This window comes from Thalia democratica, chromosome 1 (genome assembly GCF_965202585.1).
Source record: "Thalia democratica chromosome 1, ktThaDemo2.hap1.1, whole genome shotgun sequence".
Lineage (NCBI taxonomy): Eukaryota > Metazoa > Chordata > Thaliacea > Salpida > Salpidae > Thalia > Thalia democratica.
The window spans coordinates 32,588,435-32,732,613 of NC_139165.1; positions in this window are offsets into that span (position 1 = coordinate 32,588,435).

Consider the following 144,179-nt stretch of genomic DNA (forward strand, 5'->3'; position numbering starts at 1 on the left):
GTTATGTTTTGTGATGTTGTGATATTTTATGATGTTGGTTCTAAATCTGAAAAAAAAAATCATGCAAAATTGGAATTTTTCTGAAAAGTTTATTGAGGCTTATGGTATAAAAAAAAAAGAAAAAAAAAAGTTTATAGCATCATTTAACTCATTTAAATAAGTATGCTAAAAAAAATTTTAATGAAAAAAAAAACTAATATTTTTAAGAAAAGGTTGTATAAATAAAAAACTAAAAAAAAACACAAAATTTTTAAAGGGACCCCATTCAAAAAGTCAAACCCCAATTCAATGGATTTTTTTTTAAATTAAAGACAAAGGACCGTTCTTTAGAAAAAAATAAAAAAAAAATAGCTATTAAGATAAGGACATAATTGGGTCTTAAATTTGGATATTTCTATAAAATTCCTTAAAAACGCTCTGAAGCTAACTTTAAGCTCGTCTTCTTTTATCTAATAACAAATACTTATATACAAATGATTTTCAATATTGAATTTCAATTGAGCCTGCTCTAGAAACTCATTACAACTAAACACAAAACATTCTACAATTTTCTTTTTTAGATTGTCTGGGGCATGCACAATCATAAAGTATTAGTTATATCTTCCTTAGTTGCCTGCCCTTGCCCATTGTTTCACTGACAAAAACGAGTTTTAGAATTTTACTGGTCTCGGCCATGATGGGCTCAAACCTAAGATACAAGGCAACTTACTACCTTTGCCTTTTAGAAATTTAAAAAGACTGTAGAATATTCTATTCTCATCATAAGCTTCAACGAAGTCAATTATGTCATGACGAGGCCAGATTCTTTGAAGAAATTTAAACGTCTCGGTGTCATCAGTAATGCCATAAGCACAACACCTACCCTCAAAAAACCTTAATTCGATGACAGGGTTCCGTATGACCTCAATCTGGGAAAAAAAGTTTGCAGTTTGCTAGAGTTTTTGTTTCGAATTGCTGTTTTATGTAGTCCCTGTAGTTTGCGAAATGTTATATTAAAAGCTGCTGCTACAGTAACTTCTTTTACTTTTGGGTTTGTTTTGACCCTCATCTGACCTATTGTAAAGTGAATTTAGTTCCTTTTTTAAGGTGATTTTGTTTCATAAATATCTAGCTTGGGCTACTATTTTGTAAGTTCCTTTATCTCCAAGTCTTTCTCCTCTAGAAAATTTTCATAATCTAAAGACTGCTTCTGTCTATTGGCCTGTACATTTTCATCAATAGTGTGCTGACTGTATATACTCAAATTATGAATGTTGATTCTAATGACCCCTTATAGCTATTGAGTTATAAGTATCCGCTATGTTATTTTAATTAAGCTGTACCCCTGAGATCGTTTGTCTAACATTACCTTCTGTAACCTGTTGGTTAATAAAAGAAGAGTTTAGAATATTTTTACTGTGTTTGCTGACTAAATTTTTGAATGGTGTTTGGCTTATTTTCATGAATAGTGGGTAGATTTTTTTCATTGATGGTGTATAACCCGATTTTATCTACTTCTCTTATATTTAGCTGTTTGTTGAAAATTGGTTGTTCTTACAAAAAGGACGCCATTATGAGAAAGCTCGCAATGACTATAACACGTAGTCTTGCGAGCTTTCTCATAAACGCTCAGGTGAACAAAAAATTTAACTCAAAACTTTCTCAAAACTTAAATTTAAGCAGTCATTAAATGCAGTTTGATATCCTGTTACAAAGTGTTTAAAGGTAAACAGTATTTTTGATTTTGTTGGCTTAACTCTGTAGTTCGCTGCTAAGACCGATTTGAAAAACGAGCCGAATATGAATTGCATGGAAAAAAATCAGCCTTAAAGTTTTTCTCCTAAAATGGTTTTAAATGTGCCAATTATCACAAAAACATCCTAAGCAAAGTTTTAGACGCTTCGAAGAAAGCTTCACAGAGGCTTCTTTCGTTTTTTGTAAATTATAATATTTTTCAAAAAATTGAAAATTACCTCCGTAGAACTTTCTTCACAACGTCTTAAATTTTACAATGAGTTTATTTGTAGTTACTGCCATATATAAAACTACGTTTAACAATAAACTTAACGGTTCATTTTTAAACTTCTATACACTCTACATTAAGCTTGTTTTCCGGAAGGGTCTTGGTAGCATTCTTTAGAGTTAAACTAACCCGGTTAATAAATTCTGTGACCTTTAAAAAAAAGTTAAGAACTACTTTAGAGGTTACCAGCAATAAAGTTTGAAAATCCGAAAACGATGGTTGCCAAAAAACATAGAAAACCCCGCAATGTTGAGCAGTTTTAAAAATTAATTAGAATTAGATATGATAATAAAAAAAAGTTATATATATAAATTTGTTAATACTGTTTACAAATTTTATATATTTTACTATAAAGAAAATAAAGTATCTTTTCAAGATTTATATTTTATTGAACATAGTGTTTTACCTTAAATTAGTTTTACTTAAAAAACAGACAGAAAAATGTTCCTTCAAAATCCTGGAAGAAATCAAAATACTTCTTTACAACCCCGAAAATATTATACCCTTTATCTTAAAAATGTTAAAGCTTTTTCATTCAAAATTATCTTAATATAAAAACAAATGCATTTTTAAAACAAAAGCTCTAATTACCACAACTTTTTTTAAATTCTAGTTTAAAATGAACTATTTATGGATCATTTAGAGCAGCGGTTCTTAACTTTTTTTTCATGTTTTACCCCTTTTTGGAAGTTTATCACCAAATTTACCCCAAAAAACGAAATAGTGACTATGACCCATTTTTTAAAAACTAAGTTTTATTCATGTTACTCGTATATTTAAAGAACTCTGTAAAATAATATACATGTATAATTGCTTTTATGACCCAGAATTAAGCACGTCTTAATGAAAAAAATAGGCATATAAATGTGTTACTTAGTCTTTTATACTTAAACTTTGTTATAATTTCCATTTCACGTTTATTTTAAATTTTATTGCTTGTTTTCCCCCCAAAAAAAAATAGGTAATATTGAGCCGGGATAAATATTACCGAAAATTTTTGATATATTGAAAAGTTTATAAGTCTTTTTATGTAGTAAAATTATTAGTTAGTTTTTTATGCTTGTTTGTACAACAAAAATACTAGTTGGTTTATAAAATTATTTTGATGTATGAAATTTATTTTTAAATTACTCACTAAAAGTCAATTGGATTTTTTAACGTAATATAAAAACTTTTTTTTTAGTTCAAACTTAAATTTTCAATATTATTCACATAATTTTTACTCTTAGAATTTTTTTTATTTCTGTTTAAGTTTCAAAAAAGATACATGTAGAAAAAACTTTTAGTTACTGTAAGTAAACAATTTACTTCTATATGTTTTTTATAATAACGGTCTAATTAAAGTAAATTCAGAACGGAAGCTTTTTGTAGGGTCGTATAAGACATCTATAGTTGCCAAAATACAGTGTGCTTGTTGATATATATTGACTTTTTTTGTGACTAAAAAAGTAAACTTATGTACTTCTCAAGAGCTGTGTTTCCTGATTTCAAAACGTATAAAAAACTGTTTACTAAATTTTTTTTATTTACTTGTGCAAACCGTTTAAAAAAGACTTTGAGTAACTTTTCAGTTAAAAAGAAGCAGAGTCTGATTTAATTTAGCTTATATAAATTTGAAAATATTTGAAGCAGAAAAAAATTACCTTTTTAAACGTGAGGAACAATTATACCTGACAACTTTTAAAACTTTTCAAATTTTTCGGACACCAAAAAAGTTAAAAAAAACACGTTCTGCGTCTAACCCTTTTAAAGTCTAACTATAATTTAAAACTTATATTGATTTATTCAGTTTATAACTTTTTATTAATTTAGATTTTATTATTCATAATTTAAACTTTTGTGAACTAAGAAGTCCTTAATGCTATGTTCTCTTTCAATTAATTTACATGTGTCTAGTGTTACCTTTGATTGATAAAGTATATACGTATAAAATTTAGTATCTATAAATTTTAGAAAGCTTTATTTATAAAAACTCCATAAAAAAATAATAAGCAAAAGTTTGTAAATAAAATGAGAGTTTTTCTGGTTAGTTTAGCTATAAAAGTTTAAATTTTAACTATTTTAAATCCGATTATTTGTCAATTATATTGTCATCCAAGTAGTTTTAAAAAATGAAATTTTAAAAACTCAAACTTCAGAATCGATGTTTTCGGATACTTTTTGTTTTAGTTCAAGTATACTTTAGTTTACATATAGAGTAAGTTAAAAAAACAGTGAATTGTACAAAAAAAAAGATTTTATCGTACTACTAAAATAAATTCAACCTTTAATGGTTAATTATTTAAAAAGTATGAATTAACAATTTAAAATTATTTAGGTATTTATATCTTAGCAATGCTATTTTAACCGTAAAGTACTAAAAACATAGTATTAGTAAAAATTATTGTTTCGCAAAATAACTCAGTAGTGTTATTATTTTTTTTTCCTTTTGAACTTTATCTTGTTTTATGTACACTTTTTATACAAAAATGATGATACTGTTTGACATAAAAAGTTTTACAGGAAGAATTGCAGCAAACTTGGCAAAAAAGAACAAAAACACCGATTTCAAAGTTATGTATTACAATACAACTTAAAAAACTTTTTATGCTAATAAATTTATCATCTTTTGGTTCAATTCGATTTTTATTTTTGAATTTCTTACTACGCTTTTTCTAAATTACATAAAATTAACATTTTTTCACTTTTCTATTATGCAGATCGCTTTTATTACGTTTAGTTATACAGAAAAAAAAAAACATTAGTAGCTTTCAAACATTGAGTCTCGTTTTTTAAATATTTTCATTTTAATATTTTTATTTAGTACTAAAATTAACGCATTGTAAAGATTTAAATTAATAGTTGTAAATCTGGTAGATATAGTTTAAAACAGTATAATCTTAATTGTGTTAATGTCAAAATCATGATTTTGGAAACAAAATCTGTTTATAATGCCAAAAAATATTTTAAAAATAATAAAAATATTGTTTTTGTTGTTGTTTTTTAAAATTAAATTTACAGAAGTATTAAAAACAGTTTATGTATAATAAGTTCCCTGCTTTTTTGTTCCATTTACTATAATGTATTTTGTTGTTCTTAAATAAAGCCAAAATTAACTGCTTAATCATCAAAGTGGCTGTGTTATGTATAAAATTTTTAGCTAGAAAAGTAAAAATAAATGTTACAAAAGTTTTTTTTTTATGTTGAATGAAACATATCTTTATGAACCTTCATATTTAAAAAAGTTGTACAAATTAAAACTTGTTTTGATTTAAGTAACATTTATTTGATAAATGATAAATTTAGTTTATTTTGTATGAGTTTTGTGTTTTTGTTGTAACTTATGTATTGCAGTAAATCAGTAAAAACCAGTTTGTTTATTTGAAAATTATAATTTTTTTTAATCAATTTACAACATTATGTTTTCTGAGACATAAGCTGACTCACATGAATAGACCCTGTTTGATAAATTAATAGTTCTCCTCATTTATAGTTTGAAGATTAATGAAAAAAACCTGGGTTGTTTATTTAATTTTGCAAAATTAAGGCTAGTTTTGATATTTTCTAAATCTCAGGTTAGATTAAAAAAAAAACTGAACTGCGATTTTATTAACTTTTTTTTTAATTATCAGGTGAATAGTTTTACTCAATTTTATTATTTTATACACTTAACCTAAACACCAGAGTTCAGACAGTCATGCTGGCATTTTCCTCAAAGATTAGGCCACCATGTTGTATTGTTTACAACCTACTTAAACTGCAATTGAATTTGAGATAATCTTTATTTACATATTTTATCATATGTAAAAATCTGTTCTTTAAAAAATTTCTAAAAACAGCAGGGTTGCCACTTTATCTGTAAAACTGGAAAAACCTGGAATTTGACAATTTAGGCTAAAATAACCTGGAAAAACCTAAAGTTTTTAATGATTTTAACATTTTTAGTTGTAAAATTTTGATTTGACACAAAAATTTTATCATATAATTAAGATTTTTTTTTATCATGAAGATTTTTTTGTCAAAAAACACATTTAAAATTACTTTACAGTATCTTTTAAATATTTTTTTACTATATAACACATTTTCTTAACTAGAAATTAACTTAAAACTAAAAATAGACCCAAAAATGTGTACTTTTAAAAACCTAGAAGAAATGTGGAAAAATGGAAAAAAAAATAAAAAAACGTGTGGCAATCCTGAAACAGTTAATTGTAACAGTTATAAAAAGAATTTAGTGTCATAATGTAACAAAGTTTCGTAGTTTTTAAACATATTTTTAAACCTGCATAACTATGCGTTTAATAATGTCGCCACATTTAGAGTCAAGACACTCAGGATAAGTTGAACTAGTTTAAACTTCTTTTAAAAAATTAAGTTCAGGGTCGTCACTTTACCTGGAAATCTAAAATTTGATAATTTAGGTAAAAAAAAAACCTTGTAAAACCTTGAACTTAAGAAAAAAAAAACTGGAAAAACCCGGAACTTTTAGCAAAAATCACTAAAAAACCTGAAATTTTACACAATATTTACATGTTATTTAGAAAGATTTAGATTTGACACAAAAAATCTACCATATAGATAAAAACTATTTGTCATTATATATTTTTTTAATAAAAAAACACACGAGAAGTAGCTTAACAGTAACTTTTCAACATTTTATACTATCAAACACAGTTTTTTTACCTAAAGCTTAATTTTAAACTAAAAACAGACCCAAAATGTGTACTTTTTAAAATCTGGAGAAAATTTTGAAAACCTTTAAATATTTTTGAAAAACAGGTGGCAACCCTGTCAACTTTTATTTGATTTCTTTTTTCTTTTTTGTTATCTAACTAAATCGCAGGCAATCAATTAATAGCCTTTTTATCTTAAAAAATGTACTTTCAATTAAGCCCTTGTTTTTATACATACAAACTTTGTTAACAGTGTTTTATCAGTTTATGGCTACAATATTTTTCTTTTAGTTTTACATAAACTAAGGTCAACTCAGTTTTTTTCCCAAAAAGAGTGGCAACCCTGCTTCCAATCTGCTTGTATTTAATAGTACTAGCTGCATTAAACAGTCGCAAGTATGTATGGCATACTGTAAGTACAATCTTATTAGTTTTTGATATTTTGACTGATTTAAAAGTGTTTTATAAAACTTAATAACTGGTGTATTCACTTTATTTATTCTGATATTTTTTCAATTGAAATGTGTTTTAAATGAGTCTACAGCTACTTGTTTTTAAGTAAATTATGTACTTTTTATATATTTACAGGGTTGCCAATTTACCTGGAATTTGACAATTTAGCCAAAATAAACTTGGAAAAAACTGTAATTTTGAACAAAAATTACTTAAAAAACCTGGAATTTTAAACATATTTTACATGTTAAGTAAAAATAATTTGATTTGATACAAAATATCTACTAGACAGATAATTTTTTTTTGTTGTCATCAAAAGTTTTTTTTTATAAAAAAAACACATTTAAAGTAGCTTCACAGTATCTTTTCAATGTTTTTATACTATTTAATTCAGTTTTTTCCTTAAGCTTAAGTTTAAACAAAAAATAGACCCAAAAACAAGTATTTAAAAAACCTTGAATAAATAATAACAATAAAATTTAAAAATATCAGGGTCTTAACTGACTTTTGGCAAATTTTCCCCAGGTTTTCAAAATTTCTTTAAGGTTTTGAAAACCTGGAGAAAATTTGCCGAAAGTCAGTTGAAACCCTGTTATTTATAAATATTCTTAATATTATTTTTATATCATGTAGCCTCAGTAATTAAATACATACTTTTTATACGAATCAAAGTACAACTGTGAAAAATGACTGAGGTTTATTGAAGCAAAGTTTTTATTTTATATGTCGAACTACTAATTTTAACTGTCAATTTTTTTCTATATATGTTAGAGATCAATATGTTTATTCAATTGAGTTAGAGGCATCACATATTTTTGTACTAGTAAGAAAGTGTTTACTTTAAAAAGAAATAAACAACTAATGTATAACTTATTTCTAAATTTCAAAATTCATGTATAAGTTTGAATTTTTTGAATTGATTTTTTTAAATTTAGTTCATTTGTATATCATATTGTGTTAAACTTGTGTTTTAATTTAAATTATGTTTTTGTATAGATATATATAATTTAAGTTAAAGTGTTAAATATAAGTTTATTTTCTTTTTCTCTTTTTGTGTGTCCTGTTCAAGTGGCTCAGGTTTTGATGCCTGAGTCCAACATTGCTGAATAAACAATATAATAATAATAATAAATTTGCCACTGCTTGTGATTACATAATTAGTTTTACATAAATTACTAAAAGTTTTTTACTCTAATAAGCTTATCAAGTAAAATTTTGTGAGTTTGTGAATATGAAGACATTTTGAAAAAATTCTACTTGACAAGATAAATAGGTTAAAAAATTCTAGTAATTTTTAGTAAAGATTTAAACTCTGTAACCCAAGATTATGACTTTTTTGTTAGGATAAATATAGTATAACCTATAAAGAACTTTCTAAAATAACTTTTAAACTAAAATTATTATTATTGTTTAACTTAACTAATAAAGTTTTGTGAACATAAAGAGTAAAACCACTTCTTTTTATTAATATTGGAAAACACTGATCACGCTTATTAAAATTATATTGGTTTTCAAGCAATTATAATTCTTAAAAGTTTTATTGATTGTATACTTTATAATCAGTCGTTGACCAAGAAAAAATCATTAACTTTCTCGTGATATATACATATAAGGTAACATACTTAGTTCTTATAATAATTTATAACATTTAAGTAATGTATAAAGTTTTTAATTAACAGTTGTTATTGTTGTTAAAACCCACAGCTGTGAGTAAGTAAAAAAAACTCGGTAAAATGTTTACAATTCCACTAGCACTTAAATTAAAAACTTTTTTGACTACTTTTTTTATTCTAATACGCCTTTTGAGCCTATTTATAATAAATAATTCCAATTGTTACTGTAAGATGTACCAGGAAAAAAAAGTTTTTATAAAAGTTAAGCAATAAGTTTCTGCGTGATTTTTTATTTTAAGATGTTAATACAGTTTTGGTGAGATAATATAAATTTAAACTTCAGTACACCGTTTTATATTTAGGTTTTTAATTTCTGTTAGCTAATTTTCACAAATTGTAATATCTGTTATTTAACTTAATTATCAAACTTTTTACTACAGTTTATTGAACGATAAAATAACGCTCAAGATGTTTGGTTCTAGGACCTGGTGCACAAAAAACCTTTCGGTTTAACAATGTCGTACACCACGGATACCTTTTAATGTCTTGCCCAGAACAAAGCTTTATTACAACATAATAACGCATAATGTTATCTTGTAAGTTTAATTAATTTTTGATGGTAAATAAATTTAAAAACAAATTGTTTACATTCAGTACATTCTGTGCAAACTTCGCTAAAAATTGTTTTTTGTTTCTTCAGAACAAATACTACAGAAATACTAAACATACAATAATTACTATAAAAAGTCAGTTAGAATATAACTTGGTTGAGCTGATCAGGTGAGCCTATAAAAAGATGATATTATATTTTTTTTGTGGTTAATGATTATGATTTATTATACCTTTCTTGTTTAAAAATTGGTTGCTAAGTTACATTTTATTAAACTTATTGATATATTCACTGAAATTAATTGTCAGGAATAAAAAATATAAAATAAGTAGGTTTAAGTCATATGCTTTACTTTGTTCGAAAAGTGAATTCTTTTGTTTTTGTGATATAGTTTTTTTCTTAAGTCGTCTTTATATATTTTTTTAAATTCTACATAAATAAATGCTCTTCTTTTTCGTTATTATAATCAAAGCTTAACTTGTAATATTAAGAACTAACAGACTTTGTGAATATAGTTTACTTTGAGTATACTTAAGTTAGTTTATTCATATAGGCGCAAACAAATCAAGTAACCTACTATGATCTTTAAATAAATTAAAGCTTGAAATCAACTTAACTTAATACTAAGTTATGAATTTTACTAATTGTGGAACAGCAGCTAAATCTTTTTTTACTTTTGACTTTATCGAACTATCATATCCTTAAAGTAAAATAAATAAATTGACTATTTGCAACTATTATTTCTACAGTTAAAAAATAAAAAACTAAATCAGTTTTTATAAAACAAAACTTAAAACGTCAAGTTAAAAGATAATCAAGACTATATCTTATCTATCAACGAAAACATTGGCGAAAGTCTACATAGCCGAAACCTGGACTTTTGAATGCCGTGAGACAAGCTCAAGTTAACATAAGGTTTGATCATACCAATTCGATCATCTGACCACAAGCCTTCGGTAGACTGGGACCGGTTTCATTTTTATTAGGACTAATCAGTCAGACACAACCGAAAAACTAACAGTCATCAATCTACAGACAAGATTAACACTTTTATTAAGTTTTTGATGATGTGAACTATTAACTTCATGAGTTTTGTTTTAAAAAGATAATCAAGTTGTAGTTTATCATTACTTAAATCTTTGCAGTAAAAAATATATTTTAGCCTTTTATTTCAAAACCTGGTTGTTTTTGCTGTAATTATCTGTTATTATTGAAGTAAAACTTTTAAAACTTTTTTAATTAAAGCAAGTATTGTTTTGCTATTTTCAAAATATGTTAGTTATCTATCTAAAAAATATCAATAGTATGATAGACTTTTACTTTATTTATATTTTTTATATATTTATATTTAATACTTAAAACCTGTTGTAATTTTATATTTTGTAAAAAATTTAACAACGATTCAAAATAATTTAAACTTATTCAAATTATTCTTAAACTGTGTTATACAAAAAAAAATATTGATAAGAAACTTCAAGTTTTTTATTTTTTAAGTAAAAGGTTTAATAAAAATAACGTTTTTCAGATAAAAAATAGAAATTTTTAATACCAGATTCCAAAAGAAAATAAAAATCATTAGTAAGGATAAATTACTGTTTTTTTTTTGCAGAAATTTAGATTGTCTTAAGATTTATATTTTTGTGAGTCATAGTTTTATTATTAAGTTTACCTGTTAAAAATTCTTTAGTGATTCATTACTATTTTGAAGAACACAATGTTATATCAAAAATTTCTACATTGTCAATATGTAATCAACTTTAATTTCACATTGATAAAAAACAAATTTACAATTTATATTTATTCAAAGGATTTGTTTTTAAAAAACGTATTATTTCATAAATTTCTCATTTAAAGTACTAAGTTTAAACTTTGATTTTAAATATTTTAAAGTTGTTATTGTGTTTATGAAAATTAGAATTCTTTGGTTTTGCAATTTTACACAAGTCTATAGAATTCTAACTTAAAATTAAATTGCTTGAAAAAAGACTAATGATTCTTTAGATAATCATACTTTCATAAAAAAATAGCATCTACTTTTGTTATTTTCAGTATTTTATTTGTTTTAAACCTATTTGCTTTACTATTTTCAATAACCACTTTCAAAAACAAAAACAACTTAAGAATAAACAAGTAAATGTTTAGTTTAAAATTTATAGCATACAAACGTTATATCTTATGTTTGCAGTTATTTTTACTACATCTTAAAAAAATAAAATCTTATATTTGTCATTGATACTATAAAGGTAAATAAAAAAATATGGTTATAAATTTACAAAATATTATTTAAAACGTTGTGAAAACTTTGTTTTCATACAAACCTGTGTTGTAAACTAAAAAACTTTTTATTTTTAATACATAGTAATGCACAACCCTAAACAGCAGTTAATGCGTCTAAACAACTTTTGAGTAAATAAATAAATAACTTGGTAATTTAATAAATTATAAATCAATAAAAACTTTTTTTTTAACAAAGTGAAACTAGTTAACTGTTATTTGCTAGTACTGAAGGAGGACGCAATGAAAGTTATGACATGATCGAAAATTATAAAAGACAACATAAGAAAAAAAAGTTACAAACAAAGCTTTCAAATGCCAACAATATTTCTTTTTGGTGTTTTGTAAGTTTGTAGTTTGTTTTGTAATTGAATTGGTTTTTAAATATTTTTAGCGCATTGTTATTAAGATCTGAAAATAGAAATTTACAGTAAATAACATTTTATCTTAAACTTTTTTTTAAACTTTTAACAAAATATACTGTTTCACAAAGCTTACAGCATTTCTATGAAATTGTTTAAGGTTTTTAAAAACTTTATGTCTTTAAAACTGTTTGTTTTATATAAAGCTACTGTATAAAAAAATATATCTATATATTGTTTGTAAATAAAAAAAAACTAAATTTATTTTAAAGTATATCAATTTTAAACGTTGTTGTTTGATTAAAAAATATCTGTTGTCTTGTATTTATGTTGATATTGTCATTTTCCAAAAGTAGTAAATTACATAACTCTCTAAATCTATCAATGTTTGTAGTATAGTTTTTACCGATATGAAGTTATAAATATATGTTGCTGAAAAACATATTACCTATATTTTTTTGTTCTTGTCAGGAAAGTTGTTAACTTCAGTTTTATGCAATTATTTTCGCTAAAGTTTTAAATTTGTGTTCATAATGTTTTGTATGTCCTCTTGTCATTTTTAAAATGTAAACATAAAATTTTGACATTTAGAATAATAAAAAAATCCAATACATTTTTCAAACCTGCTGCAGATATAGGTATTTAAACGCTAAAGTAATCAAAAATTGCATTTTCAGCTTTAATTGCTTTAGTTTCTAGTCGGTTACTCAATAAATGTCTTTTAATAACTTATTACTATATAAAATATATATATTCATTGATCAATTATTTTTCTATTATTATTAGACTTTGATTAATAGAACTAAGATTAAATCATTACAACAAACTGTAGACAATTTTTTTAAAGTATTGTTTAGTTTAATGATGAACAATTATGTGTTTAGGTCATAACTAAAAACGTTTTTAGCCAATTCCTCCTTTAAAGAGTAGAAAATATTTTAATTGCTATAACTTTTTTAAATGCATAATTTATATTTTTTTTCTCTAATAATTATTCTTTCAAGTCGTTTACAGTTTTGATTTTTTACTTCAAACATTTTAAGTTTTTTCGAAACATAAACGTTGATAATTTAGAAAGTTATTTATGTGTAACTGTTACTTTTATCATAAACATTTTGTTTTAAACACTCTCATTGTATTTCATAATTTTAATTTTTTTAGTACTAAACACTAGGTTGATTTTTTAAGTTGTTTGTTTTATTTTATATTATTTAAACTTTTTAATTTGTAGTATAGTATAAATTCAGAACTTATTTGTAACTATTAAACTAATTTACTTTTAATTTATTTATCTTTGCAAGAATATCGAGTCTTCAAGTCCTGACAAATCTTTATAGGAAAGCATTTCTAATGTTTCCAGTATGTCAAGTCGCAACAATATTAGGCGACGGAGTTAATTTTTGGGTCTTCAAGAACTGAACTGGTTCAACACTTCAACAAAAAGTATCCAACTTATTAGACCAACCAACAGGCTGAAACTTGCGCTTACGGTTTAATAGGATAAATGTACATTTTAAGAGGTCTTTGCAGATTCAGCATTAATTTCGACCAAGATCGACCCCGCACTCGAAGAGTTTGGAGTCGAGTTTGAAAGTTAACCAATGAAATTTACGACCGATGCGCAACCAGGTGGTTGCTTTAGTTGTCAGAGGCAATAAACAAGGAAGTTAGGAAATTCATACGTGATAGACGGAATGTGGGAGGCGAGTCACGAGGACGTTCAGGGAAAATGTACGTTATGGTTATTGAAACAAGATAATAAAAAGGAAACAAAATAAGTTAACACAAAAGAACAAAATGTACATGATGGGTGGTTGCCCGGACAACTGCGAATTCTTCGACTGTTTCATCTAGCCATTACTATTTAACGGTTAAAAGTACGTCACGGCTAGAACGGACTGCTGTTTAATGGGGACGAAGAGAAACCGAACGAAGTTGGATTAAGAAATTAAATGCTTGCAGTGATTGGCTCTGAGTGCTATAATAAAAAGGTGAGCTGTTTATTTTCTTCTACGTATTATACTATTTATCAATGTAGCTTTTAAAAACATTTAAAATAGCCTTAATAGACAATTTTAGGTACTACAATCACTAAACACAAAATACACAAAATAATCTACCGTGCATAGTTATTAACAGTAACATTATTTTAAAATAAATCTATTACTTATCTTTATTCAATTTTAAACATTATTTTATAGCAAACTTTAGTATATTTTAATTTATTTAATACAAACAATATTTTTTTCGTATTAGTTTTCTAGAATAAATAAAAGTTACGAAGTTTCTAATTCTAAATGGTTTAATAAAAAGTTTATTTGTATGTCTATGTAACAAATACCATTTTTATGCACTTTGAAAACTTTTTGCAAGACTCTTTGATTTAAGAGGAAAGTTCAATAATTTAAGTTGTTACACAGTTTCATAGTTATTTTTAAAACGGTCAGTAATGGATTCAAATATCGGTTTGAATCCATTACTGACCATTAATGCAACAATGGCGAGGCTTGTTTCGTCATCTACTAGAGGTTAGAGTTCGTGTATGCAAAAGTTTTAAAACAGTTAAAGTTTACGACCAGTGCGCAAACAACTGGTCGTCTTTAATATCAAAGGCGATAAGAGAGCTTAGGTGGCCATCAGAAACAAGTTACGTAGTTTAACTTACTTTACTACTATTGTGTGGACGGGAACGGGTCAAAATTCTAAAAAGACAAAACTACACGAGGGGACTAAATTGCACAAAGACTATTTTGCACGGAGGATCAATTTTGCACGAGAGTAAAAATAAAACAAAATAAAATATATTAAAAAGAAAACTAGATAAAAAAATAAATATAAATTGATAAAACAAACAAAAAAATCTTACTGACCAAGGGCAAGGGGTAACAGTTAATAGTAAAAAGAAACTAATAAAAGTTAATATAAATAAAAACAAGAAGAAAATATAAATTAAGAAAAAAGAAAAAAAAAGCTACCGACCGAGGGTAAGGGTCAGGGGTAACAGTAATAAAACAAAAATTAACTAAAAAAAAAGGTAACCGACGGAGGGTAAGGGTTAGAGGTAACAGGGATAATAAAAAAAAATAAAAAAACTAAAACTAAAACAGTTTAAAATATAAAAATAATTAAAAAGTTAAACTCGTGCAAAAATATCTCTGTGCAAAAATGTCTCCTCTTTCAAACTAGTCCCTTCCTACTATTATTATTGTGCTAATTTGACACCTACCCTGAGTGAAAAACTAATTTAAGAAGACTTCAAGTAAACTTATGTAATTTACAAAACAAGAATACAAATCCATATGTTATTTTTTAATGCTGCTTATAAGTGATTTGAACAAAATTGCTTAAAAAAAATATATAAACTGAAATAAATAAGTGTTTGGAAATTATTTTACTAGGAACTTGTATTAGTTTTAGTGTATGATTAAACAAAAGTATATATACATTTAAATACTGTTGGATGGTTTTAGTGTTTAAAATTACAATGTTTTACAGAAAACTACTTAGTTTTAAAATTGTTTTGTTATAGTTGGAACTAGACTCTTTTTAACCTTTAAATTCTTTAATTTTTTTGTGATACTATGATTAAATTTACAAAATTAAGACGTCAATAAAAAATATATTATGAACATTGTATAAGAGTTTATAAATAAAAAAATAAAATCTTAAAGTTAAGTCGGTTTAAGTAAAAATTAATACTAAAAGAAAGTATTTGTAAAGTTTCAATCTTTAGGTAAATAAATCATCTTTTTAATATCTAGATGACTTAACAGTTACATTGTTAAAAACTGTTAAGAAAGTCTTTTAACGTTATTGAAAAGTGTTAAATTCTTTAAAAAGTAGTACTTATGTATTTTGCGCGTTACCGTTTGAGATATTTATATTAAGTAAAAAAGTAAAGTAAGTAATATTGTTTCTAAGTGTTGTTTTAGAATAATAGTAGAGTGAAGGAACAGCTGCGGTATTAAAAACACTTAAGTTAAGTTTACAAAAAGAGTGAATTCAGCTTTGACATATAATTAGAAATTAAAATTTTTAACTCAACGCTTAAACACAAAAGCTTAAAAAAATTTGACTTTGTTTGAGATGCAGATGAAAATTTATGTATGTATATAAACATGTAAGAAGCTATCTTTATTGATCGTATTTATAGAATACTCTTTTTGGTATATTCAAAAATAAACAGGTTTCATTCAGATTTAGTTTTTAAGTATTTTTTGTTGTTTATCAATGTAGTTTAATTTTATTTGGAACCTCTAAAATTTTACAGAATTATTTTTCGGTTCATATGTTAAAAGAAAGCAAAAAAAATAAAAACACTTAAGACTCTGATTTGAAAACAAATAAATGTAATTTAATATTTTTAAAGAAACAGGGTTGTAACTCAGTTTTTTAAAAATCACTTTATTTTCTCCTGTTAAAAAGAGATAGAATATTTTTTTTGAGAGTGTGCAAAAAAAAAAGTTGGAATCTTATTAAGTTTATTCGGTTTAGATATTATTATAATGTAAAAAAATATGTACGAACTATAAGTTTTTGGTTGTTAGCTAGACAGTATACTTTTTCAATAGCAACTTTAAGTATAAAAAATAATTTAATAAATAACACTGTTAAAAATCCTACAAATTAAGCAGCCTTACTATAATTAAAGCTGTTGTATTTAGCATTCAAAAAATTTAAATGTTCAGTCAAACAGTTTATGGCTAACACATAAATGTTTTCTCATTTTAAAAATGCGATATTTTGTTGACTTACTAGTTTTTAAAAGGTATTTTTTATCACGTGTAGTTTTAAAATTTTAAGAATTTTGTTGTTAAAAAAAGACCTAGTTACGTGCTTTCAAAATAACGTCAGTTTTTTATTTATTTTTTTCTAAACTTAATACTTTAAGTAAAAGTATATTGTTAACTGTAGAAACAAGTATTGAGCTCAAAGGCTGAACAATGTCAACTACTCACCAGAAAGCTTAAAATTTTGTTGTTGTGTTAATTCTTTTGGGAATTACCGTTTTTTGTATATTTTTGTTTATTTGGGTTATTGACAAAGCTAGTTTTACATACTTTTTAACTTTTTTGTGCCTGATTTCTTTAAGATATTGTAAATATGATAGTAATATTAAAAATTTAATTATTAATTTAAAGAAAAAATTCATCTTAATATTTATTAGAAAAAAATAGAGTGATCAGCAAATGACTTAAAAAATTAGAAAGAACAATTTTTTAGGGCTTAATTTTCAAAAAGGTCTTAAAATATTTGTAAATTGTCATAGCGAAAAACTTTAATATTCTATATGGTTCAACAAATGTGACAAGCAAACACCACTTTAAACAACTCAATCCAATACGGAATCAGTTCTACTTAATTTGTTTTGTATATATTTATATATGATACTTTAGCTACTTTTGCATACATAACAGCACGGTTGCTTAACATTAAAAAGTATTTCATAGTGGTTTATTTTGCAAATACAGCTTATATTTATTTCATCAACAATAATGATATGTATTATAATATACTACTATAACTTACTATAACTATCATAACTTATCAGAATAGTTTAAAAGCTAAATCTAAAATATGGCTATTTTCGTTTAGAAAATACAGTTAGTCTTTCTAATACATCTAAATAAATGTTAGACTGATGTTAGTCTTTTTTGCAACACTATAATATCTTTAACTTTGAACAAGCAAAAATATTCACAATTCTAGCTTTTAAAAGATTTTTTAAATGTTCAAATTTCAGAAACTATTTTCTTCTTTAAATTTTTTAAATATATTTAAATCAACTTATTTATTTAAATTAACTATAATAACTGCAAATTAAGTATATCTTTGTATATAAAGCTGTTGTATTTAGCATTAATAAAGTTTTTTGATTTTTTTTGTTCTTAATTTAGTTTGGTTTATTTGTTTAAATACTTAGACTTGACATTTTTTGTTGTTTTTTAAAGTTGTTTAGACTGTTGCTAATTTTCTTAATGTTAGGTAAATTATTGTTCAATAAACATTTTCTAAATCGCACTTGATATAAAAAATGCTTAAATGTTAATTTACAAATACTTAAATGAAATCATGCTAAGTCGACTATAAAAAGAACAAGAATAATATTTTTGGTAAAAGAATGAATTATTTTATTTAATTTTTAACAGAGCTGTGTATTTATTACAATTTAACTCAGATTTTATACAGTTTATAAAAAAAAATTAGACTTTGAGTTAAATGTTGAGTACTTTAATGTATTGATAAAATATTTAAAAAAGTCAGTTAAGTCAATATCTTTTTTCAAACTAATACATTTCTATTTTCCAGTTAATTTAAAATATTATTGCTAGCTGTTTAAATTCATTAAAGTTTAGAAATATTTTACTTTTAATTAGGAGTAGGTTTACTATTTTTTTTTTGTTTTGTTGTTTTTGTTTAATTTACTTGTCAAAAATGTATTTTAACTTTTTTAAAAGAGGTTTATGGAAGTCTTTCAAAAAAATATTTAAAGCCTATTATTTCTACTTTTTATATATTGTACTGATTTAAAAGTTCTTTTAAAATATTTTTGTCTTTAATGGATATACATTTTCAGCTCACATGCGTTTTAAGAAATTAAAAACAGTTAAACAAAAGTAATGTTACAGGTTTTAACAACTACTAACAATACTATTTAAAACTGTAAAATTTTGCCGTAGTCAAGTAGTTAAGAACTATAAAGTAACGTGAACATTAAGTACATAACACTCATAACTTATTACATAGTTTTTAAGCACATAAGTATAGTTTAAAATAAGTAAATAAAAACATCTTTAAAGTCTTCGAAAAACAATACTTTAATACTTCCTTGTTTATGTAAAGTTATTTGGGTAGTTTAATATTTTGTAGTTTTATACTTGAGAAATAATAAATGATACACAACTTTAGAAAATTTAAATTTTACTAACCATTACTCAATGAATTTAAAGTAAAAACTGTATAGTATACTTTTAAACTAAATACCTTAAAACGCAACTAAAAAAATGTTTAAAGGGAAATACATACATTTGAAATGTACTCAGACAAGATGTATTTAGTTTTTTTCTTTTCAAACAAAGTTTATTTAATCAAAATTTATTTTTTAATTAACTAATTTGTTTTATTAAAAATATACAGATACGTAACAAACATGAATCTGCTAAATGTGCAGCAAAAACAACTCTCAAAACCGTATACTTCAAGTAAATACCATGCATCACCAAGTTTACTTTCTCCAAACCAATGCGTAAGTTTATGTCTGAATGATAGTTTTAAAATTTTTAAAGATAAAACAATTTAAATTACGGTTGAAGGTTATAATTAATGGTACATTTAACTCACATTTAGTTTCAAACAGAAGCTTCATTTTTTGGTTTTTAAAATTATTAAAGTATACTTCAATTTAATTTAGAAAAACCAGAGTATAGAAAATTTATTTATATTTGCCTTTTTAGCCACCCAATATCAGTTCTTCAACTTTGAATCCTGAAGACAAATGCAGCCAATGTGTTGCTGCCAATGTGTTTTTAAACTACAATGAAAGTTTCCAACAGCAACAAGCCTACCCTGAACATCAAAGCAATCTGATGCAACCGCAACCACATCCACACTTTCAACAGCAACCAATATTACCGCAAGCTGCGCTACCATGTCAGTGTGATGGAATGAAACAACATCAACTAGTTGCCCAGCAGACACCAGAAGATGACTTTGTGCAACACACCCAACTACCACACCAACTACAAGTACAATATCAACATCTACCACAGGTTCAAACACATGTGCTGGAGAAACCAGAAGGTGGTTTTGCTGAAGTGCAACCGTATACACAACTTCTACCACAAGTTCAAGAACATGATCAGCTACAAAGTGAACGTTTTGCTGCTAGTAGCAGTGATCAGATTCAAGATTTTAACGCTCAACAGTCTAGAAAGTATAATGAGAAGCATAACAACTACGTTGCATTGATAAACGCAGGTTAGTTTTTTTAATTAGTTTGACAATTTTTGTTTAAGAAATTAAATTATAACGGTGTACAAAAACTATAACATAGAATAGCTATTTTTATATGACGTTTTATGAACTTAAAATTTACATTTTATTTTAGATAGGCCGAATGACACTTCTCAACTAAACAACAAAAAGACGAGGTTAGTTAGTTTAAAATTTAAACAAGAATTAGTTATTAACCACGGCTTTATTGAATTATCATGAAAGGGTTTTAAAAATAATGTTTTCAGAAAGAGGACTACTTTCAACCGGTATGCCTTACAGTATCTGGAAAGCAGATTTGCAGTACATCCAAACCCCAGAAGTTATAATCTAAAACAAATAGCTGAAGACTTAGGGTATACAGAAACTATTGTTAAGGTCTCTTTTTTTTTTGATAAGCTCATATTGTATGGTTAATGTTAATTAAACGTTGATTTAGAATTTTTGCTATATAAAAAGTAAACTTTATGACTTTTTCCCAAAATTTGAATAATACACATTACTTTATTCGGAAAAGTTAAAGGGTTTTATAACTAAAATATAACATTTCTTTTAAAACAAATCTCTATTAAATTTGTTACTTTATAAACTTTATGATTTTCTGTGATATTTACTTACGTATTTTTTATACCTTCTACCTTTTGAAAATTATTTTAAACACTTATAACTAACTAAAACGAGAACAAATTTCTATATAATTTAAGCTAGGATGATGTTTAAGTTATTTCTTTTAAAGTAAGTTAGACTTTATTTCCTTCTAAAAGTTTTTTTATATTTTAATATGTTTTTTTATAGACCTGGTTTAACAATAGGAATGCAAAAAGGAGAAGATTAGAGAAAGAACGAAGAGAAGGTGAATAATTTTTAATAAAATGTTAAGCAATAACATTAATTAAAACAAACTGTTAATAACTCCAATTTTATTTTAAAATTCTTAGTATTAACGAAGCTGATAAAACTAAAAATAAACAATGCGTAAACTACCCAAAACTTTAATATATTTAAAGCAAGTATTTTTTCTACATACAACCAAAAACAAAATATATACAAAATGTATTGCTTTACAGCTGGTCTACAAAATACCGCAGTCAACCATTTTTTCTCTCAAGCTCATCAAATGGTAGTTTGTTTTTTATGTAAAAATTTATATTTTGTAATATTTTTGTGTGTTTAAGTTTTGTTTTTTTCATTTTAAATCGTTTGTTCACTATCTATTTTCTTAGGCTCTACCACAAAATACTTACATTCGAAATAGTTCAGTTGAAAGAAATCATCAGGTAATTTTGTTTAAAACTTGCTTTATTTTTCATTTTCTTTTGAAACAGTTTACACGTTTTACTTTACCTGTTTTCGAAAAAAAACATAATATTTTTCACTTTAGGCTGCACTAGATGCGATGTTGTTGCCTGCAAAAAATACAGCTGAAATCACAAGCAACTTAGCTAACGAAGCAGATGATAGGTATGTTTAAGTACATTATAATATCTGCGTCAATTAATTTTTTGTGAAATTTTAAAGCTTTCCAATATTCATTTAAGCTTTTTAAAACTATCCTTGCGTAAAGTTTTATAAAGAGTACTGAAAAAAATTAGAACATGAAGTAGTAATTACTAGTTTTAACATGGATTTTGTTTGCTTTATGTTTTTAAAAGTTTTATATGTACAGTAATCAAGAAGCTTCCTCGCAAAACTTGTTGACATTTGAAAACTTGCTTGGAATCGACAAAATTGTAAGTTGATAATTTTAATTTTCAATTATTTTTTTAAATAAAATTAATGGTTTAATAGTTTTAGCTAAATATCTAAATAGTAGTTATACTTGAAGTTTGGATTAATTTTCATAATCGATCAAAGTTACTTTTACTTTCTACCATAGCTATGTCTTTTTTCAAATTACTATCTCAAAACTTTAGGATACGCTAGATACGAAATTACATGAAAGTAATAACACATCTGAAATCTCTAACACCTTTGCTCAGAAAAAACGTACAAGGTAGATTCAAGTTAAATTTGATGCTTATATTTAATGTTATATATATGTTAGATTTAATAAATTTATTATATTTATGGCATATAAAATGTTTTTTTATGTTATAGCTCAAATGTATAAATAAACTGGTGTATGGTGTTTTTTACTCCATACATCAGTTTAAACGGAATAATATTTAATAATTAATAAATAAATTAACAGTTTATATTTTTACTTGTTTAGTTTTAGTTGATATATCCACAGTAATCAAGAAGTGCTTTTTAACATTGAAAGTGATGAAACTGCAAAGACGCCCTCGGGATTTATTCAAGAAGATTCATTCACTGCTGAATACTTACTAGGCATTGTAAGTTTTGTGTTATAGTTTGATTGTTTTTATATCAGATTTACTCAAACCAAAGTTTTAATCGTTTTGAATTAATACTTATATGCTAGATAGCAGGTGTAATAAAAAATAATAAATAAAGGATTAATTTAAAATAAAAAATAATTAAAAAATAAATAATGTAATAAAAAAATAAAAAAGTAATAATAAAAATTTATTAATTTAGTTAAATAAAAACCGGTTTATAAAAAAGTTGAAAAACATATATTTCAACTTACAATGTTTAGGATACTGATGTTCATAATGAAGTTGGAAATCAGAACGAGCTTCATAATTCAACTGGCAGCAACAAAAGTAACTTTAACATTGAACAAGGGAAGATCACTGAAGGAAGTGATGATTCTGAACAAGCGGAAATAACTGATAAAAGTAAGCTAAAATTTAAAAACAAGAAACAAAAGAAGAATTAAGGCTAAGGAATCAGAAATTAGGGTGTAATAAAAAAAGACCCATTTACGAAAATTAAATATGCTTTTTATGTTATTAGACAAAACAACTTCAAATGTTGTATTATTTCAATATAAAAATGTTGTACGTTTTGTTCTATAATTTTGAAAAATTAATAGCTATATATTAAACATTTTTTTAAGCTGCATTTGAAAATTTTTATCTAGGAATTACTTCACACAGATTTGTTTTCTGCAAATGAATCACCTACAAGTCTGCATACTTCCACAGAACTCGATAAAAGCGATACGGACTCTTTTAAAGAGATGATAGCACAGGCTGCGGAAAGTGTGCGGAATTCGCCTACATTTAATTTTGACATCAGCACCATTGACTTCAGTGACCTCAAGTGGTGACTGTTTTTGTTCGTATGAGCTGTTTTACAGAACTATTAGAAAAACTAACTCTAAATTAAACTTTATAGAGTTAATGTGTGCTCCTAAAATGGACAAAAAAGATAAATGTTTAAAGTTATAATTTTGCTTTTATTATTACTGGCTTAGAAAAATTTAGAATTTTGTTAAAATTTAAAATCTCATTTCAGTTTTTTTAGTTTTGCTGTTCTGATGATAACGATTAAAAGTTTAAAAAAATTTTGATCAAGATAAGTTGATTGTGTTAGTAATTTAGAAAACTTCTGGTTAGAATAATATTCAAGAAAATTGTATGATGAAATATCAATAGAAACATTTAGACTATTTTAACTTGAAATCTTCTGGTCCCTTTTAGTTTCTTATCTATGTGTTTTTATTATTTTGGTTTTAACAAAAGTATATCGTTGTAAATTGATTGTTGCTGTTTAGTAAAGTTATATTTTTTAGTAAATTTGTCGTTTAGGTAAGAAATAAACACTGCGAATTATTGTGAATTTTGTTATATAGACAAGTATACAGTTAAATGATATATAAAAAGTAAAAATTAATATTTTAAATTAAATATTGTTCTAGTATAATATTTAAAATAAATACCAGTAAAAATCAAACCTCTCGTCGTTACTATTTTTAAAATAAATTTAATCACTATAACGACTTAAAAAAAAATTTAATTAAATATTTAGGTGTTTAATAACTAAAATAAACACATTTCTAAAACTTTTTTTGTTGAAAATAACAGTTATTTAACAACTAAAATTTTAAGCATTTATTAACGCAAGAATAAAGTTTGTTTGTAAGGATATTTTAATTTTTTTTTTGTACTTGTGTGCGTTTTATCACCACTAACTTAGAAACGTATATTTTAGCCACAAGTATTTTTTACCTTTTCTTGACATAATAAAATAAATAAGTTCTAAAAGTAGTCATACAAGAAAAGATTGTAAGAATCGAACAAAATGCTTTAACTTTAGTGCAAACATACTGTAAGGTTTTTTAAAATTTTTATAATAAAAGTAAAGTTTAAGGTTTAAGATGTTTTAGCTACACAAAAAACGTTTCAGTTATCAATAAAATCCTCTAATATAGACAAATTTAAACAATTAAAAACATTATGGAGTTTCAAAAAATCTTGTTTTTAAGAGCTTATGTTGGATAAAGTTAGGAAAAATTTAGAATGTTCTAGATACTAATTGCATAAAAAAATTTGTTTTGTAGTTTTAGATATATTTAGCTCAATTGTTTAACAAAATTAACCTGTGTTGAGTTTCTACTAACATTTATTTAAGTAATTTATGTTTAAAATAAGTATTTAGATATGTAATTTTAGTGTTTGAAAATGGTATTTTTATGTAAAACTCAATATTTATTTTACTAAAATAAATTTAAGAGTAATGTTTATCTAATAAAGGGCTGACCTGAGATTGATAATTTTAACTTTCAGAGACTTTTGTTGAATTTAGTTAAAAAATTGGAAGCAGTATGAATATTAAAGAATATTAACATATACATGAGCAGCTACATTACAAATAAAATATAAACATGTTTTTTTATATCTAGACGTATAAAACTTTTTTAAAAATGTTTAAAGGACCGCAACTCAAAAAGTAATAAATATAAAAAAATATAAAAATAAGAAGAGCAAAAAAAACAGTTTAAGAGGAAATTTAATTTGTTTTTACGCAAATTATTTTTGTAAGCATTTAAAACAGATTTTACTTTACAACAATATATAAAAATTGATGTTTTTATCTTTTACATTTTTTAATAGTTTTATAAGGACGATTTAGGCTGCATTTCGATCTAAACAATCAGTTCTTAACTTACATAATGCTTAACTGTACCATTTGAACTATGATAAAGTATTTATTTTTATGTCAGTTATAGCACATAGTGTGTGAGGTTAAAAACTTGTTGCTGAAGAAAATTAAACATTGGCTGATTAATGATATGTCTTTCACTAAATCTAATGACAAATCATGTATATTTTCATGTTTTACATGTCATGCCAAAATACTTTTTTTGCAGAGGTTAAAATGATTTTAAAGAAAAAAGAACGTCAAAATTGTATCATAAAGTTTTTTTGACGGGTGTTAAGTTTAAGGCTTGCTTTAGCTGTTCAATTGACTAAAACATTATCCTACAGATTTCTCATTTTGAAGTGTTTTAACAAAATTTGTCACAGACAACTGAGATCTAGAACAATAAACCTAATAAAATGTACAAACTTTTTTCTGTTGAGTTTTAGATAAATCGTTAACTTTTCTATAAATTGGTAAAGTTTTTGCGTGAGTTAATAATTTTTTGAAAAACCATTGATAAAATTGATGCACCCGCTAGCTAAGTTTCTATTTTTAACTCAGTCTTTGACTTTTTACTGTTTCCTACAGCAATACTAATAAGTTAATAAAAAGTACCAAGTTCCAAAATAACTTAAATAAAATGTAAATTTTTTCAACTATGACTATCAAATTAATCAAACTAATAATTAACTTACAATAATTTAAATTTAATCAAAACTTGTTAAATGTTGGTAAGACCACAAATTTTAATTAAAAAAATAAGATAAAAATATTAAACTTTATAGCATACTAATCTTTCTTAAAAGTTTTTTATAAAACTTTAGAAAATAAGTGCAATATATTATAAACAACTTCAACAATAAATTTGGGAATTTTTCAATTAAAAGTGTACATTTGAACTATATAAACTTAAAGAAAAAAATTGAAAAACCAAAGCTGTTAAGTAAGTTGTAATTTAACAAAATATATATTATCTATTGACAGAATTACATAAAATTTAACATCTCAACATCATTGTTCCAGTTTTTCAATGCTTTTAACCACCATCTCCACAGACGTGCACCTGAATCCCGCCCACATTGACCCATCGTCCACGTACTGCTTGATCCCATTCAGCGCGAGGAATCCCAGTATGACGTCATAAACTCTCTAGTCTCCGTGGTACCTGCTCCGGTTGCCTTCCGGCGGGACTTCGTAAATAATTGACGGGCCGGATCTAAAATAAATTAGTCCTCAGCGGGCCGAAGCATTTCGAGTAAGTGATCTACCGGATTCAGTTGGATCCTTTTTTAGATCCGAATCTTTATTCAAAAATGTTATCTGGATCCGGTTAAATAATAATTTTACACAAGGTCTCTTATCCGTATAGAACTAATTTCAAAAGACTTGGATTCGGCTGGATGCTAATTGATCTGGTGTTTTATAACTTTAATTAACATTGGACCGAATTAATACTAGTTAGTTTTATAAAAGCAATAATTTACTTACTAAAAGTTACTCAAGCCTAAGATTTCAAAGTAAAACATTATTTTTTTTTGACTTTTCGAAATTATCTAATTTTGTTAATCCTTGGCTCGAGGCTACAGTAATAATATTATTCAGAAGTTAACTAACATTACAATATTAAACTACTATCTTTTAATTTAAAAAACTTATAAAGATTCATTCAAAATTTATCAGATTGTAAACTGTTATTACAAACATGCATAAATAAATTTCCTAAAAAATCATACTTATAGTTAATGAAATGTTGTTTTGAAATATTGTCATTAGTTGGTCATCATTAAACTTAAATTTTTAATTAATCAAAAATTCCTTAATTAAAATATCAATAGTACAAAATAGTGCAAACTGTAGTCTCAACTTTGAATATTCTAGTAAAATGTAAAGTTGAGCAGTTTTAATTAAAGTAGGTGTCAATGTTATTAAAAACTACTTTTCTTAACACTTATAAGAACAACTAACTACACATCTGGGAAAGACATAAATTTTTACATGAAATTTTTTATGCAAATCATTATGATAGGCATGATTATAAAAGTTAGTTCAGCAAACAATTTTTTTGGATAATTAGAGAAAGAATCAATTCAAATGGTTTGAAACAGAACAAGGTACTATAATAAAAGAGTGTTTTTGTTACTATAACAATTAAAAGCCATTAAAAAAAACGTTTTCAGGTTAAAGTCTTACAGTTTATTTTGTGAAAATAATTAAAAAAAGGTTTTGTAATATTTACATTGGCTTGTAGGATTTCAGATAAATTTTAAAAATGCCTAGCGGGCCGGATCATCCACTCGCGGTACGGATAAATTTTGTCTGAGGGCCGGATTCCATTTAAATTTAAAAAAGGCTTGGGGGCCGGTCATTTTCTTTCAATACTTTAAATAAAAAAAAGCGTAAAACAAGCTTTGACTAGCAAATAGTTTCTTGTTAGTCAAAATTTAAGTCAAAAGGTCAGTTTAAGAAAAGAGTTACAGTTAAAGAATTACTTGAAATGATTAAACACTGTATGGTTTAGGTATAACAAATAAAAAGACTTAAAAAAAAACATGCCTTTACATCTTAACTGTTAACTTGAGTGAGAAAATGTAAACTGACACAGGAAACAATTATTTTAATTTTTTTAGCAATGCAGCCGTACAACTGTGGCTTATTTAAAAAAAAAAACTTTTAACAGTTTTTAACTTTTTGGTAGCAAGTTCTATATACTTTGTTTTGCCGCTATTTTCAATGTGTCTAAAACGTTTTAAATAGCTTAACTACTTAAACAAACTTTGATTAAGTTTGTACTTTTCTTAGTGATATCATTACAATTAGAACTTTTTTAAAGGAGTAGGCTACATTTGTTAAAGGAAAAAACTTGTAAAGCCTTTTTGAAACGTGTTTCTTAATGTCTTTTTGTTTTACACTATTACTTCTAAATGAAACTAATGTTTAATTTTAAACTCGTATTGTTATTATATAAAAAATAAATAATCGGACCAGGTGAGATGCAAGTTGACTGTTAAAACGAGATTCTACCGTTTAAAAACTTTAAAGTTTTAGATAATTATAGATTTTTAAATGATTTTTTTATGATGCTACTTTTCATTGAGAAGTTTAGTCACAAGTAATCAATTTAAAAAATAATTTCGAATCTATTAATTATTTCATAGAGTCATAAAAAAAAGATGAAGCAACACGTTAGTTTTGTAGTTAAAAGGTCTAAAACGTGTCGTTGCAATTTTTTAACGAAAAGTTCTCATTTAATTGGAATAATGTTTTTTTTTGTTTTAAATAATCTTTAAATCTGTTGTCAATGCATTTCCTTTCGATAACTGGATTTGTTAATAGACGATTGATCGCTTTTTATGAAATTGATTCGCCATAAAAGCCAAAGTCTCTAGCTTTAATGATGCATGAAATAACGTATTTGGGTATAAAGAAATTGTTTTAAAGAAATTTAAAACTAGTTTATTTATCCTGTAATTTAAAATTTAATGAAATGTTTACTTGCTACTGATAATAAACAAAACTTTATTTTTCGATTAATTTGTGTTAGGGCTAATTGTAAATAAAAAGATATTAACAAAATAATGCTTACCCAGTAAATATGCAAATCAGACTACTCTTTGAGTACAACCGCATGTTTTTAAGTCTGAACAATAAAAATGGTGGGTGAATGAGTATAAAAAACATGTAATACACAAACAAAAAGAAACTCAAACCTCTTTTATTAGAATTTTTGCTAATTATTTACAAAATAGTTAAAGCATAAAACACCAATAAGAATTATAATACTTGAATAGAATACGTATACTTAACATGTATGCAGAAATAGTTTGGCAAAAATGAAGGAGCAAAAATTTCTGTCTTTGTATTTTGAAGTCACCAACCTTTTTTGGTCACTGTTTAAGGATTTATTTTCGCAACAACAAAATTTTGTTTTAAATACTTTATTTTGTTACGGAATATTTTTAGTGATAACTTGGTTGCCGAACACCATTACATACACTGACTACAAACTGTTTGAAATTTAAAAAAAAACTACCAAACTTTGATATTTTTCCTTAATCTTATGCTAATTTTAATAAAGTTTAAACCATTTTTTCATGTTAAAGCTAAGAAAATGTTTTATAAGTTTAATTTATAAGTATAAATTGAGCTTAAAAATCAGTCTTGCACAATTCAAACTTAAATAACACTATAATATACCTAAAAAAGTAGTTAATGAAAAAAAGATATTGTTAATACATAACACAAAAATTTTAAATTTTTAACTATAGTGTTTACCAACTGTTTACTTAAGCTGAAGTACGGAAGTATAAAATGACACAAGCAATACAGGATGCTCTCTTTTCTTCTTTTTTTTTTCCAAAGACGAAGTGTACAAAAGTAGAAAAAAGTACTTTTTGTAGTAGGCTACAGAAAACTACATATATGCCGTTATTGATACTTTGTTGCTTTTAATAAACGATATTTGTTTTGTTAAAACTTGAGCTTTTTGTTTTTGTAGTAATATTTAACAATAGAAGACAAGTTTGTTTATTAGAAGTTTACTACTTATATTTTACACAAACTTTTATTTTCATTAAGAGATTGTTCAGCCATAAGTTTATTATATAACTAGTTATTGCTGAAAATTATAAATTACCTATAGAATTTGTTCTAATTGAATAAATAATTATTTTAACGGTTCTTAGAAAATCTAGTTGTGTCCATTTAAACACATAGAAACATTGAAAAAGAAACATTTTAAAGAACTAAAAGTTGAAATTATATTATAAAACTAGCAAACTATTTTTATAAAAAGTATGTGCATTTAAGATTAAAATTATTTTTGTTTGTTTTCTGTTATGTTTACAACAGCAAAGTGCTCTAAACTACCTCGACAATTTAAAATCTAAATAAAAAGTTTTACTGGGCAGTTACATGCTAGTCGTTAACTAAGTGTAATTAAAATAAAAAAATAAAAAATTCAAATGTTAATTTGCTTCAAAAAATTAAAAAATAACTGGTAACAAATTTAAACGCATTTTATAATTTTGAATTGAACATAACATTATTTAACTTATACAGATATAAAGAGACAAATTATTATGGTTTTATTAAAAGATTCCAAATGAAAAAGTTTTCGAATTTTAAGGCTCGTTAATTATAATTTGTATCTAAAAATAATACTTAAAACAATCTATCTAAAGATATTTTTACTATAAAACAAAATAGAATCTAAAAATAAGCTATTTTTATAACTTATTGGTTGAAAATGTACAAAAAAAGTTAAGATGATATGTACATAATATGACATTGAACTTTTTAGCTAACTTATTTAATATAAGCTAAAATATAGTAATTGCTGTGGTGTTAGCAGTTACTATAATATAATATTTGCCACAATGTTAGCCTTAACAAAAGCTAACACAAATAATACTTTATTAGTAATTAAGCTTTGTTATAAAACACTTATTGAACTATAAAAAAACTTAAACTATATTTTAAATGCTAAAACAGTGTAAGTACGTCTTAAGCGGCATATACAGTAACCTCTCGCTTATTTACGCACATTGTGTCTACAGAAAAAGTGCGTAAAGATATGAGAGATCGTAAAGAAACGAAAGGTACCAAATAAACTCACTATAATGGCTGTTTTTAATATTGCTGCTAGTTAAAAGCAGACTGGGCACTTTCCCACTTTTAACTATTTGTTTACTTTATTTATAAATATGAAAACAACAGATAAAACTATACATATATTAAAAAAAAGGATTTGAATTTCTATAAAATAATAATACGAGTAGAAATAATTTTACTATTTTAATAATAAGCAGAAATTATCTTTATCTTTATTTATATGTGACATTTATATTCTATTCTACTTAGCAAATTCAATTTATAATTAAGCATTTCTTTACAATTATAAAATGGTGTTTATTAATATATAGGGCAAGACTGCTGTATTATTTCTTTGTGTTTTAAACTCTCAGTATTTCATTATACTTTCATTATTAAATATAGTCATGTTTATTTCAGTATTTTGATTTAATCTCTTATTGTTAACAAAATATCTGATATATTGAGGTACAACTAAATACTTATCAATTAGTCAAGGAACATTAATTTACAAAGTCTAAAGATATATAGAGGAGTGTTAGCATTCAAAAACATATTTTAATTTAAAAATATACATTAAACCTATTTTGTGCAATATTAAAAAAATTAAAATTTTTATTTTCTGAATTTTATAGAATTCTGAAATGCGTAACTAAACGAGAGTGCGTAACGTCACGAGTGCGTAAAGATCCGAGAGGTTACTGTAGTTAATTTATTAAAATGTTAAAGTATCAAAATTATCAAAAGGAACTCAAAAGCAAAAGTGCTATAAAAACAATTTAAAACTCTTAAAAACAAAGAAGTTACTTGTATTTAAAATTTTTGAGGGAAAACTTGATAACTTGTTGACTTCCTTTAGCACTATGAAAAAATTTTCATGAAGTCTAACTGATTTTTAAAAGGAATACATTTGCTAACTCTTAACGGGTTGTTTCACTTTCATAAGTGTTTGAGGTATTGGTTTAACATAACATATTTTTATATTAAAAACTTTTTAACCAGGGATTTTCAATACTATAAAATTTTTGAAAATTAATCTTCACCAAAATATGAAACATAACATGACCAACAATCAGTAAAGTTTTGAAGTAATATTTTTTGAAATAAAGAAATCTTGCAAATAATTCATAACTGTTGATTAAATTGAACCTTCTATTGGCTCTAGCTCTATTCAGCCTTTATAGATTGAAGATATTGCAGATATTATGCAAGTTTTTAACTACCGAAATTTGTCAAGTGATACTTTATTCAACTGTACTCTGATTAATTTAAAAAAAAAATAGTTTTCCTTATATTTTTTTTGGCCTTTTAAACTGTAATTGTGGCAAAAAGTATATACTTTTCAAAGTTTTACTGTCAAACTCAAAATGGTTCTGGTTAAAATAAAAGACATCAAGAAAAAATTATTTGTATTAATAGTTTTTTCTTCTAAAATTTTTAAACACGTACTCTTACAACTAAATAATAGATATAACTAAAGTTTTAAAAATCGAATAATTTTGGCAAATATTTTTGAAAAGTCATTCTGTATAGCACAACTTTATGTTCAGTTATATTTTAAAATAATATTAAAAAAAAAAGTTTACCAAGTTTATAACATACAAGTTAAGCATATTTCTGTATTAACGTTAAAAAAGTTATGTCTCAAAGTTAGTGCTGAATTAACAATTTTTTTTACTTTTCATTGAACTTTTTATAGTATCAAACAATATCGAATATTTTCTAGCACTTAGAATATTTTCTTACAAACATGGACATTGAAGTACCAGACTACGTTGAATACGACGACGAGATTAATTGTCGCCAGTACCTCAACATGGTCGTTCTTCCAATGATCAACCAAACTTTTCCGGATCTACAATTTGAAATGGATGAAGTTGAGCGAATAAACAAATTTATTTTCATCAAGTTCGACGGCGTAAAAGTTGACCCGGAAACAGGTACGTGCTAGACGTAAATAAAATACAATCATATACTTATACTTTTTTGTTTAAATTTTATACAATACTATATATGTATAATCAGCTCAAAATTTCTGCAAAGACTGTATAAAAAGAAGAAACAAACATTCAAAAATTAAATTAGCTCGTGTTTTAGGTAAATTCGCAATCTTGTTTTAAACTTTAGGTTGAATGAAAAACTAATTTACAAAGCAGATCAGTTATTAGTTAAGGCTTCTTAGATCTAGCAGTACAAAATTATTATGTACTTAATTTATCAATCTAGACAAAAACGATTTATATGTTATTAAAACTAACTTTAAAATACTAGACAATGGTTACAAATTGATTTCAGTTCTTTGTGCATAAAGTTACTTATGTTATCATGTTTCCTTGAGTTATTTTTCTTTCTCTTTTAATTGTACAACTTAAGAGTATTTCCGTACTGGCCACACTTTGTGGTATACGACTCAATAACCGAATGTATTTTTCGTACATCTTAGATCAAATTTTTAAGTGCTTTTGTTTCATCATTCAAAAAATAACTATATGCTAATTTAAGTCCCTAAGATGATTTTTAAGAGACCATTTCTCAAAAAGTAATACAAAATTGCAAGAACTAAAAATATGTTTGTTGGTCTTATTAAAATATACTAGACGTTTTTTTCTTTTTTGAAAAAAATAGATAGTTTTTGAGATGTTCAAAAATTACTAAAAGTTTCTATAGTTTAAAACTAATTTTAGCTATATCTTGAAAAAACTTAAAACTTTGCAAAAGAAAAATACAGGCTTGTAGATAATAATAAGGCAGGAATAATTATTTTTTGTTTTTTTAATTGTACATCTCTATTCGAGTTGTTAGCCTTATTTTTTTTAAGAAAAGGAAGAACTCGAATTCTCGGAGTTTGAACTGTCCGTATTTGTATAGTCGTGCACCCCAATATATAACTACTTTAAGTATTACTGATTTTATTATTTTCAAATTAAACTTCATGCAGGCACTTAACTAAATGATAATAACATAGTTAGATTAAACTTATGTTTACGTGTTTATGCTTTACGAAGTCGAGCTACTCATGTTAACGTGTACATTCGTCGCACAGGCAGCCTCTACAACGAAATAGACGTCACGGTGCCGGCGTACTGCCCGGGCAACCGCAGCGGGGACCATCTCGGCAACCTGCCCTACATCCCGACGAAGTTTGTTGGCTCGGTGTGCCTCGACGAGTATCCCATCGCGGACATCGAGTTTGACGGAATCGACGCGATGCTGGAAGAAATTGAAATGCTGAAGTAGAACCGTCGATGAATAGTACTTTTGTTTAATATGTTTTGTTTTTATTGATAGTCAGTTATTTTGCACAAAATGCTAAAATAAGATATTTTTTTTCAATGTTATATTCTAGTTATTGGGTCGTGGTCTAATTAAAATATAAAAACAATTTGTATTTACTTTTTGCTGTTTTTTAGTATTCTAGAACAATAAATAAAGTTTTAAAACAACCAAGTTTGAAGAAAATTCATTATTAAGATAAATACTATAAGTCCTAAAGTTTTTATACAAAAAAATCAATTCAAAACGAACTATAAACTATTATCCCTTTGAGCAAAAATTCCTTTTTAGTTAATTTGTATGTTTTAAAACTTAAGCTCTGAATTAAATGAACGTTTTCAAAAAAGCTGTAGGTTTGAAGCATATTCTTTTAATACAATAGTTAAACTCCTATTAAGGTTTTTAGACTTTGAGTTAAATACTTATAGATTTTGTAGTTTTAATAACTGTATCTAAAAGTCATCAACCAAATCTAAGCTAGGAAATAGTTTATATATTTAAGTTTTTATGTTTTATGTATTTAAAACGATCAGTTTAAGAATAAAACAAATACAGGTAATTTTCTATCAAATAAATAAAAACTGTTCATTTCAGTAAACTAAAAGTATCTTAATGAGAGATATAACAAAAAATAGTCATAGTTTGTCAATTTTGCTGTTTGCTGAAACTTAAGTGACACAATATAATTTGAAAAAAAAAACAGAAGAAAAAAGAATTTTATAATTTTTTGCAACGCAACTATATACTTATGGCTAGTTAAAAAAGAAACTGTTAATTATCGGTAGGAAAAAAATTATATACCTCAATACATGCTATGGTTAAAGTTAAATAGGTTTTTCGATTCTTAACGACGAAGTAAAGTTAAACATAACAAGATAAATTATTCTAATAATAGAAAGCCACGAAGATTAAAAAAAAATGTTTCCATTAGTCTTAAACGTTTTTTAAAAGAATAACTCTTATAAGAAATAGATAAAATCTTTATCTTGTGCTTAACTTTAAAACAGACTTAGATTTTAGCAAAAACGTTTAATGAGTTTAAAGAATCTTAATTTTCTACTACATAAATTAACGGTAGAATTAATTTAAAAAGATTTTAAATTTTATTTGGCTGATTGTTTATTACCAAGTAAAGTTTAAATAATTTAATAACACATTTTAACATAACATAAACAAAACTAAGAGCGGCAAAGTTGAATATCATTAACACCAAACATTACCTACTATGGAATTTACTATATGCTATTTCTAAAAAAGATCAGTTGCGTACGCTTCGACTCTAAAAATAGAAGTAAAATAGAAAGAGCTTTCTGTATTGCTTGTGTCATTTCATATTTCCGCACTTTAGCTTCAGCGAACAGTGTAGTTGATTAGCTGCAATTTTGTTCAACATTGTAACAAAATAATTTCTAATTTTTAACTTTGTGCTGTTTCTTTAAATACATTTTTTTGATAAAAAAGTGTTATTTTAGTAAAGTATCTTAATTAAATTATTTGTCTAATTTTTCATTAAAAATTTCAACGTATTCAAAATTCTCGCTTCTTTTGATTAAACATAAACTCTTATAAATAGCCAAAAACTTAAAAAAATGATCCTGAGTTTTCTTTTAACTTCATACTAGCTAAAGAGATAGCTTTTTATAGATAAAAACAATTTTTTTTTGTATATATATTTAATATACATTATAAAAGTAAAACTATCATGTCAAAGCATACAGTACAAATCAAATTAAATACTAATATTTTTTCTTTACTCACCACTTAACACATTTAGATTTTAAAACACATAAAAACAAAAATTTAACTTTCAATCAGCTAAGTTAACCGTAAGCATTTATTAAAACAAACAAATAATTCCAGTTAAAACTAATATAAAAAAGCTAAATTCGCTTAATGAATCTTCTAATGCTAATCTTTTTCTGAACATAAAACATGTATTTTTTAGCCAAAATTTAACTTTAAATATATTTGCTATGCAATAGTTTGTTTGAAATGTTAGCTCCAGACGTCAACAAAGATTCAAGTACAACTGAATAAAACCATTGTTATAATTATTGTTTTTTGAAAATACTTTTTTTTAAACTGCTTTACTGCATAGATCTGAATAAACGTTTTGGTTTTGTTAATTTAAATTACAGGATAGATAAAACGTTGTTCATGTTTATTTATACGACTTCATATGAACATTTGTTTAATGTAACAGAAGAGCTGAAAAACTTTATTTTTGATGCCGAGTAAATGTCAAAAGACAGATCTGTCACCTGTTTACAAAAATCTCAACATACCTAGTTATGCAGTGTACTGCATGCTTAACAAACTAAAATAGTTATTAAGAGCAAAAAAAATCCTCGAAATTCCATATGACCTAAAACTTGAATACCTTTTGTAGGATAATTAGACAATAGCTCATTTTAGTGTTTATATTTATACTTGTTTTCGTTTCAGATTTTACATTGTTAATTAATTATCAAACTAAATTGACAAGGAGTTATTCATCATGTAAAATCTTATCAACAATTTTAGAAAAGTAAAATGGTTGTAGTAAAGTGCCCAATCCGTGGATGCGAATTCCAGACGCCAGATCTATCCGGTGATGTAGTGAGTACCCTTCTCCACTTCCACAAAGTGGAGCATCAGCAAGATTCTGGGTTATCCAATTTGGAGTAATGCCAAATGCACCTCAATTGATTCGACCAAAGATTGACCGGGGGATCAGTCAAGAGACATAGCTTGCTTTTATTCGGGAGACATTCAAAATTGGTTCGAATATAAGCAACCAAAATGCAAGCATACAGCTTTTTCAGTGTGCGCAGGACGAGCTTGGCGATCTTATGTTAGCAAGCGATCCTCGACTGATGGCCAAATCAAAAATTTACGTTGCTAAACTGATGTAGTCAATTGCAGTCATAAAAGTTGCTATTGGTGTAAAGAAAGCAGAACTTATGAACCGACATCAGGACCATGATGATCTGTTTAGAACGTTTGCCATACGTGTACGAAGCAAAGCAGAAACCTGCATTTTAACTACAGTCAGTAAGTGTGACTGTGGGAAAAGCAATGTGACGAGCTACACAAAAGAAGCAATAAAAGACGTGATGCTCGCTGGCGTTGGGGACGATGGCATAAGAAGAGAAGTTCTCAGTACTGAAGATATCTTATCCAGGTCATCATTTGATATAATTTCCTTTATTAAAAGTAACTGTGAATTTGCGGACTATATCTGCAGTCTCTTCCTTTCAACGTCAGAAGAAGTGACGTGTCAATGTAGAAGATAAGTCTCAACATATCCCCAACTGTAAAAAGCTTTTCTATCCTTTCAACGAAAAAGGTAACCAAAATAAAAAGCCTTTCAGATATAGTCTATCTTGTTGGCGTAGTCGATCAAAAAGGGTTAATGCTTTTCAAATCCAAGCTGATTCTTCTGATTTAATACAACAATATACCAAAATAATGTAACTACACGCAAGTAAAAGAATCATGTTGAATAACAACTCCTTGCGTAAAGCCAAGGCAACGACTTATCATACTCGTGCATAAGTCAAAATTGCTAGACATGGCACAAACAAGTTTGCATGGGTAAGTGCTTTAGCTGATACTGGAGCACAGTCGAACCTTTAGGGTCGGAAAAACTTTCAGAAGGCTGGTTTTTGTAGGAAGGATTTATTGCCTGTATCCATCACAATTCGGGCTGCAAATAAAATTCCTTTTAACGTTCTAGGGGCTTTCAAAGCGACTTTTAGCGGAATGTCTCCGAAGAAGGAGTTTATCAGATGTGATGGAATTGTTTATGTAAGCTATTCAGTGACTGGATTCTTTCTCTCATATGAAACCATGGTTGACCTCCTGATTAATAATAGGGATTTTCCCACCATTGGATCTCAACTGTTTCATCAGCATTCTGAAGTAGCTGTGAGTTCAAGTAAAAATGATCCGAACAGACTGGACTTGCATAAAGATGTGACTTGTAATTGCCCGCCAAGTAGTAAAGTGCCAGACCGACCAAACAAACTTCCGTTTGAGGCAACAAATACAAACGTGAGCAAAATGCGTGATTGGCTCTTACAAAGGTACGCAGCTTCAACGCCTAATGTATGTCCACATAAATTACTCCAGCAAATAAGTGGGCCTCCACTTGAGATACATTTGGAGAATGATGCTAAACCACGTGCTTGTCATACACCAGCTCACGTGCCAATTCATTGGCAGAAAAAGGTTGAAGCAGATCTCATTCGAGATGTGAGGTTAGGTGTCTTAGAACGTGTCCCATTTGGTGAACCTGTAAGCTGGTGTCACCGCATGGTGGTCACCAGGAAACAGGATGGGTCACCTAGAAGGACAGTAGATCTCTCACCACTTAACAAGTATTGCAAGAGGGAGACGTGCGCTACAGATACTCCGTTTAAACTAGCGCGCAGAATTCCAAAGGAAACGCTTAAGACTGTAACAGATGCATGGAACGGGTATCATGGAGTTTCACTGAGAGAAAGTGATAAACACCTCACTACATTTATCACTCCGTTTCGCAGGTTCCGATATACTAGAGCACCTCAAGGCTTTGTATCATCTGGTGATGGTTACAATCGACGATTTGCAGCTATTTTATCTGATTTTGAAAGAAAGGAGAGATGTGTTGATGACACCATATTTTTTGATTCATAATTAGAGTGTCATTGGTGGCGGACAATAGATTTTCTTTTAAAAGTTGGCAATGCAGGCATCATTCTAAATCCCAAGAAGTTCTAGTTTTGTCAAAAGTCCGTTGATTTTGCTGGATTTAGAATTTCTGATAAACGTTTAGAACCTTTGCCCAAGTATCTGGATTCCATTTGCAATTTCCCAACCCCAACTTCTGCCACGGATATACGTAGCTGGTTTGGTCTGATAAATCAAGTCGCAAATTATGACAAACTTCGTAAAGTCATGGCACCGTTTAGAGATTTTCTCAGTCCAAAATGTAAGTTTATGTGGACATAAAAATTAAACCAATCATTTAATGAATCAAAAGAGATAATCATTGACGCAAAAAAGAGCGGTGTTCAAATCTTTGATCTTGGGAAACTGACTTGTCTTAGACCAGACTGGTCAAAGCAAAGATTGGGCTACTTCCTTATGCAGAAACAATTCAAATGCAATAGCCGGTTACCAGATTGCTGCACCACCGGCTGGAAAGTGAAGCTTGCAGGTTCAAGGTTTCTGAATGGGGCAGAAAAGAATTATGCAGCCGTAGAAGGGGAGTCGCTTGCTATTGCTTGGTCATTAGAACAGACAAAGTATTTTACTAAGGGCTGCAAAGATCTTGTGGTTGTTACGGATCATAAACCACTGGTAAAGATTTTTGGTGATCGCACTTTAAACAAAATTCACAACACGCGCATTTGTAGGCTCAAACAACGTACATTACCATGGCTTTTTCAAAGGCATTACATGCCAAGTAAAACTAATCTAGCGGCAGATGCTGCATTACGTTATCTAAGCGTGAATGAAGTGAACTCAAATGATAGTGATTTGACTGACGAATCACTTCTAATTGCTTCATTGAGTAATAAAGTATGCCATTCAATGGCTATCACTTGGGAGGAAGTTGTAGAAGAGACACTAAATGACAAAGTTTATTCAAGTGTATTCTTGAAAGTACTTCCAGGTGTATTGAAGAAGGTCGAAGCTTGAAACATGATGAATCTTTGTCAGCGTATTTTAGATATGATGATGCGTTTTACTTAAGTGATGGGGTTATACTTTACAAGGACAGAGTAGTAATCCCAGTCAGTTTACGATATCGGGTCCTCAACAAATTACAATCGGCGCACCAAGGAGTCACATCAATAAACAATACATAATCGTGCCCAACAGATTGTCTTCTTGCCTGGTATTACACAAAACATTGAAGCAATTCGGGCCAATTGTCAAAGCTGCAACCGCAATTCACCTTCTCAACCATCATTGCCACAAGAAGCATCTGATCCTTCTACAAACCCTTTTACAAAAATATTCGCGGATTTCTTCCAGTTTGCCGGAAACAATTTTTTGTAGTTGGTGACAGGTTGTCGGGTTGGTCAGAAATATTTTCCACACCCAGTGGAACCTCTCAGGCAGGTTCGCGTGGGTTGATTAAGTGCCTCCGAGTTTTGTTTTCCAGGTTTGGAGTACCCGAGGAAATATCAAGTGATGGTGGACCGGAATTTACGTCCATTGCAACAAAGGAGTTCTTTAAAACCCGGGATGTTACGCATCGAATATCTTCAGCTTACTATCCAAGATCAAACGGTAGAGCGAAAGTAGCCAAGCATGGAAGCTTAAAGAAGAGGCGCTCCGTACAAGATTTGTTAAGAATTTCGAAAATTCATCCACGTAAATGGGACAGAAGCGGAGTGATAATGGAGGTGCTTTCACATGATCAGTATGTAGTCAGAGTTGATGGTTCACGGAAAATTACTCGGAGGAACAGAAAGTTTTTAAGGATGTACAACCCAGCCTCAACGAGCATTGAAGCAAAAACTTCCCATGGTTGGAGCAGTAATCTACCAAGCTCACATGAGTGCAATGTTGGTCATCAACGTCCTGATTCTTCTGAAAAGATTACAGAGGATTCCAACGGTGCTAATACTGGTAAAACCAGTGAGGTTGAAGCGGATTATGAAGAGGTTGAAGAGGAGTACATTCCAGCTTCTATAGTTCCCAAAAAAAAAATAAGGTGCCGCTTGCTTTGCGTAGGTTGAAAGACTTCAATTCGCCAGGGAAGCTTGAGAATGGAGTACTCCAAAGTAGAAATCACCGTAAGTGAAGTCTGTTTGTTCCTGCTTATACAAAAGTTGGTGCTGAGTGTTCAATTTGCTGATAGTTATGATTGCTGAGCCAGGAAGGAATCAGCGTGGAATTGCATGAATTTGAATTGTTTTGGATTTATTTAGTGCGTTTTATTGCAGTCTTGTTTTTCTTCAAATAAATCCCTTGTTTAAAGATTTTTTTTATATAAGTCAATAGAGCTTTGTTAATGCATAAAATTTAGTTTCATCTTAGTAAAATGTTTTTGTTACTTGTTTAAATCCCCTCTTGACGAGCTATGTCATTGCCTTAAACTTGTTATTATCTTAAATGAGCTGTAGGGGATGTAGGATAATTAGACTATAGCTCATTTTAGTGTTTATATTTATACTTGTTATTGTTTCAGATTTTACAGTGTTAATAAATTATTAAAATAAATTGACAAGGATTGACTTCACCTTTACAACATAATACTTTTATATTTTAACTTAAAAGTTATAGAGTTTTAACTTTTTTTTCTTAAATCTCTATGAATAAAAGTAACTGGTTACCAGTTTTTTGATAGATGATTTGTGATAGAACTTCTTATTTAAACTTAATATTGATAAATATGTATTTTGCTTAGTTTATAATCTTTTATTGATTAGTACTTTGTATAACAATTACAACCTTATTTTAACATTCAATTTTGAACTTAGTTGATCGACTTGATCAAATCAGTTGCTTCTAAAATATCGTAAACTAACTAAGAAATATAACAAGTTTTTTTATGTGTTTTATAAATACGCTTTCAACTCGAAATAATTGTAAATACAATAAATTCAAGAATATAAGTTTCAACTGTAGTAGTTTACGAATTTAAACACTAAGTTTTAACTAAAAGTATTCATTGATAACTATACTATTTAAAAGCAATGCTAAAATAAAATTTCATATTGCTACTTATTTGATTAAATTTCTTATTATCCATTATAAAGATTTAATATCTGCAGATTTATGCTAAAAACTTATACGTTTTTTTTTCAATACCAAAACTACAACATTCATGAACAAAAAAAGTCTAAGTCAAAAACGATGAAATATTTCAATAAAAAACTACAACTTTTCCAGAGCATCAACAAAATTTAAAAAAGTTTCTACTTAAAATTTTCAATATCTTTTATCATCTCCTGCGTGTTGTTCCACTTGAAGAAACATTCCTGCCAAGCACCACTTAGTGTCAGAACCCTACTGATCATTGACGGCATGAACGGGAATCTTCCTTCATGATCCCTGCTCCGATTACCGACTTCGAACGGAGAAACGTGAACTGTCATGCCGTTGTATCGGACACCTGTGATGGTTAATTTGGACTTATTAGTTTTTTATTAAGTTGTTATTAGTTTACGACAACGTTTTAAAACATTGATACATTTGTTAGCAATAATTAAACTTCAATTGTGATATCAGTAATTATTGCATAGTAGAAATTTTATCTGTTTGATTTTGATATAAGAACACAAATACTTTTACGTTTAATTTTAGGAAAAAACAGAAATGAAACAAAAAGTAGTACTTTAAAAAACTAAAGAAAACAAAAAAATCTGAATCAAGCGGAGTTTTATTTCGTTTGCTTATTGGTCTATAATCTATTTTGTATATAGTAATAACAAATGTGTTATATATTATTCAAGTATTAATGCTTTTCTATAAATAAAATGAAACTAGAAAACACATAAAAGCAACCCTAGAATATACTCAAGCACACGAAAAAACAGAATCAAAGTAAAATATTAGTTTTTAAGATGAAATTTTTGTCTAATAATTATATTTTCTTTATTCTAGTAGGTTTTTTGCATCACTGTATTTTTATTTTAGTGTTCCAAAGCTTACATACTTATTTATTGTTATAATTACTTATTAGTACAGAGTTACTGTTTTCACAACAGTACGCATAGCAGAGTTCGACTAATAAAAAAATTCAGAATAATTAGAAAAACAATAATAATTTTCAATTTGAACTGAGCTTAAAAATATTTCTACACTGTTTACAGTTTTGTTGCAATCTATGCTGAATACATGTATATAAATTTAATTTAAAAATGTTTAAAAAACTTTAATATAAACATTTTCAAAACTTTTAAATTTTTTTTTTCTACTTGAGCGCTACAAATCATTACACAAGTCGGAACAACTCAAACCTGTCTCTGCGTCTGCTTTCACTTGGTTGAAGTTTAACACTATACACTGAGCGAAGTGTTCGAGTCTTTCTATCTGGATACCATGAAACGCTTCTTCGAGGTCGTAGATTATGACGCCGCACAGGTAGCCTCTGCACGCTACCTCGTTTAACTGAACCTCATTTTCTACTTATAAGATCATGATAGTTGAAATAAAAATGTTTAAAGTCCTGTATCAAACAACAATAGTACAGGTTGGTAAGTTTTTTTAGCAAAAAAGACATTATAAATTTTCAGCACTAGTTATATAAATACTATCTGCTTTGATTTTAACAAAAAAAAAAAACAGAAATATTTTTAAAAATAAATGTTATTTGTTTTGTTGTTTATTTTTTAATTTTTTATCTAGTTTAATATAACAAATTAAATATTGTATGATTTTTTGCTAAATTTTTAATAAATATATTTAAAAAAACTATACGAAAACGTTTGAGGAAAAAACAATTTAAAAATGTTAATACTGATTAATAAATTTCTTTAAATACATATGAAATAAAATTTTTGTGCAAAAAAGAAAATCTCACCTTAGTTATATCAGAACTTATAATTGAGATATATCATAGAAACTAAAATAAGTTAATACTAATAATTTTTCTGTGTAACAAAAGGTAAAATTGTTTAAAAATGTAATAAACGTATTTCTTTTAATTTAAGCATTCTTTAATAAATTTAAATTACTAGTGTTTATTTGATATAAAAGTACAGAAACTTATTTAAAATGGTTGTATTAAATAATAAGTTTAGTGAGTTAAATGTATAAAAACATATACGTTTTAAAAGTTTTTATTTTTTATTTAAATATATTAATTCTAACTATTCCAAAAATGTAACAGTAGACGTTTACGCTTAAAACTGTTAACATATTGTCTTATAGATTTTATTCAACAATAGCTAAATACCATATTTAAATCTTCAATCTTCGTTCAACAAAAAAAAGTAGCTGATATTATATAATAACAAAACAGTTATGGTGTTAACAGTGGGTATATATTTCTTTATAAAATCAAACTTGATGGTTGTAGACAACACATAGTTATGCAATAAATTAGGTAATTTACTAAAGTAAAACTAGTGAAGTCTAAAAAAAAAATTTCAAAAGTTTAATCTTAAGTTTAAACGATATTAAACTTAGAATTCATAAGTTTGTTATTTTTAATAAAAGTTACGACCGTTTTTTCTATAAAATCGCTATGTTTTATGTTTTGATATGTTTATTAACGTAAAATGCCTTAGCATAAAAAATAAGTGTCAGTTGAAATTATTTTATTGTATGCTTTTTATATTTGTAGGTGCGTTACTTATTTAGAAACTTTTCTTAAATAAGTTTTCAGTAAAACACTTAAAAATTATCATTAAGTCAAATCAAAGACCAATTGGCTGTTAAAAGATTATTAAGCAAGTAAATAATTAACATAAACTTAAGTTATAAAAAATATGTCTCAAGAATAAGAAAAACTAAACAAAATAATAATTTTAATAAATACTTTATAAGACTGCAAAGTCATTTAAAAAATAAATATTATTAATTTAAAAAAAAAAAAACAAAAATAGCAGCAACAGTTGGTAAAAGTTGTTTAACTTTTTGGTAAAATTTATTATTAAATTAAATAATTTTGCCTTGCACATAACTTTTAATGCCATAATATCTAGCTTAAGTTTCAAAACTTTCCAAAAAAAGCTCAAGAATATTTTTATAGTTCTTAAAATTTTAGAGTATCTACCGTAAAGTAAAATGTTTTTATTTTTGCATGCTCGCGGGTTGCAGTTTTACCTTTTGTACATCGGACTCACATACTTTGTTATAATTCGCAAGCTAGTACTTTTCTATTTTCAGAACCGATAAGGTCCGCCGGTCGTATATTGCTAACGCTCTTTTTTAACCGGTAAATCTTCAATTTATAAGTTTTTTTTTAAATTTTTTCAAGTAAATAAGAGATATTTGTTTTACTGAAAACGACTTTTCTTGCAAGATTACTATAGTATACGTACTTACCTAGTTTTAATAATGTTTCGTTTTACAAATTTTATCATTATTGTAATTAGTTTTTGAACAAACTTTACCAACTAAGATATTATTTGTGATAAGGTCATACTTATTTGAATCAACAATTCTTGTGATTAAATGCCCTCTTGAGAGTTGCACATATGAAACACCAGATGTCAACGTTTCTGTAGCTGCCTTTTTGCTTATTATTCACAACAAGTTTAACATTAATGTCAGTTTTTCAAAACAAAGCCTCTGAAAATGAACCGCCCTCGAATAGGGAGAGACTGCAATGAAGAAGGTTGCAACATTTTTGTCCAAAAATGAACTATTTTTTAAGACAGTAAGAGATAACAAAGGCAGAAAAACGTCGCCAACTGTACCAGTGCTGTGAAGAAGATTTAGGCGATGCTATTCTAAAGGGACATACGGACATAGTAAATTTAAACAAACAAGAGATTTTAGGCATGATCAAGCAGATGGCAGTCATTCCTGTTTCACTCGTTGTTTAACGGTCAGACCTTCTTAGTACAAGACAGAATATCACTGAAAACACAAGATCATTTGATGCTCCTTTAAAAGGAAAAACCAGTATATGCTCTTATACTAGTACTAGCCCAAAAGATGGCTGCAATCAAGTGATAGACTTCACAAACATAATATCAAAATATGTTTTAGCTGATAAAGATATCCGGAAAAAGGTGCTAGAATGGGTAAATCTAGATGAGAAAATCGACAATGAGACAATCGGTTTTATTAAAGCAAAAGAGATGGCACGTGATACCATGTAAAAAGCCGCTGTTACATCTTCAATTTTCTCATACAATTAATTTACGAAAACCAAACAAAGAGCAAGTGGTAAAATAAATTGTAGTATATGTAATAAATCAACTGATAAATTCTTTTTGAGATAAAATATATGAGGTTTATAAAGTGTTCTGCTTGTAGACAATGCTTGATAAAGTCCTGTAGAAAAGTATATCAGCGTCACAAAAATATGCAAATGATTCAAATGCACTTCTGGTTGGTGGATTTTACAAACAAAATTTTGAAAAAATTTGTAGCCGAGGTGATAGGAAACATATGTTTGAGCGGAAAATGGCGAAGAAATAAATAGGAGATACAAGGACAAAAAAACGTACTTCTACACACTGGCTGGCGAAGAAAACCGCACAAATCCCATATTTATCCTCGCATAACTCCAAATTAACTATTGATTTCAAAAGTCCCCTTTTAATTGATTGTCTGTGATTATTTTTATTTTAGAGGGTGTCATTATTTTGTAGCCACTGACAGACTTACAAATTGGACAGATTAACAAAGAATAAAAGGATGTACAAGTGAGTCTGATTCAAAAGAGCTATGTAAAGATTTGATTCGTATTTTTGTTACTTTTGGTGTTCCAGTTGTAGAATCTTCAGATAGTGTTCCACAGTTTTCAGTAAAAGATACCAAGTATTTTTTATAACAATGGGATATGCACCATGGTATGTTATCTGCATATCATCTTATGTCAAAAGGTAGAGCAGAACTAACAGTAAAGTGTTCTAAGCGATTGTTAATAGAAAACGTTGATCTAAATGGTGAACTAAATAATGATCAATGGTACAAGCTTTACAAAAGCAGAGAAATATACTTGATCCTGGATGCAAACTATCCCCTGCACAGGCCCTTTTGGGACAAAATTTAGATAAATCATTACTTTACATCAGAAAGAAAGTTATGACTTACAATAACCCACAGATCTCAAAAGTGTGGCGTGACGTATGGAGTAAAAAGGAAGTAGCTCTCAGTATTCGTTGTGTAAAGTTCTTAGAAATTTTAAGTGAGAACACAAAAGCTACAGTGAATGCTTTACTAGAAATGTATGTTTAATTTCAATAACTAAGCAATCAGTTTTTAGTTTAGTCAACTTGATCTTATAGATAAAACTGCTCACGCCTCACAAATTTAGAATATTAAAAAGTTTTCTCAAACAAACCTTACGTTTTTTTTTCCATAAAGAGTTCCAATATTGGTTCAATTTTTTACAATGTTATTTGTTTCATTAAATTAATTTTAAAATTAAGTTTTGTCCAGGTTACGTTTTGTCTGTTTTAATTTTTTTCAGTCGTTGAGGAAAGCTAAAATTAACTAAGTCAACATATAATTAATTGTAGGTATTGTTATATGCATTTTATCAATTAGTAAGATTATTATTATACTTGTTAATTATTAGTTCTTATCCGGCCAATCGGTTATCCAGTATTATTTACTAAAAAACTTTCCCGTTGTGGCCCAACAAGCGAGAAATTACTGTACTTACAAATTCGTTTATTTTGAGAGATGCTTGAACATTCTTAACGTTTTTTACCAATGAAAAACTAAAATCTTAATTAAAATAACCAGCTAATACTGGTTATATCATGATAATCCAACTATGACAGCTATAACAACCGAAGCAATAATAAGCTGTTTATTTTTTTTACTATACTTAGAACTTACACTTTCTACTACAAATATAACAACTTAAACACGAAAAGTAGGGAAAAAAAAATTTATTGAGCGACTAAAACACTAAAATAGCCACATATTAAGCAAACAAAAGCTGAAGAAAACCAGCCCATTAAAAATGAGTAATTTCTTCGTTTTGTTTCTGGCAAAATTTGCTGTTTCCTGATGTTCCCTCATCATTTCTTCGAAACCGCATTTGAGTTTGGACACTCCTTCCGCTGCTTTTTCGACATCTTTGTTCAGTTCCTCTTCGTAGACTTTGCTGTTTGTGTTTGAAATATTAGAACATAAAAAAGTAGTGAATTACTGAACATTTTTGTATAAACAATATTTTATTTGTCGTAAAAATACAAATTGGCAGCCGTTTGAGCTTGATTTGGTGCACAGCTTTTATTTGATTAAATTTAAAACTTGCAACTGAAAAGTATAAATATACAGTGTTGGAAACTTAAACGTACTGGAGATATTTAAATATGTAAAATTTAAAAATATTATTGTTATTCAATATCTCACAACAGTATTATTGTTTAAATTTAAGTATAACTATTAGAATGTTAAATACTAAATTATTTGCTACTCCAGTTATTTAAATTTGAAATTTAGGTAAAAATTCGATATATTTAATTAAATCAAAAAGTACTTTTAAAACAAAAAACATGTAAATTATTTATGGATTTCATATCAACTAAATTTAAAGTATTATATCAAAAACTTTAGATAAATACAGATATACACATATATCACAAAAACAGTTGTTTTTGCTCCGTTTCATTAGGCATTACAAAAATTAGAAAAAATAAGTGTCACCTTTTTGCCAACTCAGCAACAAACACTCCGGATATCATCAACAAACTAGTTCCCTCAAGAGCAGAACACATCAAGACCCAAAAAAGAGGTAACTTCCAAGCTCTGTAGCAGGACAAATGGCTTGGGAATATGAGATTTTCTGTGAAAAAAATATTTGCATGAGAATCAATTTTGCGTACAAAACGCTTTCAAAATTTTTATACAAACATGTATACATTCATTTGCTTTGAAAAATTTTTAAATTATTTTTATCTGGTTACACTGATAATTTAAACAATGAAAGTGATACAAAAAATGAAATACCACATAAATAAACATACAGTATAACATGTAAACAGCTTAATGTAAGCTGCACTTACAGCTTTTATACTATCAATCAAGCTTAAATACATAAAATTATATGAGAGTGAATGACCTGATAATTGAAATTAAAAAAAAATTATATAATAAAAAATCGAGTTTGATATTTACAAAAAATTAAAAAATAGTCTGAGTTTTGCAATAAAAACTTGACGCTAGCCTGAGGCAGCCTGATCTTTTCATAAATTTTCTTACTAGCTAGAGCAGGGTTTCCTAGGGTTTCCTTTGGGAGCTATGACAGACATTTAGGGGCTAATGAGCGGCAAAGGGGGAGGTATGAGCAATTAAGGAGCCACAGGGGGCCATGAGGTTATAGTTTGAAACTTATACTAAATATTATGGAGATGCTTTAAAAAATGTTTTTGTTCTCTTTTATGGTAGTTTTGAGTAATACTGTTAAAGGAGATCATGGTTTTTTAATCTGTTTAAATGTGTTGTGATATTTAAAAAAAAGTTGGGGAAACCCTGAGCTAGAGTGACCCTGAGTTTTCAAAACTAATGTTAATCATTTCTAGCAGTCTAAATTCTGGGGTAACCCTATACATATTGTTGGAAGTACTTGGTACATGCTTTTTATTTTTGTCTTTAAAAATATTTTTGCTATATATATTTTATTTATAAACTTTCTAGGCTTCAAAGTTTATTGGTTTTGATACTGCTTGATTATTTCAAATATATTGAAAATTTTAAGTTTAAAAAAGATTCGAGGTAAAAGCTATACATACAAAATCCTTCCAAATAAAATTATATTTTTAGAGTTTAAAAGCAGTTTAAACTTTAAGAACCAAAATGTTGAAAATATAACACCATAAGAGCCTAATTCTAAATAAGTAAAAAAAATTATTTATAAATAAATTTCTGTAATTTATATAAACATGTACTTTTTTTTTCTCGTGATCCAGATAGAAGTTTCAACTTATCATTACTAAAATAAATTCTTATTATCAATCATTAAAACTTAAAATTATTCATTATAAAATACTCGTAGTTTTTATTTTGAACCAGTCCTTTATAAAAAATATTTGGATAGTTCCGGCCAAAGTTATTTTGTTTTAATTAAGATAACAAATTACTTTTTTCTACTAAAATTTTAAGTGCTTTTTATAAATAAAAGACTTGAATTCTATTATCAATTAAAACCAACCGAATTTTTCAAGAAGTCTATGGTTATATCTGCACATCACTTTACGGCCAATAAGAGGTACTAAAAAAATTTATTTTGTTCAAGAAAAACAAAAAGTAAAAAGAAAGTTCTCCTATTTTCTAACACACTCATTATCAAATATGATACAAATAGTAAACTTTTATTGTAAACAAAATCATAAGTTAGTTTTATAGATATCAGGGTTGCCACTCGTTTTTTCAAGTTTTTTTCCAGGTTTTTCAAATATTTCCAAATTTTAAAAGTACACATTTTTGGGTCTATTTTAAGTTAAAAGTTAAGTTAAATGTAAGAAATTGTTATAAATAGCATTAAACCATTGAAAAGATACTGTAAAGCTATTTTAATTATGTTTATTGATAAAAAAGATTTTTGTGATTACAAAGGTTTTTTTATTTATATGATAGATTTTTTGAGTCAGATCAAAAGTTTACTACTAAACATGTGAAAACTGTTAAAATTCCAGGTTTTTCCAGGATTATTTCAACATTTCTAAAATTCCAGATTTTTCCAGTTTTTTTTTTGCCTAAATTGTCAAACTCCAGGTAAAGTGGCAACCCTGAAATGTGCTTAAAATAAGTGGATATTATTAGTTTAACATCTGTTTAACTGTTTCTGAAGTTCATGATTTTAAGGTTGTAGTAATAAAATTGTGAGCTCAATCACGGAAATAAACATTTATAAAAAAAATTCAAACAAAAAGTTATTTTATCGAAGTATATAAATAGGCTAGTGGCTAGTTATTTCATGATAGAAAAACAGGAGTAAATTTTAAAGCTAAAAAAGATTAAAGCACGTAGATAAATCTTTTAAATTGTTTCATAGTCTTAGTATATTATTTTAAAAACTATTATAAAATAAAAAATTACAAAATAAAACCCTAGATAAAATATAAAAAACAATATTGTGATTTTAAAATTTCACTGTAAAACTTTGTAATAAAAAAGTTATTTAACCCAAATACGATATTTTTTTACTAGTTAGATCAAGATTTGGACACAAATACATATGTAGGCAAACACTAAACTTTTGTTTTTAACTAATTCCATTTTTAAAAAACACAAAATATGTGAAAAAATACTTGATTTTTTTTTCACAAAACATTAAGTATTCTAAGATATACATAAAAACAACAATAACACTAACTCTTATATCAAATGATTAAACTATTTATATAAAAATAGAAAATTTTGGAGTATTAAAGATACAGCCATATAAATGAAACTTTAAAACAACTGTAATTTAAATTAAAGGTAAAAGCTTTACCAGCTAAACCAATTTCACAACTTCAAGTTAGTTTAAAACAAAAAAAAAACTTGAACTAACCAATGCCAGTCAAAGTGAACCTGTAAAATTAGCAGCTGTAAGTAATAGTTCTAACCAAAAGTCAATCAAATTGTACTTAAGTGTAAGTTATGTTAGTTATTAGTTTTATATGTACCTATTTCTAGAGTTTTCTAAAATTTGTAAATACCATAAATGAAACTTTTTGTGTAAGCAATGTTATTAATCCAATAACGTAGAATAAAAAAATATTTAAAACCTAATTTTTTAAGTAAAATGTAATTACTTTTATTTAAGTTTTAAGAAAAGGTCAAAATTTGAATTATTTCTAATAAAAAGAAAAATACTCTGGTATGTACATAAAATACGTTTAGGTTAGACTACTTCAGAGACATAAACTGTATCAAAAAAAAGTCATACACAAAAAGATAAAAACTTAAACTTTTTTTTTTAACATAAGACAAAACTAAATGGGAACTCAACTAATAGTAAAAACATATAAATTATTATTTCTTTAGTACATCAACAAATTTAATACTAAAATTTTAGACATGTAAAAGTAAATTTATGTACATTCAAGTCAAATTACACTCACACAACTGCAGCAACAGCTAAGCATTTGACCCACTTCTTCGACTGAGCACTTGTTGGAATTTGAAATTTTGGTGCTTTAAACATGCTGTTGACACATAAAATAAATTAATACACAAATTTTTGAGAATAATAAAAAATAAATATTTTCTATACTAAACAAAAACTGTTAAAGTTAATAACAGTGGTTGTTTATCGATAATCAAATATTTTGTATAGAACTCAACATGGTGATTTTGCATGCAAATTATGTTTAATAAAGTTAAACTAGAAGTTAGTTTTTAAATACAAATAATTTTTTAATATTGAAATTAAGTACTTTTTATCAGTAATAAAATGATTAACTTTTCTTTAAACATTTTTATTTCATTACCTAATTAAATTTAGCTTTGTTAATGTCTATAAATTGAAAAAAAAATATAATAGAATAAAACATCTTAAAAAATTTAGAACGATATAACTAAATTATATTTTTTTACTTTTCATATTCATCAAAACAGTTTAAATTAGTCTTTAGAGTTAAACCTTTTTATTTTTCAATTGCACACACTTTAAGCATTTGTTTAAGAATTATATTTTAATGTACATAAGATGTTATATGTTTACTTTATAAAATTAAATATATAATAAGGTCATGTAACTTTTTTTTTTCAAGTTTATTACTTGCACCCAATATAAGTTAAATAAAATTCCTTGTACTTTAGAAAATTTACTTTACTTTGATTAAACACAGATTAGTGTCCCATTTTGTAAAACAGTGTAACCTACAGATGTAGGTACCTTTAATATTAAACTTAACTTATACTAAATAATGATACTAATAATACTTAGGCTACTCTATATAAAACTAGGCATGACATGAGTTAATATATTTTATATAAAGAACAATTGCAAACACTAACAAATATATAAAAGACATCAAATTTAGAAAATACTTTAAATGTCGTCAAAACCTTTACACAAGATTTAATCTAGCAAGAATATACTTTACGAATGTATAAAACAAAATACGATTTAACTACTTAGAATGTAAATAAGAAATACTTATAAATATAATACTAATCAAAAAATTCTTTATAAAACACAAGAAAACAATATATATGTCTATTCTTTATTATCATGTTTACTGCAGCAGGCTGTGGCTAGAATCTCTTGTCTGTCTGTTGTATCAGCTTATATAAAACATTCTATAACTCAATGTTGCATCAGGGTTTCTGGTATGTACTTTATTTTCTCCCTTTGTCAACTGTATTAAACTTGCATCAGTATAAAACTTGACCTTGCGAGCTTTCTCTTTACGCTTAAATGAACTTTTAGCTCAAAAATTTCAACCAAATCTAAACATTAATCAAATGCAACTTGATATCCTGTTACAACAGCACCAAAGTATAAACTTTTAACAAAATCTAAAACTTTCAAAAGGCACAAATTCTCAAAACACATGTTCAAGTACTGAAAAAAAAATTAATCAAAATCTAATTAAGAATAATATTTTTAAGCAAAGGCGTTTCCCTTAACATGAGCTGAATCATCAATAAAAATTTTAAATTTTTCTTTATTTTTATACCGATAACCAAACCCACCTTACCCAATTGTTATAATAATTGTTGAATATCAAATAAATTAAATATCAGATGTTAATACTTTATTGTTTTTTTAATCTGCTTTTATCGTTTTGTGAAAAACTACAGGTAAAGGTTCAGATTTTGAAGGTAAAAACTTTTTACTGACTCATAGAGCATGTTTTAGTCGCTCTTATGTGTTAGTTTCGTGTTCTTCGTGATATTGGCGATTACCATCAAAAAAATAAAGAGTTTGTTAGTTTTTTTTATGCTTTTTTTTATTTTGTGCTAAAGTTTCATGCTAATGCTAATAGTAGCGTCTTGTAAAACTACCTTTAAAACATAAGTAATAAAGTTGAGTTTCCAGACTTATTATGTAAAATAATTAGCTTATCGATTGTCAATTTATTAAAAATAAACAAGAATTAGATTAAGGTCTGACAAAAAATATTTTAAAACTGTACAAATGCTTTAGCACTTAAGTAGACACTTTACTTAACCAAAAAAGTTTTTTATTAAAAGGTAATATATACAAAATTCTATATTGTTATAATTTAAAAAGGATTACCAACTTTAAAAGACCTAGACACGCCGCATAATTGGTTGCATTTTTAGATATGAAGTGAGTTGTGTAGCTACTAAGTTACTAGTTACTAGCTACTAGTTAAACAGCTATTAAGAACTAGTTTGAGTAAAAGGACATGTGATGGGTAAAACAAAAAGAAACTACCAGCTGCTTTGCTTTTTTTATGGATACTCATTAAAAGCAAAATCTATAAAGAATAACTAAAATTTCAAATGATGAAGAAAAGTCTGCTAAAGCAGTGTCCGAGTTCATAAGCGGTTTCGAAGAAACGATGACGGAGCATCAGGAAACTGCAAAATTTGCAAGAAACAAGTCCATCCGGTGCTTTACTTTGTTTGCGCCTGTTGCCTTTGCTTATGTTGTTACAACTTCAGTTTTTTAATCGCTGGATAAATATTTATTAATCGGTTTATTTTGCTTGGAATATTATTAGTTAATTAAAACATTAGATAGGTCGTTAAGTATAGAACTACAATTTAAAATAAACATAAGTTTTTTAATTATTTAGATCTGTTTATTCCCTAAAGTCTAGCAGCCCTGCCTTTATTTTTTTTATAAAAACAAAGGTATTATGACAAAAGTTCCATTAAGTCTACCTGTTTCAGTATTTTAACATTAACAACAACTTTAATTTGTTAAAATTAAACATCTAACTACTTGAATTAAATAAATATGATATAAATAACTGTTAGATCTACGCTGCGTTAAAGTCGTGATAAAAATGTAAACAATTAAATCATAATAAATATATATATATGTAACATCTATGATATAGTTTTCTATTTAATTACAAATGAAAACTAAGCATGCGTTAATACTAATGAACATGAAAATAATACAGTGAGCTGCTCCTCATAACTTTTAAAATTTTTAAGTTTTTTTTAATAGATGCACTACACAGCTCAATAAAGAAAATTAAGTGACTGATTTAAAAATAAATAATTCTGCGGCTTATCTTTTAGATAATTAATTGGTTAAAACGGTCTTAGAGCTCTAAATTAAATGGAGTTTAGAGTTTTTCAAGAAAAATAATTCTAATTTTCAAACTGTTACATCCCTTCATTAATTTATTATTTTTCTACGACGTTTGATTTTTTGTCAAAGACCATTATAAACCAAATATTTTTTTATTTAATTCACTTGTAAAATTAGGTTTTTAAAACTAAATTTCAGTTGTTTATGGTAAATAAATTTAAGTGTTTGTATGTATGTTATGATCTATTTATAATTACTTTTTTAACAATTTTAAGTAAAATGGTCTTCATTTTAAGATACTGTAAAATATACAAAATACCTTAACTGGTGTTATCTTTTCAGGTATAAATTTTGTTAAAATTGCAAACTAATTAAAGTTTTTCATTTAATTATAAAATAATGACATAATTTTGGAGATTTTTTTTCTCCGGTGCCCGTATGACAAAATGGTCCATTACCACTGGTGGTAACTACACTGTTTTATATCTGAACCGAAGTTATCAGAAACAAATTGTTTTTTTTCCTAAATTTTTCTATTTTGAAAAATCTTCAAAATGTTTAAAACAAATGTATCAAACAGAGTACTTCTACATATAATTGAGTTTAGTTTAAACCAGGGATTACCTTTTTTTTTTCAAATAGCCTCCTAAAAAAAGTAAAAAAAGTATGACCCCCTTTAACAAGACTACCCGAAAGGCCTACCAGTAAAAGCACTAAGACTTTTTTTGTTTTTGCTCTTTACCAAAAACTCCAGAATATCTAATATAAGTTTCAAGTGTTGACCTCATGGTCCAACTTTAACTCCTTAATTTCTCAAAGGCTCCTTTTGGTCTCTTTGCTGCTCATTGCCCGCTAAGTATCTGTCATGGCCCCTAAAGGCCCAAACCACTCATTTTTAAAAACCCTGGTTTAGACATTCTAGCTATTGTTAAAATTTTTTGTTTTAGGTAATGTTTTACATAAAGCTATAGTTAAATTTAAGTTTATAAATAGCTTGTAAGTAAAACAATATAAAAACTGTTAACAAAATAGTAAACAATAAATTTTCAAGAAAATTTCTCTTTTACTCTTTGTTTTAAGTTCAAACAAGTTACATTAGAAGTATACAGAAAACTAAAGAGTGTAATTTTGATTTTAAGAGTTTAATTTTTTAAGATCTTAAATAAATGTTTAAAAAACTTTGAAACCTTTTGAAATCAAATAAATTTTACAAGTTTGTTTACACGTTTTATAAAAACTTTAAACATTTACTTCATATCATTAAGATTAACTGAGATGTATTTCTTAAAATGTTGAACAAAATTTAACAGTTGGAAAATACAGTTGGAAAACTTTTTAAGAAAAGTAAATTTGATTTATTAACAAAATTATCAATTTTAGTTAAAGCCAATCACTTGAACAATGTTTAAAACTCTAAGTTATTTAAATATATAAATTAAAATTTTTTTTTATAACTTAACTATTGAATAATAATTTATATGCATAAGAAGTATGTTAACTTTTTTTTTTCAAAAAAAAAAATCTAAATAGATTATTTGTTAGTTTACATTGGTAATCGTATTCAATTTTTTATCCAAAAAAATGGTGTAAACTAAGTGATTGTATATCCAAACAGGACATTAAAAGCAATTAACATAAATATGGACAGTAGTGTACGCACAAAGAAAATTGTTGGATGCTTAGCTCTTGCTTCGATTTTGTGAGTTTATTTTTTTGTCTTAAGATTTATTTTTAATATTTACAATTATAAAATGTGAATTTGATTGTATAAACAATGTAAACGAATCAAACTTCATAAACAATTTATTTACTTCAAAAAAAAATCTATATATGGTTTAAATGTTAACTGTTGTCTGTGTAAACTTTATTTGTAATATTTTTTTATCATATTTGTCTCTGAGAATATATTTAATTGTGTAGTAATGATATGTTCTAATAATAAAAAAGCATATGAGATGAATGTATATCTGAGCGCGATATTATAAACAAGTTTAATCTTTTTATATCTAATTTTATACTTAAACAATTTTGTTTAAAAATTAAACCTTGGAAAAATATTGTTATTTGATTCCAGTGAGGTCGCGTGGTAGTTTTCCTAAGTGGTGAAAAAAATAACAATAAAAAACATTCTGCATTTAACTAGTTATAACATCTTAAAAAAAACAACTTTTCTTGTCCGATAAAAATTTTTAATCTATACAGGGTAAAAATAAACATTTGTAATAATAAAATAACTAAAATAAAGCAATACATTTTATAATGTTCAGTTTTGCCACTTTTTAGTCAATAAAACTACCCTGAGTCAACCTGAGATTTTTATAATCCTTGAAAAAATTAAAAAACTTTTATATCGACAAAAACAAAAAAACAAAAATGTTTCGACAAAATCTATTTTAATTTCCATAAAAAATTTGTTATGAGATTAAAAAAAAAAAAAAACTCTTGTATTTTTATAAGAAAATAAAATTGTCCTGAGTCACTTTTTGTTTTATAAAAAATCAAAATACCCTGAAATTTCCTGAGATCTTTTAGGAATTAAAAATTTTCTGAAATTCCTTGAGTACCTTTAGAGTGTGGTAACACTAAATATAACTAAAAACAGTCTAAAATATTTTTCTAAGCAAAGATTCTAATTTTATATATTATTTTACGATATTAAAATGGTTTTATTGAAAATAAGTTTTTTACCATCAAGTTTAAAAACAATTAAACTTGTGCAACAAGTGAAACCTATTTTTTTTTTACATAAACTGTAGAATAATTGTTTTTGATCATTTTGATTTAGCTTTAAGTTTTTTTTTACTAAAAAAAATAGTTCATACTGATTTTGAGGTATGATAATTTATAATCAGAGTTTGAGAAATCCTTATTAAAAAGTAAAACTAATACGATAAATAAATAAAATCACTAAAATAGTGATTTTTTTTTGTTTTATAAGTTAGTCATCAAAATCCTGTGAAAGACCTTCTTTTATAATAGCTTATTAAAATAGAGTTTAAAAGCAATTTCAAAAAAAAATTGACATAAGTAATAATTTTTTTTTAATAAAAAATACACTTTTACTTAAGTATTATAAACTACTGTCCGATAAAAATATAAAAAAATTAAAAAGGTAGACTGAAAAAATTTAAAATCAATTAATTTAAAATGATAAAAAAGTAGGTTTTGGATAAAATAGTGTTTTTTCTCTTTTAGTTTGAACCTTTTATGAAACTTATTGTACTCTCTGACTTTGACCTCTAGTAATTAGGAGCTAGCTTGAAATTTTACGTTGATTAAAAAGTATTTATAGCTTTTTTAAAAAAATTTTAAGAAGAACAACATGTAAAATATGTATTACCAATTCCCTTGCTCTTGACTATTTTGAGGAAAATGTTTCATAAAATTTTAATTTTTTTTAAAATCTAAATTTAATAATTTTTATTGGAGCTTTTAAATTGAACAGTTATTTAGGGGTTTAACATTTTTTAAATAATGTTTTTTAAGGTCTATTTTGTAAAAGTATATATATACTTTTTACTTTGATGACAGTTATTTTCTTAGAAATTAAATTTATTTATTTTATTTGGTGAAGCTGTTGAACTTTTCAATAAATTTAAAAACAGTTTCTAAATATGTAAACATCATAGCAGAAAAAATAGGTTCAATAATTTTCATTTAGCCATAGGATTAGAAGTTTTTTTTTTTTTTGTAAATAAGGCTGTCATTTCCAAAGTCAAAGACAAAAACTGCCTTAGTCAGCCTGCGTTTTACTTTGGTCTGTCTTAGTTTACCTTGGTCATTTTGATTTTTTTTTTTATCTTTTTCTAAGTTATTCTCAGTATGAGAAAAAGCAATTATGTTTTGAACTTCCTATCTAAAATTTTTGCTTAGTTAATGAAAAAATTAAAACTAAAAATCATAAAAAGTAGACTAAGTTTTTCTTAAATTCATAACTACTTTAGACAATCTAAGTTTCTTGGGTAAGTTATACCATTGGTTTAGGATAAGGGTAATTAATTTTTTGAATGTCTGACAGCTTCAGCTATTAATAATTCTTACTTAATATAAAACTAAGTTTATGTAATAGTAAAGTAGAAGTCTATAATAAATTTATTAAAAAGTATAAAATATATTTTTTTTAATTCTCGAAATTTACATATAAATGTAATTTAGTTAATTATTTCATTAATTGGAGATAAAAGTAATTACTTATAGTTAAGTTTTTGTATGCGCGTATAAAATATAATCAAATTTTAAAAACTTAATCTCAGGTTATTAACGTAGTTTTATGAAATATTTAACTTTAAATAAATTTTATCCTTTTTTTGTCTTAATTAAATAAAAAGGTCTGTTTATTAAAAATAAAGTAGTGTGGGCACATGAACTTAACTATTACCCTTTGCAGTAGCTTATCTTTGTTTTCCTTTTGTTGTTCAATAGCTTGTGTAATGATGCTCATGCCTGTAATATTTTAGGAAGTTTTCAACTTCGCTTACTTACCACAAGATATTGATTTTGAACTTAAATTTTGAAGGATTTTCTTTTTTGACTCTACTTGCGGCAGTCAGCTACTAGTTTGCAGCTGTGTAGTGAGCAAAATGGTTGTTGTCTAAAATAATGTTTTATAAAATATTTTATTCTAAAAAAAAAAAAAAAAAATTTTTTTTACAAAGTTTGTAGGTGGTTCTAAGGCTTCAGTGCACCAGCCAACGCGACACCGCTGTTTTATTGTATTTTATATATTTAAATATATTAAATAATGCCTTTGTAAATATGATGTTTATAAATTAAAAAAAAAAACATTGTTAAAGCTAGGAATTGGCTCAAACAACACTTATCGAATTTTTAGTTGAGATATATTTAAAACAGATTTTTTTTTTGCAGGTTCACTTTTATTGGTTTGGGTTAGTTAAATTTTGTTTATTTCTAAATTAAACTTAAACTATTCTTCGTGGTTATGTTATTTTTTTAAATTTAATAAGTTAAAAAAAAAAAATATAATGTTTGTATTTTGCATACAGTTTTTAACAACTAAAGGTTAAGAATGTTTAATCCAGGTTTAGTTAACACAGCTTCATAATTTTTTAGCTTTAATTTTTTTGACTTTTTTTGTTGAAAATTTCAAAGTATATACGTAAATGTCATTGTTATGTTGTGTGTTTTTAACATTTTTATTGTAAAAACAAAACTTAACTAAATTCAAAACATTTTGTTTGTACATTTTTTGTATAAAAAAAGTAAAAGAGAAGGTTTTTATAGAGCGGGTAAATATTTGTGTACAGTTTTAAGTTTTAACAACTCATAAAAACGTTAAAATACTCTGATATATGCAATTTCTGATTATAAAAAAATTATATGCTTAATTTTATTTCTTATTATACATAGTGTTGTATTTTGTTACTTGCCTTGTCATGATGGTACTTTCAAAACATAAACTAATCTAATACTATAGAGTTTTACTTTTATTACTTCATTCTCATTTTAAAAAAACGGTTAATTTTAATTTTAGCTTTTTTTGACTGTTTTCATAACATAATACTGTACTTTTACCGCTTATCAATTTTTTTATTAAATTTATGCATCGTCAAAACCAATATAAAGATTCTTAATAAAATATCAACTTGGAACATTAAATTAAAAAGACAAAATCAGTTTTAAAAGACCTCAAGCAATAGTAGTTGTTTGCTTATAAATGTATAACAAATTGTTATTAGTTATATTGTATTTGCTGTATATAGCATTTTTAGTAACAACCAACGTGTTTATTAAAGCGTAAAAATTTTCCAGAACGCTTTTTTTATGACACAAATAAATCTTTTTAGCTCCGCTTCTGGTCCGTCCTTTAATGTGCAGATACAGCGGGGAACTTGGGACTAAATTCGGTTAGTTATAAAAAATAATTAAACAATTTATAACAGGTAATGAATAAAGTTAATTTTTCTTCAACTTAGCTCAGAGATTGACAATTTTTTCGAAACATTATTCAAACTTTCTTTATAAAATTTAACATTTAGCAAAATTATTAAGTAGCATGTATTTTATAAAATATTTTTTTTTGAAACTTTTACACCTAGATGCTAAGACCAAGCGTCTAAATGTTAAAGAAAAAATATACTAAATATTTTAAAAACTGGATTAACTTAAATTCAAAATACTCAAAAAAAAACTCTTGCTGGTTTAAACTTTTAAAAAATCTATGGACTTAGGCCAATTTGACATCTTTCTAAAACTCTATCTTGAGTTATGTCTTATTTTCATCTAAAAGTTGTGTTTTTCTAGATAGTATATGTTTCTACTATCGTGGTATTGTTATAAATTTTTTTAGTATTCAAGGTTAAATAAATATCTTTAAGCTATTTATTTAAACTCAAGGTGAATAAGGCTAGTTTGATCTAATACTGTTAAATTTTTGATTATTCAGGCGGGATCCCAAAACACTTGCAAAATGTTGTAAAAAAAAATATAAAACAGTCTAACAACTTGTGAAGTTTATTAGCATTTAAGCATTTAATGTTAAATCATGTATTTTATATCAAAACTGCAAAACATAAGATTTTGAAATTCAATTCTATAACAATTTGGCAGTACGTGTAAACGATAAAATCGTGCAATTTATACTATGTGTCTGTAAAATTATTTTCTTAAAAAAACACGCTTCAGATTAAAGTTAATCTGATGGAAATATTTTTTACAGAAAACCCTATATTTTCGAACTTTGGAAACTGCAAAGTAGGTTTCAATCTTCCTCTTTCCTGGGTCTTGTTATGGGATGCCCTTTTCGTGTTTTGCATGGTTGCCATGATGCTCATGTGTATGGTTAAATTTACGAAAAGGTATAGTTCTTATTTATTTTGTGTATCGTGTAGAAACAGATAAAACTGATTTTACAAATAACATAAATTTTTTTATTTTATGATGGCATTGAAAACTTCTTCATTAATTATTATTTTACATAGAAAATGGCATATTTACATTCTTTAACTCACTTGAAAAAATTGGAATTGCTTGTAGAACTTTATTTAACAATGTTTATTACTGAGTATTTAAAGTTCTCGTATTATTTATTGATTTCAAAAACTTATACATTTGTTTTCAGTAATTCGCAGTTAGTATTTATTTTTTATTTTTTTATATTTAATTTTCAAGGTTTAACTTTGTGTCAATTGTCAATTACTCAAACAGTAAATGAAAACTAAATTATTATTATTGAAGTTACTGTCAAACCAAGGTTAAACCTAAGCCACTTAAACTGAAAGGCACAAACATAAAAAGAAAAAAAAACAAGTTACAGTGTTAAAACAAACATAAAACCCATACAAGGCACAAACTGAAAAAACTAAAACTTTCACAACTAATATATTAAACGATTCCAAAATCACCAAACTCCAATTATACATTCCAAAACAATAAATCTTTGAAACAAGCATCTATTGTCAAAATTCTCCAGAACCTGGCTCGAAATTCTAAGAACCATCTTAAAAACCACTCTTCATCAAACAAGAACTTTTAAAACGGCATTTATTTTCAACTTTAGACAGAAATCTCTATCTTGCAGAACATTTATCTCAACAAAAAATCGCCATTCATCATTTTTTCAAAGTTTCAACACGGCAGATTAAGTCAAAAATCACTTCAAACATGTGGCAGCAATAATTCACAAATCTAGCTTACGAATCAACAGAGAATCCATTTGTTTTAGAATCCAAAACCCTAAGCACATTAACAATAGACTAGCCAAAAATCAAAATTAAAAAGTATTTAAGGTCTACAAGGGAAAGGAGTTGTTTAAAAATTATACTACCAATAAACTACATACCACACACCAAATCAATGGTTAAAAAGATGAAAAAAAACTGATTACAGTAACCTCTCGCATCTTTACGCACTCGTGACGTTACGCACTCTTGTGTAGTTACGCATTTTAGAATTCTAAAAAATTCAAAAAGAAGAAATCTAAATTTTCTTTAATATTGCACAAATTAGGTTTATTGTATATTTTTTATTTAAATATGTTTTTAAATGCTGAGTCACTTCTCTGTAACTTTAGACTTTTTCCTTGACTAGTTGATAAACATTTAGATATACCTCAGTATATAAAAAAAAATGTTAATAGTAAAAGATTAAACTAAAATTCTTAAGAAAAATATGACTGTGTTAAATAATGAAAGTAGAAAGAAATAATGAGAGTTTGAAACATAAATAAATAATACAGCACTCTTGCCCTATATATGAATAAACATCTTAGAAAGAAATCTAATGAAGCTTCCTAGCAAAAAGTAGCAGTGATACTTAATAAATATAGAGTTTAGACTAACACAAGTCTCAATCGCTTTTTTAGTAAACATATCACTAATTTTCATTTGACGTTTTTTTAGTTTAAGTTCTTCTTCTGTAACACAGTATATCTTTAAATCAATGCAAGACAATTTTATCCTTTTGTGGGCAAAGGTCAAATTAAAAAAGTTGTCGTAACATAAACAATTTTAATTAAACATTTCTCTTATATTTTATATACTGTTATTTTAAGAAGAAATCCATTACAGCACCAAATGCATATTTTTGTAAAAGGCTATAGAAACAAATTTTAAAATAGACACCACACCATTTCTTATTTGTAAACAAATGCTAAGTTACAAATTGAATTTGCTATGTAGAATAGTTTATAAATGTTAATTTACAAATAAGTCACATAAAAACAAAGATAAAACCTACTTACTATTAAATTTAGTAAAATTTTTCTATAAGTTTTATGATTTTATATAATTTTTTTTTTTAATTTGTGTGTAGTTTTATCTTTTGTTTTCATATTTATAAGTAAAGTTAACAAATTGTTAAAAGTGGGAAAGTCCCCAGTCTGCTTTTAACTAGAAGCATTATCAAAAAACAGCTATTATAGTAAGTATATTTGGTACATCTCGTATCTTTACGATCTCTCATATCTTTACGCACTTTTTCTGTGGACACAATGTGCGTAAATAGGCGAGAGGTTACTGTACTTATAAATTTCACTGGTAAATGTTTTATTTAAATCAAATTTTTTTAAGTTAATCGAAAATGTTCAAGATTTTTGCACGATACTAGTTCATTTGGAAGTTCGTTCCACATTTTTACCAAACGATAGAAAAAGGTTTTTTCCAACCAACATTGTTGAAATGATATTTGCATGTATATTTGCTATTATTACCTCTGAGTGAGTAATTATTTTTATAAGGTTTTAAGAAAGTTTAGGAATCAATAGTAGTTTCATTGTTAATCAGATTAAAGAAAGTAAAAAGATCAAATTCAAGTCTTCTGTACGGTAAAGTTTTTATATTAAGCTTAGTTAGTCTGTCTATGTAAGACGTGTATCAAATATTGCACCAATTAAAGATTGATCTCGTAAATTTTCTTTGAATAGATTCTAGTTGGTTAATGTCTTTTATAGAACATGGAGATCATAAAAGTACGTTGTGTTCCATCTTAGGACGGATGTAAACTAGGTATATTTTTTTAAGAATTACCAAATCCGTAGATATAAAGATTATTAGAATTTGAAAAGATAAAACTGATGCAGTACGGTAAATATAGTTAATGTGATTGTTCCATTTTAAATTATCTGAAATAATAATTCCAAGGTCTTTAAATACTTTAGTTTTAGGTAAAATTACATTGATTATTTTAAAGTCAAACATAGAAATAGGTGTACTTCTGTGAATATCCAAAACATGACATTTGCTGGGATTTAGGTTTAATTTCATTTTTCTTAACCAATGGTAAAATTTATCTAAATATTTTTGTAAAACTAAGCTAGATTGGCTAAATATTTTTGTGTCGTCTGCAAAAACCTCAATGTTACTATTAGGATTAACTTTTGAAGCTATATCCTTAATAAAAATTATAAATAAAAGTGGGCCAATAACCCCTCCTTACGGAACTCCTCTAAAATTTGGTAAGGATTCTGAAAACGTGTTACCGATAACTACTCTTTGTGTTCTTTCCTGAAGAAATTCTTTAAACCATTCAACTATATTTCTATTAATTTGGTATTGAGGTAAAGTTTTAATTAACTTAAAATGAGAGACAGAGTCAAACACTTTTTGAGTGTCTGTATAAATTAAATTAATAGATTTATTTGTAAAAACAGATACTCACCGTGAATGAAAGTAATCCAATAATTGAATACAGGAAGTTCGTTTAGGAAAAAAATTAAAGCGTTTCGAAGAAATAAGATTATTTAAGGAAAAATAACTAAATATTTTCAATGAAATTATATGTTCAAAAGATCTGCAATAGCTGCTAGTTAGTAAAATTGGTCTGTAGTTTAATGGATTGTTTCTGTTTCCTTTTTTGTATGTTGGTATAGTATAAGATATTTTTCATATACTTGGTATGAAAAATATAGCTAAAGAGCAATTAAAAATAAACGAGATTGAAAAAACTCAGAGAGCAAACAGTTAGTTTTAAAAAATCTGAAGGTAAATTTCTTAATGTTCTAAGTATTTTATCTTTTAATTGATTACAGACTCAATTATTTCATTAGTACTAAAAAAAAAATACTGCATTTCAAGACAACTTTAATCAATAAATTTAAAATGTTTATCTTATTAATTTTCACTAAATAATTTTTGGAATGATTTGATAAAACAAGAGGCTTTATCAAGGTCAGAAGTTAATGGTAAATTATTTTCATTAAGTAAAAGAGGAAATGTAGGTAATAGATTTAGCTTTGATTTTACAAAAGAGGAAAAAAATTGAACTTTTATTTTGGCGAAAGCTTTTTTCATGTTGTTTGTCGAAATATTTTACAGTTTTTTCGTATGCTTTTTAAACTAGCTAGTCTTTTCTAGTAATCTGGTGATCTAACTTGCATTTTTGTATAGCTTTTGCTTTTCTTTTAGTAGCTTTTTAAATTAGAAGGATGCATTTTTCTTTTTCTATTTTTCTTCTCAGGGTACAATTTTTTTAATTGTAAGATTAATAATGTTAACAAATTTTTCATAAAACTCCTGTAAGATTTCTGATTTATTTTAATAAGTTTCCAATCTATACTTGACAAGTATTCATTAATACACTTAAAATCCGCTCTAGAAAAATCTGGTCAAAGTGTCACAGTAGCTGATTTTATGCTCTTATTAACATTAATGCCAAAAGATATAAGGGAAAGGTCATTTGTATTAGTTAAAGGTGAATCCACTAAATGAAATTTAATTCTATCCAACTCCATGCAATTACAAAGCACTAAATCAAGAATACCACCGTCTTTATGTGTAGGTGAATCAATAATTTGAGTTAAATGATTTTCTGAACAAAATTTAATAAAACTTTATTACATTCATTAAAAGTTGAGCTTAAAATACTCCAATCAATATTGGGAAAACTAAAGTCACCAATAAAATAGAAAGAAACATTTTTTGTTGTGAAGTGTTTGATAAGGTCAGTTATGTTTGATACAATTTTTATAGACTTAGAAAGATTTGGAGGGGTATAAATACATAGAAATCTTATCTTAAATCCATTGAGAAATAAATCAAATCATATAAACTCAAAACCGTCAAAAGTAATAAATTAAATTTTAAGTTCAATAATTTTTTAACAATTTTTAACAAAAACAGCAACGCCTCCCCCCTGCTCAAAATATCATTGCGAATAACATTATACCCAGATGAACAAAAAATAGAATCGATAATGTTAGGATTTAACCAAGTTTCAGTTTAGAAAAAAAAGTTTATTTTGTTTGTGAACATATAAAACTCAACAAAACTTATTTTATTTAAGATTGATCTAATATTTGTATATGAAACTTTTATTAGAAAATTTTTACTAGATTTAACCGGTTTAGAAAATTCGTACTTAAGACTTCAGTACACTTAACTTTTAAAGAACTAACAGTACTGTTATAAAAAAAAATCACTAGAATTACCATTAGAATTAACAAATCGACTAAATATATTAAATGTATCAAGGTTTTCAACAAAGTTTTCACAACTAACACTAACCCCAAAGTTCGAGGTAGTGTAACGAAAGGGCTGCTGTATATTTTCAACTATTTCGTTGTTTCTTATTACGTATTGTACTCTCAGATTTTTATCATCAGCTAGTTGTTGTCTTATTTTTAATTTTTCTCGCAATTTTTTGAAAGCCAATAGCTCTGAAGCTGTTATATCGGGATTAATATATATTGCGTTTTTTTCCTTTGCTAAAAACTTTTAGATTTCTCAATTTTAAAATTCTCTGCTTAGCTTCCAAACTGTTGAGCTTAATTTTAATTGGTCTGCATCTATCCTTCATTATTTTGCCTGTACAATGAATTGAATTCAGATTTAATAATTTTGTTTACTCCAAAAATTTCTTGTATAGTTTATAAATCTCTTTTTGAATTTTCAAGTGAGCTATTAGGATTTTCTAATTCTGGAATATTGAACACAATCACATTAAGTGCCTTTTTTTCTTTTAACTTTTTATCACTTTAGGCTTCAATTTCTTTGGTAACCAAATTCAATTATGTACTAATATCTGTGAAAAACTCAGCTGGTTTGTCCAATCGAACTGCATCAGCATAGGTCAGAAACTTTGGAAATTTCTTGTTTGAACTGAAAGAATGATATCTGTTGATCACTAACTTTTTGTTGTATTGCATATACTTTTTGTCAAGGCTAAGAATTTTTTCACATGTACAATCATCATTTCTCAATTCAACCAACCTTTGTTCAAGACTCAAGCTTTTCTCAGTATATTCGTTTTTTAATTTGCAAATATCATTTTGGAGTGAATTAAACTCCATATCCTTTTGAGCTCCAAATGCTATAAGTTTCTCTTTCAGTTGCTTCCCAATCTTGGAATTTTAATCAGCAATTTGATATCATATACATTTAAAATTTTAAGTTTCTTACTTAACATAAACCTCTATTTTATTGAGAACTAATTAAACTGCTTTATTTAGTAAAAGTGTGAATATATTATAAAGCTAAACAATATAATAAGTTTTTATTTTAAAATTTTTTAATTACTTGAAAAAGTGATTAATGTAATCAGTTAAAAAAAACTTTAATATAACAAAAACAGCAAAGTCTACGAAGAAGAGCTGAAAAAACTTGGTGAAAAACATGCGGAAAAAGCGGGATGCTTTCAAATGAAAACTGATTTCGAGGAGAAAATCAAGGAGCACAAGAGTGTTGAAAAATATATTAAAAACGTATTAATCTGCTGCTTTGCTTTTTATGTAACCCTGGCAATCCTGGCCTTTTAATTTTATAATCGCTTAATAAATTTGTTGACACATTTTGTTTTATTAAGAATATTTTGGTATGCCTAGAAACTATAAGTTGAAAAAGTAGGTCGGAAAACAAATAGCTTAATTCAATTTTGCAATTCATTTTCAATGTTTTATTACTACTAAAAAGTTTAGTTTTTTTTAAGTGGATGATAAATAAAAGTTAGATATGTCAAAGTATACCTGAAATTACACAAAATACAACAAAAAAAAAGTCCTTTTCAAATTCCGCAGTTCAACTTTTATATTTTGGATGGCAAATTTAAGTTTTAAAAATCTAATGGAGTAAATAATTGAAACATAACGTAGCTAATATTTTAATCTAGATAAATTTGTCTCTATTATTAAGTAGTACAATGTCGAAGATATAAATGAGTTATATTTTTTTACGGATATTTAGATGGTTTTTAGTTAAATTTTTAGTAAACTTATTTGATAGTGAGACCCTATTTTTGAAATATATTTTTTTAGAAGTGGGCAACTGTTCCTATCAGAAATTAATAACTTATTTCAAATATTTATCATGCTACGCTACTTTTAAATAATATACTATAGAAGCTTCTTAATTGCAGAAAATTATAAAAAATGATAGTTTATAATGTTTTGCCAACATCAAATTATGCAATTGTCTAAGAATATCATACATAATACAGCTTAATTTTTTACACAAGTTTCTAACTCGCTAGCATTTCTATTCCGTTCACTTCTAACTCGTTAATTTCTAACCCGTTCACTCCTAACTCGATCATTTCTAACCTAATCACTTTCAACTCGATCATTTCTAGCCCAATCATTTCTAACCCGATCATATCTAACCCGATCGTTTCTTACCCGAAATTTGTTAACACGATCAGTATTAATGTGTTTATCTAGTATTGTTTTAAAATAAGGATCTGCTTTAAAAGCAAACTTATCTCAACAAAAAAGTTTTTTAATGAAATTTAGTTTATTTTGTTTGAAATAAACCTTAATGTTCAAATAGCATTTGTTTAAATTTAATTTTTAAGTTTATTGCTATCGGAAGTTTGTTGTCCTACACTTGATCCAGGTATCAAAATCTGGGATACTTAAATTGAATGACGCATAACAAAGAAAGAGAATATTTTATACCTTAAAATCAAAAACTACAGTTTTATCAAATTTTTATAGATTTTTAGCAAAATTTCAACATTTTAGTATAAAAATAATTAACTTGGTTATGATTTAAAGGGAAGGTTTTTAACAAATTTGGTTTTAACTTCATAACAAGCAACTTTAACATCAACTATTTCAACGATCAGTGGGTACCAATAAAACCAATCACAGCTGCATAATCTTTCAATTTAGAGTTCCAAATTCTTCTTAACAAATAATCTTCTCTGCAAATTTCAGCAACACATATTGAGACGATTTAATAAACTATTTCAATAATTTTAGTTCAGCAATTAGCAAAATAGTCTGAATCACACACTTCTACATTAAAATAAGGTTCAGAATTACTTTTATAAAATTAACTATATAAATTTACAGAAAGAAATGGTTGTTAGTTAGTGTAGTTATGACATAGCTTTTACTTTAATTGACTTAAAAAACTGATCATTCTCAAAAGCTACGTTTATGTTTACATTACTTAAATACAATCATTTATTTTAGTGTTTTGGTCCTGATAAAACTGGATCACTTAATCTAAAAAAATAAAAAAAATAAAATAGCAGAGAAATTTTCCAAACCAAATGCCATTATCAAAAACATGGAAATTGACATAATAACAAACACAAGCATCATTGTTCTGCGACTCTAATACCTAAATTAGAATGAATTTTACTTCTAACTTTTTTACTACAGTTTTTTTTTTAACAATTCTGATTGGCTTATTTTGTATCGAAACTTTACTTTTTATATGTGCAACTTTTTCAGTTATGAACTTTTTTTACAGTTTTTACTTTTTTTCAACATAAAAACTTACAAAACTACGTCATATAGTTTAACATTATTCAAAAGATTGGCATAAATGCGCAATTAAATCTTTTAAAATATGTTAGGTCTCTATTTACATAATGTTCTAATTGAAAAATCTATGCTATTTTTATCTATAAAATTTAAGTTTGATAAAATCCCGCTAAACAACTTTTTGTATTCATAATACTGGTATATCAAAAGTTTCGAATTTTTTCCATTTAAAGTTGTTAATCTATTTATACAAATAAAATGTTAAACTAAATTGACATATTTTATGTTACTCAATAAGAAAAACTAAAAAATCACACCAAGTTACTATTTTGTTTTTAGAAAATATATACTATTCATGAAATTATGAATTTAAGAATCACTTTGAAACTATTCTTTGAAACTATAACTTTCTAAGAAATTATCTCTATCCACTGAGCTAAAAATTATTCAAAATCAGTACTGTTCATGTCAATGCTTCGTTTTTATTGCTGTTTTAAGTAACTATAAATAAATAAACTAAACTAATTAAATGTTCTAAAAAAGTAATCAAACATCTGCACTGAAATTTTCTAAATATACGCTTTAAGTAAACGGTAGTTATGCTTAGAAAACAGAAAAAACCGTTTAAAAGCTTTGATTTTATAGATATTTAATCTATAACTAATATTTTAATTAACATGTTATTGATTTTTATTTTGAAACGTACTTTTAATTAATTTTTTTTTAAAGAATACAAACAAATCTAAAATGGTTTAAATTTTTTTATATTTACTAAACCTATAACGGAACAAAAAATTTATTTTATTTTTTAATGCTAAACTCCGCACATTCAATATGAATAACATTCATTACAAAAAAAAGAACTATTTTGTTTTTTAAAACACGAATTAAGTTTGTTAGAAGTCAAATGTATACATGATTTAAATTAATGAATAGGTAATCAAGCAAAAAAAAGAAACATTTATACTCAGTCTATCTTAGTATAGGTTTGTTTAATTTTAATATGATTACATATATATCTAAGTAATTAACTTTTAAACATAAAAGGAGTTGATATTTTTAAGTATTTTCTATTTTAGTGTGTAAGTTAGAACCATTTAATAAAATATTTAAAGTTTTACAATTTTTTAAAAGAAAGTTTTGGTTGTATTGGTTAAATTCAATACTTATTAGTAGCATTTGTACAAAAAGGTATAGTAATGTCTTAAAATCATTATTAAATAAATTTATAAGAAAGAAAGAATATGAAAAAATTAGTTGCAGTACTAACTGCTGAGTTTTCTAGAACTAAAAATATTTACAAATAAATATGTCTTAATAACAATGTTAATAATGTTTTAAAATACGAAAATACAATCTATGTTAACTATTTTCAAACTAATAATTTATTAAAACTTTTTAACAATCAACATTTCAATTTTAGTCTTTATATGTTTTTTTTCTCTTGAAATTCGAGTTTATTTGGCTTCAATTACGAACTTGTTAGATTTATAATTTTAATGAATTTTTTTTTTAGTAGTTGTAGTTTACATTTCATTTAAAGTGAATATGAACCGGGATAAAAGCATACCAACAAGCTTCGAAGACACACCTCCGAAGATGTCAACCAGCTTCGAAGACGCACCTCCGAAAATGTCAACCAGCTTCGAAGACGCAGCTCCGAAAATTTCAATCAGCTTCGAAGACGCACCTCCGAAAATGTCAACCAGCTTCGAAGACGCACCTCCGAAAATGTCAACCAGCTTCGAAGACGCACCTCCGAAGATGTCAACGAGCTTCGAAGACGCACCTCCGAAGATGTCAACCAGCTTCAAAGACGCACCTCCGAAAATGTCAACCAGCTTCGACAACGCACCTCCGAAAATGTCAACCAGCTTCGAAGACGCATCTCCGAAAATGTCAACCAGCTTCGAAGACGCATCTCCAAAGGTTCCAGCCGCCAATAAGGGTTTTGACTCGTTTTATGCTGGCAGCATTGCTGGAGCAATGTCTACATTTGCACCGCTTACTCTAGTCCATCAGGATATGAATGTTGGCCGTATGATGAGGAATTATCTTTTTGCCAGGTCGTTCGGAGTTGGGCTTGTCGTGTTTCAAACATTTGTTTCCTGTCAAAGAGTAAAACGAGCAAACCGAGGAAGTAAAGAGTAGTCTTTGAATGAGAGTGTTAAGTATAAATACTGTTTTATTTAAAATTGATTAACTATGTTGTTGTCAAAAGTTAAGTTAGTGGATTTTTAAATGTGTGTTTGATTCATAATTTATTTTTGTTATTGTGTTCAGTTTTTGTATAAATAAAAAAAAAAAAACTTCCAGTGTTGTGATATATATGTTGTCAAACCCAACTCTTATTGATTAAATTATTTTATATAGATAGTTGGAATGTGATATTGTAATTAGATTTTAAACTAGTAAAAAGTTTTATGAACGTCTATTTTATAACTTTCTAAAAATTTCTTAGCTGAATAGTTTTTATTCACTGTAAAAAGCTAAAAGATATTACTTAATTAGAATGCAAAATCTTAATAGTAATGTTTCAAAAATAAGGCTTTAAAACTTTGGTCATGGTGTATAAAAAAAACCTTTTGGTTATCGAATTGTATATCAGAACAGTCTAATGTCTTGTTTAGTGAATAATAAGTAATACAGTTCTATAAATTTTATTAGACTGTTAAAATTTACTTTTTAGTCATATTATTATTTACAATATAGAAAATGACTTAAAATAAAAAAACTAACATGAATAACAAAAACATCTATAAATAAGAAATTGAACGCGAGGACTAATTAAAATTAGTAACTAACTTGTCTTAATATGTACTAGTAAAACATGTTAAATGCTATGTAAAAAATCGATAAGTCAAACAATTGAAGTTTAATTAATTTAGCTAAACATCAATTTTCAGTTAATTATGTCTTCAAAACTAATAGAAAGCAAAACTAAAAATTTTCTGAACTGAAAATGAATCCCTTAAGTTTGAAGAATTTCATGATTGGTTAGTTTTGTATCAAAACTTTAATTTTCATATTTGCAACTTTTGCAGTTATGATATATTTTCACATTTTAATTTTTTTCAACATAAAAACTTACAAAACTATGTTTTATAGTTTAACATTATTTAAAAGATTGGTACAAAAGCACGATTAAATCTATTAAAATATGTTAAGTCTATTTTTACATAATGTTACAATTAAACAATCTATGCTTTTCTCTTTATCTTTTTTTTTCAGGGAGTGCACAGGAAACAGTCAAAAGACTTACCTGATGTGCTCATTTTATTTCTAAAAAAGTCTAATTAAATACTGTCAAAATTCTTATTATTTGAATTCGTAAAAAAACAAAAAATATTCTCAAAATATTCGCAAAACTAATTGAATTAAAACAAAATTTGATGCTGTAAAAACGATCAAAATTTATCAGCAATAAAAATTACAGTCATAACTTAAAATAATTTAAGTTTGATAAAATACCGCAAAACATCTTTTTGTATTAATAATACTAGTATATCAAAAGTTTTGAAAATTTCCCTTTTAAAATTGATAATATATTTATATAAATCTAATGTTATAATAACTTGACAAATTTTATGTTACTCAATAAGAAAAACTAAAAAATCAAACCACATTTTTTGAAAATATGTACTATACACGAAGTTATGGATTTAAAAACTGCTTTAAAACCAGACCCACAAAGAAATTATTCTTATCCACTAAGCTAAAAATTATTCCAACTCAGTACTGTTTATCAGGGGCGTAGCGTGGGGAGGGACACTGGCGCATGCGTGCCACCCAAAAAAAGAAAAATGTAAAAAAACAGAATGTAAAATCTTTATCCTTTATAGTTTATTTTTTCTGCTTAATTTGTCTTTTTTCAACCATGTTTATCTAGTATTCAAAAAGTTAAACGAAATTTTGAATACCAATTAGTGACAAGTTAGGAAAGTACATGTTACTACTCAATATACTGATTCGGTGCGTAATTGCAAATGCGCACCGATGTAGATGAAAAACTCCGTAAGGAAAAATTTTACAAGTTCATTAACTTCATAAGAATTTAGACTCAAAAAGTACACAATTAATATAGCGCACCAGTGTAGTATATCCTTATGGCAAATCATTTTTCTACAAAAAGTTTACAAAAATACGTCACGCTTAAAGAAAAATTAAACAATTTTACAATTTTTTTTTATGCTACATTGTTAAGACTACTGCTAGTTTTCTGAACTTTATTTTTGTAAACATACAAGATAAGCGTGTCGGCCTATGAGAAATAAACTTTGTTTGTGATATTTATTTTAAACAAATACAATCAAGTTAATTAAATTAAAAAAGTATACTTTTAACTATTTTACAAAGTTGTAATAAACTGTAATAACAGTTATAAAGTTGGTCTATTTTAACTTCTCTGTAACTTTATTAAAATTATGGGCAATGAGGTGTTGTTATCACTGTTGTATTGTATATTAAAGAGATTGATATTTTTTTCGTAAATAAAACAGATGCTTTCGTTTTATTGAATATATTATATTTTAAAGATATAAAGTTTACTATAAGTAATAAAAAGAATTTTTATTTAGTAAGTTTATATTTTTGCAAGTATAAGTAATTCTAATGAAATTTATACTTTTATTTAATTGTTTAATTTTGTAATATATAAATATTTTTTAAAACAGTTAACAAACTTATTTTACTTAATAAATTTATTTCAATTATATTACTTACAAAAAGTTTTTTTATAGCTAATTAGAAAAGTTTTAATGTAGAGGATTTTTTGAGAAAAAAATTTGGGCACCCCCTAACCAAAATACCACGCTACGCCACTGCTGTTTATGTCAACTTTTTGTATTTGTTGCTGTTTTAAGTAACTGTAAATAAATAAGCTAAACCAACTAAATGTTCTTAAAAATAATCAAACATCTGCACTAAAATTTTTTAAATATATGCATTAAATAAATAGTACTTATGCTTAGAAAACAAATCTAAAATGGTTTGAATTTTTTTGAATTTACCAAACCTAAAACGAAACAAAAAAGTAATTTTATTTTTTAATGCTAAACTCCGCAAATTCAATATGAATAACACTCATTATATCAAAAAAGAACCATTTTGAGATTTAAAACATGAATTGAGTTTGTTAGAAGTTAAATGTATACATGATTTAAACTAATGAATAAGTAATCAAGCAAAAATAAAGAAACACTCAGTCTATTTAAGTATATGTTTGTTTAATATTAATAAAATTACATATATAACTAAGTTACTAACTTTTAAACATAAGAGTAGTTGATATTTTTAAGTCTTCTCTATTTTAGTATTGAAGTTTTGAACCTAAAAGAAAGTTATGGTTGTGTTGGTTAAATTCAATACTTATTAGTATCATTCGTACAAAAATTCATAGTAATATCTTCAAATCATTATTAAATAAATTCATAAGAAAGAAAGAATATTAAAAAATTAGTTGGATTACTAACTGCTGAGTTTTCTAAAACTAAAAATATTTACAAATAGATATGTCTTTTTAGCATTGTTATCTATGTTTCAAAAAACGAAAATACAATCTATATTAATTATTTTCAAACTAATATTTTATTAAAACTTTTCAACGATCAAAATTTCAGTTTTAGTCTTAATATGTTTATTTTCTCTTGAAATTTAAGTTTATTTGGCTTCAATTACGAATTTGTAAAATTTATAATTCTAATAAAATTTTGTTTTTAGAAGTTGTAGTTTACATTTCTTTCAAAGTGAATATGAACCGGGATAAAAGCATAACAACAAACTTCAAAGACACACCTACGAAGATGTCAACCAGCTTCGAAGACGCACCTCCGAAGATGTCAACCAGCTTCGAAGACGGACCTCCGAAAATGTCAACCAGCTTTGAAGACGCACCTCGGAAGATGTCAACCAGCTTCGAAGACGGACCTCCGAAGATGTCAACCAGCTTCGAAGACGCACCTCCGAAGATGTCAACCAGCTTCGAAGACGCACCTCCGAAAATGTCAACCAGCTTCGAAGACGCACCTCCGAAAATGTCTACCAGCTTCGAAGACGCACCTCCGAAGATGTCAACCAGCTTTGAAGACGCACCTCCGAAAATGTCAACCAGCTTCGAAGACGCACCTCCGAAAATGTCTACCAGCTTCGAAGACGCACCTCCGAAAATGTCTACCAGCTTCGAAGACGGACCTCCGAATATGTCAACCAGCTTTGAAGACGCACCTCCGAAAATGTCAACCAGCTTCGAAGACGCATCTTCGAAAATGCCGGCCGCCATAAAGGGTTTTGACTCGTTTTATGCTGGCAGCATTGCTGGAGCAATGTCTTCTATTGGACCGCTGACTCTAGTCCATCAGGATATGAATGTTGGCCGTATGATGAGGAATTATCTTTTTGCCAGGTCGTTCGGAGTTGGGCTTGTCGTGCTTCAAACACTTGTTTCCTATCAAAGAGTAAGAAGAGCAAACCGAGGAAGTAAAGAGTAGTCTCTGAATGAGAGTGTTAAGTATAAATACTGTTTTAGTTAAAATTGATTTACTATGTTGTTGTCAAAAGTTAAGTTAGTACAATTTTAAATGTGTGTTTGGTTTACAAATTTATTTTTGTCACTGTTTTTAGTTTATGTAAAAATAAAACAAAAAAATGATTTCCAGTGTTGTGATATATATGTTGTCAGACTTAACTGTTATTGATAAAACTTTTTTATGTAGACAGTTGGAATGTAATATTATATTTTTTTTTCAAAATAAATAAATAGTTTTATAAATGTCTATATTATGACTTTCTAAAAATATCTTAGCTAAATAGTTTTTATTAACTTTTAAAAGTTAAAAAAAATACTATTTTGCTTACTCAGTAAGTTTTAGCGTAAATATCTCTATATCACAACAGAACTCGTATAAATGCCAACAAAATGGCTTTTTTTGAGTTTGAACATATCATGATTTTATAAAAACTTGTCATACAGTATTGAAAGCTGAAGCAATAAGTTTTAAAGCCAAGTTTATTTTCTAGTTTTAAGTTGGACTATCATTTTTATAAATTTTTAAAAGTATGTTTTAAATGTAAGCCTGACAAAAATAGTTTAGTTTTTTCTCATAGGTTATTAAAGTTAAAAACATTTTGTTACTAAGATGTGAAATTTTTAGTAAATTTTTGGACAGTTGAAAATATTTATATTTGATAAATATACTGCATTTATAACTAATATAAATATATTGATGTTATAGTGCAATATAGGTAATCATGATAGTCTAAAAAACTTTAAAACACTCAGCTTAGTTTAACTTTAATTTTATAATTTTTTTTAAAACTAAAATATTATACCAAGTCTTAAAAATGAAAATTTAACAGAATGACAAGAAGTTTAATAATTTTTTATTATTCCTACATATCTTTTATTTGGTTAAGTTGTTTCTTTATTTTAAATGATTTGAAGTTAATACAAATACAATCACTAAATCTTGAAAAACCTGAAATTTGACAACTTAGACTAAAAAAACTGATATTTTAAGCAAAACTAGTAAAAAACCTGTAGTTATAAATAAGTTTTGCTGTTTAAGAGAAAAATTGATTTGATCCTAAAATAGATCATATAAATAAAGTAGTTTGCCATCAACTATTTTTTATGTTATTTAAAAATAAAGCATTACGTTGTTTTAAAATATTAATGTACTAAATATTACATTTTTAATCTTGAAATTAATTTTAAACTAAAAGTAGGCTTAAAAATATGTTTTTTACAAACATGAAAGAAATTTATCTAAAACCAGTGGCCACCCTGTAACATGCTTATTTAAAACCTTTAAAACAATAGCTCTTCTAATAATTTACTTGGTCAAAGAGGTAGATACTACTTTTAATAGCGTCAAAAGTTTTGTTGTTTTTGATTCAGAATGTTTGATATCATGGATTTTTAACAAAATGATTTTGAAATTTATTTCAAAGTTGTCACAATAAATGTTTTGCATGTTTAACTGTTTAAACTTTTATCATCAACTGCAAGATGAAAATAACAAACTGTAGAAATATTGTTCAGTTTATAAATTTGGAAAGTTTAAGTATGTTTCATTATTGTTCAGTAGAAATGGTAGTTTAATATTATAGCAATGACCAATTACTGCCTTCAATAAATTTATTCAATTATTAAAACATCATTTTTTTTGTAAATGTGCTGACCATTTGGTTTTGATCTTCCACTTTTCAACTTATAGAGTTTTAAAAGCTGTTATTAATCGAGTTGTAATATAATAATATTATAATAGTTATATTGTCTTTTAATTTATCTTAATTTTAAATATGTAAAAATCAATTTTAACTTATAGTTATCCCACCATAAAAGTAAACTAACATTGGTTTTATTATTCAACTTATAATTTTTTTGGATTAACGGTGTGATGAAAAAAGTTTTGTAAAAAACAGGTAACTCAAAAAAGTATATGACTTGTCTTTATTTATTTTAATGCAATAAAAACTAGTAATTAGTAAAAAAGGAAATAGTTTTTCAAACTAAATAAAGAACTTAAAGTACGTTTTCCACACAAATTGCCAATTAAAAAGTTATTGGGTGATGTAAATCAACAACAGTTGTTTTTGCAACTTAATTTTCACATTTTTTGTGATTAAAAGACTGAATAAATTTAACTAAAACATTTTCATCCAGCATTTCATGTCTATAAGGTTAAACTAAGTATTTAAGGTTTAGCTGTAGGTTGACTTTTTGATTACTACAAATTATTCACATCATATGTTTTTTTATAAAAAGTTGAAATTTGACCATACAACTCTCAATAGTTTGAAAAGTATTATAAATAAAGCTAAGTTTATTGTAAATTTTAGAGTTTCAATAAAACAATAGTATATATTTTCTCAATAAATAAGAAAGTTTTGTTAATTTATGCAAAATATTTAGGAAAACTTTAAATACTTGTTTAAAAAAGGAAGTTTTCTATAACAGTTGTTTTCTTTGTTATAGTATTTTTGTACTTTTTAATTTAGTATTTTTAGAAGTAAAAAGCAATTTTTAGTTAAAGTAGTAGGTTTTTTAAAATATTCTATATTTTTTTATGTTCTCAATGATTTTTTTTTTTCTTTCATCTCAAGTTGTCTTATATTTTATGTATAATTAGTTTAATTTTACTCGAAACAACTAAACTTATAAGAAAAAAAAAAGTTAAGATATTTAACTCACAGCTGAAAACAAATATATGTATTTAAGTTATATTTTGACCGTAAATAAAATTAAAACTTTTAATAGTTTTTTTTTTGATTTATAACTAATTTAAGTCGTAAACCTTTTTTTTTTTATTTCAATTAAAATATTTTTATGCTAAATTAGGGTTGTTACATAATCAGGCTTGTTTGAACTGCGAAAAAAGTCAGACTTTGTTTTTTGCGAAACTCCAGCTAATTTTAAGATTTTTTGAAAAACTTGCCGAGTATTTTTTAGACTTTAAATTTTATTCAGTAAATTGTCTTAAATATTCTGGTTTTTTAAAGTTAGTTAATGTTCTACTATTTCCTTTTTTTGTACTTTTTTAGTGTTAATTTTATTATTAGTACTAGTTTTTTGCCATGCGACCAGCTCTATATAAACATGACAACGTTGTTTTTCTGAACAATTAAAAGTATAGATTGTCAGAGTGTATATTAATACTTATAAGTTCCTGTTTTTTTAATAAATTATAATAAGTATAAATCAGAAACAGTGGATCTCAACTTACAAAAAAGCTGTACAATTAATCACTAAAAACAATGTTCACATAACATCACTCCTAAAACTTTTGTTCACAATATATATTAATATACATTCAATTCTACATTAATTATTAATTAAAAGTATCTTTTTAAAAAGTTAGTTTTCTTTGAGTTTGCATGATATACTAAAACTAGTTTAAAAATTGAAATATAGTATGTATGTTGAAAAATAGGCTATGACTGATTGTGAATACACTTGAATAAATATTGTTTACCTCAACAATTTTCTTTTTGATTCTGAATTAAATATAACTAAGCTAAACATCATATTTAAAAAAATCTTGACTTGACTCAGGCGATATTTTGGTAACTCAGACTATTTTTTTGCCTTTAGAGTGCCCACCATGTGTCTAATATATATACATATATAAAAAATGTAAAAATTAAGCAAAAATAGAAAATATTAGAATTTTTAATCGACTTGTATGTTTTCTCAAGTCTCTGAAAGAAAAATTTATGATTCATTTTTAAATATTTTAGTGACAAATATAAATTTTATTAAAAAAACATGATTGAAAAATCATAAACAATAACTTTTTAACAGAGTTTTTAATTAGTTTTGGTATGAACTATTTCCGTCAAACCTTCTACAAAGTCTCTGATTACATCGCACTCAAATCATCAAAAAGTCTTTACAAGTTTTTGCCACACTGCTTTTTGTTCGGTGCTGCAGCAGAGTTTTTTATGATCAAAGCACCTTACGCTGGTGAAGGAGAGACATTTTGGGACGTTTGGAGAAGAAACAAATCTGAAAAAAGGTGGAAGGCAATACACGGGTCTCTTCCACAAGAAGTCACCACTGAAGAAGAAACAAATGACACTAAGGTAGACGCTCTGCTTAAAACTGCAGAAGAAGTCCAGCTTAACTTGTTAGAATCTTCTATTGAAACTCAAGCAAGTTCATTGGAAACTACCATTAATGTTGAAAAAATTTCATCAGAAGCTCCAGTTGAGATTCAAGCGAAATCCGAAAACTTGTAACAACGTAATTTTAAGTTTGCTCAGACAAACCAATCCTGAACGAGCATGCTGTTTGGGTTGTACGTTAAAGTCGCACGCTCCTATATATTAGCAGCATTCGCAGGAGCTCATGTTTTACACCAATATTACAGACCTAATCTAACAATCCCTGCGATCCCGCTAAAAGAAGAGAACTGAAAACAGAACATGTTTACAAATATTGCTAAACTAAGAATGACTTATCCAATTCTAAATATTCTAAATAGACTTTAAAATTATTAAAAAATAGCTTAATTACTTGCACTTAGTATCTCAGCCACTATACTTAAAAATTAATGTATTTATACTTACACTAATTGTGATAAAATAATTAAGTAAACAGCTGTAAGCATGTAGAATTTTATTTGTAAACTCTTTTGTTTCAGAAGTAATATAAAATTGAAACGTGGTAAAGTATTCAGTTGAAAAAACCCGTAGAGTTATAACAAAAAAGTAAGTTTTAAAAGTTTTTTTACAATAATAAAGTTTTAACATGTTGTAATTTAGCTTTTAATGACTTTGATACTTTTATCTTATAAAATAAAATTAAACGCGCTAGTTTACAAAATTGGAAAAAAAAGCAATTTTTTTTTTAAGATTAATTTATTGAGGTTTTTTCTTAAATTGAAGTTTTTTTTATTTTGTTTCTATTTTGTTGCTCATTGAAGAATAACTCCTTGTCAATTTAGTTTAATAATTTATTAACAATGTAAAATCTGAAACGAAAACAAGTATAAATATAAACACTGAGACAATGAGCTATAGTCTAACTATTCTACATCCCCTCCAGCTCATTAAGATAACAACAAGTTTAAGGCAATGACGTAGCTCGTCAAGAGGGGATTTAAATAGGTAACAAAAATATTTTACTAAGATGAAACTAAATTTTATGCATTAAAAAAGCTCAATTAACTTAAACAAGGGATTGATTTGAAGTAAAATAAAAAACAAAACTGTAATAAAACGCACTAAACAAATTTAAAACAATTCGAATTCATGTAATTCCACGTTGGATCCTTCCTGGCTCAGCAATTATCACTATTAGCAGCAATTGAACATCAGCACCAACTGTTGTATAAACAGGAACAAACAGACTTCACTTACGGTGATTTTTTATTTGGAGTACTCCACTGCCAAGCTTCTCTGGCGCATTAAATTCTTTTAACCTACGCAAAGCAAGCGGTACCTTTTTTTTTTTGGAACCATAGGATCAGGAATGTACTCTTTCTCAACCTCTTCATGATCCGCTTTAACCTCACTGGTTTTATCAGTATTGGCACTGTTGGAATCCTCTGTAATTTTTACAGAATAATCAGGACGTTGATGACCAACATTTTACTCATGTAAGCTTGGTAGATTACTGCTCCAACCTTGGGAAGTTTTTGCTTCAATGTTTGTTGATGCTGGGTTGTACATCCGTAAACACTGTCTGTTCCTCCGAATAAGTCTCCGTGAACCATCAACTCTGACTACATACTGATCATGTGGAAGCACCTATATAACTACTCCGCTTCTGTCCCACTACGTAGATGAGTGCGACTCTGTTTCTGTAGTAGACACCTACTGCCAACATAGAGAGGTCGAAAATCACTGGCTCTCTGGTTAAGTTCTTCGGAATTCTTAAAAAATCTTGTACGGAGCGCTTCTTCTTTAAGCTTCCATGCTTTTCTCCACATAGGTCGCACATTAGGATTGGAGAATTTGTCAAGTTTGTTCAAGAATGAGAAACTATCTCGCAGCTGACATCCATATATGATCTCGGCTGGAGACACTTGACAATCGCTATCAGAAGTATTTCTCAGGTGGAGCATCGCACTTAAAAACTTGTCATTGTCCAGACTTCCTGAAGCGTCAACATTTTATCTTAGCAACCTTTTTGCCTGTTTGACGGCTACTTCCGCTTTACCGTTTGATCTTGGATAGTAAGCTGAAGATATTCTATACGTAACATCCCTTTTAAGGAATTCCTTTGTTGTACTGGACGTAAATTCTGGTCAACCATCACTTGATATTTCCTCGAGTACTCTAAATCTGGAATACAAAACTCGGAAGCACTTAACTAACCCACGCGAACTTGCCTGAGAGGTTCCGCTGGGTGTGGAAAATATTTCTGACCAACCCGACAACCTGTCACCGACTGCAAAAAAAAAATTTCCGGCAAACTGGAAAAAATCCGCGAATATTTTTTCAAAAGGGTTTGTAGGAGGATCAGATGCTTCTGGTGGCAATGATGGTTGGGAAGGTAATTGCAGTTGCAGCTTTGACAATTGGCCCGAATTACTTCCTTGTCTTGTGTAATACCAGCCTAGAAGACAATCTGTTAGGCACGATTATGCATTGATGTGACTCCTTGGTGCGCCGAGTGTAACTTGTTGAGGACCCGATATCGTAAACTGACTGGGATTACTACTCTATCCTTGTAAAGTATAACCCTATCACTTGATACAATGGATCATCGTATCTAAATTACGCTGACAAAAATTCATCATGTTTCAAGCTTCGACCTTCTTCAATACACCTGGATACTCTTAAAAGAACTTTGTCATTTAGTGTCTCTTCTACAATTTCCTCCCAAGTGATTGCCATTGAATGGCATACTTTATTACTCTTTGAAGCAATTAGAAGTGATTCGTCAGTAAAATCACTATCATGTAAACTCACTTCATTAATCGAGCTTTGATAACGTGATGCAGCATCTGCCGCTAGATTAGTTTTACCTGGCATGTAATGCACTTGAAAAAGCAATGGCAATGTACGTTGTTTGAGCCTAAAAATGCACGTGTTGTGAATTTCGTTTAAGGTGCGATCACCAAAAATCTTTACCAGTGGGTTATGATTCGTAACAACCACAAGATCTTTGCAGCCCTTAGTGAAATACTTTGTCTGTTCTAATGACCAAGCAATAGCAAGCGACTCCCCTTCTATGGCAGCATAATTCTTTGCTGTCCCATTCTGAAACCTTGAACCTGCAAGCGTCACTTTCTAGCCGGTGGTGCAGCAATCTGGTGACCGGCTATTGCATTTGCAGTGTTTCTGCATAAGGAAGTAGCCCAATCCTTGCTTTGACCAGTCTGGTCTAAGACAAGTAAGTTTCCCAAGATCAAAAATTTGAACACCGCTCTATATTGCGTCAATGATTATCTCTTTTGATTTATTAAATGATTGGTTTAATTTTTCTGTCCTCATAAACTTACATTTTGGACTGAGAAAGTCTCTAAACGGTGCCATGACTTAACGAAGTTTGGCATAATTTGCGAATTAATTTATCAAACCAAACCAGCTACGTATATCTGTGGCAGACTTTGGGGCTGGAAAAATGCGAATGGAATCCATATATTTGGGCAAAGTTTCTATACGTTCATCAGAAATTCTAAATCCAGCAAAATCAACGGACTTTTGACAAAACTGGAACTTTTTGGGATTTAGAGTGATTCTGCATTGTCCACTTTTGAAAGAAAATCTATTGATCACCACCAGTGACACTCTAATTCTGAATCAAAAAATATGGTGTCATCAACACATCTCTCCTTTCTTTCAAAATCAGATAAAATAGCTGCAAATCGTCGATTGTAATCGTCACCAGATGACACAAAGCCTTGAGGTGCTCTATTATATCGGAACCTGCCAAACGGAGTGATAAATGTAGTGAGGTGTTTATCACTATCTCTCAGTAGAACTCCATGATACCCGTTCCATGCGTCTGTTACAGTCTTGAACGTTCCCTTTGGAATTCTGCGCGCTAGTTTAAACGGAGTATCTGTAGCGCACGTCTCCCTCTTGCAATACTTGTTAAGTGGTGAGAGATCTACTGTCCTCCTAGGTGACCCATCCTGTTTCCTGGTGACCACCATGCGGTGACACCAGCTTACAGGTTCACCAAATGGGACACGTTTAAAGACACCCAACCTCACATCTCGAATGAGATCTGCTTCAACCTGATTCTGCCAATGATTTGGTACGTGAGCTGGTGTATGACAAGCTTGTGGTTTAGCATCATTCTATAAATGTATCTCAAGTGGAGGCCCACTCATTTACTGGAGAAGTCTATGTGGACATACATTAAACGTTGAAGCTGCGTACCTATGTAAGAGCCAATCACACATTTTGCTCACGTTTGTATTTGTTGCCTCAAACGGAAGTTTGTTTGGTGGGTGTGGCACTCTACTCCTTGGCGGGAATCTCTGTCTTGTGCTATGTCGTAAGTATACTTCATAAATGGTATAATTTTTTTTTTAGACATAAAGTTGTTATGGTACTTAAATGATTTTCTTAAGTATTTTAAATTTTTTGACAGAGTTTTTTTTATTAAGTTTGTCATGCTACTTTTATAATTTTTCTATAAACTTAGTCTAAAAAAGGTTAGTTAATTCGATTCGATTTAGTTTGTTATAAATTCAGCTCATTTTTTCCTATAAAGAGTTGCTAAATCTTGTGAAACAAATTAAACTTTAACTCAAAAAAATAAAAAAAACCACAAAAAAAAAAAACTGTAATATTTTAAATTTGAACTAATAAAAGTTACCAGCATTAAAAAAAAAATTTGTATTATCTATTATATGTCAAAACTTTATTTTATATGTTGGTTAAATTTAAACCTTAAATTAAAACAAAAATTCTATTGAGTTTATTATTTTACATTATTTTCTCACTTATTGTTGTTTGTGATCATAGCGTAATCGAAAAACAATTGTAAAGCAATAAACTCATTAGAACTTTAGAACTTAAGTTCTTTAAGTGTGAAGCTCTCTATAAGTTTAGTGTTTAAATCTCAATATAAATTTAAATTTTTCGTTAAATTTTATCAATCGATGTCAAGATAAAATAATTTTGAGCAATATATGTTAGATGTATTGGACATGAAATTAATTTATAAACGAATAGAAAATGCACATACGTCTTAAACTACCCTCATAAAAGTGTTTTTTACAGAAAACCCTTTATTTCCGAATTGTGAAAACCGCAAGATAGGTTTTATTCTCCCTCTTGACTGGGTGTTGTTGTGGTGTGCCTTATACACGTTTTGCATGGTTGTAATAATGCTATTGTGAATAGTTGAGTTTATAAAATAGTATGGTTTTATTTTTTTTATTTTTTATGTATTCACTACAAAAATAATCAAATTAGTGTCATAAAATAATTTGTTTTGTTTAAATCATACTGGACTTATAAAACTCTTTGTAAATTACAAATTTGTTAAAAAGTATACTAAGTTTAAAAATTTACTTTTTGTACTTTTTGACTCACCTAAGAAGATTGAGTTTGTTATTTAAATAAATGCTCAGATAATCTTAACAACCTTTTTTTTGATTAATAATATTTTTAGTTAGTATCTGGCAAACAGTTTATATTTTTTATTTCAATTGGTTGCAAGCTTGTTTTATTTATTTGTCTAAAACATTCCAATAGCTAATATGCACTTTTTTTAATTAGAAGAATTAAGATAAAACTAAATAGTTTATTTATTATTTTCATTGTAAATTGTTTAACCATTTTACGTCTTGTTATTTTAAATTTTTTTTCAAAACTTTAAAACATTAAAAACAGGAAAGTCTATATAGGTGAGCTAAAATAACTTGGAGAAAACATGCGGAAAAACCAGAACTTTTTCAAACTAAAACTGATTTCTAAGAAAAAATTAAGGAGCACAAAAAAATTGAAAAATATACTAAAACTTTATTGATTTGTTCCTTTGCTTTTTATTTGCTCTATGCATTTCTTATTTTGTGACCATTTAAGTTTCTTATTTGCTAAATGGATTTTTAGTACATCATTTGTTTTATTTAGAGTGTTGTGTTACAAGTAGAAAAAAAAACAACAGATAAAAAAATAAATAGCTTAATTTACTTGGTGAATTTAACTTGTAATGTTGTATTAATACTAGAAAGTTAAATATTTTACTAATTGGTTGTTGATAATAAAAAATGTTAAAGGTGTCTAAATGTACACAAAACACAAAAATATGAACTTTTTCAATTATTAAATAATGAAGCTTATTTTATTAAGGTCGCACATTTAAATCAAAACAAGTAAATGGAGTGAAATTTAAAACTTAGTGTAAAATAAATATATAAATTCAGTTAAACTTAGTTCTTTTATAAAGTACTGCAAATAAAGCAAATATATTTGTAAAAAGAAATTTACGGCTATACCAAAGTTTTAATATTTTTATATACATTTGTTGTTAAACTTGTAGTGAACGAACCAGTATTTTTAGATTACTTTAATAATAAATGGCCACTGTTCCTGTTGGCACACAGATAGTATTGTAAGAAACCATCGTGTTGGACTACTTTAGAGTACTATGTTGTAATATTTATTTAAATACAGAATTACATCAAGATAAAAAGTTATGAAGTATTGCCAATTCTATATAATGTGCTTATTAAAAAGTATGTTATAAACATTTTTGTTTGTTTTTTATAAAAACTTAGCCAATAGCTTTTCGTAGCATTTCACTAAAACAACGCAATTCGAAAAAAGCTGTTTGCTTTATTTTGATTTTTTTTAACATTATAAATTATTCTTTTAGTAAGAAGCAGTAAATTTTATTTATGATACAACTGTCGTCTAAAGTAGTTTAATAAACAAATAGCATAAAAATAAATATTTTTTAAGACGTCGTTTTGTTTTCTTTTTCGTATTAATGGTACTCTTAGAGGAAAAGTAAATGTTTTATATACGTTTAAACTTATACTTATAAAAAAATTTTCAGTTACTTTGTTATTAACTATAAATTATGATACTATGTTATTACTAGATTATTGTTTGTAGTTCACAAATATATATAATATAGTATAATAACCGTTGTGTTCTAAATTATTTTTCGATACTTTTAATTTTAAGTTATTTATTTAGTTATTATCAATGAACTTCACCGCACGACCAACAAAACAGCATCCGAGACAATCCTACGACCGGTTTCGTCCTTTTCGTAGGATTGTCTCGGATGCTGTTGTTGTTGATCGTGTTGTGAAGTTCATTGTTTATATTCGATTGTATAAAACACCTCAACTTGTTGACGATGGCCGAAATAAATACTGACTTTAGTTATTATCAAATTTTTTTGATTTCTAGATCAGCAAACTGCATATTGCATAAGAAAAGTATATACAGCATACCATGTAACTTTTCAACTGTAAACAATGTAACTTTTAAACTGCATAAAACAAGTTTATGATAAAGATTATTAAGGATCTTTACTTAGTTATTGGCGCTTTATTAATTCTTTTGTTGTTATTTTATTTGTAAAAATAATATTATTATTTATGACTTGAACTTTGAAGAGTAAATGCAGCCTTAAGAAGTAACAAACAGTCGCCCTTGGCTATTTTTAAGTATTTTAAAATACTTGTTAATTTTTGTAAGATTACTAACAAAAGTAAGTAAAACCTAGTTAACTATCGGTATAACCATAATAAAAAATTTACAAGCATTAACACTTTTCATTGCAGTACATACTTAATGATAAAAGTAAACTTAGCTGCATTGACATACTGCTGTTCATTCTGTTTGAGTAATTTTAGTTGTAAATATAAATCGACCTTGAAATTAAAGTTTGAAAGGCAAAAAGAAAAAGGACCTTTTTCGTTTTTCTGTTTAACATGTATATTTTTAAAGCTATCTTAATACTTCTCACATTCATATCAACGACTAACTAAATGCTTTAACTTACTATTTACACTACAAACAACATTAATCGGGTAGGTGTCAAATTTGCACGAGCGTACAAAATTGAACCAAGGGAAAAATTGAACGAAGACACTTTTGCACGAAGACATTTTTGCAAGGAGGGTAGTTTTGCACAAAGACATTTTTGCACGGTTAAATTTTTCTTTTAATTTTTTTTCTGAAGTTTAATTTTTTTTCTTATAAATAACCACTAACCCTTACCCTCGGTCGGTAACTTGTCATTTAACTTAACTATTATATATTTTTTTACTTTAGTTATTAATTTTTTTCATTTTATTTTTACTATTACTGTTACCCCTAACCCTTACCCATCTTAAATTTAGAAAGCTATGGACGGATATCTCTCACAAACAGCTGATTTTAAATACGCGTCAGACTTTTATCTTATCTCTTCATAATTAACTCAAGAATATCTAGCATAAATGTTGGTTCTTTGCCCTTTCCATTTTGTTAGCAGTTTGTGGGTCATTTCAGAAATGTTATAAATTGGAATAAGAAAACTTTATTATATTTGGTATAAGAAAACTTTATTATACTTACTTTTAATTTAAAATAATAATATTTAAGTAAGATAATAATGATTAATTGGTTTTAAGTTAAAAACAGTAAAAAGAACTAAGGGGGTCTTATAGCTATTGTTTATAAGTAAAAAATATCAGTTTCTTTACTGATTAATATAATTTTGATGCACTATTGTGATTTAAAAAGCAGTAGAATCAAATTTATTTAACTAAGTACCTATAAACAAGCACTTAAGAATTTAGTAGTTCTTATTGTTTACAGATAAATTTATTAGTTTATTGTACTTTTACATTTAAAACTTATTTATTTAACATGAGCCAACACTGCTTGACCTTTTGAATTCAATCAATTTTAAAAAGCACACGACCTAAGTTTTATACAAAAACATTTTTATTATGTATAAATAAATGCAGATCATTTATATACAAAAGGAAGTTAGAAAGCATTTAATAGAATAACCCAGTAATTGTCAAAGTGTGCAAATGTACACTCTAGTGTGCATAGATTAGCTTTCATAGACAAATAGCTGTGCATAGAAAAACTAGTAAGCTGAAAAAAAGATTTTATATGTTGCTTGTTTTGTCTATTTGAAAAAAAAGGTAGTTATGACATATAATAACAGTTTCTTAACTGTTGTTTTAGACTTAGGAAAACAAAAAAAAGTATTCTTAAGTATAATTGCATACTTTTTATAGTCTAGTGTACACAGAGTTATTTTGCACGAGTTAGTGTGCATAGCTTCTAAAAAAGTTTAAGACTACTGATGTAACCATTAAGACAACATTTATAACTTGTCACTTTTAGCTTTTGCTGAAGCTAAATAGCAAATAGTTTGCAAAAGAAACATTTTTTGCTTATTGTTTTTACCGACCTAGTATACCACTAGTGTCGTGTTTTAGAGTAGCTTGTATCCCATTTTTACTAGGCAAAGTTTTATGTGTTGCCGTTTTTTTTTACGAATCTTATCTTTTCTTTGTTTGACTACTTGTAGTTAGCATAAAAAGGTAATTCCGCTACAAAGAAAAAGACTAAACTTATTTTACACGAAACTAAGTAAGTTAGTCTAAAGCATTTTAGATAAAAATTTATGATAAAATATCTTACTTATGAAACAAATAAGTAAAATTGCGATGATCTGAATTCAATTTTTAAGTAACCAGCTTAGAAAGTTAAACAAACCATTTTACTTATTTGATCTTTAAAATCGCAAATTACGTGATAAAAACAAAAAATATGATTTTAATACGAAAACATTTGTATTTTAAGTTTTAACTTTATATGTTTTATCATTTACTGCTAAGTTTACAACAGCAAATAAAAGTTATAAACTACATTGTAAACAAACAAAATCATTTGCACCATCATGACATGCTAACTTTTTAAAGTATTAAAGTCAATGTCTAAAAATCAATTTCAAACTGATTAAAAAGTCCTTGAAATAATGTTGATCTAGTTTTTCTTACTACGCATACATTAAAACCTTGTCTAAGTCATTTTTGGTGTCATTTAGTTGCTTAACATTATCATAAACATTTTTACCATATCTGCAAAATGTGTAAACCATCATGTTGTCTATTTTGTATAAAACACACATTTTTTAACAAATTAAAAAAATTGTAACAAAACAACTCATATGATTATTTTCATAGTCGTTTCCTCTAAATTTGAGAAACATGTTTGTCGGCTTTTGTAACTTATATGATAGTTAGAGCTTATTTTTAAATGTAAAATGTTTTAGACTTTATATTCGATTAAATATATAATTTTTAATCGTGTGGTTGTAATTGCTATATTATTTTTTTTGAAAAGGCTCTTTAAGATACAAAAAATAAAATCCTAAAATATTTTTCTCTAATTTTCTATTTTAAAGCTAGTGTTAACCTAAACAGACTAAACCCTGTATATACTCAATGTTAAACAAACTTTTAGAAAAACTCACTATTTTTTTAACAAAGTTAAAAAGTTTTAATTTAAAGTCATGGTCGAGCACTTTATAGAAGGATTTATTCAACGCATCGACGACCACATATGCCGGGGCTTCCTCAACTTTTACGTCTGCTCCGATATAGAAGAAGCTTTTCCGGATCTCAATATAGAAAGATTAAACGATTTCGCCCGATGCATCACGTTGAATTTCGACGGAGAAAAAATCGACGAGGAGACAGGTACGAGTTGTTTAAAACAAAAAAAAAAATAAATATCACCTCTAAAATATAAATATATAAACAACATCTGACCATAGTTTTATTTAAGTTTAAGTTCAATTTAGATTTTTAAAAGTTCGTAACAAAAAGGTATCTTTCTAGTTTTAATTTCTTAAAGCTTATTACAATGTTAAAATACTTATTAATAGCTTCCTAACAGTAGAAACTGGCTATGCGTACTGTAAACATGGTAATATTTATACACAAAATTATACAACACGATAACATAACAAACAAAAAAAAGATGAAAAAACTGAACTAAAAATAAAAAAATAAATAAATAAATTTCATTTATACTTTGATTTCTTCGTTTGCTAGTGTTTCTATATATTGTTTTATCTTTTTTGCAGTATTTTTATATATAATATGTTACTAATACTCACACTAGCATCTTTAACATTACCATCGCAGGCGTCCGCTACAACGGTGTTTTGGTGCTCGTGTGCCCGTTAGACGTTGGTAACCGGAGCGTTGATCATGGAGGCAGGTTGCCATTCGTGCCGGAAGTCATAAGTGGAATATTGACACTTGATGGTGTCCGGCAGGAACAAATCCTCTACCAGTGGAGAAACACCGTTGAGATGATAGAGGACATTGACGAGCTTGTGTAAAAACTAAATATATAAATTTTTACGGAAACTTTTATTTTTATAGAAACTTTATCTTTTTGTTGATGCTCTTAAATTAGATATTTGTAAACACATCTGGTTTTGAATTGTTTTCTTTTTTTACTCTTTAAATGTTAAGATAAAAAGCTTTAGTTTCATTATTAAATAAAAATAAGAGAACTTTTTTGGCATAATAGCGCATTTAGTTAAGTTTTGTAATAATGTATAATAAAACTTTTCAAATTAGTTTCTTTAAACATGAGCATTTTAGTTATACCAATGCTTTCAAGGAGTTTAGATAATATTTGATACTTTTGGCTATTAATCTATTGCCTTTCTTTTGGCCAAGCAAAATTTAAAAAAAAAGGTTCGACAATTTAAAAATAGTTTGGACTTTTTAATTTAATTAATTAGTTTTATTAATGTTTTGAATCTAACGTTTTAATATTATATGTAATAAACCTGCTTTTTATTTTAAACGCTTTCAATATTTCTTACAATAATTAATTATAACAGTTCTTAAAAAAACTTATTTTAGACTAAAATGCTATTTAGTTAGAATATTTTATAACATGCTTTAAAGTTTCTTGTAACAGAATGATTGAAAATAATCAGAAAGGTTAAAATGATATCTAGATAAATCTAAAACTTAAGTTATAAATTTATTAAACCTCTAAGTTCGTTTTGTTCAGAAAATATTTATTTTAGTTTGTCTTTTAAGTTTAATCACTTAAATTTTAAAGTTTTTATTAAAGGTCTCATTGAAAAATAAACTTTAATTCTTTCAAGTTTTAACAACTTTCAGAAGTAAATTGAAAAAATTTCAGCTATCAAAAAGTTTATATACTTTTTTATATGAAGTTATTTTTAAAATCAGTTTCAGAAACTTTTTATCACGTGTAAAGATAAGTAGTTTTTTATTTTTGGAAGTCATACATAAAAATAATTTTAATAAAGTATGTACTCTAGAAAATCATGACTTTTAGTTTATTATTTTAGCTGGAGCTTAAATGGGAAAATTTAATTTAATGCCGAAAATACTGATTTTACGCAGTCGTATACTCATTGCTTATTTTAAATTAAGTTCTTAATTATGAAAACTTTGGTAGCAAGTTTTATATGTCGTCGTTACCAACGACTATAGTTGTAGTCCTTGGCCTGGAGTAGGAACTACCTTTAATTTGGGGAAGTCCCCTTTTTGGGCTAAACGCTTTGAGCGTTTAGCTCTTAAGGCTTTTACTGAATTTAGCTTAATTATTAGGTTTAATTTAGTAATTAATAAGTATGTAATAAACTTAATAAAAACAATATCTTTAATGAATTGAGTTTATTGAAAAAGTTATTTTAATGTGAAAACTAGATAGTAGAAGTGATAAAGCAGCTAATATATCAGTAGAATAAAACTGCGAATACAAATACAACAAGTAAACACCAATTTCTACAAGTTAAAATGTTTTTAATAATGTTCTTAAAGTGTTAGAATGTCGAAATCTTAAATACAAACGTAGGTCTTATTAATAATATTACTAATAATACAGAGCCTTAATATATGTCGTGCTTCATGCACAACGATGGCTAAACTGAGCAGAAAAAATTACAACAATACAAATAAGTGTAAATATCTAATAAAAATAATATTATAAAAAAGTTCTTAAATTTAAATAGGGGCTTAAATGTTATGTGCCTTCCGCGTGGTCTTATGGCTAACTGAGCGCAATAACAAACATTGTTAAAGTTTTATTGTGTTATTTTACTAACAATCGACTAACGCCCTCTGGCAGTAATTATGAATCAACAAGTTATACATTGTGTTACATAATTTTTTTTTTGAAACGTAACTAAACAACTAATTATAAGTTAGTTTAGATTTTTGCCAGTGGTATTAGACACAACTAGATATTCTGTTTAACTGTTTACGTTTAATTTTTTTTTTTTCAACTTTAGGGTGCAAGTTAAACGTTTTATGAAAACTGTGTATAATATATACTTTTACTTTTAATGGAAACAATTACATGTGGTTGTTATCAAATAAGTTAAACTTTAGCTAGTTTTCTTTAACCTTGTGAAAAAACTGGTATTTCACTTATAATTAACAGAAAAAGTCTAAACACCTGTATTACAAATTAAATGCTAAAATTAAGTTATATTTTTTATACACAATCATTTTTTTAAGTTTTAAGCACTTGTAAATTCTGAAAAAAAATTTCTTTATTATGATTTTTATTGAAAATTTAGTTATATAGAGTATATTCTGAAATCTTTTACTATTTTTGTATAGCCTTAAAAAGTATAAAAAACACATTAATTTACAGTCAACGGTGAAAACTTCTCGTTTGTCCCGAGACTTTTAACTAATGGATTTTATATAAAAAGGCATACTTTTATTTTGCACTAAATATATTTTATTGTCGATGCATTTCCCTGCATAACTAGAGTTATTGAAGTGTTTGCGAACAGATGCTTTAACTTTTTATTGACATTGTCTCGCCGTTAAAAACTAAAGTCTTCGTTTTACATTTTTAATAAAGCTTTTGTGTTCTATAAAATCGTTTTGAACAAATTTTAAATGGTTCTATGTCGTGTACTATTTTTAAAAAATAACCGTTTACACAGAAGTAAGAATTATAGCAATAAATTTATTCTGTTACAGTTTTTTTAACAAAAAAAGTTAAAAATGGACGTTAGTAGTTTTATTTTATTGATACATAATAATATCATTTAAATCCATAAGTTCAAAAAGCTACTGCAAAGCAAATACGCGTAAATGTAGATTTTAACTAGCGGATGCATGTTCTGTGTTCAAAACATAAGCTTTACAAGATTCAGTAAGCAAGTTTTGCTTTTTTAATTATTAAAAACTGAAATGAATTCTTTGTTTTATAAAACAATGACGATTTAATGAGTCGATTTAAAAGTTGATCCTTATTATAATATTGGTTTTAAACTTAAACTAAATAACTAGTGGGTAAACGAGTTAAAACACTTTTATTTATACTGTATCTTTTACAGAACTAAAAACTAAATAGTATAGCAATGTGTTTCTTCAGTTAATTTTATTTTTTAAACAAAAAAAGTTAAACAGGGATTTTAGTAAATTTTACTTTTATTTTTATCTTTGGTATCACTTATAGCCATTTCAAAAAAGCTACTGCAACGCAAATACGCTTAATTTAAGTTAAATTTTAGCTAGTTGATGCATATTCTATGTTTAATAGATATAAGCTTTACAAGATTCAGTAAGCAAGTTTTGTATTTTTCAGTAATTTGAAACTGAAATGCATTATTTTTTATGAAACGATTTGTTGAGCTGATTAAAAAGTTGATACTTATAATCGTGGTAAACTTAAATCTTAACAAGTTGAATAGGAGTTATTTGAGTTAATTTTCATTTATTGGTTTACTGCATGCTTTGAAATGTTATTTAAAACTTTTATTAGGGAAATAAATTTCAAAAAACCAATATGAATTGTAGATGTCTTGAATGACCTTGTATAAAAAGAGTGAAAACTTTATGCCTTCAGAATCATAAAACCAGAAATTGTTGTATTTTCAATTTACCAACCTTTTTTTTTGTCACTACAGTGTATTATGAAATTTATTTGAGTAATACAGGGATATCACGCACTCAAGCTTATAAAATATAAGTTAAGCTAGTTTAGAGTTTATAATAAACATAGTCTAGTTTTATTCTTTTTTTTATTTTCAAGATAGTTGTAGTAACATTTAATCTTTTATTTTTTAAGCATTTTTTTTATTAAATTTGTTATGAAGAAATAAAAAGAATCTGTTTGGTAAAATGTTATTCATAAATAATTTTATTTTATACATAAAATTGGTTCATAAAAATGTTTAAAATAAAAGAGAAATATTTTTGTTACAATTCAAGATAAAATTTCAGCTTATCAACTAATTGTTTGCAGAAGTCAAACTCCGGAAATATAAAATTACACCAGCAATACAACTTTTTTCAACCTCTATATTTTACCTCTTTTAACTCTTTACCTTTCTTCTAAATCGTAAAAACTCGTCTCTTGTTTAAATTTTACTTCAAACACTCTTTAAGTGTAAGCGAAGTATGATGTTATTAATAGTTAATTTTGCAGCTCATATTTTTTGTTTGAATATATTTAAAACTCACTCAGTTGTAACAGTAAGACAGAATGTTATGCAATTGTTTTTTAAAAAGAGGATACTTGTGCTTGAGAATATATACGAATATTATAAGTAGTTCTAAAAACTCTTTAAGCAAACTTTTAGATTTTTTTTACTTATAAAGGAAAATATAAATAACATATTTTTTGCTACCGTGTTAATTCAGAATAAGTTACAGTTGGTCTGTTTTGTAGATTTAAGAATAGTTTAAAACAATTTTAAAAAGTTTTTGAATTACAAATTGTGTTTAAAAATAAGCTACTTTATATGATATATGTTTTAAAGAGAGTTAAATCTTTATATATATGCATAGCAGCTGCTTATTTTTGCTGTTATGTTTTTGAAAATAGACAACTTTAATCTAACTTCAAAATTCAATATTCAAATTAATTACTTTGTCAGGTTATGTCATAATAACTTGTATATGTACATAATTAAAAAATTTATTCAAAACCAATTAGTTTTGTATAATTTTCCAATTTAAAAAAAGACAAACAGTCATTTAAACAATTCTATCTTTTTTTTTACACTGCTATCGAAGTATTTTATTTGTTTAGTAATATTATAAATAATTTAGACGCAAAAATTATAAACATCAATTTGTAAGCTTTTTATGAAAAATTTAGTTTCTAACATAGAGAAATTATGTAAAACAATTTGTTCAATTTTTTTAATTAGTTTTTTTTCATTGTTTCGAAATCATAGTCTTACTTGTGTTATTTAAACCATAGCTGAAATTATATTTTTAAATAAAAAAATACTTTTATATTACAATTAAAATAACGTTTTATTGTATAAAGTTTCATACAGTAATTATTTATTTTACTATTAACAAAAGCATTTTATCTATAAGAAATCAAATTTTAAGTCGATAAAATAAAAGAAAGTTTTGCTTAGAAAAAAACAATTACATGGCACTTTATTGTTCATTTTCGTCAGAATAACTTTGAACTTGTCTAAATAACATACTTACAACTGATATAAAAACATTTTAAAAGAAATTTATATATTGTTGCTAACATGGACTACATGTACGATGGAGAATACGTTGAATATCACGACGAAACTGTGTGCAGGTGGTTCGTTTCCAGCGTTTTGTATCCGCTGCTGAAGAACAAGTTTCCCGAACTAGAAATTCATACGGAAGACGATCAGGATTTGAAAAGATTCTTGAACATCAAGTTCGATGGAGTGAAAATTGACCCGGAGTTAGGTACGAATTAGACTTTGATAAAACATCTTTATTTTTAACTTAAACTTTCAATATAAAAGAAAAATATAAAAAAACAAATTTATATTTTATAGTTTAAGGCGTAATATTAGTTAACAACTATATATATATATAAATGTATATATAAAATAAGGTTAATGTTTAAACGTAAACACTTTCAACTGAGCCTACTTGAAGGGCTTTTAAATAATTTATTCAAATGGCGATTTTAAAAATTCTGGAATATTTGTTTCACAAAGCTTTAATTTTTCATAAAGCTTTGATCATCAGCCAGTTAAATTCAAAATACAAAGCACTGTACTAAACAAAGATACAAAAGTTATGCAAAAAAACAAAAAACAGTATGACGTAATATTGTACATTACAAATATTCAGTACAAAAATCGATCTACCTTCTAACTAATTAAACAACTAAAATTAACGAAAACAACAGTTAATTGACTATAAAATGCTTCAAAATTTGTTGTGTTTTAAAAGAAGCTTTTTTATATGTCGACAAGACGATATAAATTCGCTTCGCTTATTTAAACAACCTTCCTTTTTTAACGCATACATAACGGCTGTTGATTCTTTTAAGCACAGCCTACAAACAGGGTTGTTACCATCTGCTATTGGCTGTGCTCTTTTTATCACCTCCCAAGTTAATTTAAAATCAATGTTTTTGCGCTTAAGGCCGCAAACATACTTCGAAAGCTCAGTTTCATTTTCGTATACACCACCTTTAAAGGATTTTTTATGGTTGGCATACCGAAATCTGAATTGAGTGGAGCATAGGCCGATGTAGAACTTCTTTTCAAGGTCAGAGTTAACTGTTGCCTTGTAAATAATGTTCTCTGACCGGCAATTGCCCCCCTTCAAATTGTATTTACAGCCACCGGCGCAATTACACTGATTTTTGATTAAATTACTTTTGTTTAAAATCCTTTGATTATGTGACTTGATTAATCTCTCCAAATTCGCCATACATGAATAACTGATTCGCATATTATGTTTGTTAAATATCTTTGATAATGGGTTATTTTTGTTGAAATGTTTTTTTACTAGATTTATAAATTCTCTGCCGATGTTTGTTTTAACTGAAGTACAGAATGGGGGATTATACCAAATTATATTTCGCTTTCTTTTACTTTTATTGGTCGTTTTGTTTTTTTACTCCGTTGTTTCAAAATTAAGTTTATCATTGTAACCGCATTTTTTCATTATTAGTTCGTAATCTTGTTTTGTCTTTAAAAAGTTTTCTTCGTTGCTTGATCTTTTATTTAAACGTTTATTAATTATTTTTGGTATTTGGTTTATAATATTTTTTGGGTGGCTAGAATATTTATTTATATACATAATTTTTGCGTTTTTCTTTTTATAAGGCATATAGGAGAGATCATGCAAGTTGAGCTTCACATCCAGGTAGTCAGTCGTCAACATTCGTGATTCAATAGTGACTCTTAACCCCATAGACTTGAAGAAGGCGTGCGTTTGTTTTTTTAGCCTTTCAACTATAAAGCCAGAAGAATTGGGCAGTACAGCTAGACCATCGTCCCTGTACAACCCAACTCTTTCTAAACCAAAGATATTCTTCAACCCATCTAACAAAAAAAGACCTACTAATTCACATAACTCTGCACCCATGAACGATCCCTGCGCTACATCAAAAAGAGAGCTGGTGTTATTTGCTCTCTTCTTTTGCCACAGGTTTCCTTGTTCATAAAGTACTGATTTACATGCGTTTTTTATTAGACCTAAATCTTCAGTAGGTACGCTAGTATAAATACCAGCAAATTTTAGTGATTTTGTTACCAATTCTTCGCTGATAGAAGGATAAAAATCGACTACATCAAACTTAAAAAAGCTGTACGTTTGTTTTTCCAAACCAGTGAACCAATTTAAGACTTGGTCTGTATCAGTCCACTGCATAAGTTTAGATTTTAAACGCACAGCCTTATTAATACAGTCAATCTTAACCTTAACTATACGACCTACATCGGATTTAGAAGTATTAATCAATCTACACTTGGGATGTGTCAAAAAGTTATCTTTATGGTCTTTGACCGTTATGTATGCGTTTTTTAAAGGCAATTTTTTAATCCTATCGTGTATTTTTAAGTTTTTAGTTAAATTTTTAGCTTTTACATTAATATCATTTAAAGTTTTATCAGTACATTTTTCGTAATCTTTAGTAATATTGTCTTTTAAGAAATTTTTTATAGTCATTTACTGAAATTTCGTAAAAATTAGAAGTTTTATCAGAAGGCACAATCAAATTTTTGCACTTACTTATGTCCTGCACAATCTTTGAAAGTTCATTTTGGAAACGGCTTCTACTTGTTCTGAACTCCACGTCTTGCACCATTTTTATTAGGTCTTCTTCAAATGCCTGTAGATGTTGTATTGGCTTAGGTGTGCGTGTTGTTTTGAACCCGTATGTGTTCTTCTGCGGCCACTTGATCTTCTTCTTCGAAGAACTTTGCTTTCCACCGCATCCGTCTTACTAAGTGTTGAGTCTTCTGTATTAATGCTTCCTTATACACATCTTGTTTACCACATGGAATATTCTTAATCGAGTGCTTGATATCAAACTTTTTAAAATCTAACATTTTTTATATGAACGTGTTTTTGTTTACTGTGCTCGACAAAAATTCGGAGCATAAATATAAAATGGTCTAGCTGTACTGCCCAATTCTTCTGGCTTTATATTTGAAAGGCTAAAAAAACAAACGCACGCCTTCTTCAAGTCTATGGGGTTAAGAGTCACTATTGAATCACCAATTTTGACGACTGACTACCTGGATGTGAAGCTCAACTTGCATGATCTCTCCTATATGCCTTATAAAAAGAAAAACGCAAAAATTATGTATATAAATAAATATTCTAGCCACCCAAAAAATATTATAAACCAAATACCAAAAATAATTAATAAACGTTTAAATAAAAGATCAAGCAACGAAGAAAATTTTTTAAAGACAAAACAAGATTACGAACTAATAATGAAAAAATGCGGTTACAATGATAAACTTAATTTTGAAACAACGGAGCAAAAAAACAAAACGACCAATAAAAGTAAAAGAAAGCGAAATATAATTTGGTATAATCCCCCATTCTGTACTTCAGTTAAAACAAACATCGGCAGAGAATTTATAAATCTAGTAAAAAAACATTTCAACAAAAATAACCCATTATCAAAGATATTTAACAAACATAATATGCGAATCAGTTATTCATGTATGGCGAATTTGGAGAGATTAATCAAGTCACATAATCAAAGGATTTTAAACAAAAGTAATTCAATCAAAAATCAGTGTAATTGCGCCGGTGGCTGTAAATACAATTTGAAGGGGGGCAATTGCCGGTCAGAGAACATTATTTACAAGGCAACAGTTAACTCTGACCTTGAAAAGAAGTTCTACATCGGCCTATGCTCCACTCAATTCAGATTTCGGTATGCCAACCATAAAAAATCCTTTAAAGGTGGTGTATACAAAAATGAAACTGAGCTTTCGAAGTATGTTTGCGGCCTTAAGCGCAAAAACATTGATTTTAAATTAACTTGGGAGGTGATAAAAAGAGCACAGCCAATAGCAGATGGTAACAACCCTGTTTGTAGGCTGTGCTTAAAAGAATCAACAGCCGTTATGTATGCGTTAAAAAAGGAAGGTTGTTTAAATAAGCGAAGCGAATTTATATCGTCTTGTCGACATATAAAAAATCTTCTTTTAAAACACAACAAATTTTGAAGCATTTTATAGTCAATTAACTGTTGTTTTCGTTAATTTTAGTTGTTTAATTAGTTAGAAGGTAGATCGATTTTTGTACTGAATATTTGTAATGTACAATATTACGTCATACTGTTTTTTGTTTTTTTGCATAACTTTTGTATCTTTGTTTAGTACAGTGCTTTGTATTTTGAATTTAACTGGCTGATGAACAAAGCTTTATGAAAAGTTAAGGCTTTGTGAAACATATATTCCAGAATTTTTAAAATCGCCATTTGAATAAATTATAAATATATATATGTATATATAATCTTATTTATATGATATATATACATTTATTTGTTTTTTTATTTATTTTATTGTATAAAAAGCGGAATCTTTCACGACCGTTTCGTATATAAGATATACAACCTCATATACTCATCAGTAAAGCTAAAGTTTGTTAACAATGTTTAACAGAAATTTACAATTTTAACAATTTAAAATTTAGGTTTTTGTACAGCAAATTAAGTTTTAAAAATACGGTGATTTTGTTAGTTAAATAATTTAGGCATTTTAAAGAGTTTAGAAAAATTGTATTAAAAGAATATTTTAAACTGTCATACAAAAATGTTTTAAGTATTCGTGTTTGCGGCTTAATTTTATTTTGATTCAGTATTTTTTTAGTTTATGTTAAAAAAAATGTATCTTTTGGAAAGGATGCATATATTTTGTCTTTCGACTTTTTTTTTATGTTATGTTTTTGTCTGATTTATCAATTTATATTTTTTCTAAGTTGTAAAGTTTGCAGCCGAATTAAGTGTCAAATTTTAAATAAACGAAATTGTCCTGTTTAGTATTTGACATTTAATTTTGTAGTCTGTGTTGTTATTTCTTAAATTACAAATGTAGTTTACTAGTTCTGTTGTATGTCTTTTGTTAATCTTGATGAGTGAAGATTTGTGATTCCTATATCGTTCTTTGAAACTATTTCCTATAGATCCTAAGTACTGTTTAGTTGCTTTATTGGATGTTATTGTTGTTCTATATAATATGTTAGAAATTAGGCGTTGACTGTTTAAAAGGCAAGGTTCTTCACGGCAATTAAAAATCTTTTTTTTTGTGTTGCTTTTGTTGCTTATATTGTTTTTTAAATATTTTATTGTTGTGCGCTACTACTTTGCTTCTAAAATTACTTGTAGAACTGTATGATAAGTTAATATTTTATTGTATGGGTGGCTTTTATCAAACGATGCGGTAATTGGATTTAAAAATTGTTTGCATATTTTATAACTAACATTTAGACCTAATGGTGGGTTGAAAAATACTATATACCTTTTTATCTTTATCTTTATTCTTTTTTTTTGATAGAATAGTTTTAAAGTAATTTCAAGGTATGTATGTAATTAGCTAAAACTAGTGCTTTTTTATATTTACTTTATGCATTGTTAAAAGTTTCTTCATTGTTTGATAGTTTTATTAGTATTCTGATTCTTTTTCGGTTAGTTGTTTTAGTACTCGTAAGAGGTAAATGAAGTTGTTGTTTACGTAAAAAACTGGTGAGTTTGGTTCGTTGTAGGGTTGTGAACTTGAAATTTTTATGTAGAAAAATACATCTGAAAAATTCGTTTAGAACAATGCGGATTCTATTTTTATCTTAAAGCCGTTTTGTTTAAATAATTTAATTAAATATTTAGCAGTGTTTTCAGCTGATCTCAGTGGCTTGCTTTTTATTATCCCTAGTCCGTCATCTCAGTATAATCCGAATTCATTATCTTTAAAACTTTTTTTTATAACCCTATTAAATTGCAGAGTTCCGTTCCGTTAAATTATCCATAACTTACATCAAATAACTGGTTTGAACTTATTTCTTCCCAGGTTTGAATTTTATGTGTTTAAATTGCTTAACAATAGTGTATTATTAGACTCATTTCTTTGTCTAGTATTGGAGAAAAGTTTTCAGCGAACTATAATGCTTTAATTAAATTATTTTTTATTATAGTTGGATAAAACTTAGTAGTATTGAGTATTATGAACTTGTACTTCTTGTTAAATTTTGAATTTTGGAACAAGGTGATCACTTTGTCTGTATTTTCCATTTATTTAGTTTAAAATGCTTTCGTATTGTAGAATTATTTTATCTAATAAGTTTTTGAAAGTTTGGTGGAAAGTGAATTACTTAGGTTTATGACCCTGTGTTCGATTTTAATAGAGTATTTTTCTTTATGATCATTTATTGTAAAAAAACGCTTGTTTTTATGAAACTTTGTATTTTGCCTTCTAAGTTGTGTGTTTTTATTAGGTTATATGTATTGTGCATTATATATATCAAATATATGTATTATGCATTATATATATCATATAAATATATATGTATATATATATATATTAAAAGTTTTATACAAAGTTCTGATCGATAGTGCTCGACAAATCAAATTGGAGCTTAATATTTATTTAATTATATAAAAACTATAATTTAAACAGCTGTTTCACACATTGAAATGTAAAATTTCATATGATCGTCAGTAAGTTACAGTTAATTATGTTTACGAACTTACTGACGATCATATGAAATTTTACATTTCAATGTGTGAAACAGCTTTTTAAATTATAGTTTTTATATAACTAAATAAATGTATATATATATATATATATATATATATATATATATATATATATATACGTACAAACGTACATTTATAAACATTTACAACTTTGTATACACTTATTACGAATTGTAACATGGAAATTGTAAACAAGTATGTTTTTTTCAAGTATAACTAGGTTCAACCCAATCCAATTATCCATGCTAACACATTAAAATAAAAGTACTTATAACAGCAGTATATACAATAACAAGTTTAATTTCAACCAGGAGGGGAGTACAATGAGATGAACATTTTTGTCACTGCCAGCTTCGAAGGCAACCGAAGCAGGGACCACGGAGGGAGGAGAGTGTTCACCCCGAGGTGCATCTGCTGTTGCGTTCTTCTCGACGGAGATTACCATTCGGATTGCGGCTGGGACAACGTGACCAGGATGATTGAGGATATTGAAGAGTTGAAATAGAACTTTGATAAACATCTTTGAGATTATTTAACTAGAAATAGAAAACTTATAGCAGAAAATTGCGTGTATTTAATGTATACAATGACATATTTAAAAAAATACCAGACTAATAGTGTTAATTTTGAGTTTTTTAATAATTAAATTTGCTTTAAAGCCGTAAAATTACTAGTGGATACTTTGATGTGTTTTGGTGCTGATATAGTTTTGCTTTTTTACTCAGTTAGTTTGCTAAAGTTGCTAAAATGAACACTTTTTATTAATTTAGACTGAATGATTACAATTTAAAATATTGAATTGAACAATCGTTGTTTAATATTAGATTAAATTAAACTTTGATTATTATTAGATTTAATTGTTTGTTGGTGCTTAATTTTAATAGTTTTATATCAACTAAACATTAATAAAATATTTGAACAAAAAACAAATTCATCAACAAGGTAATTTCAACAAATTTTTATTTTTTAATTAATTTAACAATTTAATTTATAAATTGTGCTGTTTTTAATATTAGTAATACATTTTGATAACTTCAGCTATCAACTAAATGATTCTTTTTAGTTGTTATAAATTATTATTTAATTTAAATGCATGTCTATTGGGTACAAGAGTTTAGTGTTTTACAAAGACTTATCAAATTTTAAAGAAAGTACTTTAAGAGTTTGAAGTTTTAATAACATGAAGTAAAAGTATAAAACAAACTTAAGCTAGAAAATATACTATATATTTCGACTTTATATGTATAACCTCATTTAAAAAGAGCAGTTTATAAAAAACAATTTAATCTGTACACACTTGCAAATCTAAAAAATACATTTTAATAAAATATATATCATAGCTATAACACAAATTCATAACTTATTAATTTTTCTGCTCGCTGTTGCTTTAGTGAGAAAATTTCAATCGTCAAACACAATACAGGCATTATTATTAGGTATCCTTTTTAAGCAACGCATATATATACTTTAATTAGTTTAGTAGTAGATTCTGAAATTTTATAAGCTTTAAAAGAGAAGTATGAAACTTCACATGCTTTTTAAAATGATCCCGAGTATCATTTTAATGGTGTAACTACTCGATCAAACCTTAATTAGTTAAGAATTTCTGTTGTATTATTTAGCACAAAATGGTAATTTTGTTTAATAAAGTACAGGTGTTGTTATATTAAGGTATCATTTTTAGGCAACGCAGCTATATACTTGAGTTACTTTATGAATAATTTTTTACAATTGTTAAGTTTTTTGAGATAATTTTAAAACTTAACATGCATTTTTAAACTGTTCTAACCAAAATTAACTCGGCTATCTTATTGCTTTAACTACTTGTTCGAACCTTAGTTTAAATAGAGTAATAGTAGTAATATTAAAAATAACAATATAAATATGTTAACTTAAAGTAAGCTTTACATGCTTTGTTTAAGTTAGCTCTAAAACATTTTTTGATAGTTTGAATTATTCTAAAACATTTCATTTCTAAAGAACATAAGCATACTATTTACTTTGAACTTAACTTTTATACAACTAAAACTACAAAGCTAGGTGTATAAAAATGATACGATCAATTTACCTAAGTTTAAAACTTGTAAATAACGTAAATAACTTCGAATTTTTGGTTAAAGTTAGAATACAAAGTAAATACAAAGCTCTACTTTAAATAGTTATTCGTTATTGTAAGAAGTTGATTAGTTGATTCTTTTTAATTATTACGATGATTAGCAAAATCTTGTAGCAGAGCATTTTTAACTGATGCTGCATTTTATAATTGTACTGTAGCCCACTAACTTCAAAAAACCAGCTAGGAAAAGTTTCAAAATTCGGTAAACGTATCAAATAGAGATATTAAGAAATGTAGAAAAATAAATCTTCGACTTTGTTATACTAGTTACTTTTTTCGACAGTACAAGTCCTAAATACTACAGCTTGTCGTAAAATACGTTTTCTTTATATAAAGACAGGTAGAATTTAATAACTATATGGTAATGGAGTGTGGATGTGTGACCATAAATTAATATTGTATTTTATAGCATAACTAAATTTGTGTTTTAGACTAAAAATAAACCTTTTTTGTTCGTGGGAAAGATTCAATAGTAAAACTCTTTTCCGGGTTAAACTTATGAAAAATAAGTTTAAAAAGGTGGCTTAATAAATAAAAGTATATGAATAAAAAAACTCTTGAGAGTACATTTGCAGCAAAGTAGCCAATAACAATTTACTGATTACCTAATTTGTACTGATAACCAACTTGAGAACACATATAAAAGATTTGGTACAATTTTTTTTTTTGCAGAAATTATTCTAAAGTAAGTAGTGGACAAGAGTTTCTGCTTAGCGAGCTGTACGTTTGCCATGCTTAGATTAAGATGTTTAAATGTTGAAATCTTTTAATAACTGACACGATTAACTGCACCAGAATAACAAGTTTGTTGTTTTAGTTAGACTTTTTCAAAAATTTTATAAAGTAACTATGAAACGACTTGTATACAGAAGTCAGCAAGAAAACATAGTAATATACATTGTTTACCTTTTTAAACTTTCAAAACTTTTCACAACTACTTAAGTAATTGGCAAAAAAGAACAGTAAAAAAATGCTATTTATACAATCTAATTTAAGTTAAGTTTCGCATATTTTAAAAAAGTCATTTTTTATTTAAAATAGATAGTGTTATTTTTATGTAGAAGTAGAATGTTCTAAGGACATTATTTATTTAGTTCTTACGTAAAAAATAGTAGAATTTTAGATTGTAAAATGATCAAAAAAGTGTTTTGAGCGGTAAACTGTTTGCTGGAAATGGTTTGTAAAAATAGTTAAGTAAATTGTATATCAGAGGTCGGCAAACTTCGGCCCGCGGGCCAAATGCGACCCTCAAAGTCTAAATCAGCGGTCCGCGAGCTCCTTTTCAGCAAAACTTATACATTTTATAATAATAAATACTCACATTTTGACTCTTAATTGAATAAATACTCATTACTAGTGCTTAACTATTGCATAATTTATCAAATTTTTGATCTAAAATAATATTTTTCTACTGATTACTATAAACTTATATAAGCAAATACAGCTTTCAAAGACTTTTTTTAAGTAGTGCGGCCCGCGAGCATTACTTCATTGGAATATTGGCCTGCGAGTTGCAAAATTCTGCCGACCCCTGTTGTATATAAAGCTTTGCTTTCAATACTGTTAATGACTTTTCTAAATAAGTAGCTTTTTCTAAAAAGGTTCTTAGGTTTTCTAAAAGCGCTGAATATCTAAGGAATCATTATTAATATTAAATCAATTTGTATATCAAAGAAAAACTGTATTTTTTAAAACCACAGATTTGCTTATTTTACTTAGCTTTCGTCATAAGTTTCAGAACGTTTCAACTTATCGTTTCCTTTAACTAATAATTCCGTTACAATGTTAGCAACATTAATTAAACAAGCCTATATAACTCCGTTTTACTCAAACTTGAATTTTGTTAGTAAGATAACGCTTTGTACAGAACAAGTGCTTTATGTAGGTGCATTTTTTACCGAAACACTGCACAGTTTTTTTTTAATTTATTTGGGTGAAAGTTTCACTACGGGTTAGGTTAGATTACGAATTTGAGTAACGGTTAAAACAGTATATTATTTGGATTTAAAATACTTACAATAAAAAAAGTAATAAATCAAATTTATTCAAGCGTATCATTAAGAATAAATGCATCTATAAAGCAGTAATAAAAATTTTAGCAACACTTTGAAGGCGCCATTTCAAGCCGAAACAGCATTTACCAACGGTAGAATTAAAAAAAAAAAGGAAAATCTCTTTTGTTGGGAAAGAGTATAACGTATAAATTTTTACACATTTACCAACGGTATGCTAACAAAATATTCAAAATTTATTTAGTTAGAAAGAATAGCAACGTTAGGATCATTTGAAAGTTCAAGTTGTTTTGTTAGTTTTAGCTTAATATATTTGAATTTAAAATAAATAATTATGAGAATTTATAAAAGAGTTTAGTAAAGAGTTTTCAGCAATGGTAATGTTAAACCTTAAAAAGTTATTATTTTATGAGTTCTAGTTATTTCACTTTTAATTTTTAACAATTTATAAATCTAAAAAATAATATTTCTTTTTATAACTTATAACAATTTGCAATATAAATTAAGTTACGTAAAATGGCTTGTACTTAAATGGCTTGTACTTTTTGTTTGTTTTATCAAAACAGTAACATTAGTTTAGTGTCTAGAGAAAACAGATGAAAGCGTTTGTTTGTTATTTGATATGCGGTAGAAATTGATATAAAAAATATTAAAAAAAAACAATTTTTAATTATTTAAAAACCCATTATTCAGAAGATATAATATTAATTTTATTCATTACTACTTATCTACTAACAGTTTACACAAGCTTCTTATTATTATTTTTATACTTTTTAAGTTTTAACTATTATGTAAAATTAAAACTAAAGTACTGAAGTGTTTAAATTACTTACATCTTGACATACTAGATAATTTGTTTATGAAAGTTTGTGTTATAAACTAGCAACAACAAAAATGTTTTAAAATAGTTATATAAATGTATATTTGTCAAACAGTCAATATTACCAGATACCTTTTAAAACTTAACTTAAAAGACAGTAACAGCAAACGATTTAAACTTTTGTAAAATTTATTTTAAAATTTAAAAATAATGTTTATTCATATACTTTGATAACTTTTTTTATTTTCATTTAGTTTTGTGAAACATTAATATCATTAATTAGTGTTTGTGTACTTTGTATTTATTTAAAAACAAGAGTATATAATGCTTTTTATTAATCAATTTCATAATATCATAATTTTCTTTATTTTCTTAAAGGAAAAGTAACAAAAATAACTGTTATTTAGCATTATAATTTTAAGTTCAATATTTAAAATAAAACGGGCAGATTTAAATTTCTATAACTACTAACTTTTATAACACTGCACGACAATTGAATTCGTTTAAAAAAATTGAATATGCTAAACTAAACTTCAAGCCGTTTGTGGTACATAATACTAATTATACAGTCAAAACTGCACATTTTTTCTATAGACGATTTATTTTAAATAATATTTGCCTTACGGTAGGTTTTAGTAGCCTATTATAGAAATAAACCTGTCTGTTGTACAAGTTTTTTTTTCAAACAAATTTTTTAAATACACTTATTTTAAAACATTTTTTTTAAACTTTTGTAAATATATCGTTTTGTAACAGAATTTTTACCACTATTTTTTAATCATATAACCATAGTAAGATTATATTTTGTTCAGTTTAAATGTTTTATTTTAAATTAAATAGAAATTCAATATTAAATCTCTTTATCTTAACTATAATTTTTTGGTAACACTAGTTAATTTAACTTTACGCAGGGCAAAGAACCCTATATACAGTATAGGTCTAAAGAAATACAAGTAGTCAACTTTAAACTAGGAAAACAAAAAGTTTTTTAAGGTAGTTTGATGTAAATGTTAAGTTACGATTGCTGTGTAGCTTTGTCGTTGACCACAATAATAAGTTTTTTTTACTAAAATTAATCACGAACCGAAATAAACTAAAAATTAAGTAAGATACAGTAAAAATAAATGAGATTTTTAGCTTGAGCTTTACAAAAATTGTTTAATCGTATTTTAGTTTTTTTTAGGATTACAGTAACCTCTCGGATCTTTACGCACTCGTGACGTTACGCACTCTCGTTTAGTTACGCATTTTAGAATTCTATAAACTTCAGAAAATAAAAATTTTAATTTTTCTTAATATTGTACAAATTAGGTTTAATGTAAATTTTTTAATTAAAATATGTTTTTGAATGCTAACACACCTCTCTATATCTTTAGACTTTGTAAATTTATGTTCCTTGACTAATTGATAAAATTTTAGTTTTACCTCAGTATATCAGAAATTTTGTAAACAATAAGAGATTAAATAAAATTCTGAAATAAACATGATCGTTTTTAATAATGAAAGTATAATGAAATAATGAGAGTTTAAAACACAAAGAAATAATACAGCAGTCTTGCATTATATATAAATTAACACCATTTTATAATTGTAAGGAAATGCTTAACTATAAATTGTATTTGCTAATTAGAATAGAATATAAAAGTCACATATAAATAAAGATAAAGATAATTTCTACTTATTATTAAAATAGTAAAATTAAGTCTACTCGTATTATTATTTTATAAAAATTCAAATCCTTTTTTTTAATATATGTATAGTTTTATCTGTTGTTTTCATATTTATAAAAAAAGTAAACAAATTGTTAAAAGTGGGAAAGTGCCCAGTCTGCTTTTAATTAGAAGCAATATTATAAAACAGCCATTTTAGTGAGTATTTTTGGTACCTCTCGTTTCTTTACGATCTCTCATATCTTTACGCACTTTTTCTGTGGACACAATGTGCGTAAATAAGCGAGAGGTTACTGTACCTTAAAAATGAGTGAAGAAAAGGAAAACATTCTTCCAAACGATGAAAGCGTCTGCTTAGGTTACCTCAACAATCAACTTTACAACATTCTCACAGAGGCATTTCCAAGTCTAAGCATTCACAGAGCCCACGAAAACTCACGTTTTAAATAAAAGTAATAACCCTTACCACAACTACAAACATAGTACTATTATTAACTTATTCCTCTATTTTAAAGGTGTATTTTAAAACTATTAAGCTTAAGTTTCACTGGCCACTATAAAATTCTGATTTGTATTTATTTTATAATATTTGTTTACTGGTTTATAGATAGGTATTTTTATTTTACTTTTAATTTTCTACTCTAATTTTTCATTAATCCTCGGGTTTTCAAAAAAAAAACACAGGTGCTTTTTATTCTTGTTACATTTTACTACTTGAACGCAACAACATCCACATTAAATATTTATATATATATATATATATATAACTAATTTAAGTGCAAGAGTTTAAGAATATTATTTCGAAGGACAATACTGTCGTTTTATTTAGGCGTCAACAAAATAATGGCAATCAATTTTTAGAAAAAAAAAAAAAATAAATGAGAGAGATAGAGAGGAGAAATGGTTTTGACTATTTAATTTCTATGTTAATGATTCGAATAAAATAGATTGGCAGTAAGTATTATAAGGCAACTGAATAAAACAGGATTTAAGCAAAAATGGCATTAACTCTTAATACCGTTAAATATTATTTAAATAATTACAAAAAAAGCAAATGCAATTAAACATATTAATAAGAGAAAGTAAAACACAATAAAACAAATATAAAAATCAAAACTCAAAGCCCTAGTTTAAAAACAAACTGTTATGCTAGCTTATTTTTGTTTCCAAATCATCAATAGAAATTTGCTCCCTTGACTGCAACTACCCATGAGTTCATACCTTTTGTTTATGCATTTGCTGCTCCTTTATAGTATCTTAAAAGCTTCTTTCAAACAAAGCTTGCATGTGATTTTTCCTGTTTAAGGTTTATTAACTGTTTCCAGAATCTTTGAACTTTAATTGTACTCTACTCCCTCTTGTTTTAAATATGTATTAATTTTGACAGTTCTGTTACATTAACATACTCTTTGTAGTTTCAATTATCATGTTTGCAGTTAATTTTTGTGTTGTGTGCTGAAATTCTCTTCTTTATTTGGTTTGCTGTAAGTCCAATGTATGTTTTAGTTTCATTATTTGTGCTGATCCGTATGTTGCACTTCAAGCTCTGCAATTGTCACCTTTTAATGTGCATTTGTTTTTGTTTATATATAAATATAATATTTTTTAGCACAAATGGTTGTGACGTCACACCAGAAACGTTTTTGATGTAAAATATTGTAATAAGATAAAACATTACTGTAAGTCAGCATATATATTGCTGTCGGATAAATTTAAATTTATTGAAAACAAAAAACGCCTGTGATTTTGTTCAACATATATATACTACTTGAACGAATATTGAAAAACATTTATTTGCTAAAAGTGAATATAATCTTCATTTAGTACTTAATTTTAACAAAATAAAATATTTTACAGACCAAATTATCGTGACGTTCTCTCAAACCAATCACGACTACGTTTTGGGTGTTGAGTACGACGGAGTCATCGTGCAGGTGCCGGCCTATTTGAGGGGCAACCGAATCAGGGACCACAACAACAGAAAGGTTTACGTCCCCGAGGTGATCGTGGGGTTCATCACGTTGAACGGGGTCGGTCAGTCTATGAACAAATCTGTGTGCGCGGGATTCAGGTGTAAGTCTATTGACAAAATGCTGGAAAGCATTGAGCACTTCGAACATTACACGGCTATTTTATAAAGTATTCAAATATCGTTTAGTATGTTTTATATGTGTTATACTACTTGTATTGATAAATAGATTTACTTTAGCCATTTCTAATATTTAAGCAAAAGTATTTGACAATGTATATTTTTAAGTGATTTAGAAATTATTTAAATTGATCTAGTGTTTCCTACTTGGAAGTTTTATGATTTAGTTTATAGTTCTTAGTTTTATAGTTTTTGTAATAAAACTCAAAAAAAAAAAAAAGGATTATTTTTAATTTTTGAAGTTTCTTTGCATTTATACATTTAAATTAACCAAATTATATTGAATTTAACGAATTTAAATTTATACTAGTTCTAATTTAATTTTCAGTTTAGTTATCATATCTTAAATGTTAAACCTATGTGGCTTTAACATATAAATAAAGATAGCTAAACTTGATAGAATAATACCTTTTACGAGTTTTTTCACTTAGTGTTAGTGTTTCAAAATAAATATATTACATTAATTTTAATAGGTTTTTATTAACACACACTACTTAATAATTAATAACTAATGATAATAACACTAAATATTTACGAGAGAAAGAATAAAGGTTTTTAAAGCTTAACTGAGTCCTCATAAATTTTAAATTCAATTCGTTAATTTTAGTAGACTAGTAAAGCTGATTGCATCAGTAAAATGTAAAGACCGAGTTATGTTTTAACAGAATATAATATAACTTCAGTCTTTAGATTGATCAACGTTTTTTTAATTCGACAAAAATTAGTTGATTAAATTTTAAAAGATTGCTCTAAGTTTTCAAAGGTGTTTAACGTTTCAAAAAAGTTATAAAGTGTTTTAGAGTCGTATGCTAAGATAATTCATACCTTGATTAAAATGCTTGTTTTAACCGATGTTTTTAAGTTGAAATGTTTTAGAATAATATCTTAACTAAGCTTGAACGTGCTCTATCAAACTTAAAAGTTCCTACTGTGACAGTTAGTGAACAAAATTATACCGTTGGCTTATTGTTAATATAAGAGTTATTAAATTTTCGACAAAATATTAATTTTATATCACTTTATTGTTGAGTTTTGATTTTTGAAAAACATTTCACGTTTACTTGTCATACTATTTGTGTTAACGAACGCAGTAATACTTTAAGAATTTTCGTTTATTAAAAAAAGTATCATAGTCAGTAATGGACAACTATAAAAAAAACAATACCATAGCTAATCTTTTCTGAAAAGTAATTACCGTTTTCAGTTATACTATCACTATAGTATGTAAGATATAATAGTATATATAGTAACTTATAAAGTTATCATACACTAAACATAATACTAACAGGCTAACCTAATCGTGCAAATATACGCTTTAAAACAATTTTTAAGACTTACATGTAAAAGTTGTAGACTATGTCTTTTTAAAATACTTTAACAAAAATATTAAAGAATAGAATAAAGTTACGATTATATATTGTTATTTTGAAAATTAGCAACATAAACTGTTGTTGTTTATATAACTTTCTTATACTCAAACGTAAGTACTTATAATTTTAATAAGGTATAGGTGTTTTGTGTAAATGATTTTTTAACAATACACTAGAGTTTTCGTTTTTATTATATTCAAGATAAGGTTAGACAAAGGATTAAGGTTACATTACAAGTTTGCGTAAAGCTTAAAAATGGGTAGAAAAAATTAAAATAAGTACATTAAAATCAATAATTAAACAAAGTTATTCAAATATATTGGAAAAACAAACTGCATGTATAAAGAATTAGTAGAAACTTTACTAACACTTAGATACCGCTATTTCTAACGAATACTTCATTTACCAACGGTAGAAAAAAAAAGCAATCACTGTTTAGTTAGATATGAGAGAATACAAACTTTTGGCGCATTTACCAACAGTAGTTAGTGAAAAATTTCTAAAGAGCTAATAAGTTTAAAGCAACTTTTTTGAAACTTTCAGTATCATTTTTAAACAAATAGTAGTGTTTACAGTTTAATCATATTTAGCTCGTATAGATAAATAGTTTGATTTTAAGTAAGTAATAATAAGTTTTTTAGTGTATTCAAGTGTTTTTAGCTACTATGATATACGTGGGAGCGGGTCAGAATGACACAGCGACGAAATGACACGGTCGTCAAATAGACACGGTGCGTCACTGTGGCACAGCGACAAAATGACACGGTGCGTCACCTTGGCACGGTGCGTCACTTTGGCACGGCGACAAAATGACACGGTGTGTCACTTTGGCACGGCGACAAAATGACACGGTGCGTCACTTTGGCACAGCGACAAAATGACACGGTGGGTCACTCTGGCACGGTGCGTCACTTTGGCACAGAGGGTCACTTTGGCACGGCAACAAAATGACACGGTGCGTCACTTTGGAACAGCGACAAAATGACACGGTGGGTCACTCTGGTAGGATGCGTTACTTTAGCACAGCGACAAAACGACACGGTACGTCACTACGGCACGGAGGGTCATTTTTGCGCAGCTTTATAATGACACGGAGGGTCACTTTAGCACAGCGACAAAATGACACGGTGGTTAATAAGGGATTGATTTGTTGTGAAACTTCAATCTTCATTGGTATGGACAACGATATTATTTTTATATAAAACTTCTCGGTTTCCTGTCTTCTAACCGGTTTTGCAGAATCAGCAACAATCACATTTATTGACTTTAAAAACAAAGACCGCAGATTATGACTTTTTTAGGAATTTTTGATTTTGACTTCATAAAATAAATTGCAACACGTAATGTTTATACCTTCTATTGTCCATCGTCGTACTTATAAACAATATACTCATTTTTAAGCAGTAGCTAGGTGTTAGGTGTGCTTAATAAAGAACAAATAATTATTTGAATGTGAAGAATTTATTATTGATTTCTTTCGAATGGAAAAACTTCAACACAGTTTTGAATTAGAACTTAAAACGAGTAATGAAAATTAGAAAATGACTTGCCATTTTACGACTAGAAAGATAAAAACTCATATCAACATATTTTTTAAACATCAGTAACATTCTGATTTAAAAAATACAATCTACATTTTAGATTAATCATTTAGCACATCAAAACAATAAACTAGTAGATCTGAACACAGAGGAAAATTTGTTTTATAAACTAAAACTCAGATGTTATCGAAAACAACGTTTTTGCTGTTGTAATTCTAAATTCTAATGCGGTTCTTATTTTATGTTTTTATGCTTAAAAAAAGTAATACTTGCGCTCTTTTAGCGACTTAATAGGTTGCAATTTTGAACTAAAATACTGCGTTCCCTGACGATTTACGATAGTAGTAACATCTTCAAAAAATTATTGTGCACTTGACTTAAAATATCGAAATTTTGCGCCTCTATGCGACTTATGTTAGTTGCAACATATATCGTGCACTTAGAAGTAGAAATGTAATGCCAAACAAAATTGTGCACCTAAGCACTAAAAATGCATAGATAAAAGTATAAGTACAAATAACCGCATATAAATTAGTTTTTTTAGCAAAACATACTCTACATCAAGCATCTCTTTAAATGAAACTCAATAAACCACTACTACACACTTGTAATACAATTGTAGACTTGCTTCAACAAAATACAATTTTTCTTACTATTATAATGGTAAAACTTCAAAAAATAAAACATTCTCGCAATTGATATTGTCAAGATTATTTTTTATAACAATTCCTGATAATAATTACTTAAACGTTTAACAAAAAGTACCAAATTTTTTTCATTACATAAATATGAAAAGTCGTGAAACGTAAAAAAAAAAACTTAAGAATATTTTTGTTTTTGTACTATGACTTAAATTTCAAAGCATTGTGTATCATATATAGTTTCGAATGTATCAAGCTACTATAGTATAGAAAAAAATAATAAATTTTTTGTTTAACTAATTTTTATCAAAATTTTACAATTAAAAGTTATCTTACTAAAGAAGTTTAGTTGTGCTTATAAATTTGTTAACCCATGCTATAGTGACGCAGCGTTTCAATTTGTCGCTGTGTCAAAGTGACGTATCGTGTCATTTTGCCGCTGTGCCAAAGTGACGCACCGTTCCTAAGTGACGCACCGTGTTATTTTGTCGCTGTGCCAAAGTGACGAACCGTGTCATTTTGTCGCTATGCCAAAGTGACGCACAGTGTCATTTTGTCGCTGTGCCAAAGTGACGCACCGTGCCAGAGTGACGCACCGTGTCATTTTGTCGCTGTGCCAAGGTGACTCACCGTGTCATTTTGTCGCCGTGCCAAAGTGACGCACCGTGCTAAAGTGACCCACCGTATCATTTTGTCGCTGTGTAATTCTAACACCCACCCGATATACGTATGGCAATTTCTTTTACGAACACTAAAGTAAGTAGGTGGTTACTAGATTTGAAAAACGACGAGGTACTGCAAACATTTTTATACTTACACCTAATACCAAACCATTTGAAAAAAAGGGTGTCCAGTAGCCTTTCACTAGGATTAGCAGATTTCAAAAGGTATGTGATACACATTTGTGATATGGATTTTAGGCAAAAAAGGGACGAAGCAAAAATTATAAGTTATAGTTGTAACGGATTTAATAAAGAATGGTCTAAATCAAACTATTTGTTACCAACCAAAAAAATATTAATCAAAACGATGAATACAACAACATAATTGAAAATAACAACCACTATGTAAATACCTACACTCAAAACCGAAAAATTTTCGTACATGAGGATAATGACGAAATTGTAAAACACTGTTCGTCCGCTACCAGAAAAACTCCTTTAATTAGTACAATTAGAACGTTTATAACGACTAGACATAAAAAAAGCAAGACTTTAGAATCTGGAATTACTGGCCGAATAGTGTGGTTTAATGTTCGCAAAGGCTACGGCTTTATTCATCGTGACGATAAAAACACTGATATTTTTGTCCATCAAACTGCTATTACCAAAACAACCCAAATAAATTATTAAGATCAGTCTCACAAGGCGAAGTTGTTCAGTTCGATATTGTTATAGGTATTAAAAACATGCCTGAAGCCTCAAATGTATCAGGTCTGAACGGCAATCCAGTCAAGGGGTCCAAGTATGCCCCAAACAGATGGCCAAGCTATATCCAACAGAGGCCTAAACAAAACAGTTACATAAGTAATGATTATTGCTCACTAAGAAACCATTATAAGTATAGAGGAAGACCAAACAATTACAGAAGTAGATACTTATACGATCATGATTCAAGATTGAAAAACAAACATTATAAAATGCATGAACAAAATTCTAATTACTATGAGCCTTCAGAAACATATGAATCCGGATATGATTCAGATAGCGACAAACAGTTTTGCAACTATGCAGAAAGTATTGATTCCAAAGAGTTTAATCTCTAAAGCCCAATTATTGTAAGTAGATTTTTTTTTATCAGGCAAGCACCTTAAAAAACCTTTTGAGATCTTTTGAAAAATGTTTAGCAATACAGGATAAAAAATAAGTAAACACTCATTAGAACGTTTAACTAAATTTTTCCTTAAAACGAGTTATAAAACATCTCATGTAAATGTAAGCAAATGATAGAGCAGCAAATTTGTTGGTTATCACAATATATTGCTTTAAAACAAAAAGCTTAAAAAATTAAAGTTGATAGTTTTTTTTTTTTTGACATTAGTCAAGTTAAAAGTAGATTTTAAAATTTCTGTAGTTTAAAGATTTTTACGCAACCTTAATAGTGAAATGTGATTCAATGTAAGTGGCTTTCAAACAACAATTTCGAAATTAAAAGTTAAATTTGAATATTTAAAATATTTTTTTAACAATTTATATTAAGAAAAACATTACCAATTTAAAATAAAATTTAGATTTTCTGAGTTTTTCTTTAAATTTAATGTATTTTTAATATTCTTTGTAAATCTTAAGATTTTTTGTTAAGCGTTTTAATATTTTATGGTTATAAGTATTATGAATTCTGGTGGGGAGAGGTTTTAAAGAGTTTTTAGTTTGAAGTTTGTATGTATTTGAGCAAGTTTATATTTGAAAAAGAACATTAAAACAACAATGTATGAAGTCAGTTTTGAACTTTGTTGTAATTAAAAAAATTATAACTGCTTACAAGTGCGAGTAATAATGCAGCTGATAAAAAGTTTTCAAAAAATTTTCCAATAAGATTTTATAAAATAGCAACTCGGTTTGAAAAGTAAAACGGCTTGTGAAAATGTGTTTTAAGTGTAATTTAGGTCAAATTTTACAATCATAAATAAAAAACTTTTTTAAGATTTTTTAAGAATCAAATAAGTTTTTAGTGTGTTTTTCTTTAAAAAAACCATCTTTTAACTAATTAAACTTCGGCCTTTCAATTTTTTAGGTCATTTTTAACAAGTTTGAATTAAAAACATGTGTAAAGTTAATTTAAACACTAAATTAATCTGTTCTCTTAAGCCAATATCTTTTTGACCTGTAAAACTTAGAATGATTTATAACAAGTTTAAACTTGGTTGCTCAAAATTGTTTCGTAAAGTTTTACATTGATTTCTAATTGATTTTTTTTTTGCTTCGCGAACTGGGAAGACTTAAAAGTTAAATTAATTTAAGTATAATAGGCTGATCACGTATTTTAAACTTGGGTAATTAAACTTAACTAGTAGCAAAGCTTTACGAAAAGCATAAAAAAAATTTGCGATTTAGGAAAAAAAAATCTGTTTATGTTGCATTGTGCATGGAGATTAAGATTATTAACTTTACCATAGTAAAAATTTTAATTGCTTTCACATATTGCTTTTATATCTTGTTTTTATTAAAATCGTTTGTTTGAGCAATAAGTTTAAGAGGTTAACTGTATTATGTTCTAATAAAAAGACTTTAATAACTTTTAATAACTTTTTTTTTTGATAATTAATTTTTCAATAATATTGTTTTTGATCAAAGCTGTTAGCTATTAGATATTGAAAGTTATTAACTTTTTTTTTTAATTAACTCTAAACGACTTTTGATATGTTAACAATTAACATTTTTATTGATATCACTATTATGTTCTCTAATTTTTTGTATTGTCTATGTGTAACAAAAACATTTGGATTTAAATATTTTTTAAATTATAGTAGAGCAAGCAAACTTGTTGGAATAAATGACTATGTTATATATTAATCATAAAAATTAACAAAATTTACAAATTGTCTTTTAACGATGCTAGCAAGCAAGAAATTGTTTTATACAAAAGACGCAATAATTGCTCTTGTGCACAGCCTAACGGATAAAACACCACATACGTAATCAGATAATTAAATAGACGAAAAGCATATTTTTGAGGTGTAAAGTTATTTGTAGGTATTATACACCACAGCTGATGTTACAAGCACATTGAGGACTATAAGGTGGGAAATGTAACAAAATGTATATTTTGTTGTTTTTAAATGACCGCCAGGGGGCGTTAGACAATTGTTTATCAAATAAACATACAATAAAACTTTAAGAATGTTTGATATTGTGCTTAGTTAAGCCATAAGACCGTGCGAGAGGCACACTAATTGATTTTAAGAACTTTTTTATTATTTTAATTTTACAAGATCTTGATGTTTATTTGCATTATTATATTTTATTTGCTTTGTTCAGCCATAAGATCGTGCAAAAAGCCAATAGCAATTTAAGACTCTGATTTACGAGTAAGACCTATTTTGGTATTAAGATTGTGACATTCAGACATTTTAAGAACATTATTAAGATTATTTTAATTTGTAGAATTTGGTGTTTACTTGTTGTGTTTATATTCGAAGTTTTAGTGTAATGATAAATTGGCTGCTTCGTCATTCTACTTTCTAGTAATCATACTAATATCATATATTCAATAAACCCACTTCATTAAAGAAAATATTTATATTAGCTTATTACATATTTATTAATTACTAAGTTAAACCTAATGAGTAAGGTAAATTCAGTAAAAGCCTTAAGAGCTAAACGCGCTAGGCGTTTAGCACAAAAAAAAGGGACTTCCCCCAATAAAAAGTAGTTCCTACGATAGGCCTTGGAGGACTACAACAGGGGATGAGGTCATAATTTAAAACTTTCACTAGATATTTTTGAGATGATGATGATAAGCAAAAAAAAAATGTGTTAGGTGTTTTTTTTTTTTTTTTTTGAGTAATCTTGTTAGAGGCCATAGTTTTTTTAATTTCTTTTAAGGGGGCTTTGTGTAAAAAAGATTTGGAAAACCCTGATTTAGATTGTATTTTATCATAGTAATATTATAAAATAGACAAATTTATAAGATTGTTTTTTTAAACGAAAGCTTTGAAGCTTTTGTTTTTAAAAGTTGTTGGTTAAATATACAATTAAAACAGTTAGATATTAAATAAAATATTTTAAACCTGTAAGTCACAGTAAATAAGTCACCCTAGGTTCAAGTGCAGCCCTTTTAGAGACTATTTTTTTTGATCATTAAAAGTTGCTAAACTTTAATTATTGTACAGAGTGAGATATCAGAATTTTTTTTTCGGATAAAGCATCTGAGATGTTAGATCCTCAAGAATACAACAAACTTCGTCACTGTTTAATGAAACATCTTAACTTAATCCTCAACAACATTTAGATTCCCTGTAACAACAAAATATTAATAGCTTTTTATTTTAAGTGTGGACAAAAGAAAAGTGTTTAAAACTATGGCTGGTACTTTAAAGGGTTGTGTTGCTGTTACCCAGAGACTCTACTAGTTACTTACACCTCAGATTAGTAATAATATGTAATAAAATGTAACTTATCTAATATGTGTTTGTTAAATAACAAATGCAGCAATAACAATTTATAATCATTTATTTATATATTTTTTTTTAATTTAAATTACCTTGTTTTCGGAACCTCTTAATTTTTAGTAATACTTTAGAAAGTAAATGTTTTTACAATATCTGTAAAATAATAATTATTAAACTGCTAACTTTGAATGAAAAACTTGGTATTTAATTAAGAGATATCTATCAAAATTTTAATATCAAATTTTTGTTTTGATATTTTGATCTTAGTTTTAAAAACATCTGTTCAAATTTTTAAATAAAACAAAAACTAAATTTTTAATGGACTTCATGTTTCACTTGTTTTTGTTTAATTTAAAATGTTGAGCTGTATATAATCAATCAACTAGAAAGTAAAGTGGCTTGAAGCAAGTTACATTTTTATGACTTAGATATTTAAAACAACTACGAAAATATTTAGAGATTCTAATCAAGACCTTCAAGATGTTGTTCCAGAACTAAACTTAGTTATTATTATAATCTTTATTGTTAAGTTTTTTATCTAAATACTGTTTGTTGCTTATATAATTCTTTTTTGATTTGAAATCCAAGTAGTTAAATAGTGATTAACTTTTATATTCTTCATGAATATTTCTGTTAAATAAAATTCTTGTATAAAAGTTTTTGCCAAATTTAAAGTGTTTTCCAAAGTGTAATGATATTTATATATTTGTTAGTGTTTGCAATCATTCTTAAATACAATATGTTCATTCATGCTATGCTTAGTTTTAGATAGAGTAGCCCTAATTAATATTTAGTATCAGTATTATTTAAGTCAATTTTATCATTAATCATTTATGATGGTAAATTGTGTGGGTGTAAAACATACTACTTCCATACTACAAACTCTATGTATGTTATATTATTGTCTTAGAGGTGAGAGTCACCAGTCTTTTAGGTAATAGTTAAATAAGACCAAATCAGTATTTCAACTTAAAAATTTTTATTTATATATATAGCCTTTCATTTTTAAGACAGTATTTATCAAATTTTTATCTGTTATTCTTTTATGCCTGACATTTTTATTTCATAGTTCATTTCACTTAAAAGTAGATATAGAGAAATTTTGAAATAAAGCTTGCATTTAATTTTTGATAAGCAATACTCAGGTTTATTATTTGCCATTTTAAAAACCCTTGAGGTCTAACCTAAAAGACATAGGGGATTGAATAAAACATCAGGTAAAAAGAGGTCATATCTAAATAAATTCCATATGGGATCAAAAAGTAAACCACAAAGGGTATTGACACAATTAAAGTTTTCCAGTCACATAAAGTAAATGACAATTTTAAAGTCAAAGTGTTCACAAATACACAATTAAAGTCTTGATAAATCACAAAAAGTTGGTGACAATGTGTAAGTCAAGGTAAGCAACAAATAATGCTACCACAATTTAGGTTCTTAAGTCACAGAAAATTAGTAAAAAAAATTATATCAGATCACAAAAGGTCACAAAAGGTATCGTCCAAGTGTAAGTTTAATTTAATCAAAGAAGAACTGACAAATTAAAATTTCACAAGTCACTATAAAACTAACAAAATTTATGACACAAAGACACTATAGAATTGATAAAATATAAGTCCAAGTATCCTACAAGAGTATTGACAGAGTATATTTACTAATATTTCACTAAAAATAACCATTTTTAAGTCAAAGTAAGTCATATCAAAATTATGTAATACTCTTGAATTTTAACAGCACATTGAAAAAGCCAACTATAATTGTTAATTAAGATAGTGAAGACCGGTAAAATGCTGAAATGTTTGGTAGTTTGCGTAGGCATGACAATTGAGTAATATTTTTAGTTTAAAATATGTTTCCATTATAATGAGTTTTTTTTTGCCTAGTTAATAAGAATTTTGGCTAATAAAAGCATTTAAAAGGCTTTTAGAGAATATTGAGTAGTTTTTTTTAAACATGGAAGCTTTAAAACCATTTTATGTAAACATTTTTTTATTCTGTATATTTTCCTATTAATGTTTCCTACTAATATTTTTCCTATTAATTTAGTTTTAAATATTTGACTTGATATTCTGTATGTTTTACAATGTTTAATTTTTTCTGCTGTTACTTTAAAAAACTTAGAAATTTCACTAAAATATTAAAAATTACTTTTTTTCACCATTCTCCTGGAAAAAAACGAAAAAAAAAATGGAACATTGCTTCACTGCATTCCATTTAGTTGAACATTAAATAATATAAAATCACTCAACCAGAATACAAGTTGATCTGAATTAATAGTTGTTTAATATTTTGTATATTTTATAATTTTTTCTGATGTAACTTTAAAGAACTAGGGGAAGTTGTACTGTTTGATATTAAAGATTTATTTTCTTCACCTTTCTCCTAGCAAAATTTAAGAAGGAACGTAAAATTAGATTTTCTTCGAGCAAAAAGGGAAAGGAAGGGTAGAGTGAGTTTCTATTTGAAAATGACAGGTAGAGAAATCGTACCAGTTTCACTGCTTTCCCATCTAATTAAACATCAAAAATTATAAAACCAGTCAACCAGAAAATAAAATGATCTGAAAAAAATTTGCATTTTTAAATTATAACGATATAAACCAGCCATGTTTGATTGCAGTGATATTATAATTTATTTCTTCCATAACTAGTTCCAGAATTGAAATTACTACTTATTATATTGTTTATTTATTGCAAAATTCTTAATAAATAATGTTTATTACTTATGGTTTGTTTAAAAGGTTTTAGTTCGAAAAAGTTAATTCTTAATTTAATTGTACATTCTTATAGTATATTCCTGCTAGATTTAGTTCTTGTGTAAATGTAATTACAACATTCAAAGTTTCTATTAAGTGTGATGTTCTTTATTTTTTAGTGTTTGATATGTTTTTAATATAAAGTAAAATTCACAAAGTCTTGCCTAGTTTTTTAAGTAGTATACAACAACCTTAAATATCATTTAGTTCAAATTAAGTTTAAATTTAATTATTGTAGAGTTTTAAAGCATAAATTTCATATAACTTATATATACTTTTTTAAACTCTAGAAATAATTTTAACAAGTCGAAAAAAAACTTATTTAAAAAACATTTGTTTAAAGTTGCTAAAAAAAAGTAAGTCGAGCTTAAAATTTTGTTAGAAAACACCTTTTTTTATCACTTTTTGTCAGAAAAAATTTATTTTTTTTCCATCTTGAAACTTTTCAGGAGTAAAATTTTCATTGCAAATATGAACAATATAGTGGACGAAGATTTCGTAGATCCTCACGACGAATTCGTCTGTAGAAGGTTCAGAACTTCTGTCGTGTTTCCCACGCTGCGGGTAGCGTTTCCAGATTTACAAATCGAAATAGACGATGATGAGGAACTCGTACACCTTGATTTTAACAGAGTGGTCGTCGACCCGGTATCAGGTATGATTAGACTTTGATGACAAACATTTTTGCTCAAACTTTAACTGTATGCAGATATATGTTTGAATAAGTTTCTAATAATACAGTTACATATATATACTAATTTAAATATAGTATTTTTGCACACATTTATAGATACATATGTATAATTAATATGCTTTGCAACAATAAAAACTATAAAGAAACTTTTTTTTCAAATTTAACCGACTTTAGGCATTTCGTGATAAGATGCTTAAATAAAATCAATTGTAATAATTTAATATCGAGTTGTAATTCAAACAGGAGCGGAGTACAATAACATGAACATTATTATCTCGGCCAGCTTAGAAGGCAACCGTAGCAGGGACAACGGAGGGAGGAGAGTGTTCATCCCGGAGTGCATTGGAGCTTGCTTTAATCTCGACGGAGAGTTCATTGCAGGATGTGAATGGAAGAACGTATTTAAGATGATTGAGGATATTGAAGAGTTAATGTAGAAAAGCTTTGATAAACATGTATTCATTCTTATTTCGGACTAAAATTAGAATTTAGAAAATGGAAAAATGAGTTTGTTTTAAAAAGTTTTTCAAACTTGAAAAAAAAAACACTATGTACTAGCCACAGTTTATGATCATTTATTTATAAAATTATTTAATTTGAACTACCTTTTTTTGGAGCCTCTTAATTTTTAGTATTACTCTGGTAAGTAAATATCTTTACAATACCTGTAAAATAATAAATATTAGGCTGCTAACTTTGAATGAAAAGTTTTGTATTTAATTAAGAGATATCTTTCAAAATTTTAATATTCAGTTTTTTTTTTTTTTTCATTTTGCTCTTAGTTTTAAAAACATCTGTTCAAATTTATAAATAAAACGAAAACGAAATTTTTAGTGGACTTCATGTTTCACTTGTTTACGTTTATTTAAAATGTTGAATTGTATAATCAGTCAACTAGAAAGTAAAGTGGCTTGAAGCAAGTTTACATTTTCATGACTTAGCTATTTAAACCAACTACAAAAATATGTAGAGATTCTAATCAAGAACTTCCGATGTTGTTCCAGAATTAAACTTAGTTATTGTTAAAATCTTTATTGTAAAGTGTTTTATCTAAATAATGTTTATTGCTTGAATAATTGATTTTTGATTTGAAATCTAAGTAGTTAAGTAGTGATTAACTTTTATATTCTTCATGAATATTTATGTTAAATAAAGTTTTTGTATAAAAGTTTTTGCTAAATTTGAAATGCTTTCCAAAGTCTGATGATATTTATATACTTGTTAGTGTTTGCAAATATTCTTAAATACAATATGTTCATTCATGCTATACTTAATTTAAGATAGAGTAGCTCTAAATAATATTTAATATCAGTATTAGTTAAAACAATATTATCATTAACTATATATAATGGTAAAATGTGTGGGTGTAAAACATACTACTTCCATACTACAAACTCTATGTATGTTATATTATTGTCTTAGAGGTGAGAGTCACCAGTCCTTTAGGTAATAGTTAAATAAGACCAAATCAGTATTTCTACCAAACAATTTTTATTTATATATATAGCATTTCATTTTTAAGACAGTATTTATCAAATTTTTATCTGTTATTCTTTTATGCCTGACATTTTTATTTCATAGTTCATTTCACTTAAAAGTAGATATAGAGAAATTTTAAAATAAAGCTTGCATTTAATTTTTGATAAGTAATACTCACATTTATTATTTGCCTTTTTAAAAACCCTTGAGGTCTAACCCTAAAAGACATAGGGAATTGAATAAAACATCAGGTAAAAAGGGGTCATATCTAAATAAATTCCATATGGGATCAAAAAGTAAACCACAAAGGGTATTGACACAATTAAAGTTTTCAAGACACATAAAGTAAATGACAATTTTAAAGTCAAAGTGTTCACAAATACACAATTAAAGTCTTGATAAATCACAAAAAGTTGGTGACAATGTGTAAGTCAAGGTAAGCAACAAATAATGCTACCACAATTTAGGTTCTTAAGTCACAGAAAATTAGTAAAACAAATTATATCAGATCACAAAAGGTCACAAAAGGTATCGTCCGAGTGTAAATTTAATTAAATCAAAGTAGAACTGACAAATTTAAATTCCACAAGTCACTATAAAAATAACAAAATTTAGGACACAAAGACACTATAGAACTTTTAAAACATAAGTTGAAGTATCCTATAAGAGTATTGACAGAGTATATGTACTAATATTTCACTAAAAATAACCATTTTTAAGTCAAAGTAAGTCATATCAAAATTATGTAATACTCTTGAATTTTAACAGCACATTGAAAAAGCTAACTATAATTATTAATTAAGATAGTGAAGACCAGTAAAATTCTGAAATGTTTGGTAATTTGCATAGGCATGACAATTGAGTAATATTTTTAGTTTAAAATTTGTTTCCATTATAATGGTTTTTTTTGCCTAGTTATTAAGAACTTTGGCTAATAAAAGCATTTAAAAGGCTTTTAGAGAAAATTGAGTAGTTTTTTTAAACATGGAAGCTTTAAAACCATTTTATGTAAATATTTATTTTATTCTGTATGTTTTCCTTATAATGATTCCTACTAATATGTTTCCTATTAAATTAGTTTTAAATATTTGATTTGATGTTCTGTATGTTTTACAATTTTTAATTTTTTCTGCTGTTACTTATAAAAACTATGAAAAGTTGCACTGATATTATTAATAATTACTTTTCTTCACCATTCTCCTGGAAAAAAAGAAAAAAAAAATGGAACACTGCTTAACTGCAGTCCCATTTAGTTGAACATCAAGTATCATGAAATCAGTCAACCAGAAAGCAACGTGATCTGATTCAATAGTTGTTTAATATTTTGCATGTTTTATATTTTTTTCTGCTGTAACTTTAAAGAACTAGGGAAAGTTTACTGTTTGATATTTAAGATTTATTTTCTTCACCATTCTCCTAGCAAAAATTAAGAAGGAACGTAAAATTAGATTTTCTTCGAGCAAAAAGGGAAAGGGAGGGTAGAGTGAGTTTCTATTTGAAAATGAAAAGTAGAGGAACTGTACCAGCTTCACTGCTTTTCCATCTAGTTAAACATCAAATATTATAAAACCAGTCAACCAGAAAATAAAATGATCTGAAAAAAAATTGCATTTTTAAATTAAAACGATATAAACCAGTCATGTTTGATTGCAGTGATATTATATTTTATGCCTTCCATAACTAGCTCCAGACCTGAAATTACTACTTATTATATTTTTCATTTATTGCAAAATTAATAATAAATGATGTTTATTACTTATGGTTTATTTGAATGGTTTTAGTTCAAAAAAGTTAATTCTTAATTTAATTGTTCATTCTTATAGTATAATCCTGCTAGATTTACTTCTTGTGTAAATGTATAGACAACATTCAAAGTTTCTACTAAGTGTGATGTACTTTATTTTTTATTGTTTGATATTTTTTTTAATATAATGTAAAATTCACAAAACAAAAGTCTTGCCTAGTTTTTTAAGTAGTATACAACAACCTTAAATATCATTTAGTTCAAATTAAGTTTAAATTTAATTATTGTAGAGTTTTAAAGCATAAATTTCATATAACTTATATATACTTTTTTAAACTCTAGAAATAATTTTAACAAGTCGAAAAATAACTTATTTAAAAAACATTTGTTTAAAGTTGCTAAAAAAAAGTAAGTCGAGCTTAAAATTTTGTTAGAAAACACCTTTTTTTATCACTTTTCGTCAGAAAAAATTTATTTTTTTTCCATCTTGAAACTTTTCAGGAGTAAAATTTTAATTGCAAATATGAACAACATAGTGGATGAAGATTTCGTAGATCCTCACGACGAATTTGTCTGTAGAAGGTTCAGAACTTCTGTCGTGTTTCCCACGCTGCGGGTAGCGTTTCCAGATTTACAAATCGAAATAGACGATGATGAGGAACTCGTACACCTTGATTTTAACAGAGTGGTCATCGACCCGGTATCAGGTATGATTTAGACTTTGATAAAAAAACATTTTTGCTCAACTTTTAACTGTATGCAGATATATGTTTGTATAAGTTTCTAATAAGACAGTTACATATTTATACTAATTTAAATATAGTATTTTTGCACACATTTATAGATACATATGTATAATTAATATGCTTTGCAACAATAAAAACTATAAAGAAACTTTTTTTTCAAATTTAACCGACTTTAGGCATTTCGTGATAAGATGCTTAAATAAAATCAATTGTAATAATTTAATATCGAATTGTAATTCAAACAGGAGCGGAGTACAATAACATGAACATTATTATCTCGGCCAGCTTAGAAGGCAACCGTAGCAGGGACCATGGAGGAAGGAGAGTGTTCATCCCGGAGTGCATTGGAGCTTGCTTTAATCTCGACGGAGAGTTCATTGCAGGATGTGAATGGAAGAACGTATTTAAGATGATTGAGGATATTGAAGAGTTAATGTAGAAAAGCTTTGATAAACATGTATTCATTCTTATTTCGGACTAAAATTAGAATTTAGAAAATGGAAAAATGAGTTTGTTTTAAAAAGTTTTTCAAACTTGAAAAAAAAAACACTATGTACTAGCCACAGTTTATGATCATTTATTTATAAAATTATTTAATTTGAACTACCTTTTTTTGGAGCCTCTTAATTTTTAGTATTACTCTGGTAAGTAAATATCTTTACAATACCTGTAAAATAATAAATATTAGGCTGCTAACTTTGAATGAAAAGTTTTGTATTTAATTAAGAGATATCTATCAAAATTTTAATATTCAGTTTTTTTTTTTTCATTTTGCTCTTAGTTTTAAAAACATCTGTTCAAATTTATAAATAAAACGAAAACTAAATTTTTAGTGGACTTCATGTTTCACTTGTTTACGTTTATTTAAAATGTTGAATTGTATAATCAGTCAACTAGAAAGTAAAGTGGCTTGAAGCAAGTTTACATTTTCATGACTTAGCTATTTAAACCAACTACAAAAATATGTAGAGATTCTAATCAAGAACTTCCGATGTTGTTCCAGAATTAAACTTAGTTATTGTTAAAATCTTTATTGTAAAGTGTTTTATCTAAATAATGTTTATTGCTTGAATAATTGATTTTTGATTTGAAATCTAAGTAGTTAAGTAGTGATTAACTTTTATATTCTTCATGAATATTTATGTTAAATAAAGTTTTTGTATAAAAGTTTTTGCTAAATTTGAAATGCTTTCCAAAGTCTGATGATATTTATATACTTGTTAGTGTATGCAAATATTCTTAAATACAATATGTTCATTCATGCTATACTTAATTTAAGATAGAGTAGCTCTAAATAATATTTAATATCAGTATTAGTTAAAACAATATTATCATTAACTATATATAATGGTAAATTGTGTGGGTGTAAAACATACTACTTCCATACTACAAACTCTATGTATGTTATATTATTGTCTTAGAGGTGAGAGTCACCAGTCCTTTAGGTAATAGTTAAATAAGACCAAATCAGTATTTCACCCAAACAATTTTTATTTATATATATATAGCATTTCATTTTTAAGACAGTATTTATCAAATTTTTATCTGTTATTCTTTTATGCCTGACATTTTTATTTCATAGTTCATTTTACTTAAAAGTAGATATAGAGAAATTTTAAAATAAAGCTTGCATTTAATTTTTGATAAATAATATTCACATTTATTATTTGCCTTTTAAAAACCCTTGAGGTCTAACCCTAAAAGACATAGGGGATTGAATAAAACATCAGGTAAAAAGAGGTCATATCTAAATAAATTCCATATGGGATCAAAAAGTAAACCACAAAGGGTATTGACACAATTAAAGTTTTCCAGTCACATAAAGTAAATGACAATTTTAAAGTCAAAGTGTTCACAAATACACAATTAAAGTCTTGATAAATCACAAAAAGTTGGTGACAATGTGTAAGTCAAGGTAAGCAACAAATAATGCTACCACAATTTAGGTTCTTAAGTCACAGAAAATTAGTAAAAAAAATTATATCAGATCACAAAAGGTCACAAAAGGTATCGTCCAAGTGTAAGTTTAATTAAATCAAAGTAGAACTGACAAATTTAAATTCCACAAGTCTTTATAAAAATAACAAAATTTAGGACACAAAGACACTATAGAACTTTTAAAACATAAGTTGAAGTATCCTATAAGAGTATTGACAGAGTATATGTACTAATATTTCACTAAAAATAACCATTTTTAAGTCAAAGTAAGTCATATCAAAATTATGTAATACTCTTGAATTTTAACAGCACATTGAAAAAGCTAACTATAATTATTAATTAAGATAGTGAAGACCAGTAAAATTCTGAAATGTTTGGTAGTTTGCATATGCATGACAATTGAGTGATATTTTTAGTTTAAAATTTATTTCCATTATAATGTTTTTTTTTTGCCTAGTTATTAAGAATTTTGGCTAATAAAAGCATTTTAAAGGCTTTTAGAGAAAATTGAGTAGTTTTTTTAAACATGGAAGCTTTAAAACCATTTTATGTAAACATTTATTTTATTCTGTATGTTTTCCTTATAATGTTTCCTACTAATATGTTTCCTATTAAATTAGTTTTAAATATTTGATTTGATATTCTGTATGTTTTACAATTTTTAATTTTTTCTGCTGTTACTTATAAAAACTAGGAAAAGTTGCACTGATAATATTAAAAATTACTTTTCTTCACCATTCTCCTGGAAAAAAAGGAAACAAAAATGGAACACTGCTTAACTGCAGTCCATTTAGTTGAACATCAAGTATCATGAAATCAGTCAACCAGAAAGCAACGTGATCTGATTCAATAGTTGTGTAATATTTTGTATGTTTTATATTTTTTTCTGCTGTAACTTTAAAGAACTAGGAAAAGTTTACTGTTTGATATTAAAAATTTATTTTCTTCACCATTCTCCTAGCAAAAATTAAGAAGGAACGTAAAATTAGATTTTCTTCGAGCAAAAAGGGAAAGGGAGGGTAAAGTGAGTTTCTATTTGAAAATGAAAAGTAGAGGAACTGTACCAGCTTCACTGCTTTTCCATCTAGTTAAACATCAAATATTATAAAACCAGTCAACCAGAAAATAAAATGAGGTGAAAAAAAATTGCATTTTTAAATTAAAACGATATAAACCAGCCATGTTTAATTGCAGTGATATTATAATTTATGCCTTCCATAACTAGCTCCAGAATTGAAATTACTACTTATTATATTTTTTATTTATTGCAAAATTAATAATAAATGGTGTTTATTACTTATGGTTTATTTGAATGGTTTTAGTTCAAAAAAGTTAATTCTAAATTTAATTGTTCATTCTTATAGTATAATCCTGCTAGATTTACTTCTTGTGTAAATGTATAGACAACATTCAAAGTTTCTACTAAGTGTGATGTTCTTTTTTTTTAGTGTTTGATATGTTTTTTAATATAATGTAAAATTCACAAAACAAAAGTCTTGCCTAGTTTTTTAAGTAGTATACAACAACCTTAAATATCATTTAGTTCCAATTAAGTTTAAATTTAATTATTGTAGAGTTTTAAAGCATAAATTTCATATAACTTATATATACTTTTTTAAACTCTAGAAATAATTTTAACAAGTCGAAAAAAAACTTATTTAAAAAACATTTGTTTAAAGTTGCTAAAAAAAAGTAAGTCGAGCTTAAAATTTTGTTAGAAAACACCTTTTTTTATCACTTTTCGTCAGAAAAAATTTATTTTTTTTCCATCTTGAAACTTTTCAGGAGTAAAACTTTCATTGCTAATATGAACAACATAGTAGACGAAGATTTCGTAGATCCTCACGACGAATTCGTCTGTAGAACGTTCAGAACTTCTGTCGTGTTTCCCACGCTGCGGGTAGCGTTTCCAGATTTACAAATCGAAATAGACGATGATGAGGAACTCGTACACCTTGATTTTAACAGAGTAGTCGTCGACCCGGTATCAGATATGATATAGACTTTGATGACAAACATTTTTGCTCAAACTTTAATTGTATACAGATATATGTTTGTATAAGTTTCTAATAATACAGTTACATATTTATACTAATTTAAATATAGTATTTTTGCACACATTTATAGATACATATGTATAATTAATATGCTTTGCAACAATAAAAACTATGAAGCATTTCGTTTTAAGATGCTTAAATAAAATCAATTGTAATAAGTTTTATCGAATTGTGATTCAAACAGGAGTGGAGTACAATAACATGAACATCATTATCTCGGCCAGCTGCGAAGGCAACCGTAGCAGGGACCATGGAGGGAGGAAGGTGTTCATCCCGGAGAGAATCATGGCTTGCTATAATCTCGACGGAGAGCTCATTGCAGGATGTGAATGGAACGACGTGTTTAAAATGATTGAGGAAATTGATGAGTTAATGTAGAAAAACTTTGATAAAACATGTCTTCATTTTTATTTCAGACTAAAATTAGAATTTTATACTAAAGTAAAACTACTATTGGTAAGCATTTTTTCGGTTTTATTATTAAAAACTACAATAGAAATCTTGTAGCAAAAACAATAGGTTATATAATTTGTTTAAGAATGTGTTAACGAAAAATAGTAAATTACTATTTTCAAGACTTAACACTTTAATGATTCGAATTGTTTTCAGGCCGTACAGTAATTAGTGAATACTTTGATGTATTTTGATGCTAAGTAAATTTTAACAAAACCCACTTGTTAAAATTTCTAAACTATTGTTTTCTTTTATTTTCAATTATTATAATTCATATTTATAGAAACAATTTATAGACCATTTTCTTAAATTAAACAAGAAAGTACTTTTTGTTACTTTTTGGTGCTATAATTTTTATTTTAGCTTCTTTTTTAAGTTATAAATTTTCAACGAATAACTACTTATATTTGTTAAGTAATACCCCCTTTCTAAGAAGTAAAAACTTATTTTAATCGTAGCAACTAATTAAATAAACCTTTTCATTTGTAACAATTTATATATTGATTTAATAAAAATTAACTCAAAAATTTAAGCATCAGTCACTCATTTAAAAAAACTTATCATTAATATCACTGATGCATCATCAGAATAATCTTGCTAAAAACTATTAAGAACATAGTGTAACTTTATAAACAATGATTTCGAAGTATCTAGCTAATAATAGTTATGTCATAAAGAGTTAAGTGTAAAAGTCTGTTTAAAAGGTTTAAACTAAAGTTAAGTTTTACTTTGCTGATTTGAAGCTGTTTACAAGACAAAATAAATTGTTAGAACAGAATCATTTAAGATAGTAAAAATTTTACTTGAAACTAAATTAAAAAGAACATTACAAAAAACGACAATATTAATACTAAAAACACGCTATTTATAAGGTTTTAAGTTGTAGAAACCTCGTTTTTTTTATTTTTGGCTCGCAAGTTCTAATAAACAATAATTCTAGAATTGAGAGATAGTAAGAGTTACTCGCTCTGGATAGAGTTTAAAACTACTTTTCAGGTAGTTCTGAGCAGAACTAGGCTTAATGAGGAGGTGTTCAAGAATAGATGACTGTTCACCTTTTAGCATGACGTCGTCATTAATAATAAATCTTTTTAGCTTTTCCGTGACATGCTGCACTCGAGTTCTAGAAGATTATAAATTGTTAAAAACGTTTTAAGGCTAACGTGGAAACGTTGAGATGTTCGACCAAGTTAGTCATTTCCGCATTGACATTTAATTATGTATACTATATAAATTAAACCATGGTTAGGTGTGACTACGTTGGTCGAACATCTCAACTTTTCCACGTTAGCCTTAAGACGTTTTTGACAGTTTATAATCTTCTAGAACTTTTAACTTCTGAAGAACATAAATATCCTATTTACTTTGTACTCTACTTTGAAACAAGCTAAAATTGCAAAGCTAGGTTTTTAAAAATGATATAATCAAATTACCTGAACCTTAATCTTGTAAATAACCTAAATTAACTTTATATTTTTGGATAAAATTAGAATATAAAGTAAATACAAAATGTTTATTAAAGTAGATAATCGTTATTGTAAGAAATTAATGAGTTAACTTAATTTTATATATTTTCACCTCGCAAAATTTTGTACTGTTTATGCATTCAAACATTGTAAGCTCAACTTTAGATGACAGGTTAGCAAGTATTGAGAAAATCAGTAAACGTATAAAAAAGAATTCATAAACCAACCACTTTGCAATGTTATTCTTTCTTCTTGTAAAAATCCTACTATTTACAACTTATACTAAAATACTTTATCGTAATTTAAAAGAAGGTTTGACTTCTTACCTACAAAAGATTTTCTTGCTTGAAATTATGAATGTACAACCACAAATAAAAGTATAAATTCAATTTACTTAAAAAGTATACTTCATGTTGTTATTTAGACTAAGAAAGAACATATTTTTAGTCAAAGGTTCAATTTAATAGAAAAAACATTTTGTTGACTTAACTTGTTAAATGCTATTTCTAGCAAACCGCATGGTATCAAATAGATAATTATAAATTAAGTAAAAACCTTGTAAGAGCAATACTGCAGCGAATTAGCAAAGTATCAACTTAACAATTACTTATGAATACTCTAAATGAACTTGAGATTACTTTTAAAAGTATTTTACATTTTACATAATTAGTATTAACCTTTTTCAAGATTGTAAATTTTGTACAAACTTCATTTTACTGCGGTTTCACTGCTAAGCAGCTATTGAGGTACAATAATAATACCAAAATTAACCAAGAGATTCTCTCAAAAGGTATTATAACTTTGTATACTTCTAATGAGAAAAAATACACCCTTTTCCAGATTGTAAATTTTAAATAAACTACAGTAAGTCTGTTTAATAGGTTTTAAAACATTTGAAACAGTTTTTAGTTTACAAAATATTTTTTAAATTAACAAACGTCTTTTAAAATAAGTGTTTTAGTTAAACAATTTTATATTTATATACAAAGGTTTAGTTCTTCTTGATTTACATTTACAAAAACTTAGCTTGATTATTCAAAGTTTAAATAAAACATTTTGTTTGACCTTGACATACACTTTATCATAAACTTAGATTCAAAAACATTTACTAAAAATGAGTTTGTTTTAAAAAGTTTTTCAAACTTGAAAAAAAAAACACTATGTACTAGCCACAGTTTATGATCATTTATTTATAAAATTATTTAATTTGAATTACCTTTTTTCGGAGCCTCTTAATTTTTAGTATTACTCTGGTAATTAAATATTTTTACAATACCTGTAAAATAATAAATATTAGGCTGCTAACTTTGAATGAAAAGTTTTGTATTTAATTAAGAGATATCTATCAAAATTTTAATATTCAGTTTTTTTTTTCATTTTCCTCTTAGTTTTAAAAACATCTGTTCAAATTTATAAATAAAACGAAAACTAAATTTTTAGTGGACTTCATGTTTCACTTGTTTACGTTTATTTAAAATGTTGAATTGTATAATCAGTCAACTAGAAAGTAAAGTGGCTTGAAGCAAGTTTACATTTTCATTACTTAGCTATTTAAACCAACTACAAAAAGATGTAGAGATTCTAATCAAGAACTTCCGGATGTTGTTCCAGAACTAAACTTAGTTATTGTTATAATCTTTATTGTAAAGTGTTTTATCTAAATAATGTTTATTGCTTGAATAATTGATTTTTGATTTGAAATCTAAGTAGTTAAGTAGTGATTATCTTTTATATTCTTCATGAATATTTATGTTAAATAAAGTTCTTGTATAAAAGTTTTTGCTAAATTTAAACTGTTTTCCAAAGTGTGATGATATTTATATATTTGTTAGTGTTTGCTATCATTCTTAAATACAATATGTTCATTCATGCTATGCTTAGTATTAGATAGAGTAGCCCTAATTAATATTTAGTATCAGTATTATATAAGTCAATATTATCATTTACCATTTATGATGGTAAATTGTGTGGGTGTAAAACATACTACTTCCATACTACAAAGTCTATGTATCTTATATTATTGTCTTAGAGGTGAGAGTCACCAGTCTTTTAGGTAATAGTTAAATAAGACCAAATCAGTATTTCACCCAAACAATTTTTATTTATATATATAGCCTTTCATTTTTAAGACAGTATTTATCAATTTTTTATCTGTTAATATTTTATGCCTGACATTTTTATTTCATAGTTCATTTCACTTAAAAGTAGATATAGAGAAATTTTAAAATAAAGCTTGCATTTACTTTTTGATAAGTAATACTCACATTTATTATTTGCCTTTTTAAAAACCCTTGAGGTCTAACCCTTAAAGACATAGGGGATTGAATAAAACATCAGGTAAAAAGGGGTCATATCTAAATAAATTCCATATGGGGATCAAAAAGTAAACCACTAAGGGTATTGACACAATTAAAGTTTTCAAGTCACATAAAGTAAATGACAATTTTAAAGTCAAAGTGTTCACAAATACACAATTAAAGTCTTGATAAATCACAAAAAGTTGGTGACAATGTGTAAGTCAAGGTAAGCAACAAATAATGCTACCACAATTTAGGTTCTTAAGTCACAGAAAATTAGTAAAAAAAATTATATCAGATCACAAAAGGTCACAAAAGGTATCGTCCAAGTGTAAGTTTAATTAAATCAAAGTAAAACTGACAAATTTAAATTCCACAAGTCACTATAAAAATAACAAAATTTAGGACACAAAGACACTATAGAACTTTTAAAACATAAGTTGAAGTATCCTATAAGAATATTGACAGAGTATATGTACTAATATTTCACTAAAAATAACCATTTTTAAGTCAAAGTAAGTCATATCAAAATTATGTAATACTCTTGAATTTTAACAGCACATTGAAAAAGCTAACTATAATTATTAGTTAAGATAGTGAAGACCAGTAAAATTCTGAAATGTTTGGTAATTTGCATAGGCATGACAACTGAGTGATATTTTTAGTTTAAAATTTGTTTCCATTATAAAGTGTTTTTTTTTTGCCTAGTTATTAAGAATTTTGGCTAATAAAAGCACTTAAAAGGCTTTTAGAGAAAATTGAGTAGTTTTTTTAAACATGGAAGCTTTAAAACCATTTTATGTAAACATTTATTTTATTCTGTATGTTTTCCTTATAATGTTTCCTACTAATATGTTTCCTATTAAATTAGTTTTAAATATTTGATTTGATATTCTGTATGTTTTACAATTTTTAATTTTTTCTGCTGTTACTTATAAAAACTAGGAAAAGTTGCACTGATAATATTAAAAATTACTTTTCTTCACCATTCTCCTGGAAAAAAAGGAAAAAAAAATGGAACACTGCTTAACTGCAGTCCCATTTAGTTGAACATCAAGTATCATGAAATCAGTCAACCAGAAAGCAACGTGATCTGATTCAATAGTTGTTTAATATTTTGTATGTTTTATATTTTTTTCTGCTGTAACTTTAAAGAACTAGGGAAAGTTGTACTGTTTGATATAAAAAATTTATTTTCTTCACCATTCTCCTAGCAAAAATTAAGAAGGAACGTAAAATTAGATTTTCTTCGAGCAAAAAGGGAAAGGGAGGGTAGAGTGAGTTTCTATTTGAAAATGAAAAGTATAGAAACTGTACCAGCTTCACTGCTTTTCCATCTAGTTAAACATCAAATATTATAAAACCAGTCAACCAGAAAATAAAATGATCTGAAAAAAAATTGCATTTTTAAATTAAAACGATATAAACCAGTCATGTTTGATTGCAGTGATATTATATTTTATGCCTTCCATAACTAGCTCCAGAATTGAAATTACTACTTATTATATTTTTTATTTATTGCAAAATTCTTAATAAATGATGTTTATTACTTATGGTTTATTTAATTTGTTTTAGTTCAAAATAGTTGATTTTTAATTTAATTGTACATTCTTATAGTATATTCCTGTTAAATTTAGTTCTTGTGTAAATGTATTTACAACATTCAAAGTTTCTACTAAGTGTGATGTTCTTTATTTTTTAGTGTTTAATATGTTTTTTAATATAAAGTAAAATCGACAAAAGTCTTGCCTAGTTTTTTAAGTAGTATACAACAACCTTAAATATCATTTAATTCCATCTAAGTTTAAATTTAATTATTGTAAAGTTTTTAAAGCATAAATTTCATAAAAATTTTATATATTTTTTTAAACTCTTAAAATTAACACCTTTTTTATCACTATTCGTCAGAAAAAATTTAATTTTTCTTTTTAACAAACCTTAACCCATCTTGAAACTTTTCAGGAGTAAAATTTTAATGGCTAAAATGAACAACATAGTGGACGAAGATTTCGTAGATCCTCACGACGAATTCGTCTGTAGTAGGTTCAGAACTTCTGTCGTGTTTCCCACGCTGCGGGTAGCGTTTCCAGATTTACAAATCGAAATAGACGATGATGAGGAACTCGTACACCTTGATTTTAACAGAGTGGTCGTCGACCCGGTATCAGGTATGATATAGACTTTGATGACAAACATTTTTGCTCAAACTTTAACTATATACAGATATTTGTTTATATAAGTTTCAAATAAAACAGTTATTTTAGATGCTAATTAAGATATAGTATTTTTTCACACATTTATAGATACATATGTATAATTAATATGCTGTGCAACAATAAAAACTATGAAGAAGCTTTTTTACAAATTTAACCAAATTAAAGCATTTCATGTTAAAATGCTTAAATAAAATCAATTGTAATAAATTTTATATCGAATTGTAATTCAAACAGGAGTGGAGTACAATAACATGAACATCATTATCTCGGCCAGCTTAGAAGGCAACCGTAGCAGTGACCACGGAGGGAGAAGAGTGTTCATCCCGGAGTGCATCGGAGCTTGCTTTAACCTCGACGAAGAGTTCATTGCAGGATGTGAATGGAAGAACGTATTTAAGATGATTGAGGATATTGATGAGTTAATGTAGAAAAGCTTTGATAAACATGTCTTCATTTATATTTCGGACTAAAATTAGAATTAAGTAGTTTAGACTGTAGTAGAAATACCTTTGATAAGCTTTTTTTCGCTTTTTTTTTATTAATAACATAAAATAGAAATCTTATAGCAAAAAAAAGTTTGAGCTAATATGTTTAAGAACACATCAAAGAAAAATAGTAAATTACTATTTTCAAGACTTAACATTTTAATGATTAGAATTGTTTTCAGTCCGTTCAGTGATTAGTAAATACTTTGATGTTTTTTAATGCAAAAATTTTTTAATCATAACCAGTTTTCTAGAATTTCTAAACTTTTGTTTTCTTTTATTTTGAATTATTATTTGCTCTCGCCTGCCGTAGAAACCTCGAAATTTTTGACCAACGTAGTCATTTACGCATTGACATATCAACTTAAATTATGGGTAGGTGTGACTACGTTGGTCAAACATCTTAACGTTTCCACGTCGGGCGCGAGCAGCAAAAAAGCTAAAAAGTAATTTTAACGTCGACGTTAAACCAAAATGTGAATAGTCATTCATTCATAAACACCTCCTCAATAATCCTAGTTCCGCTGAGAACTATCTGGATAGTAGATTTGAAAAAAGTGTTTTGTATTTTTGTCTAAAACGATCGATTTTAAACAAAATAAATTGAAACTAATCAAAATAATCAATAAACAGTAAGTATAGAAATTATAAAAAAAAGGTTTTAATTTATATTTAAATTCAAAGCTTCTTAATTTGGCTGTTTTAATTCTTCGTGTAGCTCAACTGGAAACGTTGCAAATTGACACAAACAAAAAGAGTAACATTTTTGTAGTTTCGTTTTAAGCACGCAGCCATATACTTGAAGTAGTTTAGAATTTTGTAATTTTAGTTATACCTAAGCTTTAGAGACTATATTTTTTAAACTGCTCTTGTCAAAATGAAAGTGAATATTACTTAGTCAAACCTTATTTAATATCGAATTTATGAAGTATCATCTAGCAAAAAAAAAAGCTTTACATACATCGTTCAAGTTAGCCTTAAAACGTATTTGACAGTTTTTAACCTTCTAGAACTCTTCACTTTTAAAGAACATAAATATCCTATTTACTTTGTACTCTACTTTGAAACAAGCTAAAATTGCAAAGCTAGGTTTATAAAAATGTTATAATCAAATTACCTTAACTTTAATCTTGTAAATAATCTAAATTAACTTTATATTTTTGGTTAAAATTAGAATATAAAGTAAATACAAAATGTTGACTAAAGTCGATAATCGTTATTGTAAGAAGTTATTGAGTTAACTTCAATTTATATATTTTCACCTCGCAAAATTTTGTACTGTTTCTGCATTCAAACATTGTACGCCCAACTTTAGATGACAGGTTAGCAAGTATTGTGAAAATCAGTAACGTATTAAAAAGGATTCATAAACCAACCACTTTGCAATTTAATTCTTTGTTCTTGTAGAAATCCTACTATTTACAACTTGTAATAAAATATTTTATCGTAGCTTAAAAGAAGGTTTGACTTAATACCTACAAAAGAATTTTCTTGTATTGAAATATTAACGTACAACCACAAATAAAAGTATACATTCAAAGTACTTTAAAAGTATATTTCAGGTTGTTATTTAGACTTAAGAACATATTTTTAGTCAAAGGTTCAATTTAATAGAAAAAATATTTTGTTGACTTAACTTGTTAAATGCTAATTCTAGCAAGCCGCATGGTATCAAATAGATAGTTATAAGTTAAGTAAAAACTTTGTAAGAGCAATACTACAGCGAATTAGCAAAGTAGCAACTTAACAATTACTTATGAACACTGATAACAAATTTGAGATTACTTTTAAAAGTAATTTACACAAAAGGCTATGTTTTCGTTTTTGCAAGAGTTGATTTCATGTATGTCGTGCGCCAGAATTTCTGCTTATTGAGCCGTATGTTTATTATCTTTAGAAGAAGATTTTAACAATGACTGAAACATCTTATTTGTGCGTCAGTTGCACTAGAACTACAAAGAGTGACGAGTTTATTGTTTTAGTTAAGTTTTATAAAACCTTTAACAAAGTAACTATGAAATGTTTATAAGTATATCGGTTGTACTAACTAATTAGTAAAAGTTGTTAATATAAATACGTTTTACACCATTTTAAGTTTTGTTATTATGCCTATACTTAATACTTAAGGAACATAGAATAAGTGGCTTTTTCACATGCATTTTTTACCAGTAAAATTAGATACAATAAAAAAATATCACTTTAGCGTATCGGAACAACCACTGCATGTAAAAAGCAGTAATAAAAACTTTACTAGCACTTTAAAGCCGCCATTTCAAACGGATACAGCATTTACCAATGATAGAATAAAAAAAAGCAAAAATTGTTTCGTTATGGAATGACTACAACTTAATATTGCATTAATATGTGTAGTTTAATATAGTTATAAAATTTATCTTAAAATTTATAATTTTTAGGATATTTTATGTAACAAAGTGTTTTTGACATTGTTTAAAATAAATCTACAGAACTAGTTAGGATCCATTAAGACAGTAGTATTAGTTTGGTGTGTATAAACAAAAATAATAAGTAAAAAAGCTTGTTTATATTTTATTAATGGTGACATTCCATAGAACAGTTAAGGATTTTTTTGTCATTTATATATTTTCAATAAATTTAATGTTAAAAATATGGTGATATTTACTTTGTTCATTACTACGTAAAGCTTACACAAGTTTGATTATTTTAAGTACTGTTAAAGCTTGAAGTACTAAGAACACTTTAAACTAAACTAATAAGAGGTTAGTTATTATGTTTGAAAGTTGTATTGTATAACAACAATACTAAAACTGTATTATAATCGATAAATAGATATATATTTGTCATACAGTGAATTTTTATATATAGTTTTTAAAACTTAATTAAAAAGCTGTAACAGTAAACAGTTTGAACTTGCGTAAAAATTAGTTTAAAGTTTTAAAACTAGTTTAGAATAAGTTTAGATATCTTAATGTTTAAAACTATCTCTATTCATTTCTTCAAAAATCTTTTAATATTTTGATTTTATTTCTAAAAACACTAAGAGCTATAAAAAGTGTTTGTACATTTTTGTATTTATTTAAAAACAAGTATATTTTATGCTTCTGAAAAAATGTTTATTAATCTTATACTTTTTTTTTTCATTCTTAGACGAAAAGAAACAAATTACTTTTAAATACTTTTAAACTAAATATAAAAGAACGAAATACGCAGATATAAATTTCTTCATCGGCTTACTTTTAATAAACTGCACGACAAAAATTTTTGTTTAGAAATTTAATTAAACTAAACTAAATTTCAAGCAATTTGTGGAACATTACGTTAACTATACAGTCAATATTACACAATTTTGTATTATTTTAAGTTAAATACTATTTGCCTGACAGTAGTTATTAATAGTATTTGATAAGAAACTGTTCTGTTTAATAAAATCAAGGTTTTAAAAACCAAGTTTGTAAAAAACACACTTTGGATAAAGTTGACATTTTTTTTAATTTGTGCAAAAATATAGTTTTAAAACAGCATTGCAGCAATACTACCACTATTTTTAACAAATAACCAAATTAAAAGCATAATCATTTAGTTTAAGTATTTTCCAAAAAGATGCAATAAAAACTTAATTTTTGATCTGTTTATCTTAATTATGTGTATGTATAAAATGGCTTAAACTAACTTCAGTTAGGAAGAAGTATCCTATTTACAGCACAATTCTAAGTATATGCTTTAGTTCAAATTTCAACGAACAACATTAAGTTTTTACTAATTGAAGTAACATAAATGACAATTTACAATTTCTGTGTAGTTTTGTCGGTGACAATAATAATATTCTATTTTTTCTAAAACTAATCACGGGTTAAGTAAAGCTACGTGAGATTTTTCTGCTTAAACCTTAAGACAACCTTATATTTAATTTTTCTCAGTTTTATTTTATATTGAGTGAAGGCAAGGAAAATATTCATCCAAACGACGCTAATGTCTGTTTGAGCTTCCCTTAACGAGCTTTACCACGTCATAATAGAGGCATTTCCAAGTTTAAGCATAAACAGAGCCAACGAAAATTCAGGTTTAAAAAAAACAGTAGCCCTTGCCACAATTACAAACCTAGTATTATTAATAACTAATTCCTATATAAAAAAGGTATTTTATAACTATTTAAGTTTTATTTTTACTGGTCACTATAAAACTTTGATTTTTATTTATTTAACAATACCTCTGTTAATATCTATATTAAACTGTTTTTGTTTTACTTATAAATTTCGAATCTATTTTTTCATTAATCGAGGGGTTTTGTAAGAAATCACAGGTACTTTTTATTCTTAACACATTTTACTACTTAAAGTCAACAACATCTGCGTTGACTATTTTTTATCTAAATATTACATTCACACGGCACAAAATTTTGTAACGTTACATCAAAAACTTTTGTAATGTAAATTTTTATACTTAAAAAAATTATAAGTCATCGTAAATATTGTTGGTTATAAAAACTAAAACATTTTAAGAATAAAAATTGCCTTTGATTTTGTTCAACATATAAATTAGTGATACAAAAATTGAAAATTACTCATTTATCAAAAGTAAACATAATCTTTATTTAGTACTCAAGCTTAACAAACATAACATTTTACAGACCAAATCATCGTGACGTTTATTTAAAAACTAAATCTATTTTTTTAATAAAAGCACTTGTGGTTTTATTCAACATATTGATAGTTAAACGAAAATTGATAAACAGTTACTTACGAAGAGTTAACAAAATCTTTATTTAGTACTTAAGTTTGACAAAATACAACATTTTACAGACCGGAGCAGGGACCACAGCAACAGAAGGGTTTACGTTCCCGAGGTGATCGTGGGGTTCATCACTTTGAACGGAGTCGGTCAGTCTGTGAACGGATCGGTGTGGGCTGGATTCAGATGGAAGTCTATTGACAAGATGCTGGAAAGTATTGAACACTTTGAACATTACACGGCTGTTTTATAAAGTGTTAAAATTTTATTAAAATTTTTCAAAGTTAAAATTATGCTTTGCGTGTAACACACTATTTGTTTTAATAAAATGATTTACTTAAGCTTAGTTTAATGTTTTAGAAAAGGTACTTTACAATGTACACTTTTAAGTGGTTTTAAAATTTTGAATTGAACTAGTGTTTCCTACTTTAAAGTTTTATGATTTAGTAGCTAATTTTTCTTTTGTAATAAAACTCAAACAATTTTTGGAATGTTATTTTTTTAAGTTTAATCTTGTACAAAACTTAAAAATTTTAAATTAAAAC